The sequence below is a fragment of the Halichoeres trimaculatus genome, unplaced genomic scaffold, assembly GCF_033239565.1.
Source record: "Halichoeres trimaculatus isolate MK-OKI-2021-1 unplaced genomic scaffold, fHalTri1.1 fHalTri1_scaffold_13, whole genome shotgun sequence".
Taxonomy (NCBI): domain Eukaryota; kingdom Metazoa; phylum Chordata; class Actinopteri; order Labriformes; family Labridae; genus Halichoeres; species Halichoeres trimaculatus.
In genome coordinates, this window is record NW_027437191.1 from 15,576,436 (window position 1) to 15,720,614 (window position 144,179).

The 144,179-nt window shown below is 39.6% G+C and overlaps 1 protein-coding gene and 1 long non-coding RNA gene across 2 annotated transcripts; one reads left to right on the forward strand and one right to left on the reverse strand.

Moving 5' to 3' along the window:
* Nucleotides 1–4,844: 4,844 nt before the first annotated feature.
* LOC141801526 (uncharacterized) lies at nucleotides 4,845–97,777 on the forward strand. The gene is made up of 3 exons (XR_012599403.1): nucleotides 4,845–5,002; nucleotides 6,136–6,277; nucleotides 97,175–97,777. It is a non-coding gene; the product is annotated as an uncharacterized LOC141801526 (long non-coding RNA).
* syndig1l (synapse differentiation inducing 1-like) lies at nucleotides 48,693–99,374 on the reverse strand. The gene is made up of 4 exons (XM_074684575.1): nucleotides 98,925–99,374; nucleotides 87,385–88,077; nucleotides 62,336–62,473; nucleotides 48,693–49,868 (listed from the first exon to the last, which is right to left on the reverse strand). The coding sequence occupies exons 2-4, from the start codon at nucleotides 87,913–87,915 to the stop codon at nucleotides 49,710–49,712; spliced, it is 828 nt and encodes a 275-aa protein (XP_074540676.1). The 5' UTR covers nucleotides 87,916–88,077; nucleotides 98,925–99,374; the 3' UTR covers nucleotides 48,693–49,709.
* Nucleotides 99,375–144,179: the final 44,805 nt, after the last annotated feature.

A 144,179-nucleotide genomic window follows, 5' to 3' on the forward strand; every position in this document is an offset into this window, starting at 1 on the left:
AGTTGTCGGGTCTGAAGTCATTGTCTTTCAAGTCAAGACGAGTCTCAAGTTTTTTAAGCTCAAGTCAAGTAGAGTTGCAAATCGTCAAATCTCTATGAATCGAGTCCAAATGTCTGCGAATTAGTGCCAAAATCGTGCGTACCTGTGGTGGCCTAAACTGCTGCCACCTCATGTTAGTATATTTTTGTGTTTGGGGGTCAACACAGCAGTTGGGTTTGTGTAGAAAAATCACATTACACACCTTCTTTTAAAAAAAAAGAAATAAAATCACTCTCATTACATTGGCACTTGTTTTCTAATTTGGGTCCACACACGTTATTTATCAAGCTGTCACATGATTCATACTTACCTTTTTGTTTGTTTCTTTGTCCGAGCTCTCCTGGCAAAAGGCTGTCCAAAGTTTCAAGATGTGTTGTATATGTTGTACTAGTCCTGTCTATTGAAACCCACACCCTTTTTCCCAGAACCTTTGTGCTTTGCCTGATTGCTTGGTCCCTTACGTTTGAGGCACAATTCTGTGATTCAGAAAACCCAGAGAATAATGCAGAAGGCCATCCAAACATCTTTAATTGCTTTTTTTTTTTATTGTGACATGTTGATGTTGCCATATTTAAGGGTCAACCCTAATCATAACTAAAGAGAAGGTTTCTATACAAGTGATGCCACACAGGTATGCTAATCATCCTTTTATTTTTTACCCCAGATGTTCAGGATGAATGGCAAACTGCCCTTACCATACTGCATGATGTAGGTGGGCATTGGGAAAGTAATAGAGGTTATACAATGCAAAGTCACAGCAGCAACCTTGTAAAGTACTTGAGCATCATACACATGCACAAGCTTATATACAGATTGTTTCTTCTAAATAGGCTTTTGTTGATTCATTGAAATATGGCTTGTCCTCAGTGCTACAATATCCCATTGGTAAATAAGAAATACAATTTTGCATTTTAAGTGTACAATTAAATACCGAGGTTTTTAAAGTGCAACAGGAAAAATGCTGCTTTAAAGCTCTCTGCAAAAGTTTGGTGTGCTAAATAAAAACTTTTTCTCCAAGTTGCCCCTGAAAGACCCACTTGAGCCCAATCATCCAGAGATTTGGAAAACCATTTATCATTCTCTTCAGCAGAGGTAGGACCAGAATTCAAGAGACACTTGAATATCCCAATCTTCCTCAAATTGTGGCGTGAGTGAAAACCTAAAGACTTTCAATCAGCATCAGTACCTTTTCCCAAAAACTCCAGCTGTGTGGTATGATTAAACACAGATTCAATGCAGATTGCCAACAGTTGGAGGCTTTTTTAGTGGAGCAATAAAGTGTGTCCAGCTTTTTACTACAGTGCCAAGAACAAGCAAAAGGATTTGCATCTAAATAAAAAACACTTGATGAATGTTAATGATGCAAGTATGTAACTACTCACAACATCAGAAAAGAGAAGTCCTGTCTTCATTAGTGGTTGTTCTTCATTACCTTGAAGCTCATTTTAGCCTCCAGTGGTTTGTAAAAGTGGATGCTGAATGTGCCTGACTGACTGATTGATAGGTAAACCAGGTATTTATGCAGCAAATGATGCAGGGATTATACAGTTTGTACATAAACCTGGTCAATAAACACCCCAAAAGTCAGACTCCTGATCATAAACTAGCTCTATGTTTCCACTTTCAAGAGTAGGAACCTGGGTGGGGCACAGGGGGTAAATTGATCCCAGATGTGATGGAAAAGTCCTCTGTTGCTCAAGGGGATCAATCCAATGTCGCCTTTTGAAGATATAGCAACACTGTTTAGCATTCAAAAAGCAACTCCCTCAGAGAGAACAGAGGAGTGCAAATAGGAGAGTGGTTCATTTCTATGCCCCATGGTAACACAAGTGCCCGCTATCAAAAAAATCCCAGACAAAGGCACAGCAAGAGGGCCTGGGGCGTCAATACCCGTCCCAAAACCTGGGCCAAGAGAGTGCTGTCTGTCTGTCTAATTGGCAATCAATCTTCACACACACAACCACGCACACACACACACATATTTGAAATCAAAACCTTCCTCTTCTTCCACTTCCATGCATACATGATTAGACAGTAGTAATAATAAAGCCACTGCAGAAACAACAGAGACATCACTTTGACCGACTCAGTTTAAATGACATGATGTAAACATCATAATATTTGGAATGAAAAAAGTTGATCCACGCACACTTCTAAGCTCCAAAACAACACTTTGCTGCAATGTTTCACAAAATTAAACCCAGTGAGATAAAACGGCTGCAGACTTTAAAAGCTGAAAACTGAATATGTATTTGAGTGTGAGATAAACACACATTTTTTGCTCTGATCTCACTTCCACACATGCAACCCCCTATATCCATCATTAAAGTGGGAGGCTAAGCCCACATCACCCCTCAGTGGATGTAAGAGAGCTTAGCAGATCCAAACACCTGGAGTAGTGTGAGGGGGCCCCAGCAGCAGGGCTTACAGGAGCAGCACGTCGCCTCTGCTCTAAAGCCAGGACGCTATTGATGCTAATGGGGCCCAGGCAGCCCCGCAGCCTGCCACCTGTATAATCTTCTCTAATACTCTCACCACCCACGGCTGTTTACTTTCCTATTTGCCTGAGTTATTCCTCCACGTATCAGTGGAGTGTTTGTGGGTGATGCTCTCTGCAGCCACTTGTAGAGCCTGGAAATTTAAGCTACTGGTGCTGTAAGAGACAATATTTTATACACAGAGAATAGATCAGCTCACAGTAATTTACCCATGAATGTGCTTTTGAATGAGTTTGTGTAAAACAATCAGGCTGATACTTCCTCTATAGTTTGCTCTGAAATATTTTACCTATTCACGTTTTTAATCCTCATAATTCTAGAATATTTCTTTCTAATTTGCCATCAAATCCTCTTTCTCTTGTGGATGTCTTCTTTGTGGTTCTCCAAAGTGATTTCAGATTGTTTTTCTGGACCTTGTCTGTTTATTTACTTTTTGCCGGCTCCCTGTGGATGAGTCCACAGGGAGCCATTCTTCTGCTGTTTTTGTTTGTGTTGAATAAATCTTTGAGTCAGACTTTGGATCCCCTCCTTCTGTGCTAAATTCAAACCTGATTCATGTATTTGTAGCTCATTAGAATAGAATAGAACAGAATAGAATAGAATAGAACAGAACAGAATAGAACTTTATTGTCATTGTAACAAGCACAACAAAATTGATGTCACAGCAGCAACCAAGAAAACAAAAGTAAGAAAGTGTATAGAAAGTGCAAAAAGGTCCATAAGAAAATAGATGATGACAGCTTGTCCATCATTGTCCAGTTCAGCCAGCCTCCACCTCCACAGGGTCCAGGACTGAGCTTCTTCAGCAGTCTGTTCAGTCTCTGTCTCCTGGATCCTGTCTGCTCACAGCAGACAAAGCTCTTCCATCATGGCTTGGGGTCTGATGTTAGCACCGTTAGCCATAACTGTGAATAGCATGATGCTACTCTGCTATTCCCTCCCTTACGTTCCCTATAATGATGGATGGAGGGACAGATCGATGTTGTCACTTCTTGGCTCACACCTGAGAACCAGCACGTCGTCCTCACCTCCTTCTCCTCACCTTGTAGGAAAACATCAGGCCTTACACCAGTTAGCATTGACATGCTACAGGCTGCTAACAGCTGAGTTCACATGTAAACAATGTAGTCATGGTTACATGTAGGATCTTCAGACAAACACAGGAGAAAAAGTAGTAAAAACATCACTGAAGACACAAAAAGTTTGGTGTCAATGACCAACAAATGAGCCATACAAAGTAATGATCCACTCCAGATACAAAGATTATGAAAAAGAGACGAAAAAATTACAAGAAACGGACAAAGAAGAGAGAGCTGCTGCAAAAGGCAGCCATAGGCAACAGGGCGGTGCCTCGCATTAGGAACACTGTAAAGGCAGTGGTAAAAACTCAATGAGGAAAATCTAGACATACAGTAGCTTTTGTCAAACTGGCTGAATTGTTTTCTTGTTTGTGTAGTGCAGCTTGATTTTTTTCGGTCCACATGTAGATGTGTTTAGGTGATGGGCATCTAACTGCATCATGCATGTCAGCCTCAGCTGTTTGTGTACAAGTGAATGATTTCATGAAGTCAGTGTTAAATTTAAAAGAAGCTTTGAGTGCTCGTCATAGCAGCGTTACTGTTAAGTCAAACCTCAAGTTTAAGCCTTTTTGTCCTCAAGTCTGAGTCACAGAAGGTTGGTTTCAAATCCAGCCTCAGTTACTCAAATTCAAGTAAAGTAGAGGACAGGAGCAGTTTACTCCGTTATATATGAATGTTAACTGACTGTTGAGACCTGATGGAGGTGTAGAGAGCAAATTCAATTTATTGACACCTGATTCTACCAGATCCTGATTGTGTGTTTGGAGATTTTAGTTTTCAGTGAAGTGTGTAAAAGAGAACAGCAGCTCTGTTACGGGCAGACAGTTATTATTTCTGCTGTGGTGGGATCCCTTCAGGAGTCTGACAAACTCAAATATATATTAACTAATATTAACATTTTGAACCCAGGAATTTGATCACATTAGAGATCAACATTTCACAGCTGGCATGCTAACAGTTATGTTATCAAAAGTACAAGTATCTTTAAAATCTCACTCATTTTTTCAACTGCATCCTGGACAAAGATGAAGTTTGAGCTTGTCTTTGTCTCATCCTTGATGTTTCTTTTTTCAAATCCCACAAGTTGCACTAAAACACACAATTTGTGACACCCTTGTGAGCAACTCAGGTGTTTCCTGTCTTATTTTGGACAACGTGTTGCTTGTGTGTCTACATGAGTTTTACTTCCTGCTTCACCTGCGGCTTCTGTCACACCTGTGTTGATTACCATGTGTGTGTTTGGTTTCTGTGTTTGGTTTCTGTGTTTCCCCTCTTTCTCCTTTTGTCACTATGCTTAGACTTTCCTCCTTATGCTCTGGATGGTTTTCTTGATTTTTGGGGTCTTCTGCTTGGAGTTTTCCAGGATTTATTTCATGAACATCTCAAGTAAGCCTCCTCACTTTTCCTCATGTTGTTTTTTGTCAATCAATCTATCGGCCTGCATCTCAGGTCCTCTGTCTCTGTATTTTAGCAGTATGTGACAAGTTTTGATCTCGCAAACAAAAGCTAACAAACACCACCCAACTAAAAAGGCTTTATCAGCAAGCAAGCCATGACTCCTGTAAATCAGTGCTACACATCTGAGTGTCTTTCAGTCCAGTCCCAGAAATGTCTATAATTTCTTTATCAAAACACCATGTCAGAGACATGTTGAGTGCTGCCTTTTCCAGCGTTGTTGTTACAAATTAAAATACTGGTTACATAAAAATGCTGCTGCTCGAGTCCTCACTAAGACCAAGAAAGTGGATCACATCAGTCCAGTTCTGAGGTCTTTACGCTGGCTTTCTGTTTGTCAGAGGATAGACTCAAGTTGGTTTACAAAGCTCTGAATGGACTAGGGCCAAAATACATTAATGATCTTTTAATCCCATATGAACCATCAAGACAACTTAGGTCATCTGGATCAGGTCTGCTTTTAGTCCCCAGAGTCAGAACCAAACATGGAGAGACAGCATTCAGCTTCTATGCTCCAAATATCTGGAACAAGCTGCCAGAAAATATCAGGTCTGCTGAAACTCTGAACTCATTTAAATCCAGGTTCAAGACTCACCTTTTTACAGCTGCCTCTTATTAGAGCATTTTAACAATTTATTTTAATATCTTCACTTTAACGCTGCACTGCCAGTCTTATCTTAAAATCAGTTTTAAAAATCAGTTTTAAAATCTATTTTTTAACTTTTTTTTTTTTAATCTTATTGTTTTACTGTATCTTTTTAATTTTAATCTGCTTTTTAATATAATTTTAATTGTTGTCTTTTTATTTGTTCTGTCTGTAAAGCACTTTGAATTGCCATGCTGAAATGTGCTATATAAATAAACCTGCCTTGCTCTTGCCTTGCCTAAAAAGCAATGCAGTTATGTCATAAAGGGCTTTTGATGGTCTTAATGGACATTTTCACTCATGTTCAAAACATCAAGACTCACACTCAAAAGAAATGAGGCCTTACTTTAAAGTCATATGACCTAAAAAAAAATTTCTGTGTGCAGTTTTTGTATGTAACAATTACTTTATGTTTCAGCTTTGGGTGCCACTGTGGGAACGACCTGAACAGTGTGAAATGAGCCACATATTGTTTATTACCAAATGGGCAGACCAGGAGCTGTTTCCCCCTCCAAGGTCCTCTGTTATTGGGCTCTGTTGTTTAACAGTCAATAGAGCAGGTAAGTGGCAATGACTGGATGTTGTGACACAATATTCACTATCCCAGCTGAGCTGCTCCATATCCTCAATACACCTTTCTTCCATATGTGTGACACCCTTTTATTGCCATTACCCTGACAAAAAGAAGTGTTAACATCTCAGAGGAAAGGATTACCTCCCAATTTAACTGAGAGCCCGGCTGTCGACATATCTTTATGCAGAGTCCAAGAAAAGGCTGTAATTGAACCAGGGAGACAAAGAGTCTGTCTCACATTTGAGTTATAAAACTTAATGAGATGTGTAGCTTGTGGCTTTTGGTTAGCTAGCACAATTTGGGACTTCTTTGGGAGCTGTCTTTGAATAGATTGAGGACTGTGGGCTCAGGAAACGAGGGAGGAAGAATTTTAATACTGTGAGCTTCCTTTGTGACTGAAAATGGAAAAAAAATCTGTTTACACTCTGTATGCTGTATCAGTCTGAGCTGAGTCATCCAAACCAACAACAACTTGATGCATGGGATTACTTGGTGTTTAATATACTTTCACACAAAAGCTCTCCCCTGCTTTCACTTCCACACCTCTGCCAACCCTTTTCTCAGACAGACCTCAGAGCTGCTGCTCCAGAGTGAGTCACTGTCAGAGAGAGTTTTCCCCTCCCCTGGTTGAAATGCTTTTCTCTCATCTTCATCAAAGAAGTAGTACACCTAAGCTTTGATTTGTGCAGCAAGCCAAAGAGAGACTGCAATCACAACCACCACTCTACGAAAGAGTAGTCTGATAGACTAACATTTTCTGGTAGCTTGGAGGTCCAGAGACACAAGTAGAACAGTTTAGATTTAAACCTATGCCAAATTTACACCTGCATGAAGCGATACAGTGTTAGATTAACCTTGACCAAAGAAATATCAGCAGTTTGATCATTTTTGGCACCAGAGAGGAGGAGCCATAGACAACATGGATCACAGTCTACAGTTAAATGATTTCAAATGGTTTGCTGAGCGTGCCAAAACACTGGCAATATCACCACTATTCAGTCTTCTGTGCTGGTGACCCACTGCTCAGACTAAGCTGGCATATGACAATTCAAATATACAACTTAATCTCCACTTCTTGGATCAAATAAAAAACCATTCAGTGCTTTTTCACATTCGAGCATCATGGCAGTACAGGCCAACTGAATCAATGATTAGATGAATACTTTAGCCTAAACAACAAAATCATGTTTATTTTTAACCAAATAAAATCTTTAAATGTAAGGTGAAGTTTAAGGAACATTATTGCATTTTTAGCTGCCATGTTTGCAAAACGCAACTTCTAAATTCAAGGTCTTAAGGACTTTTTATAAACACGAGTGTTAAAATTACAACTTTGATTCACTTTGAAAAAATAAATTAATTCTGGACTCTGGCCAGGGTCTGGTTGTATTTTGGGGATCCTCCCTCCGTTTATTTTGCAGCTTGGAGTTCTGTTTACGAGGCTGTTTATAGATGTTTGTACTGTGGCATTTTTACAGTACCTTATTTGTTTACTGAAAAAAAGCTGAAGCTTCAGTATTTTGGTCAGCTACCTTAGGATAACAGCAAATATAGCTCTTCTGTGCCATCCTCACGAAGACACTCAGATGAGCAGGGTGGAGGGGGAGGGACAGAGTGCAATTGACAGAAGTGAGTGAGTGGAGCCTGTTGAGAGAAAAGAAACTGAAACTTAACTACCGTCTCATCATGCAAGTATTAATGAATACTGATCCTAACAATGCTCTTAAACTTCTATCTAATTTTTTTTTACTCAAATTTTCCATCCACCGGGTTGCGATGCCATCTCATCCAAGTTTTTTGTTGTCAGTCTGACGTTGCTTGGCCCTTTCCACATTACAAGGTGTCACCTTTTGGATTGCTATAACTGGTATGCAAGACATATAAGCACTGAGAAACATCCAGTGTTGTCTGAAGTGCTTCTTCTTTTACTAATAGTAATCTGGCAGGCTGTACACTGTAGAGCATAATGTTACCCTTCACAGTCAATAGGAATATAGTACATATCTTCAGATAATTTCATGTTAAAATTGAATAACTGCGCCCCCAATAGATTGAAAGCTTGTATCAACAGAAAATTAGACTGAAAGGTAGGGTCTGTAGTATTTTCCCCAAAAAGTCAACTTTTACAAGTAAAATCCTGCTCGTGTAAGTGTCTGTGTCTGCCTTAAACCCTTCCTCTGCCTGTATATTGATGTTTTAGTTGCTTCTGGGCAGAGAGTAGATGTGGTTACCTCAGCCAATCACAGCCTGTCCAGTGTCTAAGTGACTTTGCGTGTTGATAAAAACAAGTGGAAGGAGCTAACCTGAGCGGCTAAAATAGTGGTCATAGAACGGAGCAAGAAAAACACAATCAAAGTGAAATGAAACGCCAAATGTACAGAGCTTTTTACTCAGCGAGGGTGAAGCTTGACTCGACTTCCACTCGCTTTCGGGCACTTGAAGGGCACAGCACAGGATGAGGATTGATGTGAGTTGGCTTTTCTGCTAACCAGGTTTTTGTCAAACACCTGTGATTAGCTTGTGCTAACATGCCAAGTCAGGTGTACGGCTTTCGAGTCTCTTCCAAGTAGAAACGCAATGCTACAGGTGGTTATTGGGCTAGGGAATTAGTTCATGTAGCTTTGTCGGAGGCTGTGGGTGTGCGCTGCAGCTGGCACTGAGCCAAGGGGAAGGAGCCCAGTTTGAATGTTGTGTTTACTAACAAGTAACAGAAGGAAAATTCATCTCAATATCTTGTTTAAAGAGAGACTCCTCTTCAAGTTTGCCAGAGATTTCATTCCCTTCAACCCTGAATGACCGTACCCATAAAAACGTAATTTGACATCCCAAATTTTCAGCATGAAATAAACAGCAGAGGATCTCCTGAACCAAGTCAAGATGAGATGCTGATGACCTCTCTTTCAATGCCAACAAGCCAGCTGCTGAGCCCGAACAGATAAAGTTATTTGGAGATTGAACCTCCATAACCCACCGTACAGCCTACAAAATAGCCAAGAGTCAGGAGTTAAAACAGACACATGAAGATTCCACATACAATCTGGACCCTGCTTGACCTGAGACTCGATCCTTCAACTCATCTGTGGAAATCTGCATTTATTCACCCTTTATCTTCAAGTTGTCGAATGTGTTGAAAGAAGTTGGATTTAAAATAACATGTTAAAGCCCCAGCCCTGGCTGAAAGGATTGACTTTATTTAACAAATGCATGCTAAATCCAGCGCGACTGCTATCAGAGGACATGAATCGATCTGTTCACAGAGGCCCAGTATGAATAAAATGCCAGAGTAATAACTGATTAAGTGAGAAGGTGTGATCCTCTCCATATTTCACAAACCTCTGAATGAGCTCATATGATGCCTGTGCTGCCAACAGTTCTCAATGTCTACATGAGCCCTGCAGGCCCAATAGGCCCCTGAGCTGGCTAAGCTGATGGCAAATGTGGAGGTAGGGGCCCTGCTGGGATTATAACGGCAGCGTTTTTGATTATCATTTAATGAGATTATAATTAAATATTCGTGTCAATGTGTCTCAGTAATTGTCCCAGCGGCTTTCAAAGTATATGACTGCTCAGAGAGATGGGAGAGCTGTGCTGAATAATCAGGATTACCATGTTTGAGTAGAGAACTCAGACACAGAAAGTTGTCTACCAAGGATGGTCTACTTCTTGGTTTCATTGGTTTGAAAAGAGTTCCGAAGTTACTCTGAAGGCAAACTTCTTCAGTTTAGAGACCACCGGTGAGACTTTATTGTCTGGAGCTCATTTTGTGTGGCTTTTCTCATGTGATGCCTTTTTTTCTGTGGACCATCTGTTCTCTGTGCATGTGTATTATCTGAGGAAATCTGCATCTCGGCTTTGTTGCCATGTGTATTTGAAATTTTAATCATCAACTCAGAACTCAGGAATCAGGCTACTGATTGACCCGGGCAAATAGAGAAGTGTAGAGTATCCTTTGAAAGCTAGCAGATTAGAAATGGATAGATGCCAGTGATGGATTTGTTTAACAAAACCAACTCTAGAAGATTGTAAAGGCAACAGTCTGTGGTGGCATCGCTTTGAAACTCCCCAAAATCCAAGTCAGGTGCAATAATGGGAAGGGTTTGTAAAAGAAAAAAAAACACTCACAGACAGAAGAAAAAACAAAATACAGCATGCCCATTCAAGCTGGTAGAGGGCACCCAGTTGAACTCTCTAATGTTTCTTGTCAGTAACAAGTGTATCCCCAAAAGGGATTCGGTATCAAAAACAGTTCCTGTGAAGAAATCTTTCAATCCATCAGCACTGGTTATGCTTAGCTATTCCCTTATCGATTCCTTACATTGTGTCAAAACTGCCAGACAGGCCAACAGGATTTCAACTTTCATCAAAGAAGCATTTCACAATTACTCTCTGTAAACAACACTGAAACCTCCAAATTTGAGATTACTTGCAGGCTGGCTCCATAATTACGACAGGCTTTCAAACAACTAATCACTTTGAGATGCTAGATGGCCTTCTTCAGTCCATAACATATTGCAAAACAGTACATCCATGTCATGTGATGTGCGATTTTTACTTATATCTATTAATTTACGTCCAGAGATATCCAGATCCAATGACCAATGTCATATTTATTCACTAATTAACTCAATTGAAAGTTGTTGACACAGAAAAAAGCTCATTTTTGTACGGAGAAAATTCAGAGAAGTGATTAATAAGGGAATAATAATAAAGAAATGGATCGATAAGCAGAATCGATCAGGGCATTACTAAAAAAAAAAAGAAAAGCACTCGGAGAGCGCAGACCTCCACCAAGCATATTGTGATTGTCACGCAACACTTTAGTCCTACTTTAATGTTATACTCCCTGTCGGCAGACTGTCTGCTACAATTTGGTGTTAGTTGCAGGTTTGTACGATTATGTGTTACCTGACAGTGTTGAAAACTATAATGACCCAGTACATACATATTCTGGATCTTAAGTTTCCAGAATATTGCCAGGATCTGGATCGTACTTTTACATCTGACAGAAATTATGGTGACCTTGTCTTGTATTGTTTTGCAAAGCAACCAGACCATTTTTCGTGGAGTTATATACAGGTATGATGAAAACAGCCCCATCTCACAAGAAAAAAAAACGTTTAGAAAAATCCCGAATCCAGACAGTGATCTGTATCACCTCTCAAATTTAACCACTTCCTTCTTGTCCCATTTTGAACAATTCCTGAAAATTTAATCAAGATCTGTTTGTTACTTTTTTAGTTGTGTTGTTCAAAGACAGACAGACAAACTCTCCCAAAAACACAACCTCCTTGGCTGAAGTAAAAATCATATTAATCGCCATCCCTGACTAATATGATGCCTGATGAACCAGCACATAGGCTATGCTTTCCACAGCTGCACATGGAGGAACTTTATTATGTTAAGCCCAACACATTTATCGTGATCATTAATCCTTAAAAAAGCTCTTGATTTGCACCATCTGCAGATGTGAACCCAAGCGAAATATAAAGCCAGACTAAAAACTGAGGGATTACGACAGAAGCGATAACACACTGTTTGTTGCTGACACATGAGGATGCCTTTGTGAACAAGAGTCAACAGAAAAAGAACTTGACCCAACAAACTGTAGATGAGAGAGGAGAACCTTCGGTGCGAACCAGGAAGCAGGAAAGATCCCAAGTTACCTCGTGAAATCTATGAGGGAATATCCATGGACCAACTGTTATAAGTGAGACTTGATAACAAAATTGGTGATGACAGGAGTTCAAGAGAGCATTTTGCAATCTGCTCAGAGGAAGCTTAAACTAGCTAGCAGCTGTGACTCAGCAGTATGTCAACATGTCTTCAAAAACTGACTAGTGGACATTTAAGGGTCCCACATGGCAGCTGTTGCTTCTTACCAGCAGGCACAATATGGCCGAGATTTGTGGTGTGCTGCTGTGCTCTAGTTATCTATCATTTAAGAGTTCTGTGTGAATGGAGAGGTTGTTGACCTTCCGACTCCAGCACTAAATCCACGGCTGAGATTACCGGCCTCAGACATCAGGCCCCACTGAGCCGCAGTCCAAGATTGCACATAAATCTCTGTGAGGAAAAAAATCAAGGGCTTGTTCTTTTCATCCTAAAGCTTTTTATCTTGGGTCCTAAAATCAGTCACAGTCACAAACCACAGACAAGGGGAAGTTTGGGACACCAGATCTTTGCACTGATGCATTAATAATGGCTATGAGAAAAAAGTGATAAAAATGTTAACTATACCTGACAGTTATGATTCAAAGAGTCACCTTGGATACTGCCACATGTTTTTGCAACACCATTGGTATTATTAATTAATTCCACAAGCTTTTTGATAAAGCTAATGCAAAGATTGAGAGCCACAACAATTGGCATGCAATGCTAGCCACACCAGGCCAAAAGAAAATGGGTTAGGAGGACCAAAGTTGGGTAGAAAAGGAGAGGGAGAAGGAGAAGTAAAAGGAGAAGTAAAATAATGGTTACAAAAGGTGTTACTGTTACTTAAGCTGGCTAACACAAAAATCTCAAACAACTGAAATACCAAAACATTGAATCATGCTTAGATCAATGGTTCATCCATAAGTGTTGATCAATGTCATTGCTGAGGCTGTAGCGTATCCTCTTGAGTTGTAGTTCAGTACTCATACATCTTTACATCAGTGGCGGCTGCTGGTCAGTCAAGGAGGGGAAGCTCATTTTTTCCCGACCTACATCGTAAATCTGTTTATTTATTTAAACTTAAATTCTACCCTCAGTTCCTCGTTCAGTTTCAAGAAAATGATCTGTGACCCTGTCGTACCAACCAGGTGTCCTTTCCAGGGATTTTACCAGTGTTCTCTCAATGGCCAGCAGAGCTAGACTGCTAAAACAGCCTTGACCCATCGTGTTGCGGGTGTAACACTTGAGCCGCTTTAAACAGGAGAAGCTCCTCTCTACTGAAGATGCTCTGGTGGAGGGTTATACTTCAAGATTGCTGACTGGCTCACTTTACTGTCAGTCAAAAAGGGATTTGGACTCAGACAGATCATCCAATCATCATGCAGAAGCCCAGCGTCCAGGCCAGCCCACTGTCTCATACACCCCCAGAGACGCTGAGCGTCCGATGGGCGGGACAAAGCCCAGCGTTTATCCAATGACTCTCCAGTTTCCACAGTGGGACAACCCACTCTACGCTTCCCTGCTGAAATCAGAAGACGCTCAGCATCCGACTGTGTTAAAGTGCTGAGACACTGCGAGGATGAATGAGAAGGAGGTGGAGCCAGTTACCTGTGATAGGTAGCTGATTCTGGACAAAAGATGAAGGAATTCTAGCGCATATTTTGTCAATGAAATGTACACACAGCAGAACATATCACCACTTTTTCGGGGGACATTCTAGGGGGAACTGAGCTTCCCTTGCAGTCTTGGGGCAATTGCCACTGCTTTACATGTATCAATAAGTCCCAGTTGCAACTTGTAGCCAGCCAAGCAATATCTACTGTTTTGGCTCTATTCTGTCCTGCAATTTTCTGCATGGTTTTATCCTCAGCTAAAACTTTCATATTTGGTTTGAGTTGTTTAACTCCAGCAAAAGCATGCTCAAAACTTATCATAAACAGTCGAGTATTTAGAAAGGGAATCATCATCACCAGAAATGATTTTCATATAAAAGGTTCCTAAGGATTTGAAGTCTGTACATGTTTTCGTTTGGTTGTTTTACCGTTAATGCTGAGGTGCAGCAGAGCCCTGCTCAGATGAGAAGTGACTCTGAGGATGAGCTGGTTACTGAAGCACATCCTCCCAAATGACTGCAGGATCTCTGAACTGCAGGGATGATGAATGAAAAGCCTGAGCTGAACTTGATGCTGAGTATAATGCTGCACCACAGCTGTGCCCAGTATCACAGCTACACACACACACACACACACACACACACACACACACACACACACACACACACACACACACACACACACACACACACACACACACAGAGGACTGGCCAATGTGTGTGCCACCTGCGCTCGAATCATCACACAACCTCACAGCTGCACTCTTCACATGCAAAAAGCCCACTCATGCAGAAGTATCACATGGTTGCACTTGTACACAAACACACACATTAAATCAAGCTGAGGGAGGGTGTGGAAGGGCAGAAGGTGAAGAAAACACATGTTCTTCTCCTTTCAACTGAACATACTGTGTGACTATTAGTCTGAAGGATTGTTCTGGTCACTGAAATGTAGCACCCTAACATTTAACAGTTGAGGCCAGTTTCTGCTGTGGCATTAAATGACATTTACAACTGACCTATACAAACATGCATTTCTAATAGTCTACACGTATAGTCTACACGTGCAAACATTAGTGGCAAACCTGATTTAAATGTTTAAAAGGAACAAACATAATTTGATATCTGTAAATCATTTACGCTATGATTTCTATTTTAAATGGTGCAAAGATATTAAAAAAAAAATCTAATGTTGAAACTGAAAAATGTTAGTTTTCTTGAAAGTATTCCAGCAACTCAGTCCAATAGGACAGGTCAGAGCCAATGAGAATCAAGAAAAAGTTATATAATGCTTAAGTAAAACACCTCCGAGTGCATTTTTAATTTGAAACCGTTTAATAGCATTGAGGCACATGAGAAGAGCTCTCCCAAAAGCCTTGAGTCTCTCAGAAGTGAGGGCGGGTTGATTTTCACCAATAAATGGGAGAAAGCGTGTGTAAAGGGTGTGTATATTTATATATATAAGGGATGTTCGATACCCCCTGCAGACCGATACCATTCCGTCTTGAGAACTCACCGATACCAAGTACCGATACTGGCACTTTTGATCCATAAAATTTCAATTAACAGTGACAGATCATTTTGATCAAAGACAGCACAGTCGCTATGACATTAAGTCCAAATAGAAACAAACAACTCTCTGAGTTTAGAATTTTTTTGATCAATATAAAAAAAAAAATGTAATAAAAGTGCACAATAAAACTAACAACTGTCAGAGTTTAAGTATTTTTAAAGTAAACCAAAGTGCAAAATAAAAACGTTTAACTCCTCCTGGTTCATTAATAGTGCCTGAAAAGGACCTGGCACACATTTGCAGTGGTTTTAAACTGCAGCAATTAGCAGAATCTAGTAATAAGGAAGACTTGCTTGATGTAAGATTTTTATTTGCCTAGAGTATCTGCTGCTAGTATCTGCAGCCTTCATGAGTACTGATACCTTAAAAAAAAAGCTGGTATTGGCCCAATACCGCTACCTGGTGCCAGTATCTGGCCATCCATAATATATATATATATATATATATATATATATATATATATATATGGTTTACTTTTTCTGTACAGTTTATAGTATAGTAGTAAGTATGCATTCTTTCAATGCAAAAAATACTTATTGTGTATACATTTTAAAAAAAGAGAGTCATGTTCACTGCAAAGTCCTAAAAGTTATCAATGTTATCCTAAAAAAAAAATAAAAATGTCTTAGTGGTTTCATGAGAGCAGCCATTTTGGAATGGGCCAAAATACAACTTTAGCTGCCTGTGGTGGAGTGATTGTCATTACTTAATCCAGTGTTGGGGTTGTAGAACTTCAGTCTGTTCTTTGTTCATGCAGCACTGCCACCTTATAATTGATTTGATTTACCTGCTAGCAAACTTTTACCTGTTTACACAACCAGCATCTCTCTTTTTATCGTTCACTGAAGGGGAATATTTTGCTTTGTTGCTTGTGAATGTTCTCTAATGATTAACAGCTTGTTGACATCTTTGTAATATCAGTGTGGCTGTTTTATCTGTAAAACAAGAAAACGGTGTAGGCATGGTGAGTCTTGTTTTCCTATACATGCCTCGAGCTATGTCTTGAGTGTAACCTGGGTTCAGTTCAGCTTGACCTGGACGTACCCCTGCCTGCACCTGTACACTTTTTTTGTCCTTGTTTGTCTTAACACCACATATTCCATCAAATTACATCACATCACACATCACACATCCACATTTAATTTAAGGACTTTAAAAACACACCACAACTGCAATTAAATCTTTTGCATATTTTCTTTTGTATGTTTGATAATTATGATTTGCAGCTAAACTCTGTCCTCAGTGTGGATAAAAATGTTCTTCTCAGGGGTAAGCAGAGTCGGTATCTGGTTTCCTGTTTGTCATTATGCATCCTTCACATTTATACATTAGCCTGGTGATCCATTGTTATTAAAAGAATATTGATCTGCGCAGCTTTAAATGTCACAGTAAATGTGCGACGTGAGTGAGTGAGTCAGTAATGCTTCTTCCATCAATTAGTCTTCTGTGCACTGTCTCACTTTATGATTTAAAGGTCAGGAAATGGGAAAAAGAAATCCACATTCATATTATCGTTAAGTTTGGATCAACATCTTCAAATAACTAGATTTTTTTCTTGTAACAGTCAAAACCCCCAAAATAAAATAAAATAAAATGAAATACAAAAAGTGGCACAATATAGTTGCTTAGAAACGTCTTATAACCAGAAATCTGCCATACCGCACAAAAAATGCTTGAATAGCTTACTGGGATGTTGCAGAATAATCCTCTGCAGAAGGTCTGACTGATTGATAAATTAAAGTCAAAGCTTTGTTTCCAAACAAGAGTAAAAACTAAAAGTAAAAGTTCCCACAACACAAACTCAAAAACAGGCAGTTTGACACATACATGGGCATATGGACACTTCTTGACAAACACATGCTCTGATAATGAATTCAATCCTTACACACTGCTCAGAGTTTTTTTCCTATGTGGGTGGGAGTCAATCTGCTCTATGAAGCTTTGGTTTCAATCCATTTAGTATCAGCGAGGGCATGAAAATATGACTAAAATGAAAGGAGCCCATTAAAACAGCAGTATATCCTCAATGTGTGCATGTATACTTGCTTTAATATTTATCAGTGTGAAAGTGTGTTTTGAGGCTCGTCCACACATCGACATGCATGCTTTTAAACACCAGCAGCCTTCCTCGTCACCCTCCTCTGCTCCCCTATGTGTGCTCAGAGTCTATTGGGATCCCACAGAGTCAACAGCAGCAGACAGATCTCCTCGCTGTGTGTCTGTCGGCTAATCCTTACACTTCCCAACCCTCCCTTCTAGTTAAATACCGAACCAATGAAATGAACACACACATCCCCAGTCGATGGGTTTCTTTCCTTTTGAAAGCGAGAGGCATTAAAGCGAGCCCCTTCTCTGCTCCTCCCTGACGCTGAGGCTGAGAGGAGAGGAAGAGGGGAGAAAAATGACAAGGCGGGTCTCCCATGGGCTGCTGCTCAAATGATAGATTTGTCATGAAGTTGCTCCATGCTAGGCAGAAGAAGAAGGATACATTTCATCAGCAAAGAAATGTATCAAAGAGCTTTTCTCCCTAAATTCGATTCCTGCTGTTTTTTACTTAATGGGGGTCCTCTGCCAGGCTAAAGTTCCCTCCTGATAATGAAGCATGGAGAAATTCTCCAACATCATTATTTGAAAAGGGCATTACACACACAGTGGATAGAAACGAAATCTTTTTTTCCTCAAATATCTTTAGTCTTCTTGTCATGTGTGTTATAATGCTTAATGGTAACGTGCGATTTTAAACATCACATTGAGGGTAAATCACCAATTGCCCTCTTGAAAGAGAGGGGGGAAACAAATTGGTCTTTACACGCTGCAAACTGAAAGTTCACGTGAGGAGTTTTTTTTCCAGATATAAAACAGACTGATGTTTCTTTACGGCCCACTAAAGCACAAGAAACCAATAGTATGAGGACCGATTATGTATATGCAGTTATTTTCAGAGCCTCGAACAGTGATAACATAAAGTTCCCTACAGGGGTTTTTACAAGTGCTGAGTCAAATTCTTCCTGTAAAGCTTAACATATGAGTGAATAATCAGAGAAAATATAGGCATATTCTCTAGAAAATGGCAATTTGCATTTTTTTGGAGTGGCATGAGAATGTAAAGTAGTGGAGAGTAATGTATGGTGAACAGTTGGCTATGAAAATTGGAATCAGACGTGAGTGGAGGGGTGTTACCTCACCATGTCAGGCAGACAATTGTTCGAGTCCCTCCGATCCAAGGCCCAAGCGAGTAACAAGTCATTTGGTCTAAGTCTCAAGCAAGTCTCAAGTTTCTCTGTTGTGGGCAAGTCAAGTCAATTCGAGTCACAAAGGTTGTCAAGTTGAGTCGATGGGCTTATATCTTGAAAAGAGAAATCTTATCTTCCTTAAGTAAATGTCAAAAAGTACCACGCAGATTGGTCTGCAACACTGCATGAATTAAACCATATATTGTAATGAAGAGGTATAATTATATTTTAATATGTCATTTGTCATCAGGCGCAAATATAGCTGCCTCTACTGCCTGGCCGTATGCATTTGTTTTGCTGGTATAGGGTCCTTTATCTTCGTTCCAAAAGAATAACAGCGTGGACTAAATGCAACTATAGCTAGAGGAAAAACTCATCTGAGGCTAAATGAGAAGGAATATAGGTTTTGCGTGGGTATTTGCTCTGCTGACGAGTGACAAAGTGTTGAAAGACAGGGGCTTGCTAACAATGATGGATGTTATTTATGCTGTCACAAAGGCTACAGTGGCCCATAGCAACGTTCCCGAACAGTAGTGAGTGAAATTGTTTGTCCTATTATTAACAACAATGTTCAGAACATGATCGACAAACTTATCACCAACAAACACATGCATATGCTCATACACTTCTAACTGTGTTAGCTTGGTTTCATTTCCTTGGCTTGTGTGCAGTCTTTAAATGGCGAATAAAGTTGTACGTTGTTCCCTCTTTTTTTGTTTATTTTAGCGTTGCATATCTTGCATTGTGCATTTCTCCTTTTTCCATTTGAGTGGAAGTTTTTAAACGCAAACTGCTCTACTTTTGGAGCAGCAGAACTGGCTACAGGCTTGAGGGCAGTCGCCATTATTAGCTGCACTGTGCTGTGTGTGCCCACTTGTTGCTTGCATGCTTGTGATCTTGCTATACACCTGTCAATTAATCAATCAATCACTCAATCAATAAAAGTGTGAACCTATAGCATGGTGAACATGCTAAGAGTCGTCGGACTCAGCTTGTCTCAAGTCAAGTTGAGTCTGAAGTTTTTTACCCTCAAGTCGAGTTGAGTTACAAGTTGTCTCTATGACTCAAGTCCAATTGTCTGATGTCAGGTATCTGTTTGGCATAGACAACAGCAAACCATATATCATTCCTTACATAGCTTCCAATGATTTAATGAAACATTCATGTGTACAGTAGGCAGTGGCAAGGATCTAAGTTGTTTGCAGTCAAAGAGGAAACTGACCCAAAACTTGGGCTTTGATTTTGTCAGACTGAACATGGTGGCTGGGACAGGCCAAGCTAGGCTAATGCTGACAAAGTTAGCCAATCAACCTCAATCAACTGCTTACTCTATTACTGATAATTGGCTGCCACTTTCAGAACACTCGGTTACTCTGTAGAAGAAAAGATGACAAAGGCAAAGTTTTGGTTGTAGGAATGTTTATTGTTTTTTCTGTATACAATGCATGTATACAATACAAAAGACCACATGATATACTATATACACTCATTTTTGTTAGTGCTAAAGTTATATTGTCAATAAAAACAAAATATGTCAGTCAGTCTGATAAAGGCATGCCTTTTCACAGCACTAACTGATGTTAGAAAACAGATTATACCAGTCCAAGACGAGTGGCATACCACTAATAGAACTGGTACACCAGTTAACCAGTGAATTAAGTTTGTCATATAACAAGAATGGGGCTTGATTTTTGACCCTGTCAGTATCACAACTCAAAATTAAACCTGGTGTGTGCCTTGCCGCACCATCTGCTGAAGTAGGGAGGAAGCTGATTTTGTTGTTTTGCCAGATTCACTGGCCAAAAATTCTGATACAAACTCTTGAGGTCGTTGAGGTTTCAGTGGGAACCAACAGATGTACAGTATCTCTCTTGCTGATTAACACCAGGCTGAGCTGTGTGGTTCATCGCAGAGCGCTTCTCATTAGAAAAACTTCCCCACAAAGACCAATAAGTTTTTCATCCTGACCTCAAAATAACGATTTGCAACTTTTTTGGGAGAGAAAGGTTGATATTTTAAGTGCACTTTCCAAAAGCAAAGGTCTAGATCCATTCTTCGTTTCCAGTTTCACTGAGTTGCTCAGCCTCCCCTCTTGTTTACATCCTCAAAGCTCCTTGTCTTTGTGCATTTTCCCTCCTGTCTCCTGTTGAGCCTTGCTGTAACAGTCCTCTCCAGTGCCTGACCTTCCTGGTGTGTTTAGTCCTTGTTTTCTCCCTCTGTCAGTCTGAGTTCATCCGTAGACTGTCTGCCAGCTTTTTTACCCTTTCCACTGTTTTCATCTTGCCTGGTCATGTGTCCTCGCTTACATCATAACTGCAAGACTTACTTGCAACCTTTGTGTCAAACAAAGGCAACCCTAACTCTCTTGCTGTGATATGATGTAGGAAAATAAAGAGAGAACATGATATATTGTGGTCAGGGATGGGAAAAACCTGGCATTAAATGCTAGGAAGGCTTGTGCAGAGCTGTCAAAGCCTTGTCTTTGCAAAGCACACCGGAGGAAATGGATCTCTTGTGTCTTGTGTGTACCTTGGCATAAAACATACAGCTTCTCTAAGACACTCCCAGCAGCTGTTCATCTTTGCAAACAACAGCTCATATGTTGGTTATGAGCAGGCTTTACATAGCCAGGAGGGAGGGATACCTGCCAAATGTTCAGAAACTATAGGTGCTCTGTTCAGTACCACAGCAACACGTGTGTGTGTATGTGTGTGTGTGTGTCTGGGGCTTTGTCTTTCTCTGTAATCTTCTTATCTGTCTGGATTCAGGTGATCTTCTGAGGCTCTAAGATAAGTTATGGTGCATTGCCCCTGAAAAAGGCAGACATGAGGATAGACAGATGTTTCTTCAGTGATGACTTTAGTATAAAGAGACAAAACGCAATGATTTGCTCATGGATACATCCAATCTTTGGAAGACTTTCACACAGAGAGTCTTCATAAACAGTGGGTATGAAAAGTCACAAATTCCTCTAACTTTGGATGTGGCTGTGTTCAGAATTAACCAATTACATTAAAACTCATGTTGAAAAGTTGAATCAGCATCCGACTTACACGCCATCTACCAAGAGGTGGCATGGTTGGATGTGGAAACACAAACAGGATCAGGCTTTACCAATTCAACCAACTGTTCTGATCCAAACTGCTTGATGGAAACAGGGCTTTAGCTGCATCTTACATCAAAAACCATGGTCCCAGGTCAGAGCTTCCAAAGCATCAGAGGGATCTCATTGTTACGCCGCGCTCACTTTGGCTCCAGAACGGTTGCAGTCCAGATCCCGTGCAGATTATCTGCAAGCTGCCACTCACATCAGCTCCAGATAAAGGCTGCAGCTGGCTCTGGTGTCGGAAAGGGCACTCGCCGTAGAAGCTCACGCGGGTTCACGTTCTTGTCTGGATTTCGCGCGAGAACACGCCTCATATACAGGAACTACATGTAAACAATTAATGTATTTGCCTGTAACACTGCACGCTTGTGTTGTCAAGTGCTTTTGGAATTGTTGTTTCCTTCTACGATGAGTAATTACACAAACCTTAATTCCTCTAATTTTTATTATTTTAAATAACATTTTTTTTTTTTTTCTTGGATTATTCTTATAATTAGGATGGGATGTGTCATATAAAATGGATTGACTTTCCACTTTAAGGATGAGTCTCTCGTCGTCCATTGTTGTCACCAAAATGACTAAGAAGATGCTGTGCTGCTCACTTTTGCGACCTCGTGTCACCGGGTGCGATGTAATGTTTACATTTACTATTAGCGCGACTGTGCTGTCAAAGAAGAGTCAAGTTACATTTGTTTGTACACTGATTTTATTTAAATAAACAACAAACCTTCATGCCTCCCAGAAATTCACTTCCTGAATAGCTCACCATATTTCATTCAGCTTGACGCAGACCCTCTCTGGCGTGCGGGAAATGGACTTTTTGGGGATTCTTTCAGTTCTGCCGTACGGCTCCCACAACCAGACTCGCACCACGGGGGGCTCATGTGAGCCTACAACAGTGATTTTAATGATGCAGATTACATGCGGAAGCTGCACTGGACCCGCACAGGATTCAGTGTGAGCCTGGGGTTAAAGGGTTTACAGAAAATTTTCAGGGCTTTAGATATACCATAAAACAAAGGTGCACTGGATTATAAATGGATGTAGTCACCAATCTATTCCTGAACAGAGTAATGAGGCACAAAATCTTTAAGGTTACTGCTAGAAACTGAAGATAAAGAAAAACTTCACCCTTCACCATGACATTGAACCAAAAATTACACCCAAATCATCAAAATAATGGCTCCACCAGAAGGAATGGCCCAGCCAGAGCCCGAGCCTGAATCAGATTGAAAATCTGCCAGGTGATCTGACGAGAGTGTGCAGTAGATGCCCCTGCAATCTGACAGATTTCAAGCAATTCTGCAAAGAAGAGTGGTCAGATATCATCGTGTCAGGATGTGCCATGCTGATAGAAACCTACCCAAAAAAGAGAGTGCTGCAATAAAACGAAAAGGTGCTTCAACACTCAAATAACTCAGTACTGTAGTTTTTATGCTTACTTCACCCACAACGATTTTAGTTTGAATTAAACTGATTCGTTCAGGTTATCAGTCACATTAAAGGTGAAAAAAGTTCTGTAATGACTTATTTTGGTCTCTTTAAATATCAAACCCCTCTTTTAATAACAGGGGTGTGTACCTGTTTTCTATCCACTGTAAGTCTAGCCCTTGTGACTGCTGCAGTATGATCACAGCTGCAGTCATGTGGCTCAGTGCTCAGTGAGGTCAGCAGTGCAAGGGGACACTACAGGCAGGGCTGATTGGCTCTGCAAGCAGAAATTTCTGCTGTGACTATGAGCATGTAGCGCCTGTGATCAAAGCACAGTTTGTTGTTGTTGTTTTTGTTCATGGAGAGCATAGCTTGTGGCTTTGAAATAAAAGTCTGCAGAGAGAAAGAGAGAAGGGGAGAAATGTTTAATCTACATTTCCAGAGTCTTGTTGACTGAAAATGCAGGCGTCAAATTTATAACTCATTGCCAGAGAGAGGAAAAAAAAAAAAAAAAGCATGCCCTTGATTTAATAATTCATCACCGGAAATAGCGGCGGAGGATTGATAGACATGTCTGCTTGTTGATATTTCCAGAATAATAAAGCACCACTGAGGCAGATCATATCACCTGTTTAAAAATGTGCTGTGTCAACTTTTCATGTTCTAATGTTGCTTTTTATTAGCTGTGTAACAATGTGACTCTGTCAGTTCCCAACAAAAAGACATCCCGAGGCATTAATAGATGAAATTCATAGATTGCATCAAAGCAATTATTTTGGCACAGTGTGATGTTTTTAAAAGTGAAATCGAGTTACTTTGCATTTGAATGAGAGCTGGATGCTGCGGGGCAGCCGGCAGACGCACATTGTAAACATTAAAACAAAACAGCAGAGACAAAAACAGAAGATTAGGATGAGAAACAAAGCCTCTTAAGTTGAGAAATACTTGAAGCGTTTATCTCTGACTTCTTAGAGTTCACGCCTGCATTCCAGCTGTTCCATAAAGGGCTTGCAGAGCAATGTGGAAGTGTTTGCTTTTGAAGGGAAATGAAAGGAAAATGAGAGAGCAGGAGAGGAAAAGGCAAATCCCTTCCCTCTTTCTATACTCTGATTAATTAGCTCCAAGTTATCCATGAAAGTAATATGCTGATAAGGCCAGAAACAAACAGAAGCCAATTACTAGCGTTTCCCTGCAAGCTCCTGAACACCAGCAGCACTGATGGAAAACATTTAAGGCTTGTGGGCTGATTGGACAGGTGTTGTGGGGTTGTTTGCGAGGGCTCTCCTGCTCACGGCGCATCTTTTCATTACCAAACTAGGAGCGCACCCTTATCAAGCTGTTCTCATCAATGATGGGAGATGAAACCTTGTATAAAAAAGGCATCTACAAAATCTGTTGTGATTGGAGGAAACCTTGAGACCTGAGCTGCATCCCAAAACTTAAAAAAAAAACAAACACACACATGCTTGTAGTAAAGCTCAAGGGAGGCAAACATTCCCGATGCTCTCCAGTATCTCGTTGAGATTGCTCGGATAAATGTGCTTTTTTCGTACTTTATACAGCTCTGCTCCTCCTGCTGCAACATCATCAATACATTGATTCAGCTGCCACCATGCTTCTCAGGCACCCTTTGACCCTGGCAAAGAGTTTTTCTGCAATAACCCAAACAGCAGGGTGTCTCTGCCCACAGCATAATTAAGAATTGATTAGCAGCTGACTGGTCTCCTAGTGCTCTGTGCTTGAAACCACGGGGTCTGACCTTTTTTCTTCTTTCCTTTTAAAACTCTCAGACCCAGCAGGGTTGAAGAAATCATAAATTAAATAAATAAACAAACAGTTTTAGATGGCTTATCCTGACTAATGAAGTGGGATCACATCACTTTTGGTCAACTCTTATGTCTTTCATCAAGCACATGCATTAATCTTTGCTGTAAAAATATGAGTGTTGTATAAAAAAATCCCTCTCCTTAAAGAGTGTGTCGATAAATTAAGCAAAACTTTTTTCTTTCTTTTTTTCCCTCAACTGCTTTCAATATGATCCTGATATTTAAAGGTCCCATATTATGCAAAAAACACTTTATTAAGTCTTTAAGTGAAATTGTGGGTCTTTGTCTTTCCTCCCAGCCCACAAAATGTGATGTTTAATGACAAAACCTGTACTTAATAGAGCTTGTGAATGTAAAAATCCTGACCTAAAACGAGCTGTTTGGATTTTGGGGTTTGACCGACATCAGTGATTCCCTTTTTTGACCAATCAGGAGCAAGTCTGACCTTATTGGTCCACCGCAGCAGATACCCCCAAACCTCCTCCCCGCCCACTCCCCACCCCTACAGTAAACGAGCGTCACTGTTTTCTAAACATTGTGCACTCAGAGCTCGGTAGTCATGGTTACAAGGCAGTGATGCAGAAGAGCAGGGCGGTATCTGCGGTGGCTCATTTACATTTGAAGGCCACGCCCACTAAATTACACCGTTCTGAACAGAGGGGCTATGAGAGCCTGGAAACAATGCTGCTGTGCTTGATTTATTGGCTTTATGGACCAAAACATGTTACTACCATTTCATGAAGACATCAATGATCCATATTAAACTGCAGAATAGGAGCAGAATATGGGACCTTTAAAAAAGGGAAAGCAAAAAAATGTTTACAGATTGCTACATGCTATTAACCAAGGCTTAGTTCGGCAGCTCTTCAATAAAGACACAGTGAAAATTTTCCATCTGTTGCTGAAGTCTTAATTTTAGCTTCCAGCTAAATGGATTAAAAAATAAATAGCACCCAGCTTCTCCAGCAAACATTTCCTCCTCTATAAGGTGGCATTATTTTCTGAGACTTAACTGAGTTTTTGTGAATAACTTACTCAAGGCTTAAACATTTGCTTCATGTTTAACAACTCACTCCCTTGTCATTGTGTTTAAAGGACATCGACTTTTTGCTGCCACTTGTTGGCTTCTTCTTGTCACCCTGGAGTGCAAGGAAGGCTTCCTCGCTTTAAGGGAAATTAGCGCTCTGTTACTCACTACATGTTCAAAAGCAACCTAAATAAATAAGTAAAAAAAAGCCTGGCAGATGTTGTTTAATTGGACGCTCTAACTGAGAAGGAGATGAGCCTGAGCTGTGATTTTACTGAATCCCATCTGAGGGAGAAAATCCAAAGAGGATGAGATTGAGGATTAATGCTGTTGGATGCTCCGCTGTTCTCGGTGAGGGACCAAATCGGAAGCGAGTTTACACGTCTTCCAACAAACATTTCATTAATGTAAGGTTGAAGTCAATGAATTTTTAATTTATTGTATGTTTAGTCAATGCAGTGCTCGTTCTGACATGACTTGTGTGTGGACTAATGTAAACAACTCAGGCAGTAATTTGTTGACACTGATGGCAAATCAGCTAATGCTTGTAGAATGGTAATAAAAGTCACTGATTTTACAACTGGCAACTTAAGGGATTATTTCGAAACGCTGCTCTTAGCTTTGGTTGAGCAGGACTGGATTGATTTATGGCGCATCAAAGTCTCTGTGACAACACCACTCTGACTGACAAAGTTAAGTAGTGGCTAATGGCTGAAATCCATCAGATACTTCTCTTTTCTGTCTCCACTCCATCACAGCAGTGGATCAGAAAGGTTTCCATTCAAGTCATTGTGTCAACTTGCACTGATCTGCTCCGTTGTGGTTCAGCTGAGCGGCTGGTCTGGCAGGTTGCAGGTGATATGCAGCCAAACTACTTTTACCAGATGCCGGAGCGGTGGAAAGTCATTTCACCATAGGGAAAAATGAGCAGGATGGGAAGTAGTGCATGGAAACTACCTTAAAGACAACTCAATGACTTTCAAAAAATAAAACAAACCATGTTAAAACCAGATCGTGTTTAGGCCCTGTTTACATGACAATCGACAGGCCTTTAGATGGGGCTATAACTGTTTTATCCAAAGGCCACTTTTGCTAGATCTCCACTGAAGTAGTTCAGCCGATCATCTGGTTTATTGGTGAATACTAAGTGCAGAAGTAACAGTTGCACAGTTTGTTGAAAGACAGTCAGCAGATTCAGCAAAACATGGTAGTCTTTGATGATGGTAACAGAGGTACTGTTGCACTGTGCATGCGCTTGCAAGAGGCGGAGTGAGACGTTAGCGTTTCCACTGAAAACGCCAACTTACTGTTTACACGGCAACGGTGTCAGCAGCGTTTCATAAAAATTCCAGTCTGGAGGCTGTTTTCAAAAGAACAACAAGAAATGGATATAATGAGCAGAGCCAGGCCAGGGGTCAACAGGTTTGAGGTTTTACAGTTCAACATGAATGAAGAGAGGCTTGAATGGAGTGGGAAATGCAGGGATTCCCTCGGTCTTGTGACTCGAGCTGTCTATCAGTCATGTGGCTTCCCGGGCTCAGCAAGCAGTCAATGCTACTCTGCCTTCTGGTATATCCTCTGTTGCTGGGTTAGCACAGCTAGCTCGTCCATCTTATTGAAGATAGATCTTACGTTCCCAATAACGATGGATGGAAGGACAGATCCGCGTCATCACTTCTTAGCTCACACTTGAGAACCAGCACATTGTCCTCACCTCCTTCTCCTCACCTTGTGGGAAAACATCAGGCCTTACACCAGTTAGCATTGACATGCTACAGGCTGCTAACAGCTGAGTTCACATGTAAACAATGTAGCCATGATTACATGTAGGATCTCCAGAAAAACACAGGAGAAAAAGTTGTAAAAATGTCGCTGAAGTCACAAAAAGTTTGGTGTCCATGACCAACAAATGAGCCATACGAAATAATGATCCACTCCAAATACAAAGATTGCGAAAAAGAGACAAAAAAGTACAAGAAACAGACAAAGAGAGAGCTGCTGCAAAAGGCAGCCATAGCCAACAGGGCGGTGCCTAGCATATCTGGTGTATCTGAGGCGCAGAGCATGGGCTAAGCTGTTTGTGATGTTTATTTTACTTTACATGTAGCATTTACACTGCAGTGGTTAGGAGGATTCGCCAACGTTAAAGACACCTCTTAGAGTCAGGCTTTCAGACTATGTATAGCTGGCTACTAAACTGCAGTACAAACTTACAGACAAATAACAGCACTATATAACTGTTGATAAATGTGTTACCTCGTTGTGTTGTAGAAAAGTTGTCTTAAACAAAGAAAAGTAGCATTAAAAAAGGATCCCATTCATTTCCAGGACAAACACACCTTGTTAAGAGCAATGTCATCCTGAAAGTGCGCCAGCTCAGAGCCAAAGGTGTTACTGCAATCCATTTCAAGCGGATAGTCCTTACAGTCCCTTTAAGGAGAAAGTTAGTTATTTACATGAAAGCTTAAAAGTGAACCTTCAAGAGCGAGAAAGTTTTATTCGTTCATTTCACCCTGTTGGCTCTGTTGATGAAGAGTTTCTCTTCCTCCATCTCTCAAACTGCAGTGTATGACAGAGCGTAGTGCCAGATTGAAAACACATATAGCTGTCTGCACTTTCATGGGCTTTCATCCTGGCAGTGGTGTAAAGGGGAGGATTTTTGTTTAATTTCATGTAAACATCACTGATGTGAAGCTCTGGCAAGGACCTAGCTCTTCTGAGAGCCTGAATTAGTGCAGCAGAAGTTGTGAAAGGGTCGAGGGTGTTTAAAACCTTCAGTTTCTCTTTATATCTGTGTTTTTCTGTGGTTGACAGGTGATTAACACGCATATGCTGCATCCTAAGGAGATGAACAATCAACAAGCTCATGCTGCAGCTCCACACTGTTCAATAGAGACCTTGATTTTACTAAGCTCTTTTTACCCTTCAGGCTCCTGTGCTGGTCACTGTTTGTTATCGCTCAGTTTACTTAAGAACTACTATCTAAAAACTGCTCAGCTTTTGATTAAAGCAATTGCAGTAAGACAATGATAACTTGTAAGATTTCTCACTTCTTTGAGATTTTTTTTTGCAGACTTCACCGCAGCAGTCTCACACAGTTTAAGCCTCCCACCCTGAGGAAAACGATCATCAGGTAGAGATAAACATAGGCAAAGATAAAAGCCACAATGCAGCTGGATGGTCTGCCTTCAAACACCTGACATTTTTCTAAGAGCACATCTTTCCTCGTCCTTGTCATCATCATTTGCATTCCCATAAAACATCATAGTCAAAAGCCCATTCATGCACCCTGCAATCAGCCTGCTTATTTGAAAGCTTTCCATTCTGCCGTGTAGGTGTGTAGGTGTGTATGCTCCCTGAACATCACTTGGGCATGTCTACAGCAGGCTTTTTTCTTCATTCCTAAGGGTAAGGGAAGTATGTCAACAACAAGGAGGATTAATTTGTCACCCGGAGCCGAGACTCGTAAACTTTGCCCTACCCTGGGGATGTCAACAAAGCCTTCACGCAGAGCGGCCAGCCATTGGATGGGGCTGTCATCGGCAGATAATTGACTGTCAATTAGGGACACAGACAACAACGTGGGAGTCAGCAGGAAGGCAGTAAATCACTACCTGTCTGTCAGGCGGCCTTGGCTGCCCCGCTCTTGTCTTCATTCTTCTCACTCTCTGTCTCTCTTACACATGGTTTACTCCGAAACATCCTCTGCGCTCCTTTACTTTCTCTAGCATTGCTGATGCTGTTCACAAAATGTACAGCTCCATTTTGTTTCTTCTCACGACCTTTCTGGGAGCGATCGCTCCAATCGCCATGTCAAGCCGGCTGAGTGAGTGGTCCCTGTTTTTAAAGGTCTCTCCCTGACACTAGCTGATTGCTGCCGCTCACGTCTTCCTTTCCTTAAAGGCCAAACAGTCTGGTTAACATTACCCAGAGAACACACACCACGAATGTATGTAAGCCGAAACCCTTTTTCTTCTGGGGGGCCGTTTACACGACAACGGTTTTAGGGTGAAACGCAAAAGTTTTGTTGCGTTTTCAGCTGACCTAAATCACAAACTTTTGAAAACGGCCTCCAGAGTGGGATTCTTCTGAAACGCTTCCAATACTGTTGCCGTGTAAACAGTAAGCCGGCGTTTTCAGTGGAAACGCTGACGTCACACTCTGCCTAGCGGACACGCATACAACAGGACAACAGTACCGTTGGTACGATCGTCACAAAATACCGTGTTGTGCTTGTGCTGCTCAATCTGCTGAATCTGCTGACTGTCTTTCAACAAAGTGTGCAACTGTTGCCCCACTTTTTAACTTTGTATTCCCCAATTCACCTGATGATCGGCTCAACTCTACTTTGATGGAGATCTCCCAAAAGCGGCTTCTGGACAAGACAGTTATAGCACCACCTACAGGCCTGGCATGCTTACTACAGCGTTTTCAGTCCATCAGCGTTTCCGTGTGAACACTTTTTTTTTTTTTACTGCTTTTTCACTGCGTTTTAGCGTTTTCAGATGGAACATTGTCGTGTAAACGGCGCCTTAATGTGAGATCTGGGTGCATTTCTTGCACTGAAGCAGCATTTATCTCTGTAAGCTTTATTGAGTTGGTGGCTTTTGTCTGTGCTTACAAGCACAATCTCAGTGCAAGGAAGCAGTCAGTAAGTTTAAGAGCCATCTAAATGGACCAGCTTAACAAACTTGCCATAAAGCATGTCTCCCAGAAATAAGATTTGACCAAAAATTAAGTTTGCTGTGGCACACAAGGCAACATGTTCCCCAATTTATCTGCACTGTTTGAGTAAACATTTGATAAAAATGAAGCTAATCATAGAGGCACAAGCGCTAATATTATCAGCCATGCTCAAAATCAAATTGCCGTTTGGAGCTGGAAACATTAAGTTTCTCCTGCAGGCTTCACCAAAATAACATCTTGAATCACTTTTTCCAGAGAGAACAACAAGTGAATGAAAAGAGAGGAATCTCACCTGGAGCTAAGACAAAGAACTCTGCAGCGGTTCACCAGCTGAGCTGCGATAATGGATGTGGCCGTATGAAACTCTTAGACTCTACAGGGGGTACGTGTGCTTAAGAGAAGGAACTAGAAATGAGGTAGAGAAGTAGTTGAGTGGCAGCTGCAGGGGATGTTCCAACAGAGCTGGGTTTGTTGTTGAAGGTAATGTCAGTAATGAGTGTGTGTCCATGTGTGGGTGGCTGGTGCTTTAGTCGAAGTGTTACCATCTTTGTTTCATATTGCAAACAGTGTAGCTGCATGCTACTGTAGGCCTCATCCAGTCTGCGGGGGAAAGACCCCTGTGAAACTCCCACAGACTCATTCAAGCAATCAGATGAAGACAAGACATGCCGCCTGTCCCAAATAATTTTTAGAAATCACTGGAGCTGAAATTGTGAAGAAATGTATCATGTATGCAATGAGTGCATAGATCTGTAAAAGTTCTACACGAAAAAGAAAAAAAAGAACAGAATAATTTACTCCCCCTCAGCTGGGAGTCAGTTTCCTACAACCTTGACATTCGAAAGTCATTTTTACCTTGCAGACATTTGATTGCTCTCAATTAGACACATGCAAATAGGCATTATACAGTCGTAAAAGCAATGGATGCCCATATTTTCCCTGCAGTGTTTCACTGCTTGAGGCTAACTGCTGGCTTTGATTTGCATCAGCTCTGCTATACCTCTGCCAGTGTGAAAGGTCTGTGCCCTCTTTTAACTGCTGTGCTGATTTCTTTTTAATGTTTCTCTTAATGAAGGAGCATTTTAATTCCACCTGTGACACAGCGAGACTGGTGCGCCTGTCGACATAAGCTCTCATGTTGTGGACAGAGGGATAAGTCTAAAAACTGTGTTTGTGGCAGCCATGTGGGAGGAAGAAAAGTGCTTTTGAAGATGGCTCTTCTGGACCTGCATCTGTCACCAAACACCTGCAACGCCTCTCTGAGCAGGTTGCTTTGAGTTGTTAATTTTATTACGTTTCATCTCCACCCTGCCCCCTCTTTGTCCCGAGTGAAGCTTTTGAATTCAACACACAGCCCTGACAGCTCAGAAATGTTTATGAAGCACAAAACCCTGAACCCACACATGAAAGTCAATATGGAGGGAAACAGAAGATTTCACTCCTGCTAAAACATGAGCTGATCTGCTCTTGCCAAAGGCAGTGAGTTTAAATGGCTGTGTGTGTTTTCCTAGTTGTGTTCACAGTGGTGGTGACAGAATGCTGATCAGCAGAGCAGACATGAATTCACTAAATGTTTTGTAGAGTGGGATCCCTTTTTGAGAAAAAGAAAAAAACAAAAACTTTTTGTCCTTTGTCAAAAAAAAAAGACACTTAAACCTCAGTCTATTCTCATGCTTTATACAAAAACTTCAAAGGCCAGTCTGACTCTTATGAAGCTAAAATAATATCAAACTAATAAATATGCTAACAAATTAGCACAAGCTGACAATATCTCTTTATTAACATAATACAAAAGCAGCTGCACCTTAAAGAAGACAACAAAAACAGCTTTAACAAATAAGCCTGAGGCTGTGGCTCTTTCTCTTTAAATAATTTAGAATTGCCCATAGGGATAAATAATGTTGTCTTAACTAAACTGAACTTAACTAAACTAAACATTCAGCAAAGCTAAGCTAACATAACCCAACCAAACCAGGTACTTACATAATACACTTATTATGAATGAATCCGTAAAGGACTGGTGATGTACATATCATATCATATCATATCATATCATATCATATCATATCATATCATATCATATCATATCATATCATATCATATCATATCATATCATATCATCGTACCGTACCGTACTGTACCATGCGTGATCAAATCTAGAATATCAGTTGATTTGCACTAGTTTTATTAACTCTGAGACCAATAGTGAAATGTAATTCAGCAGTAAAGTGTAATACTGAAATGAATCGTTTCATATCGTACCCTGTCGTACCGTACCATGCCGTACCGTACTATACCGTACCGTACCATACCATGCGTGATCCAATCTGTGTACAGAATATTAGTTGATTTGCACCAGTTTCCTTAACTTTGAGACCACTAGTGAAATGTAATTCAGCAGTAAAGTGTAATACTGAAATGAAAGCCATTTAACTTAGTGTAAGAAAAAAGAGAAAAAAAAAGGGAAATGGTTTCCTCTTACCAAACACTTCTTGCATTTCTCTTCAATTTTAATTCCTACTTCATTTTGACTCTTATTTCCTTTTATAAATTTATTTTCAATTTCAGTTTGGTTTTAATTCACTTACAAAGCAGGCTTTCTAGTTTAGTTTAGTTTTTTTTTGGGGGGGTAAATACTTAGTTTAGTGTTTATTAGTTCTAGTATTATACCCTGTTTGCGCAACAACGTTACATCCGAAAACGCTGAAACACACTGAAAACGCATTACATGGAAAGGGACTGAAAACACAGCAAGGACTGGGGTTATAACTGTCTTGTCCAGAAGCCGCTTTCGGGAGATCTTCACCGGAGTAGAATTGAGCCGATCATCTGGTGTATTGGGGAATACTAAGTTAAAAAAAAAAATTGTATGAAGACAGTCGGCAGATACAGTAGATTGAGCAGCACAAGCACAACACGGTAGTTCTCAACGATCATAACAACGGTACTATTGGACTGCTGTTTCGCTCGTAAGGAGCAGAGTGTGACGTCATCATTTCCACTGAAAACTCTGGCTTACCATTTACACAGCAACAGTGTCAGCAGCGTTTCTGAAAAATCCCACTCTGGAGGCCTTTTTCAAAAGTTTGCGTTTGAGGTTGGCTGAAATGCCGTTTCCGTGTAAATGCGAGGCCGAAACGCAACAAAACTTTTGCGTTCCACCCTAAAACAGTTGTAGTTGTTTTGTTTTGTTTTGGTTTATGGGATAGTTTTCAGGGGCTGGGTACAAAAGTCCAAAAAAGCATGGTGTAGTAAACTCTGATAGCATCATACCATTTTCAAAAATGTATTCACTGAGGACAGATGAACAACCATCCCCATAAAACAAGAAGGCTCTGCATCAGTGTTGTCTGCCTTATGGTTGCCTCGTGCTCCATCATGCATCTTGGCCGAGGATTAGCTTCTGTTTCAGAGGAAGGGGGCGGGGCGCTCCCCCTTAACTTGACAAGGTAAGCTGGGTTACCCTGCCTCTGTGAGCTTTTCAAATGGACTTTGAGATGAGGGGGATTTTTCTCCTTGAAAAATGTTCTGCAGACTTTATCACCTCCCACTGTAAGACACTTGCTATCAGAGACACATTCATGTTCAAAGTAATCTCAGGTGGGGCTACACGGCTTTCTCCCAACTATTGCTGCCATTAATGCTCTGCTGGCAGACATAGTGTGACTGTGTGCTTGCTTTTGCACATGTTCCAACTGGCATGAAATGAACAGAAAACTAAGTCACTTCATAGCCACCCAAAATAGTAAGTTTATGTATATGATAGATTCACAAAGACAGAAAACTAAGACAGTTTCTTTTATAATTCGTTTTTTAAACTCACACTACAGTTTAAGTTAGTTTTCATTTTTTTTGGAAAGCCTTGTTTTTATTTCTAATTTAGTGCACAAAAATGTTTTTTTTTCACCTCCTGTTTTTCTTTTGTTAGCGTTCATTAAATGTTAAAACCCTGTTTTGTAGCTTACTTTTCTAAACTGCAGACAATCAAACAAACATGAAAGCAATTCCTCTTGCACCTCATGTATATTTTCCACAAGAAAACCTTTTAACTAGTGATGGATTAATCATATAATGAATAGGAAAATTACTCCATGACTATATTTTAGCTATCAGCTTTCATAACACTATTATTTTTCAGACCATTTTTGTCTTGGGTTGAAACTAATGCCAGAGTAAGAGGGGTGATTTTGTTTTGATGTGTGGGATGTTGCTACAGTAACTGTCAGTTGTAGGAGAGGAAAAAGTAAAAAATACTGGGGAAAGAAGAAGATGAAATGTTCTGAGGAAAATGTTTTTGTAAGAGAGAAAAATCTCACAGCATGGCTCCAACTTTGGTCTGTTCAGTTGAATGTCACAGTTGATGTTTAATGGAGAAATGTACAAAGGGTATTCATGCACATTACAGAGAGATGCTCCCAGGAAATGAAAGGTTCACTTCGCAGATTCTGCAGCCATTCTTCATCCTTATTTTTTGCTGCATTGAGGGTGAAATGCCTCCTTTCAAAGTTTAAGGCTGCAATAAGGTTCACTCAGCAGAGATATCGAGGATACTAGATGGTTTACTCCTCAGCAATGTAGCTCAAAGCACATGTAACAATATAGTCGACTTGTATCCAATTTATTTAATTTCATTACATTATTTTGACATCCTTGTACATCAATCTCCCCATCTTAAGCGGGTTAAAACGTGGTTAATATTTAATGACTACATGCACTAAATATGCTGTATCTATATCGACATGCTGTCTCATTATTTCATTAAGCTCAAATCATTCCATGGAGTCACAAGCCTGTAGCCAAATCAGATATGTTTTTTCCTCCTTTTTTTCTTTAATCAGAGTCTTTGATTTTTAAACTCCTATCAAAGCACTGAGTGAATTGAATCTAATGTAACAAAAAGCACATCAAAAGCTAAACTCCCTGCTTTTTCAAAAGGTGAAAGTGTAAATGTGTGATTTTGAGAGGAAGGTGCAAAAGTGTATTTGTTAACCTTTCCACAGAGTCTGATAGACTCTGTGCCCCCGCAAAGCAAAAGCTTCACATTTGTTCATTGAACAGCTTGAAGGCCAGTATGCTGAATAATACTAAAACTGGTATGAATTTGTTATTCACAGTGATAACTGCTATGTTGGTTTTCTGCTTTATCTTATCTCCCCAAATAGACGCCTCAGACGCCCGCCTGCTGCCTCTGACCAACTTTGAATAGCTGTACACACATAGATTTCTCTGTACTATCTCGTGTTTCCCCACCTCTGACTTCGCTTTCCCTTGCTTGCTTTTGAGTTGATAAATAGATCTTTACAGAGGGATCTGGCTCTCTCCTGAGGGCTTCAACATCCATAAAATTAGTTCCATCTCGCCCCCTCTTCCCCCTTTGCTTACAGACAAACCAACAAGTGCAGAAGCAAGATAAAAGCCAGAGTTGTGTGAAAATATCATTATGTGAGCATACTTTCATTGCATTTGAAAGGGCTTTCCTGGAAAAGCACTGCCTATGTATATGCTCTGTGAGAGGTGTGCAGAGTCGTGGATGTGAGAGGTTCCTCTCTGTATGAGGGCTCAGTCAGACTGCATTATTCACCAGCTCTAACAGCACCAACAGCCTGCAGAAAGAAACTGCTTCTGCGGGGTAAACAGTGATCCTGAGGCTGTACTGAGAAACAGACAGTAAACAGGCAAATTATTGTGCAATTTATTCCAGAGCTCTTTTATGCCTGTAATAGAAAAGTCCGGTTTCACTAGAACTTCCCACATTATTCATTATGTAAGCTGGAAATACAAATTCTGCACATGAATACAAACTCTGCAGGCAAAAGACAAACTTCATGTTTAAAGTGTACTGGTTTATGAGCAGTTTGAATATGGTTCATGACTGCATGCCTCTTTCTCTTTTAAAAGAAACAGGATTTTGTGAGGTGAGGAGCAGAGCTGAGTATGTGGGTTGTGCCCATGAAAATTTGCTAAATTTTCTCTGTCAATGCCAAACAGCTTATTCTACTGTTGTTGTTGTTGTTGTCTCTTTTTTAGAGCTTTTGGTATCTTGAAGTGCTGTCACTTCAGGTGCCTGATTACTATCCTGAGTGGCAAGAACTCCCTTTGGTTGCTTAGTGTTGTTTTATGTAGTTGCTCCATTTTTTTTGCTGCTAATGCCACAGGGCCACTTTAAGGGCATGGTCACACTGGCCATCTGCACACGCTTCTCCAATATAAAGCAGACTACGTTATACTACGACACATGCATGACCCACCTAAGTCATTATGAAGTGTCTGTTTACAAGTGCCGTAGTCTCATCAGAATCATCTCAATGGAGAACACAGATAACACGACTACAACTTGAGTTACTTTTTGGCTTTAAGCTGAAACACACCAGATGTGTCTGCAGTTCATCTCTGTTCCATCACGGCAAACGGATCAAATAGGTTTTATTCAACTCAATGTGTCAACTTACACTGGATCAGTGCTGTTGCAGTACGGCTGCGTAGCTGGTCTGTCGTGTCACAGGTAATATGCAGCTATCCTATTTTTGACGGACGCAGGGCTGTGACGCATAAACTCAGTGTCGGGAAGATCAAGCGGGACAGGAAACCGTGACTGGAAACTACCTAAAAGCACCCAGTGACTTTCAAAGTAAAACAGGCCGTGTCAAAATTATTTCATATTTAGCCTGACTACGATGACAAACTGACACAGTGAGCGGAGCCAGACCAGGAGCCAACAGGTTTGAGGTTTTACAGCCTAACATGAATGGAGAGAGACTTATCAATGGAGAGGGGAGCGCGAGAACTCTTTGGTTTCGTGACTCCAGCTGTCTGTGAGTCACACTACTTGTTGGACTGAACACATAGCCGGTGTAAGCTGACAAACGCAGTCAAGACACAGAGCAATGGAGTCACACTGCAGACGTATCTGGTGTATTTCAGGCGTTATTCTAAGTCTTTTAGATCTAACACAGCCCTTCAACGCCTCCGCCATTATAATTAATGTTGAGAGGAGGGGTTACAATGATTACATGCCATGTCCCCTTTGCATATGCTTATGCTTGTGCATGAAGTGTTTTGCACTGAAGTATATCTCTCTCAAGTGTGCAAAAGCCAGCGGAGTGTACCGTGCCTGAGCATACACTTGCAGTCACACTGGCCAACCACGGTACAGGTGGTCATTGTGACTGCGCCCTTATTGACTCATGCCCCTGCATGAATGCTGGAACTAATGTTTCTTAATATGATGAAATGAAGTTATGCCAAATTCAAGTGTTGTTTGCAAGTCTGACTGTTGTCCTCAGCATTGGGTTACTGAGGCTTCAGTTACTTGTTAGTACGACCAGAAAGTAACTGAATTAAAAACAGACTTACTGCTTAATGAATGTAATCAACAGTGTTACATCTTCTGGCTGCAATACTCCCATAAATATACCTGACCTCTGGTCTCACTGGTTTTTTTTACCTAAAAATGTTTGATATACTCATGTTAGTCTGCTCAGTCCTTCCAGGTTTCCAGTTTGTGAAACTGGAAGGATTTAAAATCAAGCCTTGGCTGTTTGGACTGAGTAGCTCCTACTTTGTCTGCCAAATCAGTGTGAGTTGCACTTGGGTCACTGGGCTTTGTAGAGCTGCTTTTTTTTCTAGCACATGGCTTTGAAGGAGCTTGTTGTTTGGTTTGATGCTTTTGGTCCTGGGATTGAAATATTCCTTTACTAAACTGGACGATAAGAAGTCCTACAAATTGCAGGGATTACATCAGTTGTTTCGGGCAGTGCTTGGCATCAAACACATGAAACAAATGACTAGATGGTTATTTTTGTGTGTCTGCGTTTGTGCTTGCATGTGTGTGGGTGTAAAAAAGAGCAGTACATGGACCATCATGAATCATTTCTTTATGGTAAGTGCATCCAAACTAAATTTGAAGTATTTTGCACAGCTCCTATAGAAGTAAAGATTTTTCCTCTTTTAATGAATACCTGACAAATACCACACAGCCGTTTAATCAGTGTTATTCAGCTGGGACACACTTTTCTCCTCTCCGCTGAGGTTTCTTATGGAACGAGATAAGTCAAAGCAAACACACACATGCTCCAAAAGAATATCCAGTCTAAGTTTAGAGTCTGGATATGGAAGGATAGGCAAGGTACGTGCTTAGTTTGAAGATGGAAAAATGTTTGCACCAGAGGGGCCTTTTTTTCACCACTAGATTGCTTTTTGTATTATACTGCTGGAGCCTTAGGGACTGCTATGGAAATGGAGCCTAAACAGCCTGAGGCGTGCTTAGTCCTGTCATACAAGATGGGAACATTTAGCAGACCTGACATATGTGTCCCTCTTTTGTTCGTTTCTTTTCTTTCCCTTTTTTTGGATGGTTTGAAGCCATTGTGCAATTTTCTAAGCACCTTTTTTCCCCTCACAAATTCACAAGGTGAGGCCCTGACCAGCAGATTTTGCTAAGTGCCTCAGTCGCATAAACTAAATGAGCCCCTTAATCTGTCCAAAGAATATTTTGTTTCCCAAAGCAATTTCATTAAAATCTTAAATCAAACAGGTCAACAAGTTTTAGGTTTTAAAAAACGATGTGAATTATTTCTTCTTTTGTAGCGGCAGGCAGTGACCCTCAGCCTCAGCCTCAGGAGAGGCTGTTTGCTTGCTTTTCACTTTCCTTTTTCCTTATTCTCCTCACTGCTATGAAATCCCTTTCAGGTTACCTTGAAGGCAGTTTATCTCCCCAAACAAACGCCAAAAAGATTTCAGTGTAGTTTGAAACTTTTCCATTACAATGTATTCCTCCTCTTATCTTCTGCTAGGAAGAGAAACCAAAGTGATAGCTTGAGAAAAGTTCTATGCATTCCCATAAAGGTCGGTCTCTTTCCATTTCCGAGTCTATCGTCTGGTTAAAAAGTGTTCATTCTACTCCAAGAGGTGAGGGAATGTTTACTGAATTTAAAACTTTGAAATAGATTCTTTTCAAATCAATGTTTTTTTCAGGATGTTTGTGTTTTCTGATGGTGTCATGTTTTTTTTTAATTTGCTTTGTAAAACTGGGAATTCGCTCCATGTTGACTGTGATTTTCAACAGCATGCTGACAGTTGTACATTATATTGATTTACTCAACACTTCTAATGTGAAAGCAGTGGATTTTTAAGACCCAGACAAATAAAAATATCTTATTGTATTACATTGTAACCTATAGCCTATTGTACCAAACTTCGTCTTATGATGTCACACTGTATTGTTCCTAATTGAATCATACTGAGTCACATCTTATTGTATCCTAACCAATCACATCTTAATACAACCCATCCTATATACATAGTTTCAGTCACATGATCAGCACAGGAGCCTGGAGGGCAACAGTAAAACATAGTAGCTGATGTTTAGTTCCTCACAGTGAAGCATATGAAAGCATCAATTCACAATCTCCTCCTTTGTGGATTTCCTTTCTCATGTGGGATTCTTCTGAAGCACAACCTTGGCTTGTTTTCTCTCAGCTAAAGCATTCAGTTGAGCAGCTGTCAGGAATAATTATTTGATTAGAAGTTTAGAGATTAGCAGCATTTTTCTGTAATTTTTCCCAGTATGTAGCAGTAGCCTTTCTGACCCCCTAGGAGAGGCATTTCCTTAAAGAGGAGGTATTTTACTTTTCCAGATTTTATACATGGCTATAAAGTAACAATGTTGGCTATTCCTTCTAAACACGTGCAGATTTTCAAATGACTTTATAGTCCTGTGTTGGAGAAATCTTTGAATCTGTCTGTAAACTGCTCAAAATGTTTGTTCTAGAAATAACTCAGTCTTCACAAGACTTGTTGAAATGAAAAAGTCGTCTTAAAAGAATCTACTAATTGGTTCATGACATGTTTGAGACCTCAAACACCAAGATCTGTCCATAGCTCTGCCCCCAACAGGCTCCCAGTGAGCTGGCCAATCAGAGAAAGGGGGGTTGTGTAGGGGGGCCTCTTAAAGAGACAGCAGCTACAATTGAGTGAGAGGCTGAAATAAAGAGTTTTTAACTATTAATCACATAAAGCTACTATGAAGACAGTACAGTCTTCAGTACAGGGACAGTATAATTCAATTAGCCAGGCTTTTGAGTATCTGCAGTCTGCTTTTGATGTGGTTCAATCTCTTCTGCAAAAACTCAAACTGGTCCCAAATGCAGACAAAACCAAACTGATGGTGCTCTGAAACAAAAGTGGGTTTCCAAGGAACATCCTACAATTTTTACCTCACAGGGTGTACCTGTTGGCCAGTGCCTGATTATAAATATCTGGGCTTTCTTGATCCAGGGCTCTCTTTCAGAGATGCTGACCTGTTCACTGCACCAAGAGTGAAAGCGTGCTTCTTTTACAGAAATGAATCCTGCTTTTCCCTCAGAGCTCAAAAATGTCTTGTGTCTGCAACCTTTCTATTATCGCTTGGTTATGGTGATGTTCTTTACATGTAGGCTTCAGCCAGATGTTTGCAGGGTTTCAGAAACGTTGTTCATTATGCTTTGAGGTTTGTAACCGGTTCAGATGCCTCACTCATCACTGTGAGCTCTATGCTTAATCTGGCTGGCTTTCTCTGAGTACTTGCAGATACACTCACTGGTGGACTCTAATTTACAAGGCTCTCCTTGGCTTGGTTCCTCAACACCTATGCTCTCTTTTTCAGAAAATTGAAAGCCTTTATGCCTTGCGCTCTCGGGACATTATTAGTTTGCTTGTTCCTTGTTTCAGGACTGAAATGGGGCATTCAGCCTCTGCATTAAACGCTCTAAAGGCATGTCTTAATCTGTCTGATCTCATTTCTCTTGGTGCCTTTCGTCCCATGCTAAATGACAGACATGAGACTGTGGACCAGTGCCTGTGTTTATGAACTTGTATTTTGATTCACTCTCAGCATTTTATCTGTAATTTGCCACCAAAGTATTGTTTTTTTTTTTTTTTTAATTATTATTGCAAATCACTGCGAAGAACTATTTATTTATTTATTATGTCGTGTGCTGCTGACCTCTTGGCCAGGTCACCCTTGTAAAAGAGATCTAGATCTCAATGGGTTTTCTATATGGTTAAATAAAGGTTATATAAATAGATAAAAAGAAATAAATCCTAAAAAAATAGCACAAAACCCATCTTTAAGCGTGTGGCATCATGTGTCTTATCTCATCCTGTTGTATCCTCTTGCACTACATCCCAGAGCTCTCAGTGCTACGAGCTACATCCAGAAATGTGACCACATGAATCTGCTTATCATGGCATCTCATGCAAATATTATCCAACTCCCCAATGGCACAGTATCACAGTCCTGTTGTACCCCATGATGTGGTATTATATGGTAAACCATACACTACTAAATCTTGTGGAATAAGTGCTGGAAAAGTGCAGAAAGGTACCATACTGTAATTAAAAAGAAGGGATTTGGCTACCCAGCATCCCTTTTATCTCCCTGATCCACTGAATGGTAGAACCAGACACTAAAACCTCCAATTACTTGTACATTTTTCTTTATGTGTAGGCAAGTGAGAATTTTTGAAATGGAGGTTTCCAGGGTGTTGCAAATCCTTGAGTGAAATACAATAACCAATCTTAAAAACTGCACTTGCAGGAAAAGATTTTACTGCAGAGTTGTGGCTTCAAGATAGAAACACGAGTTGTGCAAATAAAACACGTCTTTTCCTTCTCCCGAGATAATCTCTGGCATGATCCACTAATGCAGGCGAGGAGTAGTTGTTGGAATGATGAAATCTGACTCATCCACGGATGAGAGGAGCTGGGGGAGTCAGACTTACAGCATTAGAGTCAAATTTAGAAAAAAAAAAAAAAAAGAAATAGCTCTTTTGTCATGATTAAAAATGTGTGATGGTTGTATTCAGAACCATATCATAAAAGAATTTGTGGAAAAAAACTTCAGAAATTATTTTGAAAGTGAGCATGTGAAGCCCCACATGCATGAATCAAAAAAAATCACCCAAGGATGAGAAAACTATCTTTCTGCTCTCCGTCTTGTTTGCTCAGTTGTCTCACTGAACACTGTGGAACACAACAGTCTCTTTTTGATCTACAGTGCTTATTAATCCTATCTGCCTGTGTGTCTGGCATCGAGCATGGTCTGTTTAGCATACTGTTGTGGGAAAAAAGGAGCGTGCTCTTTGTTTTGTTTTGTTTTATATGAGCTTCTCTTCCACAGATGACTAGGAAAGCATCTCAACACTGTTTTGCTGCTGCGTGTTCACCAACAGAGACATGAGCCTGTGACTCACTTCTTACTCAGTCCTGTAACGAGAGCTTTTCTCCAGCTGGTGCTGCAGTCACACCCACTGGTGTTGCATGTGCACGGCTAAAAACCAGCTATTTTAAAACTCCAAAACCTCAGAATCAGCTCATGAGGATTCATGGAGGGTTTTAGTTCCAACCTACATAGGTAGGTTTTTAAAGAGTTATTCACAGCTATAGATCAGTGATTCCCAAACAATGTGTTTGCTTTTTCCCCATTGGGCAGGCTAAAATGAAACCCCACTAACTCAGCATAAAAGAGAGGTTTGTTGAGAACATTTTCTTTAACTTGTTTTTGTAGAAAACAGTACAATGGGATCACAAACTGATAATTCTGATATTTAGTTACAGAAAACCAAGAGGTTGCATATCGATCTCTGTTGGACTTTAATGGAATTATAAGTGATAGTCATAGATTTATGCTTTAAAGGTCCCATATTATGCTCATCTTCTGCAGTTTAATTTAGATCATTGATGTCTTCATGAAATGGTAGTTACGCCACGAGCTCTGAGTGCACAATGTTTCAAAAACAGCTAAGCTTGTTTACTGTAACATTACAGGCTAAAACAACAGGCTAACCGCAGCTAAAGATAGCATCCTGATGCTAACACAGAGACAGGGGGGACACTGAGGAAAAGCTCTTACATCTGCTCCACAGCACACAGCATTTAAAATACTCACATTTCCAGGGTCCGAAGTTTGTTTGCGGATGGTTGGTAATGCGCCTTGATTTAGGACCAGTCTATTCGCTAGCCCTCTGTTGTACTGTCTGAAGTTGGAAAAGCAGTCGGCTGTGAAGTGACTAGCACACACATGCACAGTTTTACTGAGTGTAGCTGGCACATTGCCTTGATAAATGAACTCTAGCCACTCAGTCTTGTCCTCCTCTGAGATGGGAACTATGTTGCTGTTTACAGCTGCTGCTAGAGAGATTTCTCTCCAGCAGGGGGAGGGGAGAGGGCGGGGAGGGGGTTGGGGGGTATCTGCTCCGGTGGACCAATCAGGTCAGGCTTGCTCCTGATTGGTCAAAAAAGGGAATCGCTGATGTCGGCAAATCCCCAAAATCCAAACAGCTCGTTTTAGGTCAGGATTTTTACATTCACAAGCACTACTAAGTACAGGTTTTGTCATTGAATATCACAATTTGTGGGCTGGGAGGAAAGCCAAAGACCCACAAATTTCACTAAAAGACTTAATAAAGTGATTTTTGCATAATATGCAATATGGGACCTTTAAATAAAGACTTGAAAGTTATGGTTCTATCTGGTTAAAATGCTTCACAAACAAATTGGAAAACATTGAACAATCCAATTAAATAATGTTTAACAAAAACGAGTAAGAATCAAAATCGATGACTACCAGTATCACTGTCAAAATAGCTTGTAGTAACATGAAATCAACTTAATAAAAGACGGCTTGAGTTTTGAAAGGAAAACAACAAAATATATTCTGTATTTTTTTTTTTACCATAAAAGCAATATATTTCTTCTTTTTTGCATCCAAAGTGCAACAACACTCACGGTGTCAGATGTTTGTGTCCCTGCACTCAGCGTTGACCAGGGAAAATAATTTAACTTTAGAAACACCTCGGTGCTTGTCCTCTCCACCCTCAATGACGATCAAGAAGAGATGAGACTTTCAACTTTGTCAGCAACAACGGTAGAGAAACAACTGCATACCCTCATCGATGCAATTTCAAGGTACGGCTTCTGCTTATCTTGGACATAGTTCTTTTCCTTTTCGTCATATGCCCCTGAAAAACGGGGAAAATTCAGCAAAAATAAAAAACAATGAAACATTAACCACTGAAGGAAAGATAATGAATAAAACAAATTTGTTTTAAAAAAAAGTTGAAGAGTTGAAACCTTAAATTAATTAATATAATTTTATCTCTTGAGTGGTTTACAGAAGTTTTAGTATTGAGTAATAAAACAATTTAAAAAAGCAATTATTATATTTAATAAACTGAAATAAACACTTCATATTAAAAAGGCAAATGGCAAAGAACAGTGATGCTGATTTAACAGTCCAGCTCGACATTATTAATTAACTTTAAATATCCCTTTAAATTGTCAGATCAGTTGCAAAAGGGCTTAAATTGCATTTTAAACAGCCCAATCTCCAGTAAAATGTTAACAGAAGAAACACTTTAATGTTACGCTAAAGGTCTAAAACGTTTCAAAAGGCAATGATTTTATTTTCTAACACCTTGCTGGCTGTTATTTTTAACTCATAATGTCCATATTATTTTCATTACTTTAGATAGTTATAAGAAATATGAGAAAAATGTTATGATCTTCTTGATGGAAAATGGACTGTTGTTTTCAAAAACAGGCCACCTGAGAGTATGATACAAAGGTGAGAAACATGGCTGCCAAAAATCACAAGAGTTGTTTTAAGTCTTACAATCCCCGTCTACAAAACCAGATCCTTGCTCTGTAAGACTGCATGACTCTAACCCTCAAAATGGTTTCGATGCACAGTGTGAAATGTCAGTTTGTCTGCTTGTGCTTGTATTGTTCACTGTGCAAAACGGTGAGTTGAGTGTGGCTCTACATTTACGCTCGATAACTGTGATAGTGACAGCACAAAGAAAGCTGTACTTTCCAGCACTCTGCTATGAGAATACTGCAGCTACAAATTTTAGAGCAGCTCCTCCATCTCTTTCTGGCAAAACCACCTACACTCCATGAGTCAGTGTGTGTTTGCCTGCGCTTTAAGGACAACTGAAGCATCTCAATTACTCAGCCAGTTCTCTTAGGATGTGGAGGGCTTATTTCAGCTTTGAATTTGACTGTAAAGCTCCACATTATATAAACCACAGAGAAAAACAATCCTTGTTTTGAGGAAAGGCAGTCCTTCCTTTCCGATTTATTTGTCATTACATTTGAACATGTCTTTATTTGCACTATGTACATGTTGCCTTCACACAAGATAGGAAAAAATCCCAAAACATAAATATAAAAAAATGTAATCTTCTTTAATTCTGCTTAAGAGCACGACACACAGAAAGCACTATCACCCAGGCATTGAGGAATGCATCCAGCAAATGTCTTTGTTGGGTTGAAGTGTTTGTCAGGTACATCAGCTCATCACAATGAGAAGAAAATAACAACAGCATTGACACCCACATACTGTTGTTACACATTGCACAGTTGCCAGGTTCCAAAGAAGCTGAATAAAAACACACTGATTGACAGGCTACATAACACAAAGCATGTTCATCATTATCAGCAATAAAACTCTCCTTCAGTGATGAGAGCAGACATACAAAGTCTTTCGCTATAGTTACAGTGATGGTCATGATGTGTGCCAACAGTTAAGTGAGTTTAGTAGCTCATGAGTTAGCACAGGAACATAAGGGAAGAAAGGTCAAAGGTCATAAGGCTAAACAGAGAGTGTTAAAACGGATGACCGGAAACTCAGGGAACTGAATAAGTGTGTGTTCAACCAAACTCCAATTTAATCATTGTGTGATTAAATAACATTGCATAACATGTCAATAACAAAATGCATACTGGTGGACAGCATAACACATCTGCTCCTAAAGCAAAAAAAATGTAAATGAACAAGCCAGAATTTGTTTTAGAAAGCATTAAAGTTTAAACTTGGGTGACAAATTTACTTCAGGCAATATCACCAGTGTGTGTTTGCACTTCAACAAATCAGTTTGATTGGCGAATGAGCTGACCTCCAGTCAAAGGCAAATATTTCCTTCAAGGGCCGTTTCCTTGTTTGCAGACTCACCAGGGAAAGCATAAACGTTTTTGCATACTGAGTCTGTTTTTTTTCAACCAAAATTGACGTCCAGAAAAAAAATAATTTCTTTGAATCATGTTTGCATACTCACGCTGAATTTATCAGTATTTCTTTTTTTTTTTCAGAACAGGTTTGATTTTTTGCGTTTTTTTGCATCCCCCTTGCTTTTTTCCAGGGTTGTTTGGCTTTTCAGAGACACCGTAGGCTACTTGCAACATCAAATGTTTCAACATATTTTCTGTTATTTTGGGCAATGTTTAGATGATGAATGTGTGCCTGTGTGTGCCCGTGTGTGCCTGGATGTGTAGGTGTGTGTATGCATGTGTAGGTGTGTGTATGTGTGTGTGTGTGTGCGCATGCACATACTTAAAACATACTGACCGCTGCTGCTCAGGATCCGTTTGATCAACTGCTTGATGACTCTATTTATCTTGCACTGCAAATTTTCACAGTTACTAGAAAAATAAAACATGGGATTCATTGTGCAAGGCGTCTGTGCATGAATTTTTTTCTTTTTTTATTACAGATCCAAAAATCGCATTTGAAAAAAATGGACTCAGTGTGCAAAGACCTTAACTTTGACTTCTTTGAATCTGCATTATGATGTTATTTTGAATCATCTGATTTTTAAAGACAAGGAAACCAAAAGAGTATCTGATTTATCAGGGTATCACTGCTGTAGTAAGCCAGAATGCTGCCTTTATTATGCTTAATATTTACAGAGAAGCTGAGACCCAACAGAAAAAAAAAACAAAACCCTGCATCATCGTGATTTACTTTTGGCAATGTTTCATTTGTTAGCCGTAATAAAATAATAATTTAAAAAATCTGATTAATCAAGTTTACACTTCTATAAGGAAGTGGAAGTGCAGCTTCTGGCTTACTATTTACAGTGAAACTGAGACCCCTAAAAAAAGATGAAGTGGCGCTCTTTAACACTGACAGATCTGCATCACAACTAGTTTATTTTGGCAAAGTTTCGTGCAGCCACAGAGTTGGCAGCAATTTATTTTGAAACTGAAACAGAGAATCGAAGGCTCCTCAGCTCAAGAATTTGCTGAAGTTTTCATTGTCATATCTGGAATTTACCTCTGATCTGAACACACACACTATATGGAATCATGTTGAAACTTGGTCAGGCTAGTAAATGTGAATATTTCCATTGCATTTGGTCTGAACACATTTTAAAGACTCAGAACAAACAAGTAAAAACCGATAGGCATTCAACTCATCACCTGGCTGCTGTTTTACTAAAATACCTCAGAATGTTTATTTTTTTCAGGCAGCCAAATATAATTTTTTATCCAAGCAGAGTGCTCACTGGAAACGTCCCGCTCTTAGAGAACATGAGCAATGTTCACTCTTCATTAGCACAACAGAACTGACTGGTGTATTTATTATAAAATGTTCACAGAGCTGAGGATGTGGGAATGGATTGTTTACTTACAGGCTGTGACAACAACCAGCGAAGTCAAAAAGTGGCTTATTAGTGAAATGAATGCCATTGTGCTATTTTCGGGGCTAATGCTCCAGAGAGTACGCATTCCTTCTGAAAAAGCCATTACACTGAGCTAATTGTGCACCATAAATGTCAGGTATGACTAATGCGGGATCTGTGCAGAGAAACTAAGTGTATAATGTCACCTCACGAGGCTTCCCTGTTTTAAGTAGCATGTGACTATAATCTGTGATTAAAAAAAAACTCAAATCTCTGTGTTTAAAAAGCCCTTCTGACCATGAGAGCCAGTGAATCTCTTTGCTGTCTTTTTTTGGCTGGGGTGGTTGACAATATGGAGAACAAGCTGATATAACTCAGTGTATTTTATTACCATAAAGTGTCCTCTTTTTGAGTAGCTGGTTTGGGGAATGCAGGATAAAGTATTGCGCGTATAACAGCTCTTTTACTACCTGATCAATTTTAAGTGAAGCTTTTTTATGATCTGACAAAAACAAGTTCTGCGTCCGATCAATCATGCGTGGCAGTTTACTGCCGGCATAGCTTGAGTCATGCAAAGCATAATTGATCACAGCTAAATCTGAGGCTTTTGGACTGTGACACTTTGTTTATACGCGTAGCTCTGGGGGACACATAAGGCCTGCTTTCTAACGACATTATCTTCCTGATTTATAACCTCCTTTTGTAAACAGCTGATGTTTCATTTCACATCGTGCTCCCAGGACTGCACACCTTGTCCTCTGGATTTCTGACCATTTGTCCACCTCAAATGGTCAGAGCCTTTGACGCACCTTCTGTGCGTCAAAGGCTCTGAATGAACATTTCTTCATGTGAGATAAAACAAGGTGGCTTTGGACTGGACATAACACAAAAAGATTAACATGAAAAACATAAAACATTTGTATGTAGGTATGTGGACAAACCTTATCAGGCATGAGCAGGTTTGGTAAGATTTCAGGGCATGTCTTTGATGGATAGACACCTTCTCAGAGGGAAAATACAGGCCCAAGTCTCCATGGAGCCTCTTGAAATTCATGCCACTGCACATTGTGCAACGAGAAACAAATAACGTCTGACTGTTTTTGGTTGTTCTCTTCCTTCAGAGTTTCATTCCTCATCGATCAAAATGTCTTCAGAAGTTCTGTGTGTACTTTTTTTCAGGAAGTTAAAGCAGTCCTTTGTTGATTTAAGAAGCTGTGAGGCAGTCAGCCCCTGGATAAATTCAGTCTTTGCGTTTTGTGTTGATGGGAGAAGCTCACGGTCTATTAAAGATGGTCCTGTGTGGCACACTGTGACAGGAGGAGATGGGACTCCACAGAGAGGCTACGATTTCAACTGGAGCGCAAAGAACAACAACATAGAGCTGGTTTGAGACTGAGTTTGTGTTGATTTCTAACCTTTCTCAACCTTTGTTTTTTCACAAGTTTGGATTGGAAAGTTTTTGTTTGAGTTTTTCCTCCTTAGTGCTTCCATCGTGAAAACCCAGCCAAGTCAATGGGATGTAAACTGGACTCCAACATGGAATTACTCAATCATCCTCTTTCTGTACCAACAAAAAGAAAACCTTTGTCTATCCTCAATTCCCCGTCTTCTCACCCTCAAGCCTGACCCCTCTCCAGTCACTGTGTCTAATCTTGGATGACGGAGGGCCTGCAGGGAGAGAAAGTTGTAAGGGAAAGGAAGGTAGAGGCAAAAACTGTACATCCCCCGAAAAACTTTCCTTAAAGTCAGCAGGAGCAGAGTTGTTCCCAAGAGGGAGTTGTTCTCCTTCCCGGGCTCCCTGGAGGTGCATTCAGGGGAAGGTGTTAAAGTGCTATATGTGTCCTGGTTTCGAAAGGTAGGCGATGAGAGCTACCACCACCCCCACATAGACGCCAGTGCCTATGGTGATGGAGAGGGCAGCAAGGAACAGAGCTCGTCGAGAAGCGATGTTGGCCAGTGGGAAGTCACCTTTGTTCACTGCCTTGGTGGTCTGAGGAGGAGACAAAAAAAGGGAAGAAGAAGAAGAAGAAGAAGAAAGACAGTTTAGAGACACCTCAAGAGAAGAGCGACCCACTTTTCAGGAGAATCATAATTACACGAGCTGTCTGTTCTTTCAGTGGCGGTGAGAAAAAACAGAGGCAATGGGATTTGAGGATAGGCCCCACTGAAATAGCAGCAACCCAGGAGATCTCATCATGCATGGCAGGGATAAAAATGACAATTAGTGTGAAATGTCAAGGAGCAAAGGTGTCGGTCATTATGTCTGCGCACACTGAATGATAGATGACACGCGAGAGAGCAGATTTATCATAATCATCTCCCTACATTAGTCTCATCAAAGGCTGTATCACACACATTAAGTCTATAAAACCACGTCCCAAAAAGAGTTCACATGAGAGTTTGTCCTCCAAGGTAACAAGCCAAACACTTAAAAGCCTATATAGGTCATTAAAAAGCAGCCTCTTCATGTGTCCTCATTGCTTTGTTGCTGAGGGGATTTCGACTTGTTTCTCCAGACAACAACTCCACCTCCTGCATGACCCAGTTACCATCAATTGAAGGTTATAGTGCATTTTAACAACCCTCTATAGGCACATATAGTTCCTTGGTGTAGTGCTGTGCTAACCTTTTTGCTTAAATAACAGAAGCATTCGAACTCTGCAGTAGTGTGAACGACTAACACAGCTGTTTAACAGCGGATGTAATTCTTCTATATACAACTGGAAGCTAAAGACAGACAAGATTTCACAGACTTGTTCCCCAATTTCTGACACAGCTAATGATCTGCATTTGGAGAGTCATGCTGCAAACCCAAAAACAATCCAAATTATTAATTGTTGAAGAAAAGTTTAGAAATAGACGAAAAACACAGGAAAAGAAAGTGAAAAAATACTTTGAACCAAGAAATCACAAGAAAAGTGTTCCAGGTCTTTGGGGTGGAATAGTGGAGTAGTTTATTGTGTGTGAGTGTGTTTTTTTTATTATTATTAAACTTTCTCAAGCTTGATAAGATTTGTTTAAATGAAAATGTGACATAGCAGCAGGGATTGGTTCTGTAACTAAAGTTTGTTTTAAGAGCCTCATTGTACTGCTAGTCACAAAGCTAACAGATAGTTATGGGTCAAAGTACAAACCATATTTAGAGGTAACTTCAGCTGAGTTGCGGTCAACTAAAAACCATTTCTTAGAATTGTGTAGCAATAGGACAACTGTATAACCCCTATATAAATAGGCTCGTCCTGTTAAACCAAGCACCGTTGGGGATCTTTGGTGTCAGGTGGAAAGGTGAGGAGGTGGGCTTCAGATGATCGAAGGTTACGAGAGGGGGTGTAGTAGAATATTATATCTCCATTTGCAGTCTGTTTATGTAGCTTTAACCAAAGTCAAATTCCTTGTATTCTGGAAATACATGGTGGATAAAGCTCATTCTGATTCTGATTCTGATGTATGTTTTTGGTGTTTGTGCGTTGGTTTCCAAAGCTTATTTGCTGTTAATTCAATTGTGTCTGATTTTTGCAAATGTTGTGAGTTGGCTTCACTTCTGAATTAGCAAGAATCATCCTAAGGATGGTGGTTTTAGATTGTTGAAGACTGATCAGCCTTGTCAGCATCTGCAGTCTCCCAAAATCATACAGCAGTTTTCAAATCGTAAATTATTCATTTTACCCTTTGACACGTCTTTGTCTGTCGAACACAGACTAATGTTTTGGCTCTCTGAAAATCTACAAAAACATCTGAATTTCTTCCCTTTTATCACCTGAGCTGTCTGAACCAAAGCCTCGTCAGAAAAGACCTTAAAATCTCTGACAAGACCAGAGGCACCATGTTTTCCTTCTCTGCTCTTTAAGTTAGTGGCCCTGTGCCCTGCAGTTTCCCTCCTTTGATGGCTCTCCCAAGAATTGTCTGTGCTGCTAAGAGGCACAGCTTAAAAGCTGCACAAAGCTGCCAAAACAAGAGAAACAAGAGCTGCACTCAAACACACTTTTTGATAAATAAAAAGAAAATCAACACAACAGTTAGTTATTCAATCATCTACATATTTTGTAAAACATATAAAAGAGTTTTTGATGACTGTTAAATTGATACAATTGTTCACAAATGATATCATGTTGATTAGATAAATAGTTTAGGGAAAATAGCTGCTTTTTATGACATCCTGTCTTATGACTGCTACAAACTATTGTATAGACTTATAGCAGTGGATGAACCAAAACATGAAATTTACAGACTATAAAATGAACCTCTTTGTGCCTCTGCAGAGATGAGACAACAGAAGGGTCTGCTGAAACTTCTCAGAGTTTTTCCACTATTGGTTAAAATAACACAAAGTTCAGGAGTGAAATGTTTGGTGCGTGTTGTTTTTTGGCACCTCCCTCTCCAGACAGAGCAGTAACATTAAACTATCATATGAACCACATATATTTGCTATGAGAAAACAAAACAAATAAAGCTGCTAACTTCTTTAAATCATAATGTCTGAACCCCATAGGGTTGACAGGCATGAAAACAAAAACAAAACAAACAAAAACACAATCAATGAAATGATAAATAAATAAATAAATAAATACATTAAATTAATAAATACATTAAACAAATAAAATACATTAAATGAATAAACACAATATTAAAAAAAAATAATAAATAAGTAAAAATTAAAGAAGGAGAAGAAAATAAACGTTTACCCTTTTAGCTTGCTTACATTCGCAGGTCATTTAGAGCCATCACTGATCAATTTAGTATTTCCATAACTTATCAAAAACTGATAACAAGAGCCTTTAAATGAAAAAACCTTTAGGTCTGCAGACCATTTAAACACATTTTCATTAAACATTGTTGAAGTTCCTTATCCTATTTGAACAAAAGTTATAAATCCTTGTGGATCAACTCTTATCTGTTAGGATGATATCAAGTATTTGATAACTGACTCATAGGAAATAAACAAGTGTAAGACAGAGAGGTGGTTAGATAAGGTGTCTTGAACATCGTGCCCATTCCTGATGTGACAGTCCTGCTGCCGTGCTCTATCCTGCAGCTATTGCACCATTGGAATCGACTTGCTTGCCAAAGGAGAGAGGGAAGGATGTCCACTTGGATTTCTTGTATTCATTCATAGCTGAACAGAGGTAGGCACCAAAGCAGAAAGTACACACACACAGACACAGTGGTCGAAAGTTTTGCAGTGGTGTTGACTTTGCATCAGGTTTTCTTTCTCCTATTGTCTTTTCTAAAACTAATTTCCATTTTAGCCCAAATGCCAGCACAAATGAATGTTATTTTCATCTGATGATTAGATTCACTGGTGTCAACAAATTATACGGCTGCTTGACAAACACAATTTATTATAGCTTTTTACATAATGTCCTAAATGCATTCCTGCCCATTAAAAAATGTATTGGCGAGTGAGTGACCTTCATTTTGATTGAATTCATTGTAAGGATAATGGAGCTGAAGTCTGACCTGTGTGATTGTTACGAGGCTGAGGGACAAAACTCTGAGGCCATGGTCACCTTTTAAAACCTGTCCTCTTCATTTGGCAGTGAGCCGTATCACTCTCTGGTAGATGAGGTTATGTCTCTTTTTAATGGATGAGTTTAGGAGAGATTAAGCTTGATAGTTTATTTCCTTGTCTGCACTTAGAAGTGGATTTTTTTCCTGGCAGTGTCCCTGAATAGAAAACTCAACAACAAAGCAAAGCTTCACAAACCCCCCTGTATTAACCTTTGACTTCCATCACCAGCTCTAAGACCGAGGATAAAAGTGGTCCAAATTAGGTTTCAAAGCAGAATGCCCAACCTTACTCATCTTGAAGTAAATAAAAGCTCAAAAATTTGGGGAGGACTTTGGATTCACGCCATTGTTTTTTTCCTCTGGGAGAAGCCAGCTGCTGCAGGTACCCGACCCTGTAGCTGCTGTCTTTTAACGCGAGCTGTTTGTTGCTAACTGGAGTAAAAGCCTGGGGTGGATGTAAAACACACTGGGGAAACCAAAACTCCCCTGCTGAATGTACAGTCCCCTGAGGAGCCGGAGGATGTTACCTCAAATGACACTGAGATAAAGCAGACAGGCAACTAAAATATAGATGATTTCAAAACTGAGCACAGCTCCTGGTGTGCTCTACAGACATTTTAAAGTCATAGCGTAACAGGTAGTGATATTAAACTGAGTCTATTTACTGAACAAGTCTCTGATCAATCAGATATGATCCAAAAAGCTCAAAAAGGAATCATTAAAGTGTTACCTTAATAAACTGTACAGTATTTAATAATCCATACTGATGTTTTTCATGAATATTTAGCATTTACTTTTCATCCACACACTCTACCTAGTACTATGAAAAACACTGCATTATTCATATGCTCTTCACATTTGCACTACAGTCATGCAAACAGAGCCGCCCCAGACAGAAAACAAACCCAGAATGCAAAGCCAAATGGCAAATAATTGAGTCTAGCTTGGAAAGCCTGACAGTTTTTCTGCAGGCCCCTAAAGTAAGCCAGGCTCAAAGTGCATTTGAGGGACGCTGTGAAGTGTTTGGCCTGGCTTTTGATTTTAAAACTGAAATAACAAGGCAGAGATATTTCATTACTTTTGGCCAGCAGTCAGTCATACTTATCCACTCGACACCAAGAAACCCAACTTTTTGTCTTGCAGGTTAGTTCAGTTGTATATGCCCAGGTTAACACATACATTTATCATTTTAGTAAAATCATTTGTGGTTTCACTGAGTGAAGCACTTTGTTCAGCTTGGGGGATTTTGGACAAAAGGGCACATTCTTCCTCAGATTTATCAATGCTGAGTTACGCTACACTTATTTGATATGTTCAAGCAAATACTGAACGTTAACTATTCAAAAAATACTGAACTACTGAAACCTCTTAAATCCTGCTGCTAGAGTGCTGAAGGATGTACAAGATATTTTCAATTTAAAATGTTGCTTTATTTCAGCCCACTACGGGATGCGAGGCCAAAAAACTGCCTTGAATGAGTACTGACATGCTGGTGAAGCTGGTGAATGTGCAAAAACAATATGGCAAAAACAAAACAAGAATGATGAAGTACCTCTTATGTATTGGGAAAAAAAACGCCTCTCAGGTACAGTCCACAAAAGGAACAGATCCTTGTGCTGATTTAAGGCTGACACTCATCATCACAGGAAGTTTCAAGACTCGTTTTTGAGAGTCTTTTTTAGGGTTTTCTTCCCGTTTCTTCCCCACTTTGCACTCAGCTACAGGAGGTGCCCATATTTGACAGAGCTGTCAATCAATCATCTTTTTAAACATCAAATATCTCATTAAAACTAAACTTCCTAGGAAAAAAAATGCACAAAAATCAGTATGATAAAAACTGACTTCTTTGGCAAGAAATATATTGAAAAAAAATTGAAATATGTTTTAATTTTATAGTTTAACCCATGTCCCATCGGTTTTAATAAATGAGACATGACTCAAGATCTATAAGTCAGCCAACCACCAGGGGGAGCTCTAGAAAGGATGACTTCACACTGGAAGGCTGTGATTCTGTCCCTGGACAAAGCCAGAAAGCTTTTTTTCTGCCACACTGACTGTGATAGTGGCACGTTCGATGTGTCTTGCATCACCTACCTCGCTGCTGTCTCTTTAAGGTTATGTACAACAAAACACAACAAGGTCAGCTGGTTTATTAAACCATTATAACGGAAAAAAAATGGGTTGTTTGACAGTTATTTAAAACATGTTTTAAATTGTGAAGCAGCTATAATTACTGGTTTGTTACTAACTGCTGATCCTTCTCCCATACTTTGCTTTGGCTGCAACAAATAAAGTCAAAGCATGATGTGGTCAGTCAATACAGGTGTATTCATTGACCACAAAAAAAACTCACTATACACTGGTGAGAGTCTTAACCAAATATGATGATACTCTGGAAAGCCGTGGATAAGGAAATCCACAAAAAGAATTTACCAGATCCTAGACCATATAGGCCTACTGCATAGTGTGGATTTGAAAAAGTATTCATGTTTATATCAAATTGCTGCTTGATATATAAACATCAAGGCAGATGTCTGTCCAGCATGAGTCTGGTTCTGTCCGAGGTTTCTACCTGTTAAGGGAAGTTTTTCCTTGCCATCGTAACTTGCTAAATGCTGCAAAGTCCTGTACTCATGGTGTGTTAAGATGAGATAAGACTCCTTATCCTTGTCTTGATGATGGGTTTCTGTTTTTAACATTAACAGGTCTAGACCTGTTAATGTTTTTGGAAAGTGTCTTAAGATGTTATGATTTGGTTGGCGATATTCAAATAGAGACTCACTGATTGATAAAATTAAAGACCTGTCACTTGTGGAAATTAGCTTTTTAAAAACATTTTAAGGGTTTTTGATTTTGTGAACCTACACTGCAAAACATGAAATCTCACTGCATTTGTCTTATTTCAGTGAAAAAATGTCTTTTTAGTCTTAATATGACCCAAATTCACTCGGTCAGTCTTGAAAAATGTCTTATTTCAAGTTATTTAAAGACAAAAATGAGGTCTGGATTGCTTGAAACAAGTAAAAAAAAAAAAATCTGCCAGTGGGGTAAGAGAAATGTGATGGATGGACAAGAACAATGTCTTACATTTAGCACATTTTTCTTACCCCACTGGCAAATTTTTTTGCTCATTTCAAGCAATTCAGACCTAATTTTTGTCTTTAAATAACTTGAAATAAGACACTTTTCTGGACTGGTCAAGTGAATGTGGCTCATATTTAGTCTAAAAAGACATTTTTAGTGAAAATAAGATAAAAACACTTGGTAAGAATTCATTTTTTGCAGTGTAGCTTGCGACTTTCAAAGATGCACAAGAACCCTGTGCTTGTCACAAGCAGCACAGTAATCAAGATCATGGGTTTTATTCCATTGTCTTAGATGTTAGGTTTGGTTTTAGGTTACTGACAGAAATCTGTTTCAATGAGTTTTTTATGACAACAAAACAGCCTCCTCTGCATCCTACAGCATCCATCAAAACAAGAGTCTTTATCATCTTGAAACAAAACAAGAAATACAAAAAAAACCCTTTCAATTCCTAACAACTGTCAGGGTCACTTCAGAAAACATGCTCATTAGATCTCAGCACTTACAGCAGCATGAGAGCAAAGACTCTTTAAGAAGACAAAACCTAATGGATTGTGACAAAAGAAGCCAGATTAGAGCCAGAGAGAGTGAATTTTTAGTCAAATGCTTCAAAAGGTCAGGAAGCAAATCTGGACAAAGAACATGCAATCAAGACAGCCTCCACGTCAATACAGTAATTAATGAAACAAAAGCACTGTTATGAAGGTCTTCAGGGAAATCAGGTGTGCTTTCAGACCTAGATGGAGCACATTCTCCTTTTGAGGATGTATTACTCCTCCTCAGCAAGGTCTTTCTGTGGGGAGAAATCCTGAAAGAGTCATAATGTGACAGCAGACAGTTTCATTCTTCCCGTCATTGGCAGGGAATAATGTAGAAGGACAAATGCCTGTTATTTTATATCTCCTGCCAAAGCCTGCATAATTGATTTATCCATCTTCTCCTTCATTCTTTCACACAAGTAATTAAATTAAAGCATGATATGACTGTCTCAGAGGAGCAGGAAACTGAAATATAATAATGTCATAATGTAGACTAAAGAGATGACTGTGTGTGCACCCATGCTGTGCTGTGTATAATATATAATAAACGTCAGACTCAGGATCTATCTCTTGAATCCTCTTCAAAGGGAAATGGTTAGAAGCATTAAGGCTTTATCTCCACAACCTTGAAAAAATGATTGAAATGTGGTGTCATAGAGAAGGAGATAACATCTCAGGCTTCATGGCATGGAGGGTTTTACTGCCGCACGCTCCAGGAAGTCAATTCAGCACTCTTAACTGGTTTTCTCCTCCCAAATAACAACACATCGAGACCCGAATCCCTCTCCCCCTCACTCTGCCTCTCAACCTCCCTCAAACAGACGCATAGGCAAATCTATATAAACTGTTCCACAATAATTAGCCCATTCATTTCCATCCATTATGATGACTTGTGTGCTGTGAGATAACTTCAGGGAAGTCCTATTTGCATAATCGTGAAAAGAATCACTGCAGCTCCTCAACTTTACACTTTGAGGCGCAGATGTCTCCGAGCTGAGAGAAACATTTATCAGCATCTCCAAAACAAAACACTCACCCTATTAGTGGCAATAATTGAAACTCAGTTCTGTTTCCCAATCAAATGCTCCAAGCTCATTTCCCCGAGATACTCGCGCTATTTCCCTCATTATCAGTCGTGTATGTGTGTTTGTGTGGGCGGGAAATGCAAAATCCTACCACTGTAAAGCACTATTTACCATAAAGACGTTACACAGAATTAAAGATGTAGTCTTTGCCAAATAGGATAAAAGCAATTAAAAGCAGAGGATAATTGCTTGTCTGTATGTGTGTGTGTGTGTGTGTGTGTGTGTGTGTGTGTGTGTGTGTGTGTATGTATGTTTGTGTGTTCACGCCCTCACTCAGCTTCTCTTCTTGAGGAGCTGTTCAGCGTCTCTCGCTCTGGTCTGACCTTCCAGTGGGGTAAAACAAAAACACTATTGATCTGACGTCCGCTGACTCCATTATAATCGCTAACCTGTTTGCAAATGTCCTCATAGGGGGTGATGACGCTGATGCGTGCTCATTTCAAAACATTTCTCCACTGTTCACTCTGCCACCCTTGTCTAATCCCATTATTTGTCTGCTTGGACGAGGCACACAAACAGAGAGGAAGGGTAAAGTATAACAGTACAGCCAAGTGTCGTTTTGCAAAGTCCTTTTTTTAGCGGGCTGATTTTGATTGAATAAAAAAAATCACCGACCTTATACTAACAATAAAAATAAAGACACTATGAGCTGTTTGCATAGATAAAACTCCCTTGAATTTCCTGAAAAATAGGGAGACTGCCAGTGCTCATGGGAGGGCTATAACATTTATAAAATGTAACTACATGAGTGACACAGAAAGGATGGATAAAACTCTTTCATGGTTGTTAAAAAACCAAAAACCAAAAACAAAACAATTTGGGGCTAGAACAGTGAAGATGTCTGTATATTCCTCTGTTCATAAATGTTTGTTGTTTTTTTCATCAATATGAAAACTGTCACCAGAGTCAAACTTTGCTGCTTATTACACCATCATGTTGTCAACATTACATCGTGGCTTTTGATCACTTGTCCTGCCTCCTGAGACATTTCCCCCCACCCACCGACCCTCATTAGATGAAGAAGACACCACGCAGTGATGTATGAGTAAGCAACCAAATTAAGGAAATTCCGGTGGCAGCTCCTCAGCGCCTGTGTGAAACTGGCTGGTGTTGGGCAAATCACAAACATTTGATGACCATGCAGCAAACCTCAGATCTTTATGAAGAAAACGTTGAGGTGTTACACGCTGCAGTTAATCAAGTGTCCCCTTGAGGCTGGCTGAAGACGCACCAGAAACAACATTCACAGCTTGATTATGGCAAAAAAAAAAACATTTTTACAGCCTGGTTCAATAAGTCTTTTTAGTCTTAATAGCTCATGTCTCTATCAGCATACTCTTAATCAAGAGTATTACTGTCATATTTTTTTTCCTCAATGGCTCTAAAAGCTAACTAATATAATGATAATGCTTTTGGTGCTAGCATTAGCATATTTATGTATATTACAGAAGGAGTGTTTGAAATTTTGCAGAAACCTCTGAATCTGTTATTAACACTCCAAAAACGGAGGGACAGGGATAGCCTTTTCCGCACAGGCCTCTAGAGGGCTGTCCAATCAGAGTGAAGTTTTTTTTTTAGAAGGGGACTTAACAGCAGCTTATTAGGACAGAGGCTGAAATTTCTAAAACACCAGTGTAAGAAAAGTAGCGATATTTTTGAGCTGTAAATCATGAAAAGCTACTAATGGGGTACTAAAGGACAGTGTTGGGCAAATAACTCTAAAACAGTTATTAGTTCTAATTACTTGTTAGGTTCCCCAAAAATTAATTGAATTAGTAATGGAATTACTCCTTCATAAATGTAACTAGTTACTAGGAAAAGTAATTCATGTGTTACTTTAAAAAAAAAAAAACACTTAAATTTTGCAAAATAATTCAATTTTTGAGCAGGTTCTGCTCTGGGAAAAAATGTTCACTTGTATTTTATTGTATCTTACATCTATGACGTTGAAGTGGTGTCTGTTAACTCCTATCGTAAAAACGCCATCCTCTCTGTCTACAGGCCACACAGACGCACACAGGTAGCTGTGTGATATTCATTGCTGAACAGTTTATTTTCGCATCGGCTCTTTGTTAAAAACATGTCAACATAATTGTACTCATGTGTCTGCTGCTTTCCCCTACATTTTATTTGCAACGTCTCTCTTCTGCCTCCCTGAGTGAGCCAGGTTGGATAAATAGAAATGCGCCTCATTTTGCGGTGGGTAACAGTTATGGTAATGGGGTTATAACTTTTGAAACAGTAATTAATTAGATAACTTGTCACTGGAAAAAGTAACGGCGTTAGTTCTAACCCCATTGTTCCCACACTACAGACGGAAGAGTATAAAGCCTTAGCCAAGCTTAATATACCCTCTCTTAGATTAGAAGATTATTTATCTAAACATCAGGGGTGAAAGGTGTAGATTGATGTAGGTTTATCTAACACTAATTGCTTCTTGAACTGAAAACTTTTACTATATTTAACAGTATGCCCATACTAAGTATTCACACATTTTTCAGTTTACTAATTTTTTTTTTTCTATGGAAACAATATCCCACATGTCTTTGTCAGTGCACACAGTAAAGACAATAATTTTACAATGACATTGCAGTTCTAGATGGAAGTTATAATCCAATTTTACAATACCGTCATGCTAACTCCTACAGAATTAATTCCTTAAGTCAGGGAGCTCCCAGTACAGCTCAATGAAATGGGGACCAGTGAAGTGGGTTATTGAGCCATAAAATTAAGCGATCCCAGACTCCTACCATATCTTTTCCTGACAGCTTTTCTGGACGCCACCTTCTAAAGGACAGAGACTGGCAGGAGAGCCATCCATCCCTAAACACAACCATCACTTCCCCATAATTACCCAGGAAGAATCAAATTAGCCACTGACAAGATAATTCACTGACCGCCTTAATCTGCTTTGGACTGCTCGCACCCACAGATAAGTCGGCTAAACGCTCTGGCTTTTGATAAGAATTTATCGTCAAAGGCAGGACAATTTACCGAAAGCGTATGTGTATCTTGTATTTGTGTATGCCTTTATACACACTTTATATACACTACACATACATGTGTGTGTGTGTGTGTGTGTGATGTACTATTGGCCTCTTAAGGAGACAGAATTGATTAGCAGAGGCAGAAGAAGCAATCCCTCGGCTCTTTGTTTGACTGACACGCCGTCACAGGAGATGTTTCCTAACAGCATTGAGAAGAGGCAGGAAGTCCAGCTGGAATCAATTAGACAGCCAATAAGTGATGTTCGCCAATTCTCCAGCTAAGAACATATTGGAAAAGCTTCATACTAACAGAGTTGCTTTTGTCCTGTTTTTCAGATTACTCTCTTAAACCATGTAACTGCTCGTCCTACACTGGCTGGTGAAATGGTTTCATCTTAATATCAAAGTTGATGTTCTCGAGCAGTGAAATGTTATTTTTTTTATAGCCTTGGATTTGTTAATGTGATTGTTGGGTGCCAGTCTATAATCAGAAAGGAGACTTAACACATCGACAGTGTTAAGATGATTCATCAGAGGGGTGTTTTTTGCCTTAGTATTTAATCTTTCGAATTTGACATTTAAATGAATGTTTGTGCATGAAAGCCAGAGATAAATAAATCTGTCTTTCTTGATTGCAAAAGCTATAAAAGAAAAAAAACATGTCCAGGCTTGATTTTGGAAATTGTAAGAATTTTCTCTAAATATATCTGCGACTCTAACAAGGCTGTTTAAGGAGTCTGAAGGCTCGTCACCTCTAATGTGTGCGCGTACCTTTAATTGGGTTGATCTTAATTCCTCTTGAAAACACAACCAGTTCAAAGGTTCTCTCTCTCGTCTCAGTATTCGAACACTTCCTCTGCTGGACTTCCTTGAACTGATTTATAAACTCTTCGGAAAGGCGTCTCTCAGCCTGTTTGCAGAGCATCAAGCAGCCATTACAGAACGGCCTTGAGTTATTGATGGGTAGCTCAGTGAAAAGTGGCCTTGCGTTGGCAGTAGGAGAGTCAACTGTCAGTTCTTCTTTATGTATGATAGCCCTTAATCTTGTGGTGATGACTCACACACAGAGTGAGGTGTATTTGGTGTGTTTGCATGACAATAAATTCATAGAAATGGGTTTGTCTGCGTGGGAGGAAGGTTGCACTTGTTTTGTTTGATGACTGACACATAGTAGATCATTCAAAAGTCTTTAAGACAAACAAAATGCTCGTGTTTATTTGCTTTATATCTAGATATGTGTGTATGCATCCTCACCCCCTGTGAGAAGTAGAACGCTGCGATCCCCAGAGGCCAGAAACAGCAGAGCATGGAGAAGATGGCCAGGCCCAGGTGGTCTCGAGGAGGGACGACAATGAAGTTGTCCTCACTCTCGCTGTCACTGGAGCAGTCCGTCTGAAAGGGAACACAAATGCGGGTCAAAAACCGCTGACGGTAGTTTCTGTGACATCACCCATTTCTTTTGAAGCCAATGGTCAGTGGGTGCCATTGACTCAACGAAACTCTGTTGAAGTATGAGGTGAAGAGACAGGCCTCAAGCCTCTTCACAAGCAGCTGCGAGGGTCTGCCTGTCAGTCATGTCAGCCATGCCCTCACATGATGAAGAACTTGTAAGTTGGATAGCTTCAAAACTGACGATGTATAAAACATTCACACTTACACAGTGTTTGACGATGGGGAAATGAGTTTCTGCTCAGTGATTGTGAGTCTGTTCTAGGAGTGATGAAAATAGTTCAACTGCTTTACTTCTCAATGTTACTTTTTACTTACTGGAGACTGATGTGACCTCTGCCTCTGCACAACCATTGCTGCCATGTCGTACTGTAGCATTGAGCACATTATGACCTCCGCCAAGGAGGTTGTGTTTTTGGGGGAGTTTTTCTGTTTGTTTGTTTGTCTGTGAACAACATATCTCAAAAACTAACAAATGGATCTTGATGAAATTTTCAGGAAATGTTCAAAAGGGGATACGGAAGAAGTTATTTAATTTTGGAGGTGATCCTGATCACCGTCTGGATCCAGGGTTGGTTTAAAGGATTCTTTATCACTGTGAGATAGGGCTGTTTTAACCATATGTGTATATAACTTCACGATAAATGGTCGGATTGCTTTGCGAAACAATACAAGACAAGGTCACCATAATTTCTGAAGGATGTAAAACTATGATCCACACTCTACCAATATTCTGTAGGGCTGAACTATTTTGGAAAATAATCTAATTGCGATCTTTTTAGACCAATATTGCGATTGCGATTTTGCATATGATTTTTTTGGGGGGCCTCTATCTTCTGCATTGTTCACTTAACAAAAGTTTTAAGTCATTTTATAGTATGACTAACCAACAAAAGATACTGATAGCATTTAAACAAGTCTTTTTTGCATTTCTTAATTGAAAAGAAATAGGGACACTGTGAAATTTTACTGACCTCCAGTTGTCAGTAAGAGTAACAAACCATACAGAAAAAAAGAGACCAAGGGGTACGGCTCTACGATCTACTGGATGGATCTTTGTAGCCCACAGGGTTGTTTTTTTGCCAGAAAAAAAAACAGCATTTTGACTTTTGCTGGTTTTAAGGGAGAACAAATACAAGTTACTATATTCCCTCCAGGTCTGTGTACATGAAACTTTTTTTAATCTAATTGCAGCCTTTACGATTTGAAAATTGCATTCTATTACATTGCGATGTCGATTTAAAATTGATTAATTGTTCATACCAAATATTCTGGATGCTAAGATTTGGAATAGGAAATATGTACTGGGTCATCGTAATTTTCAACACTGTCAGGTAACAAATTATCGTACAAACCTGCAACTAACACCAAATTGTAGCAGACAGTCTGCTGAAAGGGAGTATAACATTAAAGTAGGACTTAAGTGTTGTGTGACAATTACATTATGCTTGGCGGAGGTCTGCGTTCTCTGAGTGCTTTTCTAGTTGTTTTTGTGCAGGAATTCTCCTGATTTGCAAGTGTCAGACATGTGAGAATTGATGAAAGTCTGAAATCCAGCTGAGCAGAGCCTCCATTGATGCTGCAGTAAAAGTAAACAGAAGCATTGTCTCAGCTGGTCATTACATCCCTTTTCTGGGATGTATTCATAAGTTTGATGATGAACAGCAGATCAGGTGGATTGAGGGTGACAAATAAAAAAGTTTTGCCTGCTCTGCACAACAATCTGTGTGCAGGTAAGAGGTGATTTCTAAGTCGACAGGGAGGAGTGAAAATCTGCAGTCAGTGAGAGGGAAAAAGACATTTGTGTAATGGGAAACAAAACACAGACGCGTCACTGCTCCCTCGTAATGTCACAGCCCGTATTCATGAACTTTTTGTGATGGCCCATTACTTTCTCATTAGTTTTGAGATATGCAGATTCCTACATTTTGGTGTCTAAACAACAGATGGCATTAAAAAAAAAAGCTACGCTCGAGAGTGCTCTTCATTTCAGATATGCAACCGTTATGAATCAAACACACCTCTTCCCTCCAGCTTTATGAAACTATTTCACGCTCTACACAACATTCCTCACATGGAACTGAAACGCCTCTCAGCAAAGAGAATAGACGCCCATACATCTGCATACTGTTTAGTGGGTTACAGGGCTCTCAGTCCTCATCCCAGGCAGAAATGATCAAATTGTAGTTAGTTTGTTATGACATTTTGCCAAATAACCTTCGAAATATATATACTTTGTACTGTCCCTTATGACAAAGCCAAGACAAAGAAAGATGTATTTTCCTTCTGAGCCTGTAATGAAAAGAAATTGCAGATTGAGGCCAGGGTTTCTATACGAGCCATTAAGCTGCATCCTTCACACATCATCCCATTTGAAGGATGATCCAGCATGAGGGAGGAACATGAAAATAAATGAAAAAAAAAATCGTGCTTCACAATACGCTGTTGTATTGAAGAAATTGAGCTTAATATTAGGATGAATACCCCCATCAGAAGCTGGAGGAATCAGTCAAAATGTCGGGACATGTGACAGCGAGAGGTTCTCAGACATCAAATAATCACATTTTGGTTTTAATCTGACAAAGGAAATGCTTTAACTGCGTATTCATTGAGCATTCTGACATCTTGCCTTCAAGTATTTCCTGCTTTTCTAAGCATTTTTGGAGGATTTATAACTCCTAATCCCTGCATTTGTCTCTGAGGTTGTGCTGTACCTAATGAATTTAGACTTTTATTTCAAGGATTACAGCATTTTCCTCTCCACCACTGTTGGATATCTTACAGAGAAAAAATAGAGCCTCTCTTTTTAGTACTGAAAGTCTTCCGGCTCAAAGGCAGCATGCCCTGATGTGCAGAACCTGGCCTCAGGCCACGAGTGGGAGCGCCAACGTCTTTGTCAGATGGAGTTGTTGGTTTTCTGAGGTTGGTGTTGTTGCTTTCAGAAGCAAAACAATGAAGCCTGACTTTTTGTTAGGCTCCTGTCTCCATTCAGTCTAGAGCTTGCAGATTCCTCTGTGTCGGCCATGTCCTCAAATCGTAGCAGCAAAGGTTGTTGGAATTATTATTTTCATTTTGATTTTTTCAGGGAATTTATTTAGTTCTTCATTGCATTGTTGGCCATATTCCTAGGGTTTATCTTCATTCTTTAAAAACAACAGATTAAGGGAGATTTAAGCTGCGTGATACCATTAAAATCTGCTATAAAGCAAAACATGTTATCGCCCATATCATTTTGTGTCTGTTGATGTTATCATTGTGTAAAGGTACAGTTAAGACATGTAACTATACAAATGGGAGGTCCTTTTGTTTGCATGGTCCTGTTTTTGTTGATTACAAATAAACATCTTTTTTGAAAAACATGTTTGCTTACATCACAGACCCTGACCAATCAGCATGTTTACATATTCAAGAATAGCAGAAAGACAACGTGCTGTTTGAACTAAACTGAAAAACATGTATCATCTGGTGACTTTATACTCACCAGCTGAAGACTAACAGCAGGTACTGAGAAGTATTCAGGCTGTCTATTAGCCTTCCCTCCTTCAAAACAGATTCTGCTTCTTTTAGGGCTGGGCGATTATGGTAAAAATAAGACTCCCGATTATTTTAAGTGATATTGAAATCACGATTAATATACACAATTATTCATTTGTTCAAAAACTTCAGTACTGATTTAAACACAACTTTAAAGAACCAGCAAGTGGCACATACAGTATGATTGATACACATAAGTCACACACACTCGCTGTGGCTGCACAAGGAACACAGAAGAGCTATGAAGCACAGGAACTTGCATACATCTACACTGTGTGGCATATTAATTGTTTTTCTTCGATTATATTGTTTTTATGGTTGTCAGATGGCAAAATTGAAATCACGATTAAAATCCGATTAATTATCCAGCCCTAGCTTCTTTATAGGTTCAGAGTTATGACAATGTGGCATAAGAGCGTTTATTCAGACCTTAACGAATCATTACAGAAGTTTTTCTCCACAAACTACCCGGTGTTCCTCATTCTTGTGCAGATGGATGGTTCCTTTTAAGAGCTCTTCCTTAAATGAACATATACAAAGATCAAAGACTAAAATTATGACTGCTTTAGAAATTAATAACTTAAGGTTTGTGTTTCTGAGATTTTGATTTGCTTTTTATCATCTATGCTCTTTTCAGTTTTTGACTTCATATTCTGTCCGTACAGGGGCTAGTCTTCCTTCTAGATGAATGCTCAATCACAATCCATAATTTAAAATGAGATTATCAGCACCACTAAGGTTATCACGAAATGCTGTTTCTCAGCTTCCCAACCACATCAAGGTGGACCGAACAGATTTATGGCACATCAAAGTCTCTATGACAACACCACACCGGCTGATAAAGTTTAGGAGTGAGAAGAGAGGTCTGTGTGAAAACGATTTCTTGAATTAATTTTGTAGCAATGGTGGACACAGGAGCCTAACTGTCAGACAGAAAAAAGACAGAAGAGCAGAAGAAAGCTAAACAGGACAGTGATCCAGCCTGAGCTAAAGACTAAAACACGGGCTAAGCTGTTAGTGATAATGTTCATTCCAACCCACAGTCAACAGTTATTCTGCAGTGGTCTGTTCAAACTTGAGAGTCTGTCAATAAAGTAAAGAGTGAGGCTACGTTAACTCTGATTGGTAGATAAATGCTGGCAGGATATAACCAGGATTCACTAGTGTTACACATTACTGACATGTGTCAGAGCACTGGGCTGTCAGTCACGCTAAATATAGCTGGCCACTAAACTACAGAGTAAACTGACAAAGTATACTTGCATGTTTCAAACAACAATGCTTTGTAATTCTTGATAAATACTTTACCTCTTTGCCTTGTATGAACAAAGAAAAATTGTTTTGAAAACAAGATCTGATATCTATTTCCAAAACAAACACACACTTTGTTAAGAGCCATATTTTCATGACCGTGTGTGTCAGACTCCAGGCCAAACAGTGTCACTGCAGTCCAGTTAAAACAGATCCTCCTCACAGCATCTTCAATTACCTTAGAGCAGTGTTTGCCAGACAGGGGTAGTGACCCCGAGGGGTTTTCACGAAACATTGAGAGGGTGTCACAAAATGCTTTCAAAAAGCAAAACAACCACCACCAACAGCAACAACAAAAACGATGTACCATTACATACTCCATCCTTTATTGGAAAAGTATAAAAAGTAAAAACAAAACTAGGGGCTCAATTTGTTTAACCTCTTACGACCCAGTGTCTATGTGGACATTACATTTCTGCCTCTCAGACCCATGACACCGTATTTTTTTAAACTTTTACCAACTAGCTTAATTTAGGGACACTGCCCACATCATCTTTTGGTGAAAACACAACATCACCCCCATTTTAGTGAAAAAAACAAACAATGTATTTAAGTACAATAACAACACTAACAAACAACTAATAGAGAACTCATTACACAATCAATCAAACTTTCCGTACAGAGACCAAGTTTAGTTATAATACTTATGAGGTCTTACTTATCCCAAATAGCAAGGTGAATTAAAAAATGCACATCAGACAAAAGCTCTTGAGAGGATAAAACCATGCACACAGAAAATGTTGTCACTATAAGACCCCCAAGCTGACAAAACAAGGATAAGAATGATGTTGGTTGTAGCAGATCGTACAAATATTGCCTATTTTTTTTTCTAATCAGCTAAATTAAGTATCAGAGGCTGCTTTTCTTTGTTTAAGTTATTTTTTTGATTGGTCTATTAGCATATTTCCACAGCAGGGAGTTGCTATTTGGGGGTCATGGGCTAAAGCGTTTCTAATTGTGTGCATTTGGAAATCTTTTTATCACTGACAAATGAAGGAAAAGTACATATATGTAAGCACTGCCACAGAATTTCTAAGGGTTAGTATGAATACAGTTTTTGAATAAACATACACCGAATAGACTGCTCTTAAGAAACAGTTATTTATTTTTCACATTTCGAGCAGTCTTATTCCAGTGAGTCTGCACAACAGTGTTTTCTTTCTATTAAAAGTTAAATGGGTGTTGGGAATACATTTGCTGTGAAGGGTGAGGCAGTTTTCATTTAGTTTTAATAACATTCAGCCTTATAGTCATACTGCCTGATGGATGGTGGGGATTAGTGGGTGGGTGGTAGAAATGTGTGGGGGCTCTTCCCACTAATTATAGGAGCAACACTGGATTCATATAATCCTAAAATAGAGCCCTGGATGACAAAACAAGCTTATTAAAATCCAAAAGTGTTGGAGCAAGCAAAACCTTCCCAAATTATGTCTGATACCTCTGAGTTGTCAGGCTCTATAATGAATGTGTTAAGCGCTGTGGACACCGGGCTCTGTCATGATGATCGATATATTCTCATTCTCTTCATAATGTGATGCTGAGAGGAGAAAAGGGTCATAACACATGAGCATAATGCATGCTACATTCTGCATAATGTCATTCTGCCTTCATGGCTTGAAGCAAGTACTGTGGTGCAATCTCTGCAGAGCCAGGCCTGCTCAGCTTCGTGCCTCCCAGCTCACTGACAATATCTGCACAGCCTCCTGGCTGTTTGGAGAATGGAAACACACATCATCCTCAGCATCAACCAGGGTTTCTGTTGGATCGGCTTTGGTTGCCCAAGAATAAGGAAGAGAGACTATATAGGGGAAAAAGAGGAAGGCAGGCTAAAATAATGCCGGCTGAAGCTGGAGCAGACTTGCTTGATGCTTCTTGTATATGCGGATCACAGAGGGTGATTAATCAAACCCTTAAAATAGCCACTGAGATCTAAAAAGGAAAACAGGCCACAAATTCCTCTGAAAAGCTGCACGAGCTAACACATTTTTAGACTGCAATCAAATCAATCCAAGATGAGCTTTAGTATTTCTTCAAAAATGTAAAAACCTTCAACCTCTACAAACTACAAGCTGCAGCCCAAAAACCCACTCAATCACTGACAAGCAGGGTTTGATTTAAAGTAAACACAGGTTTGTTTACATTTTTTATCTGACTTTTAATGAGCATGTGTCTGTTTGTGTGCTCGTGCACATGTCGTTGTTGCCCCTCCGCTTTACTAGAAACACCTAATGACTATGCATGCTGGTGCTGCTAGCAGAGCAGATATGTCTTGTGGGGCGTAAATCCTGTCAACATGAGGCAACAGGCTGACAGGTAATGAAGAACTAATGGATGGTTTCAGCACTCCGCCATGACAGCAGAACCAAGAGGAGGGCTCTTGTAATTTATTTGTTGCCAAACTGCCTTTGCAACACACAGGAAATGTGACCCTGTCCACTTATTTTAACCCCTGCTGTCCGTCCCCTGTGGAGTTTCATCTTTGTACCTTTAATTTATTTCATTTTGTGCTGATCATGTCAAGTGAATGTCTTAACACAAGATACAAATGACAGGCGATTCTTTGAAGGTGGTGTCATGACAAATATGAATATTGATGCATTTGAAATATCATCCTGAGTAACAACTGTCATAGCTTGTGACATTAATTAGATTTTCTAAAATATAAGATAAAATTCCCAAAAGGTGGGGCTAAATACTGATCATGTTGGTGATTTCCCAATAAAATAAAGTGTAAACACATGAACACTGAATTCACAGTGAATGCAAAAAAAATCTAGTTGACCTAACTTGAATGGTACAAATCTCAACTTAGAGCACATTTCTGATTTCTTGTATCCAGACTTTTTTTTCTTACTAGTGAAAGATGTTTTTGTAGCTTCTAACATTCACTCTTGTTTTTTGTCTCCCTTCAAAAGGAAAAAAATATGCTTGAGTTCTGTGTCCTTGAGGAAGCAAATCAAAACCAAGCAGTCACATTCCCTCTTTTTGGCGTTCTTTTATTTGTTTTTGAATGCAGATAATGTGCTTCAACTTCCTGACTAAAGATGCTTTGGATCTCAATGGAAGAACCAAAACATGTGCTTGTCTTAAGCAGACATAAAAACAATACTAATAAGCCCATAAGAATAAAATGAGTTGGTATGCTGTAAAGAATTTTAATTTTCGATCTTGTATGCTTACATGAATTTACAAGAGAGTGAAATTAAAGTGCAAAGAAAACACAAATTAGAAGACACTGACCACTCTCAATCAAATATAGTCACTATAGAAATGACTGTTCATTTAGCCAAACCCAACAGACATTATTATACAAATTAATTGCTTTGTATAGCGATGAGACTAAGGTGAAGTACACTGAGGGGTCTGGATGTAGACAGAAACTACTTCACAACCAAAGGGAATTCAATTACTTGGCTGAATGCATAAGCAAAGTTAATGAGTGAATGCCATAAAAGATGCAATACAGCACAAAAGGACATTTTCAGCACATTTATGGTCCTGCCTGTAATATAGTAATGGGAAACCACAAAAAGTATATGTGATGTTATGATTGCTTTTGCACCAGGGCCACACGTTCATGAGAAAACATGCAAATGGAAAATGGAACAGGCAGAAGTCATTAGGATGTGTGCCCTCGTAATGGTCCCCTCTCATTTAATTAGATTTCTACAAAAGACGGTGCATGTTCGCTTTGCATAGGAGTCATCTGCGGGTCATCTGGCCTTTCTGTCTGTCGCCAAGCAGTTCTAGCAGAGACAACATTCAGTCGCACCCTCTGCATCCTAATGCAGCATCAGTGAAACATACACTCGGTGTGTATCCGTGCTCCAGATGGTTGTGTTCAGTTAAAGGAGCCCGTGTCCCCAGATGTGGCTATGCTGTAGTGAGAAGAGTTTTTAATTGAACAGGCAGCATAATGAAGAGCTACCAAAGAGGGCAGGTGAAAAAAACCACATGCTTTTAATAATACTGTTAATGAGACCATGTGGTGTACACAGAGCCTGGGGTTAGTCGCCCTGAGAGGTCTTACACTCAGGCACCTCCGAGGGACCCTTAGACACGCTGTGTGTGATCACAATGCTAAGAGTCTTGTCAGAAGGCAGTCCTCTCACACATGTATAACTGTCATTGGGGAGGGACTGAAGTACCTGAGGGGAATTAATGAACAAAATATTTGTTATGGTTTTTTCTTTCTCTTGCCCCAGTGGCCTCTTGTTGACAGGTGTGCAATTTAGCACCATGTAATGAGGCTACAGCATGTGAACACTAAACACCAAGCTTAGTATTCACACTGAGCTTTGTGGAAACAGGTGGAAACAGACAAAGGAAAGCCTGCTGTGTGCCAAAGCAATTTGAAGAGAAGAGAAGAAAAGAAAACTAATTTAATATGTTTCAGTTTCTTTTTTTCCCCCATCACAACACTTTTACTGATACCGAGACTCAGGAATCTGCTGCTAACAGTTGGGTACTGATGAAAGAAATTATCATTGAAAAAAAATGATTTAAAATGTGCACTACCATACCTGTGTAAATGTGAAATGACTGCTGTCATCTTTAGAGGCGCTCTGAAGGAACGTCAACCTAAAAAAAGTCCCTCTAGCAAATTACATAGCATTAGCGGTAGCTCAGGTGACATCCTCACTTCATGCAGTGGTCAGTATGAAGCTTCGTTTTTTTGTAGACTGTATACATTTCCAAAGCTTACCCCCAAGCTCTGAAACATGTTATGGTTTAACAAAAATGCTGATGTCAAGCTAGCTTTAACTAACACAACATTGCCAGCTAGCAGTTTGCTAACACAAGACCTTTTTAGCTCTCAACCAAAATTGCTTTGGAGGCAGCCAAATTAAAAAAAATATATATGTATTTGTCTTCTTGAAAAACTCAGTGAAAGAGAGCCTGACAAAAAGAAAGACAACAGGTATAAGCCTGTGCCTTTTGCTGTATCAATCACTGATAATACAATTTAATTATATAATGATTTTAAAATAACCTGTAACAGTTATCTGAAGCTAGCATTACTCTATGGAACTGGTCGATGCACTCATGTGCACACACTGTTCTGTTTGAGTCATACAAATGAGCTTGACATTAAAGCATCATGCTACACAATATCCCCAGTAATATATACTGTATATGATAACAGATCACAGGTTTCTGCCAACAACTTCCCTCTCTGCTGATGTGATGGACTGACTCAGTGATTAGCTGCTAATGTTACGGAATATGGGCTGGATTTTTGGACATTTGGAAAGAAAGGCAAAAAAGGCTAAGCATCTATTGGCTCGTGTGTTTATGAATGGGCAGGACTGCCTAAAGATGGAGCAGCCATGATAACATGTTATGCTAATTTAAACCTTTACAATGATGGATGACATACTGCACAGACAAGCAGACAATGTGTTGAGTTTCTCTTTGCTTGTCATGTGTAAACTGACACAAAGTGATGAGGAGCGCAGGTGTTCAGTGAATGAGTAAAGGGGATGAGCGAGGCAGTGTTTAGACCACAAAATAGATTACATCTCACTGGTAACTTCAGACTCGCGGATAAGGTTTGGACCACTAACAGCACATGCTGGGTAGGTGTCCAGTCAGTTGTATCTTCAGAGTATTTTATCCACTGTGTTACCTTGACCAACACCTTCTCTATATTAAAACAAGATCCTCTCTGCCTGGGACTGCAGCTGCATGGACTCCAGGAATGAGCATCTATTATTTAGAGGGTCTTAGATTGTGTGTCCTGTGTGCATGGCGGTTAAATGCAGAATATGTTGAGTCTTCTTTACATATTCATAAGCAGTAAGAAGGTGACCTTCTGGACTAAATGGGAGTGAATATGAGGGAAAAGCTCTGAGGTACCAACGCTGCAAAAGAACTGTATCTGTCTTCTGTTTGTTTTTGAATATAAAATCTTAATCCACCTTAATTCAAAAGACTGCTAGACAATTACAATGTGTCTGCCCCCCAGAACAGCTCAGACTAGTAACATATAATGATCTCAAAAGGGGGGACAGTACTCAAGACACATTACTTGAACATCTTTATTATTTGTATCTTGATACACTGAGCTCAGACAGGAGGAAAACTGCCGAAGTTTGGCTGAGGGACATTCCTTTTTTTCGCTTTTGCACCTTTATTTACAAAAAAAAAAAAAAGAAAAAAAAAAAAAAGAAATAGTCATTGAATTTTTTAATTACTTATTTAAAGATGCTATTAGGAGGATCTGTTTTAATTTGACTTCCCCTGCCACCTTCTGGCCTGGAGTCTCACACTCACTGTCTGAAATGACTTTTAGAGAGGTGTGTTTGTTTTGAAATTAAAAGGAGATCAGATCAAAACAAATTGTCTTTGATCAAGACAACTTTTTATTGGATACGCACAGAGTCAAGGTATTTCTCAGTACAGTTTCGTAGCACTACAGGTTGAGCAAACAAGCCAACATTGCAGTAGCCAATTATATATAGTGCTATTGGCACCCCAGTGCTCAGACTTATCTTTAGGCTAACATGACAACAAGCTAACAGTGTCTGTTTTTTTTTTGTGTGGTTTAGTAGCCATTTACATTTAGCGCAGCTCACAGCTCAGTGCTCTGAGACATGTCCATAATGTGTAACTTTAGTAAACCCTGGTTAGCTTTGTCCTGCCAGTAACCTACCAAGCAGAGCTAACGTAACCTCACGCTTCATTTTATTGATAGACTCTCAAGTTTAAACAGACCACTGCAGAATAACTGCTGACTGTAGGTTGGAATGGACATTATCACAAACAGTTTAGCTCCCGTGTTAGCCTTTAGCTCTGGCTGTATCACTTTCCTGTTTAGCTTTCTTCTGCTCTTCTGTCCTTTTTCTGTCTGACGGTAAGGCTCCACCATCACTACAAAATTTATTAGAAAGAAAAGAAAACATCACAGATCTCTCTTCTAACTATCAAGCTTCGTCAGCCAGTGTGGCGTTGTCATAGAGACTTAAATGTGTCGTAAATCAATCCGGGACGCTAAGAAGTAGCATTTTGAAATGACCTGTAGCCTGTAATATTGATACTGATAATCTTATTTTAAAGTGTGGCTGATATCCAGAGGGGAGACTTTTTCAAGATCATTTAGATACTCCTCACAGCCCCTTTAAACATGTGGCCTGTATTTGATTCTTCACTTCAGCCATTACTGAAAGGCTATTTGGCATTCAACTTAATATTTCAGGTGTACAACTTTAACGAACGCTATGAGGACGGAAGACATATTTCACATTTTCTTACATGTCTTAAATACTGAATAAGTAGTGTAGTAATTTTTCTGACACCTCCTGCTTACAATCCAAAAAAGTCTGAAGGATCATGAAGCCCCGCTTTCATGGTCTGTATTCATACTGAAAAACAAGCTAAAGCAAACTTGTTCCCTTCTGTTCTTAATATACTGAATAAGTGGCAAACCTAAATGGTGAAGATAGAGTTTCTCTGCTTTTAAAAATGTCATATTTTAACTGATGTGAAAAAGGTTAGTGCATCTTTTAATGACAACCATTCCAGGGTTTTATTGAATCCTCAGTGTTTTTGGAATTAGAGCAGCATTTAAAGAATTCTCATCTCTCAATCTAGGGACCAGTTAGAAAATGCGACACATGCTAAGCTTGAGCGAGAGAAGGTTGCACCTATACCAACTCAATTTTTCTATATTGGACCATGAATAAAAGCTTAACAGTACAAATGGTGCTGCTTGATGATGAAACACCATTGTTTCCATCAGCCCTAAGATAATGATGCCTGAACATATTTCACCTAAACCCAGCTGAGCTAAACATGCCACAGTCTAATTGAGACTAATGTTCAGTGGATTCAGGTACACAGTTCTCAGCTTTGTAAAAGACGGTGGAATTATTCCACAGTGAATGCTAAAGTCTGAGACGAGGTGAACACTTGAGGTAAGCATAAATGAGGGAGAGCCCATCTAACAATTTTCCAGTTTAATGTATGTAGTTGTAATCAGCTGAGCTGTCAGCTGATGGGGCTGGTGGAAAGTTGAATGATGACAAAAATTAACATTTGTGATTTTGCGTCATTAGCTGTTAACTGAAACGTCCAGTTTTATGTGATGTCACAACAGGCAGATAATAATCAACTGCCTTAAATCCCTTAGCATCAAATAGCTATTACCGGAACTATTCAATCAGCTAAATGATCTTATAATCAATATTTTTACCCATGTGTTTGTTTCTCAAGCTGGTAACCAGGTAATGAGCAGGATAATGTTTGGGTAGTAGGTGGTTGAGCACAGTAGAATCTTGGCGTTAGCGTCTTGACCTTCTGCAAACCATACATTATTTACCTACTCGGAAACACCTTTACCTGTTTTAGATGTTGGATCTGGATTGCAGTTTTGTCCAACCAGTTCTGGAACTGCTCCTTCTCTCTAGCTGTCTATTATTGACAATTCTTTCACTCAAATAACGAGTTACTTCAAGTAGAGATGCATGCTTAGACTTCAGACTCTTGAACACCAGATCACTGAGAACTGAAATTCCAGCTGCCTGTGTGCTTCCTCCCACTCACAGGGGGATGGGGAGACAGAAGGAGAGTGTAGACAGCCAATCAACCCTGTATCAATCACTATAATTGTGACAGAAATCCCTCACCAGTCTCTACCTGGGAACTTTGCCAAATGTGGAGCACGGTTAAAGAGCTGCTGCTGCTGTTTAAAGCAAGATCTCTGCAGAGGTGGGCGGATAATTTTACCCTAAACCATTCTGCTGCATGTTCACAGTACGGCGTGTGCTAAACCGTCTGAATGTGATAACTGTAAATCAGGAAGTAATCAGACATGGACCCTCAACTGTTTCAAGCTACTTGGGACTTTGACAATGGAAAAAGACTTAGCCGTTTGAATCTGTGAAATCTTATGTAAGGCTTTTAGACTGAAGGGTACAGAGAGGGTGATACATGATGATAATACAACGGAAAGATGATGCAGTGTGAGCCTTATTATAAACCTCAGTGAAAAAAACACACCATGTGATTACTAAGGAAACTGTATCTAAAGTTTAGCTCCTTGGACAGATGAAAGTTACCTGCCTTCAAAAACTGTTCTCCAAAATTTTTAGGACAAAAGATTTTAATACAAAGGTAACTCAGGTTTTTTAAGTGGGGTTGAGAGAGGAACTTATCAATATTAATTTTATACCCATAGGGGGTTGTGGCAATCGACCTCTGCTGGCAGGGGCAACTCCATTGCATAATTGACCTCATAAAAACTAATATCAGTGTGACTGTTCTAGAGGTGGTTCCTCATCAAAGAAACCAGGCTGACCAGAATCTTCTGTGGTTGATACACCTAGTTTTGACAAGTTCTAAATACAACCGCACTTCAGAAAAAAAGAAAAAAAAAAAACTACTATCTCTCCTCAGTGAGACCACTTGACGTGACAGAGCTCAGTTGCCTCATGTACAGAGGCCTCAGCCCTCAAGTTAGCCATGTCATTCTTCTCTCTCTTCCCTGCTTCTGACTCTCCCCATCATATCCCTTATTAAAGACATGGAAAGCATCTAAAAAAAAACAACAACAAAAGAAATTAATAAAAAAAAGCAAAAAAAAACGAACAAAACAACTCCAAACAAAAAAAAAGTAAGGCAGTCACAGGCAAAGATAGATTTTAAAGCCTTTCTGTGTGAAAAACATGCTCATCAGATTAATTGGTAATTCTAAACTACCCGTAGATGTGAATGTGTGCATGAAAGGTTGTCTGTCTGTGTGTCAACCCTATGATTGACTGACAACCAGTCCAGGGTGTACCCCTCCTCTCGCCCACAGACAGGTTGGATAGGCTCCAGCCACCTGCAGCCAACTCTGAACAGAATAAGCATAAGAAGATGAAGAGTCCTAGGTAAAAAATGCTGTTGTTCCTCAAACTGCACCAAAACTGATGAATCATTAATGCATTACTTTGTCTGGATTTAAAGCCAAGGCCCCTCAGGTCTGTTCCTCCACATATTGAATTTAAACTTCAAGATTAACTTGAAAACATATATTTGCCTCTTTAAGATGCACGTTGACAATTTTTGCCTTCTAGATGATGTTAAAGTACAGAAATATACCAAAAAAATACAAATAAAACGGTTACATCCCAATGACAGTAATCTCTCTGATTCTTTTATGGGATCAGGGGTGAAGGATAATAGGCCAGTGTAATCTTACCTTTATAAGTCTGCACATTTTATTCAACAATTTATGGTTATATCCGTGGACAGTGAGTTCAGGATGCGATTTCCATAACTGACACAGTTGCAGCAAACCGCTGAAAAAATATCCTCAGCAAAGCCAGGAGGAGCAGGCTCTAAATCCTTTGGACAGACTCGCTTAATGCTGAATAGAAGTGATCCAAGACCCCCGTTTGTCATTTACTGTCTAATGAGAAATGGGATACCCCTGAAGGATTTCATGGGAATATATGACAGAGGCTTGTATTGGGTGCTGGACCCTTCTGAGAGGAGCAGTATGTGTGCAGTGAACTGCAGCATGACTACATTTTACATTTAATGAAGACATGAGTACTCACGTCTCCTCAGATTTAGTGGGAATAGATAACCTCTCCTATAAACCTGGTCGAAGCTGCAGCCGAGGTGAGGCAGAGGGCAGTTATGAATATACTTATTTTAAAACTGCTGCTGTTATTGATTTTACACCCACGACCAGTGGCTAAACACTACAACCCATGTGCTGAAAGACGAGGAGAGGCCATTTTTTTAATATGTGCACAGGGACAGCAGTACCACATGTTCCAGTTATTATCTAAGGATAAAATATTCTGAAAAATGCGGATTTCATGCATCTGAAGATGGTGTAACAGATGGCAGACAAATAGAAATTACAGTTTGTATCCCCAGTTCAAGAGCTTTTTTCACGCTGCTACTTTAAGGGATTATATGCATGAATGAGCGATTGAAGATATCCATGACAACATCAGCTAAGGAGTATCTTCCGCTTTAATATTTGGGATTTTATGATAGCCAAATATATCTTTTCCCATAATATTATTATTATTATTTTTTTTTTTTTGGGGGGGGGGGTTCTTCACTTCAATAATCCAGAAAAATTGAGGAGGGGGACATTTTTAGTTAAGTTAAGCTAAAACTGTATTTTTCACAATGCAAAAGCATTAAATGAAGACAAACGTACTGTTTTCCCGGTTGGCAGCCCAACATAACCTGGCAGCCGGCACAGTGACTTTTTGGAGCTTTAAGAATTAACTCTGGGTTGTTTCAATTGCACGTATTTGTTCAGTAATCTAACCGAAAGCTTGGTTAAAATAAACAATATACGCACAAAACAACGGTTGATCCAAATCTATGTTCATTTTGAACATATTTCATAAAGACGTGAAGCACGGACAGCAAGTCCATGCTGCGGAACACAGACAACTGCCTTGTGCTTTGGAGCACAGACAGTCCATTCACAGCATGAGTGGTACGGACACCCTATGATTACCGTGTGATGTGTCCTACAGCAGGGTCTCATATCCATTGTGTTCCCTCCCCACTCACAGTTACAAAAGTTGTCCCAACAAAAATTACTCTGCTAAAACCATTGTCTTAAAATGTAAAGGAGTAGTTTTTGAGGTTTGGTTGCAAAGAATAGTGTATTGAATATTGAATTGAAAAGGTGCTGATATGTGTGAGTGCTCCGCGCATGGAGCCTGGTGTTGTGTCAGGATGGTGGAGCACGTCTGTTGACGTGATAAGGTGATGTTTGAATCACAAACAAACATGGTGCTGGGTCAACTGATGTATGTTGGGTTGAGAGACTTTAACTTGGAGGTTGAGTTGCACTAAAATAACCCAAATCTAATATAAATAACCCATCATGGGTTAAACATTTAATAACGCAGCAGTTGGGTTGATGAAATAAGACAGCTGTTTTTAGTGCATACATTTTGATGAAATATGATAATACCATGGATAGACAAAGCACTCATTATATCCATATTTCCACTTTAAATGTTGTTACAGCCAACAGTCTCTGTCAATGTACAGACTTTTAGTCTGTTTTTAGGCAACACGCTCAAACACGCATTCAAGACCATCCCTTTGTGCTCACCGACTCTGAGACACCATGTGTCTTCTTGGCTGCTTGATGGCAATTTTGTTTAACTGTAACTCTGCCTCCATTGTTGGTAAGTTATCCTGTTATTTTGCTACTTCCTAACCTTTAACCTCCATCTTCAGTCTGTCTGCCTCTGGTGATAATGGCTGGCCTCTTTTATGAAGGGCCTACTCTCTTCACAGTAAAAGTGATGTCTTCCATTGCTGTGAATGAATATTCTTTGTCGCCAGATCAAGCAGAATATCCATCTCAAGGATTACAACTTCAATGAGTGAATGAACAGAGGTGTGTCAAAAATTTTTTTTTTTTAAAAAGTGTTTGCAAACTCAGACAAAGCAGGAGGATAGACCCGAACAAATCCAAGGCAGATCGATCCCTGCTGGCTTATTATCCTCAATGGGCCAAAACTCTGAGGCATCCACGAGAATTCACAAGGACAAATGTTTTGTCAAACCTTCCTCTGCCATTTTAGTCTTAGTGGAACTCTCCTCTGCTGTTTGATGCACTAACTTTGTCAGGTGTGTCCACAAATAGGAAGAAACCTGACACCGCCTGTCAATCACAGACCGTCAGGTCCACAGTGACAGGCAGGTAGTAACAGCATGCTGTCTCTCCTCTCCTCCTGTTTTGTTTCTGTTGCTATAAAAAGACGGCAGACATCTACGGGTCATTTGCAAAAAAGTTCCCTGTCAGCACTGAGGCACAAAACAGAAAAATGGCTTCATTTATTCTTTATCCACCTCTGGGAGACAAACAAACTACAGCTCTATCACTCTTACTCCCCATGATCACATATACACATATATACTCACTCCCATTACAGTTACAGATAGTCCTATGATTTTGTTGTAGAATGAAATAAAGCAGTCATTTACCAAAGCTGTTAACATCTGTAATTTGGGCACTCCTGCACTGACAGCATCGATGAAATCACTCTTTCATGCCTGAGAAATTCTCTGAAAGCATAAATATAAAACCAGGTCTGCCTCTCTTGGGTGATTTGCAGAGTTGGCTTTCAAAATTAGTGATTACAGCAGGCAACAGTGTGTCATCCATACCCTGGGGTGTATGAGGTGAGGATAAAACGCTCAAAAAGAGAGAGGCATCCCTCAGATCTAGCTTTGTAAGTGTGGGAATAATCTCACCTGCTGCTGAGGACTAAGGCCCAGAGGAGGGGGCAGAGACTGAGGGGGGTCCACTTGGCAGACCTCCAGTGCTCACTGTACACTTGTTAAAGCTGGAGCTGATAAGAAGAGACCACATTTTCTGAGTTGTCCGACACAGAGGGCTGTAACAGTGGAAGTGTTGAATGTTGTGTTGGGTTTGTAAAAAGTGTTTGCTGTAATCTTACAAATCAAAGCAAAGAGCACTGATATGACCCTGCAGCTGAAAGGGATGCTGTGCCTTGTGTCAGGGCACTTCAGCAGGGCTGGAACAAACCATTGTAAACCCTTTTTATTACTTTCTCTGAGTTTTAGCTGTTTCTGATCCTTTGCTCCAAAACTTCAATGCTAGATGACTGTAGGGATGTCTGGGAAAGATTAAAAAGCACAGTTCTTACAAAGATAGACAAACAAATAATTGAAAGAGAATAAAAGAAATCCATCAAAGGGAAACTGCTTTTTTCTGTTGTAAAAAACAGTTACATTTGCATAAACTCTTTCATTTACTCACAAAGCTTTAGAATAAAAGGTTTGATGCTTGAATTAAATGCAGAAATCTCCCTGAGCTGTTGCAACACTTTAAAGAAAGAAAATTACAGCTCTGCTTGGTGATTGTCCCTCTACTCCCCAGACTTCCTTTGTAAATTAAATCATGCATTTGTGAGCCAATCTGTTCAAAAATAAAATATGTACTTAATTATGTGACATATTTACATGTATGTGTAATGAGTTACATAAATCTCAGCTCTCAGATTAGTGGAGAAGAAAAGCAAAATGAGTGCATCTTGTTACCGCCTGGCGTTAATGACCTTTTATAAATTGGTGAGGATTTTAAGCTTATTATTTAATTCCAGTGTTGTTCAGAGCAGCTGGTGAGTGATGGCGTTCGTCCATTACAAGCTGTACCTCTAAAAAACCTTCTGTCACTTTCCAAAGCCAAGTCTAACAGAGGCCGTGTCAACAAATAATAACTCTGATTACTTTAATCGGTCAGGACCAGTTTAGTTAATGTTCCATGATGAGTGTTTTTGCTCTATAAACCTTTAAGAGCTATTTTGGTTTTGATAGTCTCAATTAAAGCTTTGTTTGTGTCATGGACTGTATTCAAAACCACCCACTTTACAAGCACTAAGAAATTATTTTTGGCCATAGTATAGTTTGTAACCAAGCTAAAAGTACACTTGACCTCTCCTGATTTTTCACTGGTCGAAAAAAAAAAAATTCTCAGTATGCAGACCTGACTCCCCAGCGTTTCCCACAATGCACAGCACTTTTTTCTACACTTACTATGTTGAAATGTAAACCAGAGTTGTCAGAATAACTCTAGTGTTAAACAGTCTGAGACATTTGCAGGAAAGGAATGCAAAAGAAACACTAATGAATTATGTTACTTACAGTTACAGAGGTGATATTCATATCATATGTGGATACCAAAGGGCAACATTGGGTTAAGAAAAATGAAGCCTGTGCCTAAGTGCAAAAAGTTGCTGGTCATGGAGAATCCGCTTGAGGCTGGCTGCAGAAAGACTGGAAACCACGTACACATCAAGGAAAAAAACTGACACTTACAGTTTTGAAAAACAGATTTACAGCCTGGTTAAAAAAAAACTACTTAGGTCTAAAGGGCTAATTTGATATCGGTGCTCGCTGTACAGGGGGTAATTTTTTTTCCAACTCAGCATTTTCAAAGATATTAGTGTTGTCTGATTGTCGGAGATACAGCTAAGCTCACGTGGTCCACGGCGCTTTATAGCCGTTACAAAGGAAGCTCAAAGCCTATGTCATACCCAATATGGCCCCCACCAACCATCGGCTTCATTACTCTGCACCAGGACAATCTCCATATTTTATAGTCTAAGGTGGGTTAACCATCGGCAAAACTGTTCACTTCAACTTTCCAAAAACAAAAACCAGCAAAGCCTGGCCCAGCATACAGAAAACAATATTGAATACAGCCATAGACTGTGAAAACCATGGGCACATGTAATCTCTTGACTAGTTCTTTTTCTGGAGTTTTAATGCCAGTCGATGATGGTCACTATTTTTGAAGTGCTGACCACAATACAAAACAATAAAACATACACTGTGTATAAAGACTAAATGAGCTCTTAAAACTTAAACTGTTATTTGAGTCTGGCTCCACATGCTTAATTTTGCTACAAAGTTTGTAATTTTGACATGGGACAGTATGGCAACCTTCCGTCTGAGAATATGAGACAATGCTGAAGTGCTAAAATCTGCTGTTTCTCAAGTGTCCACTTTAGGCTGGCTCTGGAAGTACTGGAAGTCACATACACACCAAGCCAAAAAAAGCTGTTTTCAAAGCAGAAATTAACCTATTTACAGCCTGGTTCAAAAAATGTCTCCTGTCTGAACTGCTAGCTTTACTATCAGCACACACTGCACAGGGGGGTGATTTTTTTTTTCTGACTTGGTGGTTCAGAGAATTTTAAGATTGCGAAGCTCGCCCAATCAGAGGCACAGGTCACGTGACAGACAGGGCCTCTATAGCTGTACACAAAGCCCATGCCACTTCCAATTTGACCACAATAGCCAATGTGCTTCACTTTCTGTTTCAGAAACAGACAGGTGACGTTGTAGACTGCATCCATGTTTTATACAGTCTATGGTATAGCCATTGACTTTTAGAGCCAGCCTCAAGTGGACACTCAAGGAACTGCAGTTTTCAGTTTTTGCCCTTGTGCTTTAGCATTAAGTTTCAACACCACAGCTTGTCTCTTAGTTTATGTTCAACTTTTTGGAGCAGTCACAACTTTTTTTTCATCTAGCTAAAAAGTGCAAATTAAATCTCAATCTGTTATGCATTAGCATTTGCTGTACCACTCCACGCAGTAGGATTTTGATGATTATGGATTAGACATCAAATAAGATTCAGTTGAGCAACTGGATCAGTGAGAAATAAAATTATTGGAGACACGGATAGTTTTCTTGCAGCAGAGTTTTGTGCTGAATCAGTCAAAAAAAGATTACACCTTACTGATTCCTTTATTAAATCAATACAAGTCATTATGGAGGAGCTGCATGCAAAGAGAAACACAGAGGGATTTAAAAACATGGAGATGTGAAGTGTGAAAAAGGAGCGGCAGCTCAATCTGTTGGCTGTCCCTAGAGGCCTGGGTAGAGCAAAACATGTAGCTAACTGTCAGCTAGATTTTTTTTCAATCGATATATCCAATTACAGCTAAACTGAACTGGAAAACTTTGAGAATAAAGACTAAAACTGAGAGCATTGGTTACACTAGCAATGTATATGTTTCATAATATAAGTGTGAGTACAATACTGCGAATAATGCAGTAATGCACGTATCATCAGTTCTGTTTTCAACTGTCTGTGCCCTCTGCATCCTTTTCTGCTGCATTTCATTCTTCACCTGAGCAGTAACAGATAGTCAGCTATGCCAGATTACTCAAATGTGACCCTTTTACCTTTCTGTTACCACAAAAAATCAGCAGACATCCCATTTCCTCTTAAAAGGTTGAACTTGATGTGAAAGTTTTTGCAGATTCACATTGATCAGTTGCGCAAGTCTGCTGGTGGTGGTGATGGTTACGTAACTGATTTCAGTGACATTAAGGCTAGTGAGCTCATTCACTCAGTTGTCACAGGAAAAATCTGTAACATATGTAAAATTCTTGGCACTCAGTCATTTATTTAACTGCTTTATGGCTGCAAGAGGCTGCGTTACAAAACCATCAAAACCAAAATACTTGAAAATGCTGCTCTCTCATGTCTCACTGCCCTGAAGCTGAAAGAGCTTTATAATGTAACACCAAGCCACCTACAAGTCCTACAGTACCCACTATCAAAATAAAACATGAGACATCACGCTGTGCAACAGAGTGTTTCTCTTCTCTGTTCTAGGAAAAAGAGAGACACTTTTGGGACAGAGTTTCCTAAAATTTCTTTCTCAAACAACACTGACAACACGGCACTGCTGTGTAGCTGTAAAGAACTGAACAGTTTAGATTAAACCAGAAAATAGCCTGTCATGTTTCTGTCTTTTGTCACACTCCAAAGCCAGTCCTCCTATGAGAAAACCTCTGCTACATGAACCTCTTCTCCTTTTTTTCTGTGTCTCTCTGTAACAGAGAGAAAAGAGATTGAAGAACAACAGAAAGTCGTATTTTAGTACTGCACTCAAATAACTACAGTGCTGAACAAGTGAAGACTGTGAAAACACAAAGTGACTCTAACCTAAAGACATACTGACAGATTTATGTGAACCAGCTTGGGCTAAGTCCACAAAAAACTCAGTCAAACCTGAGAACCTCTGGGAAGATGTGAGAAAATCATACTACTATTTTAATCACTCATAAATTAAAGATTCAGTCTTTATTTTTTTCCTTTCCAAATTTTTTGTGAAAAATATTCCCTCTTTTTAGGAGTCATAGAAACTCAAGAAATCTGATACCATACTGTTCCTGCTGGTTTATGTTATGAGAAGAAGTTTTTGAATATTTCATCTTCACATCAAATATTTCCTTTAACCACACTCATGTGAAAAGCCCCCAGCTTTGCAGCTCTATTAGATCCTTAGTTACAGTTGTGCATTAAACATTTAGAGAAACAATAAAACTAAAAGCTAAAAATTAACATAAATGACACTTGGCACATGGCTACGAAGGGAAAAAAAGTGTCAGAGTACTAAATTCAGTCTGAGAAAAACAAAACGTGTCCCTACTTTTGGGATGTCTGAGTTTAAGTCGGTTTTTATTGAGCTACAAGAGTGGGCCTTAAAACGTACCCTGAGGAACTTTGACGACCAGAAGTGCTACCGGGCAAAAATTTCACTTGTGAGTTCTTGTCCAGCACATTGGAAACACAATTCACCTTCTTACTACAAGTTTTATGTGACTAAAATGTTCCAAAAGTTGGGCACAGTAATATGGAAGGAAAGATATTTTGCAGAATTAAAGTTGACCTCATCAGTCACCTTAAACACACTCTGAGGATTTTTTTTTAAACTGGTTATGAAACAGAATAAAGAAAGCAAATCAAAGTATCAAGATTTGCTATTTTTTATAGCTATTACTTTTCTTTTTTTGTTTTTCACAGCAAACATTAACAACAAGTGATTTTTTTTTTATCAATGTAATGCAGATAATGCAGGAAAACTTACAGATTAACAGGACATGACCAAGAGGGAGAAAAGCGTTACCTTTGAGCTCATGGGGTATCAAAATTGACAACTAAAAAAAAAAAAAAAAAAGAAAGAAGAAAATTGCCTCACAGGATTGTAAGTTGTGATAAGGCAATTTGTCATTTTTTTCCTCTAAGATACACACACAATAAATTCAAAGAATTACAGCTATTTTTGTACATGAAAACTCTACAGGGGAACCCCCAGGCTTATTTACGTTGAAAGGAAAAAAACCCAACAACATTTTGCCCGTACTGGTGATGTGAAACTCCTTAAGGTAGAATTTTCAAAAAGCAGGAGTCGACACTCAAAGATGGATTGTTACGTGTCTTTGGTTATGTAATGAAAACATTTTTTGGAGTGCACTCTTTTCATGTACAGAGCAGCTGTGGAGGAAAAGCTTTCTTCTTTGAGGTTTTTGCATTGTGTCACACTACGAGCACTGTGGTGCACTTTGTGGTCTCAATGGTCTGCTGCTGGGAGGCTCTATAATGAGTCCCGCTGTGTATTTTCTTCTTTACATGTCAAAACTGGCCGTTAGGTCTGATGAATAGCTTTTTATGAACAGGAAGCATGTGGGAAAATTGGAGACAGTATGGTAATCTGCACACTTAACCTTTGAACAGCTAACAGGAGCTCTAAGTTGGTGCAGTAAACTGTTCCCAGCTCATCTGATGTTATTTTTCAAGAGAAAAGAGACACACACTGATTTCTTTCTGACTGAAGCAAATGCAGAACCATGTCTCTTTCTTTATTCATTATGTGAAGATGCATTCCTGCCGAGAACCCCAAAGCTATACGTACCCATGTCACGTTGCATTTTCGCTGCTACATGTTTATCACAGAAATCCTGGTTAATTCCAGAGGACTCCCGGGTGTGTGGTTGTCAGTCCATTAGGTCCTGCAGGACACTGGTCGAACTCAACACCCTATTCCGCCTGCCCAATCCCCCTAAATCCTCGGGAGTGCTTTGTGCTATTGGTTGTGCCAGTTGAGAGTGAAAATACTGTGGCTAATGCTGTGGTGCTGCAGCACCTAATATCCCCAGCTGAGGCCGGCATGGGTGGTTTATTATTATCTAACCACTGAATTTTAGAGTCAGGAATTGAGGCCAAGGTCGTGGATTGAATGGGATTTGTGGTCAGTAAAATGTCAGTCTGATCCAGGCATAGGGCCAGAACATGTGACCGTACATGTGTGCAAACAAACACAGGATGCAGGAAACTTATCTATATGCATGAAACTCAAAACGCATTCACCATCAGTCATTTGGATTATGTGCATCTGTGCACAACTAGACTCACCAGTGTTACCTTTATAAATGACAGTCTATGCTTTATATGCAATAAAAATGTCTTCTGACACAAGAAAAACACCTTATGTACTTGTTCTTAGTAGCTAAACTAAAAAAATAAATCGAGTAGGTTTCTGTGTAGATTATAATCCCCCATGGTTCATGCAATGCTCAAAATGTCGGTGCAAGCGTATAACTCAGTCACTAACTGAATAACTGTCTTTCACAGCTGATCTTATCAGCCTCAAACGCCAACTCTCCTGTTCCCTTCCTTTGATCTACTGATGTGTTTACCCTCTTACCTCATACTCCACGTACTCCTCCTCCTCCACTTCATAGGAAACTGTTTGGATCTTGACATGCTCGCCGTCTTCCAGCAGCTTTGCCTGGGGATCCTCCGTTCCAGGCGTGTCTGCCCCTGCTGTGTTGGACGCCTCCTTTGCCTTTTTCTCTGTGAAGGTGGTCTCGCAGCATTCGCTTTTGTATTCCTTAGCCTTGATGCTGCCGCTATCCTCCTTGTACAGGATGAAGTTAGGCCGGTAGAACGCCTCCACCGCCAGATGGAGCGAGGTGGCGTCCAAAAGCTGCTGGGATTTTATCTTCCCATTGGTGTTACAGCTACCTCCACTCACTACGTTGCCATTGCTCACTTTTCCTACTCCTCCTCCTTCACCTCCACCTCCACCTCCTCCTCCTCCACCTCCACCACCAGCAAAGTAGTTAATGATGTTCTCCTGGTACTGATTGTTGGGGAAGTCGCCCCCATAACCATTTATCATGTGTTTACTGTTTTTGTCCAGCAGCGGGTTCTGGAGCTCACTGAGATTCTCCATAACAACGTGGGTCAGACACTGAGTGGTTGGAGTTTCTCAGTGATGTTAGTGGGTCAGCTGGGAGAGTAGCGGATGGAATACGAACAGATGTTCTTCTCAAAGTTGTGAGCTGATGTCAGTGAGAGTGTTAATGGCATTCAGCAGTCAGCAGCTCTCTGAGATCTGGAGAGGAGGAAGCAACAGAAAGAGAGTTTTCAGAATCAATATAAGAACTGGAGGAAAATATTTCTTGACATACTCCGGCAGGTAACACTTCACACAACACATGCTCACATAAGATCAAAGTTTAGCTGACGTCCTGAGGCAGCGACAACTTCTATAGTGTCTTGCCTGTCAGGAGCTACACGCTGATGATTCAATTAAGTTCAGTTTGCGTTCTTACGCTAGATACCTAGGGTAACACACACACACACACACACACACACACACACACACACACACACACACACACACACACACACACACACACACACACACACACACACAGGCACACAGGCACACAGGCACGCATGCAAATGCACAACAGCCACTGAGGTAGCGACAGGGACACATCAAAGCATGGTCATCTACATGAATATGATTGCCTATTAGGGATGGATACTTTTCACATTTGAAACAATATGGTACTGATGCCTGGTACTGATGCCCGGTACCTTGCAATCGGTACTGGTACTTAAAGGTACCAATTCTGGGTAATTTTTTGTGTTTATGTGGTAAAAAATATCAATTTCTTTAAAAATAAAATACATATTTTTTTTCAATTTAACATATCTATTCCTCAATATACAACCTTGCAATGCTGTGTTCATGTCCAGCATGGAAAATAGCCAACACTTCCAATCCCTCAAAGTCACGATGCATTTAGGTCCCTAAACATGGCACCTTTTGATTTTAAGTAAATCGGTACCGGGTACTTTTTTCTTGACAGAATTCGCTCGATACCTATAAAAGTCCCAAATTCGGTACCCATCCTTATGGCCTATACATTGGTTAGGTTATAGCCTGACTTTTCTTTGGAATAGCTGTAGTATTCTTTGCTTGTCCAGAGGGCTGGCCTGACTGGCATAAGCCCTCCTTAATCCTAACGTATGACTTGCCCTGCCTTCAGAGCCAGAGGGGGTAACGATGTTACATTTATCTTATTTTTTATGCTGCGTTACAACAGAATGCAGGTAGTTTTCTGTTTAAATGCAACTTAAATGCCTTTGTACTGACAAAAATTCATTAACTGGCAATATTTAAGGACTAATCCATCCATTTGTAACAGTTTGATAGCATGCAACAATGTGCAGGAGTTTGCTAGTAATTATTTAATACTTCAATTTTTTTCTTCTGGACAATCATTTTTGTATTAGTCCATTCAGAATTTGGAAAAAAACTCAATAAAGTTTCGTCTGTACAACGGGGTATTAGGGCCACTAAAGACATTAAATAAATAAATCAATTTTCGAGAAAAAAAACTCAAAATTTTCAAGTTTCCAAAAGTCACAAATTTACAACTTGAGAAACTCAAAAATTTGCAAGTTCATAAAGTGGAAAATTTACGACTTAATAAACAACTAAATTTGAGAGTAAATGAAGTCACAAATTTACGACCTTGTTAAGTCATAAATTTACTGGTTTATGAAGTCACAAGTCCTGGAAGTTAGTTGATGCACAGGGGATGCCACACTTGAGATGCTGATGTGATAAGCTGAAAAAAGCTAAGCTGAAAAAAAAAATGAAAAAAATTGTAAAATTGAAGGTTGTTTTGTGACAGATATGGGAGATGTCAGATGTTTTCATGTGTCTTTCTACAATTTATTTGTTCATCTGCGATCTACTAAGAAGTCTGAGTGGACTTTAAACTGTAATCGACTGTTCTGGTCTTCGCTGCAGAGATCGGCTGTTTACATTTTTTTTTCATTTGTTTTATTAAATGCTACTGAGGAGGAAAGTTCAAGCTCTTTCCTTCGTGTCCTGTTGAACCACATACCCCATCTGTATAGCTCGGAGATGTAACAATCTATATTCCTGCATTTGCCCGCTGCGTTGAACTTCTTGTCGAAAAACGCAAACACCTCCTCAAGTTCAGTGTGGTGCTTTCTTCTGAACTGCCCCATGGCACAACAACATCTTTCAGCGTCTGACTGCTTATAAGTATGTGATGGCTCTGGGCAACAACCGGTAGTTTCTCCTTATTGTTGAGACCAACTTGAAAGTACAATCTGATGAGGCTGTCAATTCGGTCCATCTTGCAGTGATGTACATAACAACCTACACATTCGAAGCCACATATAAATATTTGAGAAATCAGAATTTACTGGTCTATAAAGTCGTTAAATTGCAACTTTATATACTAGTAAGTTTTTGAGTTCATAAGTCATAAACTTGTGACTTTAAAACTAAAAAAAATAGTAGATATCTTGAAAATTTCGAGGTTACATTTTTCTATTTATTTTTTCTTAAGTATTTCTTTAGGTGGCCCTGATAGGCCGTCATACTTCTGAATGATACTTCCATAATAAAACAATTTTTGATGATAAGTGTAGACAGAGAGTGTCTCTGTGGCTGCCCCAGTCAGTCAGGAGATGTCCTTACCCAGAGATCTTTTGTGTTTCATTCGCAGACATCTGAAACTACCATGTATGATGAATTTTGTGTGGCATTAAACCTTTTTTGTTGAGATAACGTCAAAGCAAAGATGTACCCTCTATTGAAATTCTCAGAATAAGAGATGCATGAATTTAAGCATGCTAGATGTGGGTGCATCTAGCTTTCAAATGAAAGGTAACACTCTGAAGCATCCGTGTATTGTCTCACACCTTTAGACAGCATGAAGGATTTGGGATGGTATACATGTAATTACTCTGTAGACAAAGTTCACAGCCTACAGGTTGTTTGCATTTTGTGATAATTATTTTGAAATAGCATATATGATATAAGTTGAAACAAAGTCTGGGGGTTTAGATTTCAATCAAAGAAGAATAAAGAATATTTATCTTTTTGGTCTAACACCTTGTTTTGTGTTAAAGCTGTGCTCCTTTTGGAAAACAAGTCCAGTAAGTTGGAACACTCTAGATGCATTTCAGCCTTGCACTAAGATCATGGGTTACAGGCTGTTGAAATAGTTCTTGGATGGTTTAAGTGATTAAATTCTATTGAAACATTCACAACCAAAAGAAGTGATTCATGTTTAAGTGTTGATTTTCTTACAGGATTTAGAAGTGTATGGCCATGACTGATGATCTTGAACCACTTCTCAACTAAATTATTAAAGAAAATTGCCTGCTTCAAAATATAAGGGTATTGTTGGGCCCTGAATGCAGAGATTTTATTCAGAATGAAAACAAACAGAAATTTAACCACATAAACAGACCCAAACATACTGTAAAAACTGGCATTACTAAATCATCTTTGATTGATCTCTTTCATTTGATGCTAACTCAGGAGTAAGAGGCTAATGTTGGATCTTGGGGGCGATAAAAACAGAGCAATTATAGTCTTAAAATAGCTTTTTAAATTGTGATCTGCTCTACATTTAACCATCAGAAACGTTTAAAATGAAATTATCAACTAAACCCTTGAGCTATTCATGCTATTGAAAAACAAATCTCCATGTTCCTCCCTTTGAAACAGTCACCTTTCAACCTTTGTCTGATTAATCTGTGTTCAAAAAAGAAACGCCAACAGCAGATTATTTCATAGGGTCCTGATCCCAATCATGTGCAGTTTACTGCTGCCAAATGCTTTAAAAGATGATCCATCTAATCGAAGACAACAAGATCATACATGATTTAAATGTCATTTGAGAAAAGGATGTAAACAATAATTTGTTGGTGCACAGGATAATATCTAATTTTCTCGTTTTCTCATGGGTTATCAATGCATAGTTACCTCAACCCTGTGTATCTTCTGGGGAACAGATAATAAATTAGCCTGTGCTCATAATCTATAACATTAACATGCCTATGCTTATCAATGTGCACTGTCCCTTATAATGACTAATTAACTAAGTCAATAAAAATCACTGTCAAAAACATCTAGGGATGGGAATTGATAACATTTTGTCAATACCATTGCCCTTATCGATTTTGCTTATCGATCTGATTCTTTATCGATTCCATTATCAATTCCTGTTGTGAATTTTCTTGGAACAAAAAGTAGCTTAACAGCTTTTTTGTGTCAACAACATTTAATTAAGTTTATACTGTAAGTGAATAAAATGTAATTGTCCCTGAGTACTGTGTTGTAATATATTGATAATTCAAGTAGGCCATCTAGTGTTTCAAAGTGGTTGAGGCTATAGTTTAAGTTGTTTGGAAGCTTTCTGTAGTTATGAAGTCAGCCATGAGCCTTTCAATTGCCTGTTAGCTTTTGACATTTGAAATTCTCAGTATTTTTTTACAAAGAGTTGATGTGATATGTTTCTGTGATGAAAGTTGAAATTCTATTGTGAAGCTGAAGTTTTACTGATGTATGCTAACTGCTAGCATATCAATGCAGCTTCCCATATACGTTAGCATCAAGCTTGTGCTATTTTGTTATTTTGGTAAATAAGGTGATTTATACCATTATGAATGCACTGAATATCAATCGCCTGAGAGAGAGTAATGTAAATTTCTTCATGAAGTCAGTTCTTCAGTAAAACTTCAAGCTGAAAATCCTGAATCAGAGCTTTCTTGGGAAATGTTATCAAACTGCTAAGCTATGCATGCATCAGCTATCAGCTGTCCAGAAACCGGACAGAAAATTCGTTTACTGTTGTCCATAAGAGACCCCAGTCTTCCATTCTCACTAAATCTCCCTTTCTCTCTCTTATTTCCCCCAACGCAGAGTTCATGTTTGCTACACCTTTCATATTTTCTGCCCCATGAATAAAATACAACCCCCACACTCCCAGGCTTCCTCAAGCGCAGTAAGCAGTGGACAGTCTACAAAGTTTTCATGGTTCCTCCCCCATCGGACTCGGTGAATCTGAATATGCTGACACTGTTGTTCCACACCAGTGCGCCCTTTGGTCCACATGTAGCTCCAGGGATCACACACTCATGCAGTTCTTGAATTACTAGCCAAAAATTGTGGGTACTTACAAATTCTCATGAAAACCTAACTATGAGCAGGTGCTGAGGCTGCTGTGTGCCTAGGATGCTGCATACGCTGCTGCTTTTCAGAGGAAGGATGGCCACTGGCATCTGCCTCGCAGGTGTTTCAAATGTCCTTAAAATACAGCACCAATGCTTCTGAGAGTGATAATTTGTTTCTGAAAACTAGCTGTGACCTCCTGGGTGGAGCTGATGAATAATCAAAATTTTTTTGAAGAGCATGAACTCTGTTAATAAATTTGTACTGCTTTCTATTTATTGGATCAAACTGGGTGCAAAGACGACTGTTATGTAACTCCCCAAAGAGTCCCAGACATTTTGAAATGTCAGAAAGCATTTTTTTTTTTTCAAATCAGAGAAAAGCTGGTTCAGTTAAAGGGGCTACAAAAAGCTTTTCAACATCAATAAATCACAGTTTCATTAATACTTCAGCCTTAATGTGGCTATCATAATCATGAGAGGCAGTTGGCATAAGGACAAGCAAAAAGCCTCCACGCACAGTGTAGTTTTAACAGTGAAACTTCAGCTTAAAGAAAGACTGGCAAAGATTTTTTGTTTTTTAAAAAGCATGTTGCTCTTTGAAACAGATTAGAGCACATTATTACGATGGCAGATGGAGAAGCATTGAACAAAGCAGACACTGATTCCAGAGAAATCTTTTTCTCTGATGTGATTTCAGGAACCAGACAGAATGACCGCCAGGAACAGGATTTTTTAAATGCTTTCAGTTACAAAAAGTCATGGACGTGGCATTCATCAAAAGCACTAATTCTTCATTCATCATGTTCTATTTCATATTACTTCATGATAATGGGATTGTACCATTTCAAGTATCTCTGGGATGAAGGGGGTGTCTATTCAAAAGCGCAAGGAAAAACTTTTATTTTGGTGATACTTTTCTACCAAATCAGTGATGTTTTTTGGGGGTTAACAACTGCATTTCCTATGTGCACCATTACCTCCAATTGTTAGGATGTCGCACAACCAACAATGATGAAACTATTCCAGTCAGTGAGTTAGCAAAAAGTGACCACTATGTATACTGATTTAACATTAGCCCCTCACATCCATGGTGTTATAGTATGATTTTTACTGTCCCAATAAATGTCCATAAAGCAGAAATATGCAAATGGTTTAACCCTTTAGTCCTCAGACGGTGATAAGATATTCATTGGGAATTTAAAATTTCACTACAATATCAGCCATCAGTAAAAAACCTATTTAAAAAAAACAAAACTTAAGTTTGCTAACTTCCCACAGGAAAACTTTACCAGCAGAGTTCATAGCAGACACTATAGGGTAAAAGTGCTGAGCAGTATGAGAAAAGAGTTATATCATGGTATTTTTTTACACCAGGGCAGTGTCACAGTTTATCGCTACATTTCTCAGCATTTATTTCCTTCGACGCCGCACTGAACATCCACATAATATCAAACACTGTGTCTTTAATTTATTGTGCACAAATGATTTGTATAGCACAGGCTGTAATGGGTCTGCCACCAGACCGCTGACAGCTAACATGTGTTGCAGGCACCCATGTCAACTTCCCTCTTCACTCCCAGTTGCAGTAGTTGTAAAGATGCAATAAACAAAGGCAGTCTTAGTTGTGAGCAGAAAACGACTGCCAAACATTTGGCTTGTTTTAAAGTAACTTGTATTTTGATCAACGTTAGATGTTTTAAAACGAAACAAAAACAAAATTTCCCAACAGGAGAAGACACCGCTCCTCTTTGGGGCATGCTTTCTTTCTGTGCATCTCTGGTCACTCTTTTTTAATCTTCCATCATGTTGTTTCTTATTTCTCCATGCACCTTAGCACTTTCCAGCTGTTCAGCCTAGATTCAGCCCACGAGCTGTACTCAGAATGCCTTACCTGACAATTATTGCAACCGTGAGTGAGGAGGGCACCTGCTGTGCAGTCAGAGGGGTGTGTCAGTGTTTCACAGTGTAGTCCACCTGTGCCCTTCATGGTAAAACCACATTAGCAACACACTGCCATATGACGGTGTTTGAGAAACTAGCACTCTACAGAGTATCACAGACAGTGTACCCTGCACAGCTACCACACGACACAACAGGCTGCCAATTAATCAAGCAGTATTTCTGCAGAAATTATGCCCCGAGACCCCACAAAGCTTCTGTGTAAAGGCATGAACTATGTAGTTGCTGGTAATCTCATTCTACTCTGTAGGTTGTGCAGAGGCGTCAGTGTCAGAGTGATACTCTTTAAGTGTCAGTTTTTCATTCCTCACTGTGCCTTTAACTTTTATTGTCTTTCTATTTTTTTAAATCAGCTGAAAATCTACAGAGATCACCTGTTGTAACTATTTTAATTCATATAGACATAAATTCACAGATTAAAGGAGCCAGTTTGATTTGAAGGTATGTTTAACTAGAAAATCACTCAGAGAGCGCAGACCTCTACCAAGCATACTGTGATTGTCACGCAACTCTTTAGTCCTACTTAAATGTTGTACTCCCTTTCAGCAGACTGTCTGTTACAATTTGGTCTAAGTCGCAGGTTTGTACGATAATTTGTTACCTGACAGTGTTGAAAATTATGATGACCCAGTACATATTTCAAATCCTGGATCTTGGTATCAGAATATTGCCAGGATCTGGATCCTACCTTAACATCTGTCAGAAATGATGGTGACCTTGTCTTGTACTGTTTTGCAAAGCAATCTGACTTTATTGTGGAGTTTTATACACATATGGTGAAAACAGCCCTATCTCACAATAATAAAGAATCCTTTAAAAAATCCTGGATCCAGGCAGTGAACCAGATCACTTCCAAAATGTATGTAATGTGTAATGTAATCACTTCTTCCTTATCCCATTTTGAAGATTTCCTGAAAATTTCATGAAGATCTGTTTTTTACTTTTTGAGTTGTATTGTTTAAAGTCAGACAAACAGACAAACTCTCCCAAAAAACATAACCTCCTTGGCAGAGGTAACCAAAGAGGAAGAAAAATAGATGATAGAATTGTCTGCACAAAATAGGAAAAGTGCCTGATAAAGTGGCACAGGGGTTACCTATGGTGAGAGCAGTAGTCCTAATATAGTACTCTGGGGAACGCCTTCAGAAACTGATTGGACACGCAGTGTCCCAGCTAATGAAGACCAACATGTGGTCTACACAGATACACCAACATTAAATAGGTATCTTTTTTTTTGCCAGGGTAGCGTAGGCAACCATATCAAAACCCCTCTGACAGATCAATAAGTGTTGTGATGATAAGCATTATTCCCTGTTTCTGACTCTGTATTACTCCCCCTCAGCACAACCCCTTCAAGCTAACAGTGGATTACCTCTGGTGTCATTATTCTGGGCTGTTCTGAGAAATCTTTTTGGTTTTGTAATGCCTCCAAATTCATTGCTTCTGTATACTGGTGCAGGGCTTTTCTGCTTTTGGTTAATGGGAATTTTAGGTGTGAAAAAGCTATTTTAGTCCAAACTAAGTGATGTTGGTACCAGTGAGGATAAATGTCACAGCAACAACCACCACTGTGTGTGAGTGTTCATGCATGTAAGCATTTGTTGGTGGGTGTCTATTCTGTGGGTGTGCGACTGTGAGTAAATGTACATGTGTACAAGTGGGTGGAAGTGTTTGGTAGAGAAAGAGAGTGTTTGGGAGAGACAGAGAAAGAGAGAGATCATAGTTATATGCGATTCTCTGGTTGAGTGAGTTTGGGCTTTGCTGGTACACAGCGGCGGCTGGGAGGTATGAAGAGCTGGGAGGTACCGCTGAAAGCAAATGAGGCAGAGCAAACGCTGTTGCGGGGAAAACAATTCAGCATGACAGAGGTGGCACAAGCACAAGGCTTGTGTCGCAGTATAGGAGAGCCCAAAGGCGCCTGACAAAGGGGGCTAATAGATTAGGGAACAACTTGTTAGCATCCAGGTGAGCGGGGATAAGAATGAGACATCGCTAACATGCCAGCCATGCTGATACATCTCTGTGCTTCAACCCCATTAGACCCCAGTCAGCACACTTTATTTCCCTGTGTCAGCCTGCTGCCAATCAGCCTCGGACCTCTGACCCTGAAGTCGGGAACGAGTATTATCAACCAGGCCTTGAGGCCAACGTGGCGGGATGCAGCTGAATACCAATGTGTCTTATCTGTCAGCCATGTTTACCCACCCTTTCTATTCGTTCTCTGTCTCTCACAGTTTTTTCCTGGATACCACCCTCGCAACAAGAACAACAACTTCATCTTCCTGTAATTCGATTTTGGAAGCACTTGCTGGCATATATTATGCATAATAAGGGAACCTCAGGTAGTTATTAATGATCCTGGATGTGGATGATGCGTGCGCTGCAGAAAAAAAAGTCCCAATGCACATTTGTCAGTGAACCTTTCCTCTGGCTTCAGCACATGAAAGTCCAGTGACAGATTAAGCGACAGAAAAGGATGAAGTGAGTAATGGGCTTAAAACCATATTGACTGATCCTTTTATGGACTATTATCATCAAAGAGGACTGTGTAAAAATGTCATAATCCACTTGAAATTAATCTGAATCCTACTCCTGTGTCAGCACTTGCCACTGATAGTCTGTCCCCTCGCTGACTGCACATCTATCTGTGGAGCTGATAAAACATTAAACCCGGAGCAAAGGAAGCCTCAGCACTCTTCCTCTGGACCCTCGTGTCCTCGTCTCTTCTCGTGTACCATCACGCTCTTATCACTCAGCCTAGTGTTTTCCACACCTCTGTCAGATGATTCAAAGTGTTCATTGATGTGTAAATCCTCCATTGAAAATCTCCGCCACATGTGTTTGAATAATTCAATGAGACGTTGCCGTCAGTAGCAGGCATGTAGACTGTTGCTACTGTGGTTTGTTGTTAGAAAGAGGAAAGCTGGGAAAGTTGTCTAAATTGTCTATTTATGGAAAAGCACAGGATTTCATCTCTTGAAGTCCCAATTATTTCAAAGAAAGCAAGAAATTTTACAGCTGCTAAAACAAAACTTATAAGGTCTGACATAAATTTATATAATAGAGTACTCTAGTAGTTTTAAAATAGCAGCTCCCTGGTTGAGGTTTTCCTGTCTATAAGGACTGCAGTTTAAGCAGCGATGAGACCTGACATCACTTGTGCCAACCCAATTGTTGCAGGCAACAGGGGAAGATCAGAGGGAGAAGCTGGAGATTGTGTGAGAGTCTCTGTGTTTGTTGGAGAGTTATCGCCCTAATTCTGCAAAAGCTACTCAATCAAATCCTCCATCACAAATATAATCACTTATTTCAACGCACAAATTGATATCAAGACGAATAAATCCCACCGTTCACTCTGAACCACTAATTTTCCTCCCTCCTGTTATTCTTTTTTTAATTTTTTGTTTGTATGTTCGTTGTTGTTATTTCCTCTTTGACTTTCTTTATTTTCAGGGTGATAAATGTCTGACACCACACTCAGGCCACACAGGGAGCGTGTTATACATCTGTGTACACAGACAAAACGCACTCTTCACAGTGCAGAGCACATAGAGTGACGTGATGATTTCATGCCAGCAGCATATCTCCAGTCATAACACACACACACACACACACACACACACACACACACACACACACACACACACACACACACACACACACACACACACACACACACACACACACAAAGAGCTGGGGATGGATTCATGCTCCGGCGGACGCAGGTGGGACTGTGTGCAGAGTTATTCATAAACAACAGCACATACATTGCGACACTTTTCTCTGTTTCTCCTCCCAGAAACCACTGATCATTTCGTGTGTGATACGAAAAAATCTTTTGAGAACATTTATCATAAAGACGCTCCTGGAGCTACAATTTTCAGCGTAAAAGCAGAGGTTTACGCGCGATACTTCCTGTAAAAGGTTCAGGGAAAATCGGGGGAAAATGCTATTTTTGGTCTAAATGGATAAATTTCTTCCTACCTTTGAGTTTCTGACGATCCAGGTGTTGTTTGGAAGATGCAACCGCTCACTTGTTTCCTTCTGTGCATTATGGCTGAGCAGCTGAAGGTGTCGCCCAGGGAAAGAGACATTTCTCCGACTTTCTCATTTTCAAGAAATAGCCAATCATTTCTACGGAACAGGTCTCCGCTCGATCCAGAAAAACCACACACCGCCGTCACAGCTCGTAATCTCGCTCCCCTATAAATACGAAGGTCTCCCCTCCCCAATAAAGCGTTTACCTTGAGAGTCGACTGAAAGGTGGTCGCCTTCGGAAAGTTAAAACAGCCTTAGTGGGAGAGAGGGAGATGCGTCCTGGTGCGGGGAGGTTCAGTGAGGGAGAGGAGGAGTGGAGTGCGATACGCTTCACGACGCGCGTAAAAGCGAGAAAGCAGCGTCTACCCTCCCTGCATGCGTTTAGTCTCACTGAATACTTCCAGTGTTTCACAGAGGGGGATCGTCTTATTGAGGATTTTTCAGTCCTTCTGTAAATCAACCCCAGGCAGCTGGATCCACAGCTCCATCACGAAGCTGGTCTAACATACTTCACTATCAGAATCAATAATTAAAAACAGCAGGGGCTACACCTTTGAAGCAGGAAGCAACCTTCACGATAACAAAGTGAAAGTCTTTTTGAAATACCTCCGCTTTTTTCTAGTTTTACGGGAGTATAAATTGAAGTCTAATGATGTTTTGTCACAGCCCCAGCAATTACTCTGAGTGGAGCAGTGATATCTACTGTTAGCTCTCTCATCTGATTAAGTCACTGGCTAACAATAACATCAGAGAGTACTCTCTGACGTGTTTGTGGCCCTCTAATTGGTCACTTTAACTTCATAAAGACATTGAAGGAAAGCCAAAACAATTTAATTTAAAGGACCTGAAACTCCTTTTTCTTAATAAGCTTCACATCATAAGTCTTGTAACATCAACCTCTTATCCAAATCCTCCCAACAGTGCAGCAAGACTGTTTATTTAACATAGGAGATTCCTCCAAGTTTTCTTGTGTGCTTGTTGCTTTCATTAGTATGAAGTGGGCAGGGCTTAGTTATATCACAGAGCCAATAAGCGCCAACTGGGATATTTCAGCTTTTGCTAGTGGTGCAGCTAGTACTAGTACTAATACAAGAGAAGAGTGCATATTTGACATTTGCAGATTGAACAGAAACAACCCAAAGCTGAAGCAATTTACTGTCACAATTACTGAACGTAAAAGTTTTTCTAATTCTCAGGTGATGAACAACATATTTAAAAAAATAGAAACTAAATGAGTAAATAATTCCAGTGGTTTCTCTGTTATCAGCTGTCATGGGCCCACTACTATTGGTTGTGGGCAAATTTTATTTTATCTTATTATTTTATTTATTTTTATTTATTATTTTTATTTATTATTTTTAATTGTGTGTGTTTTACCATTATTATTATTTTTTATTAGTGTTATTATTATTATTATTATTATTATTATTATTATTATTATTATTATTAATATTATTATTGTTATTATTATTATTATTATTATTATTATTATCGTTGTTATTGTTGTTTATCTATTTATTTATTTTTCTACAGCCTTGTACAAGCTTGAAATGTAGCATTAACTCATTAATGTAATAAAAATAAAATGTTATAAACCCAAAATATAAAAACTGTTATTGCATTTCAGGTGCTCACCACTTTTGTTACATTTTGGGTCAAGTATATTTCAGGTCTTTGTTACGTTTCAGGTTCTAACAAGCCTTGAGTCAACAAGTTTTATTGCATTGTTTAAAATACACAGTTGGAAAGGGTCTCTGACCTAGAGAACATCACATATGCTTGTAATTTCCTACCCTGAGAAATCTAGGAATGAATGTAAATATTAATAATTCACAATCAAAAAGGTGGTCAATTTAAGGAACTTTGAAATTTTGAGGTCACGTACATCTTAAAAAAAAATAGCTTTGGTCTTGTCTTGATACCTACTTCCTTCCATCGCCATGTTGACATTACATATTAGGTCATTTCTTGTGTACTGCACAACATGCAGCCCTTGTTACTATAATGTAATTATGAGAGCTTCTTACTTATTAAGTAAGGTAGTTTCTAGGAGACAGCATCAAAAACAAACACAGAGAAAAAAATCCACACTGTAATGTGTGAGGAAATGAGCTGTTTTACAGCCGGACAACCTGTATCCAGCCAAAATGTCATGCTCCATGTGCATGTTTCACTCGGAGTTCAACTAAGGCAAGTCATAATTTCTCAAGGGTGCAAATGTTGCACAGCTATCTCCAGAGGAATTTAGACTGATAGGGGAATTCTATTAACGCTGTGTGCAAATGAAAACCGAGGAGTGCAGCAGTTTGCCTCTGCTGTGCTCAAGGACTATGCTCTGTAAATGTAGTATCACTTTCAGAGCTGTAATTTCACTGACATTTATATATTTAGAAATGTGATGTGATTATAATAAGCTGTGCTTGACGTCACAGTAGTGCGATCATTTAATGGAGGAGGGAATAAATGTTTGTGATGCACATAGTTTTGATTCTTATATATGAGAAATATTAACATTTTGTGATTAAAAAAAGTGCTGGTACTCCTGCACAGGTCAGGTTTATGCAGGCTTTTCTAAGGTTAGGAAAGCCTTGACAGGGTTAATGTGAGGTTCAAGTACCTCATTTAAGTGAATGAACTTCAAAGGTAGCCAGGAAGCAGGCCTGAAATCCCCATCATTATCTGGGATCTAAATCTCCTTTAACAGCACGTAAGTAGTGTCCTGACCACAATCTTGTCATTTTGATCTTCCATGAGAAGGCATCTACGTTTGCAGCGAGTGATCCGTGATACTGACACTTCCCCTTCCTTTCAAGTCAGACATATTGTGCTTTTGGTGTTTGAACTTGTCCACTAAAGGCAGCAAGGCGGGAAAAAGGTCAGCAAATAGTCAGAGAGTGATAGTGTCAGGAATGGTCTTGTAAGCTGAGGTGATCATTTTTAGAAGATGACCAGGAGAGGGGTGGGGGAGAAAAGAGAGGGTGAGTACAAATAGAGGTAGCTCTGACAGGCTGTGTAATAGTTGAACACTGACCACACCTCCTTTTCAACATTTTCCCCATACACTGTCTGTTCCCATCCTGCAGCGTTGCCTCTCACTAGTTCGGTCTCTTTTTTTCGCATTGTCATTCACTGTGTCCTTTTTTTCCTAACTCAATATCGCTGCAATCATATCTGACAAATAGATTCCGATCCAGTGGCCGGCTGCACTCTGGACCTCATCAGAAACCCATCAATCACAGATATCATATACAGCTCCTTTTTTTCTCTCGTGTTGAACCCAGCTTGACCACAAAATTTAGCCGAATCCTCCCCTGCGTTTGGGAGGAGGTCATCCAGCTTGCCGTGTCTGCCTTGCATCACAGATGAGCCGCGAGATCCAATTTGTTTGTGCTGAGATGACTCCAATTCCTTCGCCACAGAACATTAAGGCTGCAAATTAATATCCCTGGGCTCAGCGGCTCACAGCTCTGTTTGGAGACAGGAGACAGGCACACAGGGAAAATGGCAGACACACAGGGAGAATTTTTTAACACCAGACGTACCTTGTCTTTCTCAGACCTTTGTCTCCCCTTTCCCACTTTTTTTTTCTTGAATCTCCCTCATAGTTTCATCTTTTTTTTTCTACCTAAGGAGAGCTTCTCCCATAGAGATTAAAAGGTAGAGGGCTCATCTGAAGTGTCGTGCTCAGAGTTACAACATCTGCAGTCAGTCACCTCTCAGCACTCGGGGGACGATCAGAAGGGAATACAAATGTGCAATAATGTGAGAAAAGTTTGGATGAGGCCTAACTTTTAGCTCAGCCACTGAATGGTTACTAGCACAGTTGCTTTATGGTCATCACTTGTTAAATCTACGTTACCAAACATTATTCAGGGTTTGAATTAAATACAATTAAGTGTTCCATAATTCTTCAAGGTGTGTTGTATTGATTTTCCCATATCCTCCATCAAAAAACACATTAATGTAAACATAACAGGTCATTAAATTATCCATAAATTATCTCTGCCATAAAATGAGAAGCTTGCAGCAAGATAAATGTGCTGGATGCAGTACTGATGAGGTCTGCCATCTGTTTTTACCACTATATTAATTATCCTGACAATTTGTATAAGGCTTACAGACGCTGGTTACTTAGGTGTGTAAATGTATGTATCAGTCTTTATTCGGCTACATAAAGGTAAATTTATTGCTTACTTTGACAATTTGATAAATGTGCTGTCTATATTTATTTTCAAGAAAAAGAAGAAATATTGGTTGCACTCATATTTACACATATGCAAAGAGAGTATAAAACTAATGTGTACGGAAGCTTTTGGAAGACATGTACCATGAAATTATGCTTTTGTGATTTTCAGCATTTTACTTTTTAAATACTTCTGATTATCTTAAGGTATAAAGCAAGTGATAAAGGCTCTTTTAATACACTCACTCAGAAGTAGAGCTCTTCTTCCCACCAAAAAAAGTCTGCCTCCTACCAACATCTGAAGTGACCTTACATCATTACCAGTCAAATGAGATCCTGTCACCAAAACTAAAACAGACAACAATGAATGTTTTCTCATTTCAAGTTTTCTGAATGGGACTAACTCCTGCGTGAAAGTAGTTTCTAATTTCTTGCTGTATACTGTATCAAAAAATTCATCTCTCTCTCTCAAAATAGCAAAGTCAAAACCCCTCATCAAAACGCATTCTCTAAAAGATCTCCCATATAGTTTCTTTTATGTCTGAAGAAAATGCCCTAGTGCATCAAATGCACCAATTTGTTCCCAATAGCAACTGCTGTTTCTCGTTTGGAGTCGACACACACGCAGTGCTGAGGGAAATCTCCAGTTGTTAGCTAAGAGGTTTATTTCACGAGCTGTTCTGCATCTCTACAGTTGATCAAAATAGATTATTTCAAACAAAGTAGTTTTCAAGCTTGCATATCGCTATTGGATCTATTTTCTGACCTGGAGTGCAGACTGGTTTAGAATGAGAGCTTTATAACAGGCACCTGCTCTCTAGTCATCCTGGTACTGCATAACGCCACTGAATCTTTTAGCAGTACACTGTACCATACCATACTTTCACCCCTGTGTTTTGAGAGCTACAGTGACAAGTCGATGAAATGGATAAAAATTGATTTGGTGGTTGGCAACCAACTGTGTTGCTCTACTGCCACCTACTTGTCTGGAGTGTAGATTAACTTGCTGGGCTGCGGGGCTATATGTGCCATATGTGTCACACAAGAGATGAGCATAGCAAAGGAGGAGCAGACAGGTAGGTGAGGAAAAACAAATTAACACATGAAAGATGACTCATGGAGAAAGCTGTTTGTCCAAAATTTCCAAAGTATGGGAGTGTTTCACGCTAAGAAAAAAAAAAAAAAAAAAACAAACCTTGCAGTACGTCTGCAATGATACAGCACCTGCCTAAAATGTGAACACATTGGGCTCATTGATGACAAGGCGGGAAGCTCAGCAGCAAGGTGAGTGGCTGCAAAATCTCTTTAGCTCTTTATCTGATGTCACATCAGTATATTTCTCTATTATTATTTTGTCCATGCTGTCAAAAATAGTTTGTAAATGAGCTATCTAAAATTATTTATGATTTTGTATTTTTTTTTTCAAGAACTCAGGGACATTGGAGCCATGACCTGTTGTTTGCTTATAACTGTTGTCAGTGTTTTTTGTCCTATAATAATATTTTCAGTTAAGGTCAAACTGTTTTTCCGTAATTCTGTCTTGATGGTAAGCAAAACCAATCCACTTTCAGCCTCAGTGCAGTCCCATAAGCACTGAGGAGAGAGAAAAATCTGTGTGGTATTTTTTTGATCAACGGTGGGAATATTGTAAATGCATGGCAAAATTTACAGAGAGTTTCTGAAAGTCATGTTGAATTCCAACAGAATGTATTCCTGACCCTCAGGCTAAAGCGTTGTCTCATGATAGAAACTGCTTGGTGGGTAGAGTCCAACCTCTGGTTCGTGTGTTTAATGTGGCTGCAGCAGAGGAGCTGAAGGTTTGCATTCGGCATGCTAAACACAACCAGCTCCAGTAAACAAAAAGAAAATGTTTGTGGAGGCTCACTCTGCCTTTAAGCCGTCAGCTGAAGGTGAGATCAGTGGGTAAGAACATCAGTCACATATACTGGATAGCACTGAGCCTACACACCAGTGTTGCAGTTTCTTAAAGGGTTTTAAACCGTGAGGGGAAACAGAATGTCTGCTACCTACACAGTCCTGGCACCCTTCTAAACCCAGCTCACAAAGACAAAAACAGTATTATTTTAACTGTTTAATCCTTCGACTTGAGTCTGAATGAAAAGAAAAAGCTTATCCTCAGTGATATGACTGAAACACCCTTCACTTTAGAAGACATGAACTTCACTTTCACATTTATTGGATTTTACAGTGAGAATGAGAGCAGATCACAGCAGCCTTCAAACCCTGCTTTATGTGTCCTTCCCACCAAACATAACGGAGAACAAAATACGTCTGGAAATAATCGAGCTGGGGGAGGAGCCGTCTTCCTTCAGAGCTCACTGCTTTAAAAGGACGCTGAGGTTCTTTCATGGTTTTGTTCTTATTTAAAGAGAAGATGATTGCACTAAAGCAATGTGACTATCAAAAGAGAGACATACTATCTTCCCTTCAGAGCTTTGTTATAACATAAATATATAGTAGCAGTTTGATTTGAAAGCCTTGATAACGCTTCCTCTAAAACATTCCCTTAGTCAAATGCTATCATTTTTACACTTGTAAAAGCCCTTCTTTCCAAAGTTACCGGCATTTAACTAATAAGCCTCTGTGGGAATCCATTAAGCCTTTAATTTCAACGATTTTGGGGGTTTGTTGTTGAAATTGAATTTTGAACCACTTATCGACTTTAGTAACCATGTAGTAAAAGTTCATTTTCTCTAAAAGATTCATTTGCTCTTTGTTAATTAGGTTGCTTGAAACATTTTGCAGGTGTGTCCCTAGTTTGGAGACACGAACACAGAGTTACACGTGGATGCTAGACATTTCCTCTTAGTGACAACATCACACAGCTTCATATTCTTTATATTATAAGTTGATTTTCACTTCTAAAGCTGTACCATGTGAAGGGGCTTTCTGATAAACACATAAAGCCTGAGTAGATCTTCCTGAAATAATCTGCTCATAGAATTCAAATTCACGAGAAAAGAAGTAGATAAAATGACAGAAAAAAAATAATAAGAAGAGTTAAATCAGGCATATAGACCCTGAGATTAATCCCACCATAGAGTGCCTTGTCAGAGCAGAGAGAACATGGCTCGGTCGGTTCAACTGTGCATAGTAATTTCTCACTGCAGGTTGTTCTTATGAATACTTGTCAAGATAAGAGAATCAACTAATCAGTGATTCCCCAGCAAAAAAAGAAAAAAACACACAGGATAAACCATAGCAGTGGGTAACGCTCAAGACAGGTTCAGAGAGTGCAAGCGGATTAGGAGAGAAGAAAGCAGGAGTCTGGTTCAGTAATGCTGCTTAGGAAGAAGAACCAAGGGTTATAAATAATGACTGTAGTCAAAAAAAAAAAAAAAAATCAGAAAAATCAGCCATTTGTTTTTCACTTTGTGTAAATGCTGCCTTCCTGTGCCAATCACTTTATTCTGATGTGTCAAATGCTCTTGACAAAAGTGACACTAATACAACCAACATACCAAGTCAATCCACAGAAAGGAGTCCTACTCATTTCACCTCAGTCTGCTGACACTGTGGAAAAAAACATTGCCGTGTTCCAAATTTGTCAACATTGTGGTTGAAAAAAAGTACATTTCAATCTAAAGCTGGTCTTGAGAGTCAGTCGAATGATATCCGTCTCCGGGCACAGAGAGATCGTGTTACCTTCAGTTTATGGTCCAGTTGAGTGTTCATTATAGCCATCAGGCTAATGTTTGACCACAACCTGGTCATGAATTGAAATGTAAAGTTTAGTATTAATTTGTATCAAAACTATTCTAAGAATCTGTAGCCATGGAAGATTTTCATGTGATGTGGACCCAGAAGTTTGCCTCTTGGTGTAAAACAGGGCTATTCAGCTATACTGTTCCAGGGACCAAATTTTCAGAAAGCTAAGGACCGGGGGCCATACAATTTCCCAAAAAAACCCATTAACTCTATCTTGTATGCAAATTTGACCCAACACTCTACCCCATTTATTAAACTTTTATTGTGCTACAAAGGAAATAGTACAGATTGCTGACTGAAAACATCAATTCTCTTTGCCACAAAGGCTGTTACAACCCCAGATATAAACACTCATCTTAAACATCTAAAAGATCATGTCTTTCAAAATAATAATAATTCTCACATCTCAACATGTAGCACAAGTGTCCCTTTTTATCACACCACAATAACAACAGATGGTCAAAATTAAAAGACTACCTGAACTTGCCAGTGGATTTCATGCCACCGAGTTAGTTACAGCAGCTGAAAATTTTTACCATGCAGTTTTTTTTTCTTTTAAACAGACTTTTTCCATACAGGAACTTGGCATTAAACAAATGAAGAAATGAATTTGTAAAAAAAAACAAACTTTGTTTACTTGCTTTTGTCCACCTAGAAGTCAACAACAACAACAACAACAACAACATAATCAAAGTCTTCATAGATGATAAAACAGTAGCACACACTGGCTTGCATACACTTACAAGCTACTGATGAAAGAGGTCGCGCTATTTTTTGAATGGACAATGGCACTCACCAACAATACACAATAATATTAATATACAGCAGATTTAGGGCTGACTTGAATTCAGTACCAACCTCTGATGGACATTCAGTATCTATTTTTTTTTCCTCACTACTCTTTTAGCTTCACTTTTCAACTTTGAAAAATCCACTTGAGGCGAACCAAGGATAAGTGAAGTACTAATAAAGATCAGTTTTGTGATGTAAAGGATGAGAAAAAACAGAGTGAAATTGGCCAAAAGGTGAGTGATAAAAGGCCAATGTACCGTGGTTTTTAGTGTAAATAGTATTTCGTCTGCATTTTTTATCAACAATGAGTTCTGTGGCAGATACAGTTCAAAACACAGTGGCAGTTCTTAGGGACTAAACCCTCTGATGACTGCTCTCAGCCCATCCTCCTCTTTGATCAGCACCCTCTCCATCTCTATTTCATCACTGCCAGCCTTTGGGTGTCCTATTAAGCATATCTCTCTGGTTCTTTGATTCCACCACCTGCCTGCGCTTGTTGTTCTGCACCCGACCAGGACTGTTTCAGCCCCCCACCAGCCCAGATCTCTGTCTGTGTGTCTATGGATAACCTTTAATACTACTCCATAATAACGCACCAAGCTCACTGGAGAGTACAAACAGGATCAAGAAACAGGGCCCGTCATGATTGAACAAGAATCTCCGTAGCATATACTCTGGTCTCTATGACTGTAGCAGCATGTCTCCTTAGCAATTAATTAAATTGTAAATTTAATTAGGGTAATGAAAAATCATCGTAGAGATGGTGGCACTGCTGGGTAGAGTGTCCCACTTGTTATTTTGTATTAAAGTCATCCTTTTTTTCTTTCTAATCTGGTACAGCCCCTTCCATCCAGAAGAGGTAACTTTCTGTTTCTTTAGAGAGAATGAAAAGCTTTTTCTGCCGTGGTTCAGAATCATAGTATACATAGTGCAGTACATTGCTTCTCTAATCCAGCCTGATATCATAAAAGAAGTGTGCCTGTGTGGATACTAGGCCTAATTTCACCATCCTTTTGAGCTCAGCCAAGCCTCCTGTGGCTGTCTGACTTGATCCTGGAAGCATGATTGGCAACTGCTTAATGAGGACCTGTGTACCTTTGATTACTGGGCTCCACTAATGAACAGCATGTCAGTTTTGCCCTATTAGCAGAGAATACAGTTCTGGCTACCGTAGTTAATCACAACAGCAGTGTGTCCAAATGCCAGTCAAAGGGCATCATAGACATTTCATGCAGCTCTCCCTTTAAGAGTCCTTTTCATCATATGAACTTTTAGTCATTATTTCCTAAGAGTGATGCCATCTGCTTTTTGTGAACTACAAGCGCGCATGCTGTTTTTTTCTTTATTGATGCCTGCACAACCTGTATAACATTTCTCAACAACCTTGCCGACTTCTCCTTCTCTTCTTTTCTTCTCTTTACCTGTCTTGTCCTGTTTTCTGGTCTTTGATCAGCCGTGACATACAGGTTTGTATTTTTAGCTTGCTTCAGAGAAAACAGAAAGACTGCTGCTCAAGCAGAATTTGGAACATCATGTCTGCACCAGGAAACAGGAGTTTGACAAACAGTAGCCTTGGTCATTTGCACAGGTCGTACTATAGTTCTAAAATAAATGAATAAATAATATGTAGGCTGTTTTCTGCTTCAAAATCTGCCATCAAATGAAAAAAAATTTTGATGATTGATCTAAATTTCTTCAGTTCAGTTTCATTATTCTATCAACACTTCTGCCAAATGCTCCAGCTGATCCATACCACTGGAAAGTCTTTGTAGCCTCTTGTCTCTGTATTCTCCTTATTTTAGACCAATGCCTAAAGCTTGTAAATATAAGGGTCAGAACATATTTATCTGGTTTGTAATTTGCTGAACATTAGTGAGCTGGAACAGTTGAGTCTTAGTGTTTGTGGCACCAATATATTTTTTTTGAGGATTGAGCTAAAATCATTGGAAGTGTAGGGTCTTAACACACCTAAGTATCTGTCTAATATATAAAAAAACATCTCAGTAATGGGCTATGTAGACCTGCCACACTGTTGCAAGAAGGTTGCTTTTGGAGGTGCCTGCACTGAGGGCAGACATCAGAAGAAATATCTCCATGAGTCAGAAAGCAAAATGAGGGGCTGCTAGATAGGAGGAAAATTCACAGCTGAGAGCTGAAAAGAGGCTAATCACCAGCCAAGTCTGAGCTCTGAAACACACACACACACACACACACACACACACACACACACACACACACACACACACACACACACACACACACACACACACACACACACACTTGCAGAGAATAAAGTTACTGCAACACCACAAACAAAATCAGGACTGTGCATCATGATCTCTGGCCTTAATTGCTTTTATCTCAACTCAGTCATTTATCTTGTGTCTACCTTTTGTGCAAGAGAAAACAACTGCCGGAGTCAAATTCCTTGTATGTGTTGCATACTTGGCAATAAAAACCGATTCTGATTCTGATTAATTTCGCTCTACCTTAAAATTGTAATGACTGTGAATGAATAGTTTCAAGATTTTTGAAGTGGGTTTGTAAGAGGTATTTGTCAACAGTTAGTGTTTTACCCACACGGGTTCCAAGTCAGCTTGGCCCCTTTGCTGGTAATTCAGGATTCCCTGTGGGTAATACACTAAAGCCACGTTTACACGACAACATTTCATCTGAAAACGCTGAACCGCAGCGAAAACGCAGCGAAAAAAATCTGTGTTTACATGGAAACGCTGATGGACTGAAAATGCTGTAGTAAGCATTCCAGGCCTACAGGTGGTGCTAGCTGTCTTGTCCAGAGGCCGCTTTTGGGAGATCTCCACTGAAGTAAGTTGAGCCAATCATATGGTGAATTGGGGAATACTAAGTACAAAAGTGGAGCAACAGATGCACATTTTGTTGAAAGACAGTCAGCAGATTTAGCAGATTCAGCAGCACAAGCCCAACACGGTACTTCGCGCCGATTGTTACAATGGTACTGTTGTCCTGTTGTATGCGCTTGTGCGAAGCGGAGTGTGACGTCATCATTTCCACTGAAAATGCCTGCTTACTGTTTACGCGGCAACGGTGTCCCCAGCGTTTCAGAAAAATCCCGATTTGGAGGCCGTTTTCAAAAGTTTGCGTTTTAGGTTGGCTGAAATGCTGCTTCTGTGTAAACGTGAGGCTGAAATGCAACAAAACTTTTGCATTTCACCCTAAAACCGTTGTCCTTTAAACGACCCCTTATAGAGGCCTAATAACATCCCATGCAGACAGATTTAGCCGTACTACACTAACTTTAACAAACAATGACACACACAGTACACCAACTTCAGTGCTCTGTACGCTCTATTTCAAACTCCTTATTGCTTACTTTGCCATCAGACAGGTACATTTTTAACTAGTCTAACTTCCTCTGGCTGCACAGCCCTGGAAAAGCCAAATGAGTTGATGGTGTATGAGTCCACTTGACTTCTGCCCAGTATAGTGCCATACTGTAAATTTTGAAACAAATTAAACTATGGTGCATCAATATGTGTAGAGATTATTTCATCTCATTTACCTTGAGCCACTAATAGAGCATATTCTCAAGGTAACTGTAGGACCCATACTAATGGTGTGAGACATGTACATGCACCAGGACACCCCCCAACTATCGTGTTTATTACTGTTATTTTGAATTATACATTGTTCAGCAGTGAAAAGATGAATATTCAGGCACTAATGTAATATTTTATTAATTTTTGGTTGTTAAAATGAGCAAACAGGCATTTTGGTGCAACTTTGGGGTCTTTATGATGCACAGGGGCAAGCGTATCATTTAGTAGACCAGGATGAAATGCAGGATGCAGCCACGTTTAATTTTAGTGCTTGTGTTTCTGTATTTTCAGGTGAGCAAAAGTGGTGAAACACTGGGTAAATGTAGCTACACAAATGAGACCAGACTTCTGTTCATGTGAATAAGTCACTTTAGGTTGAAGTTTTGCAGGTTGATTAGTTGTCTTTGAAGTGCCGCACCTGTCGTGTTTGCTGGCTAGAAGATGCTAAGCCTTACCCCCTGTAGTTGACTTTAATATTTACTGTGTGAGTGGGCTGAATGTTGTTGTGTATGAGTGTTGAATAACCCAGAGCACAGATGCAATGCATGCGTATCATTTAGTGGACCAGGATGAAATGCAGGATGCAGCCACGTTAAATTTCTGTGCTTGTGTTTCTGTATTTTCAAAGGACTGAAAAAAAAAGTTTGTTCTTAAACCCATGCACGCCTGGAACGCTGTTTGTTTTTCCAAGTGTGCAACATAACCATATCATTTGAACCAAGGGTTGGGTCATTATACAAAAGAAAAAAGTAAGAGGCTCACAATTACTTTGACAACACATTTTTATCTAGATTTTTTTATTTTGTTTTACATTCTAAAACTTGGTGAAAGTTGTGAAGCATTGTGGTGGCGAGTGAGGAAGATTGCAGTTGTATATGAGCCAATGGTATCCTCTGATTCAGGACGATCCTAAATACAGTAACAGCGACTAAGTCCCATTTGTGCCTGGGCTCACAGTTCACACACCTGCACCTAGAGTCTCTTTCTTACTCTTTAAACTCTGGTTTCTGTGTTTTGTCTCTTTCAAAACTCAAAACCGAAAAAGCTGATCAGTGCTGTGCAGGCAGGGGAACATGTATGTGTCATGTCCACAAATAGTCCAAAAGCTGGTGGGCTTTGAGACAGCAGAGTGAGGCTCAGAAAATGGCAAAACAGAGCGTAGGCTTAGACCAACATTGGTGGTGGAGTTTTGAGAAATTAGTTGAAGCAGCTCATAGTCTAGTTTCAGGCATGTTGCTCCATGTCTGTGACACACTTTGGGGCTGAACTACTTAATGTTTGTATGTATAACAACACATGCAAACTTGATAGCCTGTGCAAAGTTGATTTACTAAACGGGTGCACCGAGGATTGCAGCTGTCAAATGTGCAAAATAGCATAGGCAGCCTATTTAGCATTCTTGCCTTCATTAATATGCAGAATATTGCAGTATTATAAGCAAAAATAAACCAGATGCATCTTCAGTGTGTCTCCGTTTGGTTACAGCAAACAGATCAAATAGGTTTCATTGAAATCAATGTGTCAACTTAAACAAGATCCATTCTGTTGCAGTATGTCTACATGGCTGGTCCATCAGGCTGCAGGTAATACACAGACATCCTATTTTTGACGGACCCAGAGCTGTGGCACATTAATTCAGCTAGGGGAGATCGAGCGGGACAGGAAGTCGTGATTGGAAACTACCTAAAACACCCAGTGACTTTCAAAATGAATTAGACCTTGTCAAAATCTGTTTGTATTTAGCTTGACTATGATGATAAATGGAGATAACAAGCGGAGCCAGACCAGGAGTCAACAGGTTTGAGGCTTTACAGCCCAACACGAATGAAGAGAGACTTATCAATGGAGCAGGAAGTGCAGGAACTCCTCATCCTCGTGACTCCAGCTGTCTGTCAGTCATACAGCTTGTGGGAATGAACACGCAGCTGGTCGAAGTTGACAAACGCAGTCAAGATGCAGCGAAACAGAGCCGCACTGCAGACATATCTGGTGTATTTCAGGTGTTGCCTGCAACACGACGGACCAGCCACAAAGACGTGCTGCACCAGTGTAAGTTGACTGATTGATTTGAAGGAAACCTATTTGATCTGTCTGCTGTAACAGAATGGAAACACACTGCTCACACATCCTGTGTATTTTAGCCATCAGAAATAAAAAATACCTAACAATGGCATTTTTAAGCTTTTTTTTTTTTTTTTTACTTGGCCATTGTGTTTTCGCTGACTGTGCTGGTTTCCACCCGCGCATAATGAACGTTCATCTCCCTCTTCATTCTTCAGCAGCTCAGCTGAAGGACCACTGCCACTGAATGACCTCCGGACTGTTGCCAGGGCATTGGCGGTCGTTGTCAGCCCAGACACAGCACTGACCAGCTGCTTCATGTGTGCAATGATGGCCCAAGTGTCATGGCAGGGGGGGCGCATGCTACATTGGCCACACTGGACACAGCTCTCACCTCTTGTGCAATGGCCTGTAACTCATTCATCTGATTTCTCCAACTCTATGGCTTTAAACCTTATTTTTAGTTTACTGCCGCTCTGCCCTCCCAAACTCTCTATGTTGACAGCCGGTAGAAAGCCCTATATCCTCCTTTAAATAGGGCGGTTTGCAACTGTTATTAATTACGCATGCAGTCTTAGTAGATCACCTGTAACATGCCCACTAATAGCATGTGCAATTTTTTAGTTTGTACACACAATTAAGCACTTGTTATTTGGAATCTTAGTAGATAAGGCCCTTGATGTTTTTAGGTATCTCATGCAATTCCAAGAATTCAATGACCCCTTTAAGCATCAATCCCTAGAGACTTATATTGCAGCTACATGATTAGTGGTGCCTGACATAGCTTAAATTAATCCATATCTTCACATTTCAGTCACGGTCAATGAACATTTTCACTGTGAATGGAAGAAAAGGTACCTTTACTAAGTTATCACTTTTGAACTACTGAGAGTGTGTCTGTGATAATCAACCACTTTGATGGCATACTGCCATTATCAAAGTACTACCATCCAAAAAGGAAACGAGTGCTTGTTAAATTTTATATTTTTCTTTCTTTTTTATTGAGTTTTGCCTTCAGAATGATGATTTGTGAACAATTAATTAGCTTGCTGAAAACCAATTTGTTTAAATATTGCGGAGTTATCACCCTCATTTTTATTCAAATTTCATAACCCATTCAGTTACAAAGTAGTGCATTTATCTCCTCACCGCTTTGGGATTTTGTAATCCACAGAGTTGCCACAGTTAACACAGCACGTACTCACCACCAAATGATATCAAATATGGGGTTGATAGGAAGGAATATGATTGTGGACATATGCGTTGCATTAAAGCCCCAATTCAATTAAAGCCTCATTTATCATGCCTCATACTGTCTAATCTCTTTGCCAAAGATACTGACGGCTAAAGAAGGTTATGAATGGAGTAATGAATTTTTTTTCCCCTTTACAGAAAGTGATGACACCCTCCAGCTCCTGAGATTATGACTGAATGACTCAGCCGGAGGAGGGTATTAGTTATAAAACTTAACTTTGAGTTACTTTGCCGTGTGATGAAAACTGGCTGTCAAGGCCTTTTCTCTGTAAATTCAATTAAAATGTCAGACTCTGTGTTGGCCCATGCATAACGCCAGGATGTATTATACATTTTCTCTGCCAGATGACTGGAGCCAGTTGTGAGGGGGTGGGGGTTGGAGATTCAAGTGGTTGCCCTGTAAGTAAATTACTTTTCCTACGTCGCAGCTGGCAACAAAGTCTTCAGAAATGAGGAACAGCAGCCAGCACATCTAAAGTTTGGTTGACTTCTTGCATTGTGCAGAACTTCAAATAGAGTTTTTTTTTTCACCATGTGTATTCCAATTTTAACTTGGTTGAGTCAAGATTTGTTTGTCATAATTGAAAACTGTTCATGAGAACGAAGTGCATGAGGATATAAAGCTATCAGTTAATGTCTCAGGTGATTACATGCTTTGTTTAGAATCATGATTTATTCCTCAGGAGCATTTCAACCCCTCTTCTGTGCAGTAATATGAAATTCAGCATAAAAGAATTGATGAAGACAGATGGTAAATGACAGATTATAGTTGCTGGGATAAGCAGTCACGAAGTTGCCTTCATTTCACATTGCTTGCTTGAAGGTCTGCATCATAATGAAACAGGGAAACAGAGTTTACACAAGTTAACCAAACAAATATTAAGAAGTCTGTTGTGTACAAATCATTCATTTCGTTCATTTCATCTCTGGTTCTGTAGACAGACAAAGACAAAGCATGGCTCTTTGAGAATATTATAAATCTGCCAGATGTCACAGACGTGCGCTGATTAATACAGCTGCCAAACCATTAGACCTGTCATAGTAGAGATTTATTCATCTGGGTTGTTTTTTTCTTGCATGTTAACAGTCAGACATTATAAGTTATCCAGGTGCACCAGCTCCAGGTATGCCACGGATAATCACTGTAATGATCCAACATTATTTCTGACAACACACACACACGGTGTAGCTCATAGCTCATATTCTGATGGTGCATGAAAGAGAGTGAAGGAGGGTGGTACATGCAAACAAGATGAGGTGTTTAAAGCTGCAGAGTTACCCCTGAAGGTCAACAGTAATCTTTTTTTATTGTTGAATGCTCATTACAATTGTTCCAAATCAAACTATGTCCAAAAAAATTACCAAAAATATCAACCATGTAAATAACTTACCACTTTGGTACGACTGATGAGCAGGACACATCAAAACTCAAAGGATACATCATCAAGGAGCATGAACAAGAGGTCAAAATCCCAGTGCTCACATAAAATCACAGAATATGAAATTGGCCATTTGAGTTGACCAGAGCACCTTAAGGACATGCACATTCTGTGTTTAGAGTAAATTTAAAATAGGGGTTGATCCTCTGGGGGACATGAAACCATGGTTGCTGAAAGAGGGGGGGGTTCTAGGGGCCCATCAAAAATTATACAGGGGCCCAGTAATATCTATTTTCATGGGACCCGAAATCTTTGTAGTTGCCACTGCATGAAACACACATTAGATTGTTGTTGGTGGAATTAATATTTAAAAGATCAGTGGGAAGAATTGGGACTCCTCAAGGGACCATGAAATTAATAGTCAGATTACTCTCAAAATTTACAAACGCACAGCAAACAAACTATTTGTGCGTTTGTATGTGTGTGTCTGTGTGTGTGTAAAAGCATCCAATGTGCAAACAGTGGGACTGAGGCAGGGTGCTACAATAATAGTGCTATACCTGGCAGCCTGAGAGGCTGAGCTCAGGGCAAACTAGCCCTCCCCTAAAGGCAGATTATTTTCCGACATATTTGCAGATCACTCACATGGCAGGTATTTTCAGGTCTCGAAGAAAAAAAACAGGTTTTAGCTTTTTAAGACTATATACTAATTTTCAAATCAGTCTACACATTTGTGGGTTTGTGCATATATTTGGAAATATTTTACACATTTGAAAATCTGTTAACACATTTGTGGATTGACTCACATTTGTGCATAAGGTCACATATTTATGGATGAATTTACTCACTCACAAAAATAATTTTGCTCTGCTTTTGTAAATTTTGAGACTAACCAGACTCTGTAGAAACTAAAAAATTGCAAGCAAATCCAGTCAAAGGTACCAGGCCTCTTAAATGTGTCTGAGAATGACACTTTGTGTACCTCTCTTATTGGGGATGCTCTCTTGCTTTTGTGTTGTGAGGGTCATATGAAGCTTTATGAAAGGCCCGAAAGTCTCGCTGTGGTTGATAGCACCAGCTTTGCACCAAGTTGTGTCTGCACCAAACCACATTATGAAACTGGTTAGTTTGCAACTGCATCTTCGAGACATAATGTACAAATGACATTTTTACAAGAGCTGCTCAATCAGCAAAGAGAAGCTATAAGCTATTTCAAATTGACAAAAGTCATACTAGTCAACACACATCAGCATATGACAGTAGCAATTGCTCTACGACTGCAACGGAAGCTCAGAAGCGTTTATATGTTCTGCTGTGTGTACATTTCATTGACAAAATATGCGCTAGAATTCCCTCATCTTTTGTTCAGAATCAGCTACCTATCACAGGTAACTGGCTCCACCTCTTTCTCATTCATCCCCACAGCGTCTCAGAGATTTAACACAGTCGGATGCTGAGTGTCTTCTGACTTCAGCGGTGAAGCATAGAGTGGGTTGTTCCACTGTGGAAACTGGACGGTCATTGGATAAACGCTGGGCTTTGTCCCTTTGGGCGTCTCTGGGGGTCTATGAGGCAGTGGGCTGGCCTGGACACTGGGCTTCTGCATGATGATTGGATGATCTGTCTGAGGCCAAATCCCTTTTTGATTGACAGCGAAATGAGCCAGTCAGCGATCTTGAAGTTTAACCCTCCACCGGAGCACCTTCCCAGTTGTTCTGGACTGATCCAGAGGCTTTATCGATCCCCAGCTAGTTTACCTTTCTTAAAAACGATGAGCGTTGAGAGAACACTGGTAAAATCCCTGAAAAAAAAACACCTGGTTGGTACGACAGGGTCACAGATCATTTTCTTGAAAGTGATCTTCTTTTTGCCAGTCCAGCTCCAGTGTCCACCATTACTTCAAAGTTATTCCAAGAAATCATTTATAGAAGAGAAAAACAGATCTCTCTTCTCATAGGTAGAGTCCGTTGGCCAGCATGTTGTTGTAGTAAGAACTTCTGGTGCCATAAATCAATGGAGTCCTGGCCAAAAATAACATTCAGAAATAACTAGTGCTGGGCAAGTTAACGCGTTAATTTTGTGTTAACTCATCAATCTATTAACGCCGTTAAATATTTTATTGCACGTTAGTGCATGTTGCTCACATGCTTTTATTTTGTAAATGTCTGTTGCTGACCGGAAGTGAAATTGATGGAAAAACACGATGAGTAACCCAAACAAGCATGGAGAAGGTGGGCATTTCGGCTATATTTTTCATCCATCGCCAGTGTTATCATAAAGTCAGCCCGCCTACCGTCTTCAGACTACGACTTCCAGTTTGACGGTTGATCTTACCGGTTTGAGCCTGAGTACACGGACGAGGAGCTCCATGAAAGAAGGATGCAGAGGGAGAGAGACGAAGAGCTGACTCGAGAACAACAAACAGGAGCATGTCCACGACTCAATGCAAACTGGTGGTGCGTTTGTGGACCGTATTCACCTATGGCAACAGAAGAGGAGTGTGTTTGTGATAATGATGGATAGCGATAGATGAAAAAATATAGCCGAAATGAGCGATTTTGCAGAGATTATGTCCCGCGCTGAAGCTCCCTTGCCGTGGCCCCCGCTAAGTGCGGCTAAAATCGGCTGGATCTAAATAACTTCTGAAGGACTCCGAGCTGCACGATGTTTGTCTGAGTGAGTATATGAGCATGCACACACCTATAAATCAGGTCCAGGTGTCAAAAAACCGGAGTTGCCCTTTGAAGGTGCTCGCCACTTAGTGTATCAGTCCGTGCGCACGGCTTGCCAGATATAAACAGATGCAGGTAGTCTGCCAGGATATACTGATACCGATATCAGAGTTTTTAGTCCGCTTATTTCTGATTTTGGTCAAGTAAAATATTGCCCTGTCTGAGTGCAGAGGAAACCGGCAGAGGAGCAGGGAGGGGGTGTTTGGTGCATGCGCCCTGGGCTTCTGCTGCACAAAAACACTGCTATAGGGATAATTTCTGCCCTAAACCTTGTGATAGGACCCAACTTGTTCCATCCCGGAGTATCACTTTAATGCCCTGACAGTGGCAATAAGCTTTAATTTTGTATTTACATTTTGTAAATTTGATTTGCACTAAATATGTGATTTAACTATTACTGTATAACAAGTACTGATTTAGTGTTTGCATGACAGATGTTATGGCACTTTCACAATGCGATTAATTATGATTAATCAAGGAAATCATGCGATTAATTATGATTAAAATTTTTAATCATTGCCCAGCCCTTGAAATAACCTATTTTGGTGCTGATAATCTCATTTTAAGTTACTGATTACAATATCCAGATGTGAGACCTTTTCCAGACCATTCAGAAAGTCCTCACAGGGACTTTAATGAAATGTCTTACTTGTGAAATATATCAACCACAGTTGAAAAGTGCCTCCAGTGCTTTTTACTTGCTGGAGGCAATGTGTTACAACACACTGTGCAGTTTGTGTCCCATGGTAGTGAAAAGGAAGCTCGGCTTAAGCTTTGTATGGGTATGTTCATGTTTTTCAGACACTAGAGCACTAAATATAGTATTTTTCCCAAATCAGCACAATGTTGATGAGAGCGATCCATCCAAAAATAGCATGTTTGTTTGTTTCAGTAAACAACAGCATCCCTCTCTGCTCCCGCTTTCCAAAACTCCTCATCCCTGAGCAGGCAGAGTCAATTTTCACTCCATTATTCTGTGAAAAGCTGAACCGGCTAAATGAACAAGCCCAGAACAAGCCAAGCCATTTAAAGAGCTTTACATGTAAAGCTATTTTTGAAACAGCACAACATTGTAGACCAAATTGGCTTTTTAAATCTGCTCATTTCCTCATGCTGTATTTCACCAGTGTTTATATAGGATTCAAATGCATGAGGTTTTTCGTGTGCAGTGCTTTCTTACTCGCTCTGGCCCAAATAACCACGAAAGGCGGTAAAAATCTCATAAATTCTGTATTTTTTAGAGTGACAGATAGAGATTGACAGCGTCTGTCAGGCTCTCCTTAGAATAAGATGTTATAAGAGGCAACATTCTTGGCACCAGGGTTTGATGTGTTTTGTTTTCCCTCCTGTCTGGGTCTTTGTGTCTTGCAGAAGCTGCCATTTTTCTAATGCATGCCTTTTCTTCATAAACAGACATTTCTCCCAGGAATAGCTACTGATGCAAGCTTCCTAAGCAGTCGCTCACCTGACAGGGATGCCACATGTCTTCTTTGTTTTTTGTGTTGTTTGCAGCAACTATGCAAATGATTCTGTGTCTGTTGTGGCATTATTATAATGCAGCACAAGTAAAAGACTAATGAAGTTAATAACCTGGAAAAGTGATAATGGATGAACTTTTTTACTCTTTGTGTTCCTGCCCAATTCAACTTAATATGGCACTAATGGAGCACGTGAAATATTGAGCATAACAGACTTCTGGACATAAAACCGTTGATCAAATGAATGCAGAATAATCAAGGGTGTTTCTTGTAGTGTTATTCAGAAATCAATCAGAAGATAATTGCAGAAATAAAAAGTCCTCTGACTGCAAATACTCAAAGGCTCTCTAAAGATTCATATTTGAAACAGTGTGGTTGTAGTTTGTCATCTTAGTTGCTTACTTTATTTTCTCATTACACAGATGTTCTGTATACTTTGAGCCCAATTTGAGAAATAAATCTAGCACAGGTGTGAGCTTCTTGTGTAAAACAATGGACATGTTCATGAAATCAGTGCAAGACCCTTTGACTTTTATTCAAATTCCCCTCTGACTAGTCTATGATTAACACAAAAGAGGTGTGCTTGCAATACCTTTGCAAGTGCTTGGCATTTCAACTAAACCATAGGGGGCATGTTATGGGAACTGACAGACTTCTGAAGAAAAGAATAAGCCTCTAGTGTGTGTGTGTGTGTGTGTGTGTGTGTGTGTGTGTGTGTGTGTGTGTGTGTGTGTGTGTGTGTGTGCGTGAAGCAAGAGGCACGGGTCTCTGAGCTGAGAGATAAAATTAGGCAGAAAATGTCAACTTCTGTTGTGTGCTAGAGTTGAAATGCACCAGAGATGAGGAGGTGCAGTTGGATTGTGCACGTGTCTGCCTCCCCATCCCCCACAAATTCACCAGAACATAACACATGCTCTCCAAATCAGAATAAACTCATTGCTCTGTTTTTTTTTTTGTTTTTGTTTTTCTGCTTCAACTCTTTAAGCATCACAAACACCGCAGTTGAAGTTTAAAATGTTTTTACTCTTTTCTTTTATTGAACATACTGTAACTACATGGGTACATTACGCAGTCAGGTTCCAAAGGGGTAGTTAAGGACAACTCCCTCTATTCTTAAACTAATACCTCTGCATGCAAATGATGAAAAATGTTTATTGTTTAATGTTTATTACAAAACATCACAACAAATAGTGTTAAAGTTGGGTAAGATAAGAGAGTCACAACAATACACAGCCTGTAATAATTTTTTCAAAAGATGCTATAAGGAGGATCTGTTTTCATTGCACTCCCTTGCCACGTTGTGGCCCGGAGTCTCACACACACTTAATTACTTTTAGCAAGGCGTGTGTTTGTATTGGAATAGATTTTTTTGGCCAACAGGTGGCCCACAAACATGTTGTCATATTTAAGTATCATATATATGTTGTATTTCTGTATTTGGACTTATATTGAACACAATAAAATGCCAACCTGTAAACCTATAAGCATTATTTATATATCTATTTATTTGGATTAAAAAAAAAACAAAACATGATTTAGAGCCCTACAATATTGGAAGAAAACTCCTGCTCACTGTAACAATAAAAAAAAAAAAAAAACGCTGGCAGCTTCTCATACCAAAGCTTTGCTAACATCAATAGTTTTAACACTCAGACATGTGTAGTGGTAGGTGTGTAAGTTTTCATGGACTGATTCCTCCAATACTTCCCTGTCTTTCAAAATACACGTCTCTTGTATTTTTCTCAAATTTCAAGCCTCCATAAAGGAAATGTGCTGTATTCATTCCCTAATAAGGGGTATCATCCTTTCCTGTATTTTAAACACGCTGGATGTTATTGCTAAATTTTGTGCAAATTTTCAAACTGCCTAATTTTCACATTTTGGAAAATCTCTGAATCTCTCCTTAAGCGACTCAAATGGTCTATGTTAAAAAATTAATAGAGCAACATCTTCATGAGACCTTCATTACTGACGCTTCTTTTTATAGATGTAAGGTTAAAGAATTTAATGATTGTTTGTATGTTAAAATCTGCGGTATTGACTTTGTCATACGTTCCACTCAACATGTACTCCAAGTTTCCATATCACAGACAGGCAGGGTTTATTTAAAGTTATGACATATTATTGGTGCCTCCATCCTATCTGTTTGTCCATCTGTGGATCAACTGGACAGGACATCCTCCCACTGTGTCTTTGATATACCTAAAGGTGCTTCTTATCTGCAGGGGCAGATAGGAAGATATTTCAGCAAGCTTCAAATCAGTTTTAATGAATTGCTTTCACCTCTGCCATCTGCATCATTAATTTATTTTTTTATTTTTTATTTTCTTGATATCTACCTCCTGTATTAAGTTTTTAAAATTAATGCAGTAGACATGGCAAAAGACATGCTGGAGGACAAAACTTTACCAACCTTTATCAAATAGCTTGCTTTTATTCACCTATGAGGCACTCTGCATTACCTTTTGTGTGATAACTGCAAGGCTCTGACTGATGTTAGACTGCAGAGAAAGGTATGCAAGCACTCTTTTCTGCATCTCAAACAAGTTCATTACAGGGTATGAAAGAAAACAAATCAAAGGAACTAATAAACAGAGGATGAGAGACTCTAAAGGGGATAACTTACTGATTGTATTTGTAGTTTTTTGGTGCACAGCGAGTAAATGAGACACTTTAGATTCATTCAAGAGCCTTTTCTCCTGACTTCAAACTTCTTTAGAACTAGGAGTGTTAAACTCTTCATTACACTCAACAAATGCATTTACAATGTTCAAGAAGCAGATTGTTTTTGCTGACGTTATGTAAAATGCTCAAATACTGCTTAATGTGACACTTCTGTAAAAGTGGGAAATCTGGCAAACTTGGTTAACTTGAAAATTTAAAGGGGCTTGAAAAAGCCTTCCTTTTAGACATATGCCCAATTGTAATTAACACTTAGTCAATCAATAAAATGAAGGTTGAGACAACATTTGCTCTGCTTGGTAGATGACTGGTAGGACATAACCAGTATTCACTAACAATGCACATTACGCACATGTCTAAGAGCAGTGGACTGCCAGTAATGCTACATACAGATGACTACTAAAGTGCAGTACAAGCTGATAAAGTTTGCTTGTCGCCCCGCTATATAACTGTACTGATAAATACTTTACCTCTGCACATGTCTGGTAAAAAAAGTTTCTCACCTGACAAAATTTGTTTCTATCCCATCTCCATTTAATTACACAACAAACACACGTGTTGTTCAAATACGCTTTCACGACAATGTGTGCAAGACTCCGTCAAGGTGGGGATACAGCCCAATTTAAGGTCCCATATTATGCTCCTTTTCTGCAGTGTAATATGGATCATTGATGTCTTCATGAAATGGTAGTAACATGTTTTGGTCCAAAAAGCCAATAAATCAAGCACAGCAGCATAGTTTCCAGGCTCTCATCGCCCTCTGTTCAGAATGGTCTGATTTAGTGGGCGTGACCTTCATATGTAAATGAGCCACGGCTGATACCGCCCCGCTCTTCAGCATCACTGAGAGCGGCGCCACGAGCTCCAAGTGCACAATGTTTAGAAAACAGCTAAGCACGTTTACCATAAAATTATAGGCTAAAACAACAGGCTGACTGCAGCTAAAGTTGGCATCCTGAAGCTAACATGGAGGGGGGACACTGAGGAAAAGCTCTTACATCTGCTCCACAGCACACAGCATTTAAAATACTCACATTTCCAGGGTCTGAGGTTTGTTGGTGGATGGTTGGTAATGCACCTGGGTTCAGGATCAGTCTATTCACGAACCCTCTGTTGTACTGTCCAAAGTCAGCCGTGAAGTGACTAACACACACATGCACAGTTTTACTGAGTGTAGCTGGCACATTTCTTTAATGAACGAACTCTAGCCACTTAGTCTTGTCTTCTTCCGAGATGGGAAGCTTGTGCATGCAACTATGTGGCTGTTTACAGCCAAAAACAAAGCAGTGATGGTAGTGATGGCTGCTGGAGCAGCAATGGGGAGGGGAGTGGGCGGGGAGGGGGTTCGGGGGTATCTGCTCCGGTGGACCAATCAGGTCAGACTTGCTCCTGATTGGTCAAAAAAGGGAATCGCTGACGTCGGCAAATCCAAACAGCTCGTTTTAGGTCAGGATTTTGAGTTCACAAGCACTACTAAGTACAGGTTTTGTCATTACATATAAGATTTTGTGGGCTGGGAGGAAAGCCAAAGACCCACAAATTTCACTGAAAGACTTAATAAAGTGATAATATGAGACCTTTAAAACAGATCCTCCTCATAATATCTTTATGTTAAAACGGCACATTTGACGGACTGTTAGATCCAGATGATAGCTAAGATTAGCAATCAGAAACTCAATGGATAAATGTAATGATGACTAAGAAGTGGCTTAAAACCAGTGGAGATATAGAGTTAAAGCATTTCCAGACATATGTCAGTAGTCTAACTAAAGCATCTTCAAAACCACCAAGGTATACAGTGAGACTTGTTCCCATTCAGATTCCTGAAATCCCACGACTATTATTTTAGGAGCTTAACTTAATATCATTTTCATATTTTCTCTGATCATTATTTTAAATAAAGTATCAAGCAGTCAGTGCTTTCAGTAATACATCACAACATGTGACTGCTGAATATTGTGAGCTACCTTGCATGTGCTGCATCAGCTAAAGATATCAGCCGTCAGCTGGTTTAGCTCTTGGGCTAGCTAACATTTTCCAGACTTGTGACAGTAAGTGGGCTTACACTTTCACAGCAAGTTCAAAGTTTAACATTTAAATCTGAATCATAATTCTATGACAATATGAAGAGTAAAATATCTCTGATCAATAACCAATGGCAGAAGAATTGAGGCATCAAAATGTGAATTTCTTAAGGGATGATATGTAGCTGTATGTGTGAACTCCAACATTTAAGTGTAAGTTTACTATTTATGAGCTACTGTCAAGGAATTCAACTCTAAGTAAATGTAAACCCTGGCTAAAATCTAAGATCTTGAAATTGTATTGTAACCAAAGTAATTTTTGCTCCAAGTTAAGTTAACAAAGTTAGTTAAGGCAGAAAGAGTTCATCTCTAGGATAAGCAGTTTTTTTCATGGCTGAATCACGCCAGATTTGAGTCCAATCCATCTCCAATTAGTCACAACACCAAATCAGATTGGTTTTAATTCAAGTCAATGTGTTAACTCAGACTAGCTTTGCACCACTCTGTGGAGTTCAGACTGTGCCTTAGCTCCAGCAGGTCAGAGCCTCCCAGCAGTGCATCAATTTGTACAGAGCAGATTGAGAGGGACAGGAAGTTGGGGACGAGATCAACATTAAAACACACAGTTGACCTTCAAAATAAAGTATCATGGATTAATGCCAGATTGTGTTTCACTTTACCAAAACAAAATAGAACACAACACATTGAGCAGAGCCAGGCCTTGAGTCAACAGATAATAATATTTTAGAGCCAAACACAGACATCATGAGTGAGGAGAAACTCGTCATTTGGGTGAGAAGTGCAGGAAACTGTTGGTGAGCCCCGGAAACGCAGCTGGTGTGTTGACAGATGTGGGAAGATGGAGCGTAACATCAGTCGCCTTGTTTCTAATTGAAGAAGCAGTGAAAGGAAAGCGCTTGTCAAATTCCTTACTTTTTTGAATGTTTAAACCCAGAACACAGCAGCTTGTCATCATAACAGCATTCAAGCTCCTCTGTGCCCGATTTCAGAGTGACATTGGCTGTATTGTGAATGTAACCTGGTGAGTTGATGAAACCTTGGTGGATTTTAAATTTCTCAAAGGAAAGGAAAATTATGCCCACAGATTCAGCCCCAGCATTGCAAGGACTTACTCAAAAATTGCTGTCATTAGGGAAAGTTTGACTCCAGGTCTACGCTCTGCTTGTGAAGAGCGCCTGGTGCTCCTAGCCCAGCGCGGCTTTAAATCTCTAGCCAGACTCTTCTCCTCTGTTGTGCCCAAATGGTGGAATGAATGACCTAACTCTATATGATCCACAGAGTCCATTTCTACTTTAAGAGATATCTGAAAACTCATGTTTAGGGAACACTTAGGCACTTATGCTGACCCTTCTCCTCTTTGTCCTCAGGGGTATAATGAGTCAGAGGGTCTAAGACCCAGCTCATAGTGAATTTTCAGCACTAATTACTGAATGTTGTTGAAGGTTGAACTATATTGTTGCAGCAATTGATTGTGATTAGTTGGCTGGATTATTCTCCATTATTTACTAAAAAGAAAACTGGTACTTAATGGCACCTGCAGCCAAATTACTTAAAGCAACTTGTTGCACTAACTAGGTTTTTCTTTTTGTCAAAATTCTTGCATGTGTTGTACGCCGCTTTGGACAAAAGCATCTGCTAAATGAAACTGTAGAACTGTAGACAGTTTGAGTCATGTCTCACAAACTGGTTAACAGAGGGACTAAAAACTGGGAAAAAAACAATAGACACCTTTTGTGATTGCCGGATTAATAGTGATGAATTAAGATTAACTGTTTTAGGCTTTGCATTAGGCTAACTGTTGGTCTCTTTCACCGGGAGTGCAGAGAAGTCTTTTCTCTTCTGCTAATGAGCATGTGCTCTATTGGACGCAGCACCGATCCACCATCAAAGAGAATAATCATCAGTGGTACACACTTCATTTACTTCCTCATTTCTCTCCCTTATATTCTCTTTGCCGCCCTCTCGCTTGCTCTCTATCCATTTTCTCTCTTGTTCCTTCCTCCCTCTCCTCCTCCTCTACCTTCCTGCAGCTACATTAGGACCACTCTAATCTGTGTTTGCAGGGTGGAAAGGGATGTTCAATGGCTTTTTCTCGTTTCCTGGCTGAGAGGGCCGTGTAATGTGCTAATGGACTCTGTGGCTGCTCCGGCCTGCTGACCTCCGTGGTAAAGCATGCAGAGTCAGGGCTCATGGGTGAGACTCCCCTCCTTTTTTACTATCTCAGCCAAACAAGTATAGCTTCACTGAAATCTTTTTATAGTCACACACTGACTGGCCAACCACTTCTAAGCCTCCCAAGTGAGGGGTGGGAACTCTCTCTCTCCTGCATGTGCCGCTAATAGGTTTGGATAGACATGCTCTCTGACATAAAACTGTTAAGTATGAGTACATCAGCAGCAGCTTCATGGCTCTATCGAGGGCAATTTTCTGATCATGTTATTTAAAAGGGGGAAAGATATCAGATGTGTGCTGAAGGGTTACTTGCTGTGAATAGGAAGGTTTTAGATGCACTCTAAGGAGCACTTATAGACTCTTCAATCATTCACCCAACACTTATCTGTTTCTAGAGGCCATTATCAAGACTCAGCAGTGTAAATAAATGAGAACATAAACTTACAATACCATTTAATTTTTTGCTTTGTTTTTTTGGTTGTTTGTTTTTTTCTAAAAAAGTAATTAATAGTTTTTTTTTTTTTTTTTTTTTTTTTTTTTTTCAGTCCATGGCTATTTAAAACAAAAGTTAAGTTATACACTTACCAGCCACTTCATTAGGTACACCTTGCTAGTACCGGGCAGGACCTCCTTTTGCTTTCAGAACTGCCTTAATACTTTGTGACATAGATTCAAAAAGGTACTGGAAACATTTCTCAGAGAGTTTAGTCCATTTTTACATGATAGCATCACACAGTTGCTGCAGATTTGTTGGCTGAACATCCATGATGAGAATCTCCCATTCCACCACATCTCAAAGGTGCTCTATTGGATTGAGATCTGGGGTCTGTTGAGGCCATTTGAGTACAATGAACTCATTGTCATGTTGAAGAAACCAGTCTGAGATGATTCCAGCTTTATGACATGGAGCGTTATCCTGCTGGAAGTAGCCATCAGAAGATGGGTGCACTGTGCTCATAAAGGGATGGACATGGTCAGCAACAATACTCAGGTAGGCATTTGAACCAGGCTCAGTTAGTACTAAGGGGCCCAAAGTGTGCCAAGAAAATATCCCCCACATCTTTACACCAGCAGCAGCAGCCTGAACTGTTGATACAAGGCAGGATGAATCCATGCTTTCATGTTGTTGACGCCAAATTCTGACCCTCCCATCTGAATGTGGAGCAGGCAACGTTTTTCCAATCTTCTATTGTCCAGTTTTGGTGAGCCTGTGTGAATTGTAGCCTCAGTTTCCTGTTCTTAGCTGACAGGAGGGTCACCTGGTGTGGTCTTCTGCTGCTGTAGCCCATCTGCCTCAAGGTTGGACATGTTGTGTGTTCAGAGATGCTCTTCTGCAGACCTCGGTTGCAACCAGTGGTTATTTGAGTTATTGTTGCCTTTCTATCAGCTCAAACCAGTCCGTCCATTCTCCTCTGACCTCTGGCATCAACAAGGCTTTAACCCACAGAACTGCTGCTCACTGGATATTTTCTCTTTTTGGGACCATTCTCTGTAAACCCTCGAGATGGTTACGTGTGAAAATTCCAGTAGATCAGCTGTTTCTGAAATACTCAGACCAGCCCATCTGGCACCAACAACCATGCCATGTTCAAAGTTACTTAAATCACTTTTCTTCTCCATTCTGATGGTCGGTTTGGACTGCATCAGATCGTCCTGACCATGTCCACATTAGTAAATGCATTGAGTTGCTGCCATGTGATTGTCTGATTAGAAATTTGCGTTAACGAGCAGTTGGACAGGTGTGCCAAATAAAGTAGCTGTTGTCCACTTTGTAATTCTTGGTCCTTTTTGTCTTATTTTATCTTTAGCTCTCAAACTGTGGGGTGCTAGGTGTGGTGTTTGTGCATGAATGTAATGTGTGGGTGCTTGTCTTTACGTTTCATGGTATTATGATGTGTCTGTGTGTCCATGTGATAGAGTGCTGATAAGTATTTATCTCGCCCTTTCTGTGCCAGAGGAGACCGACTAAGTCTGTGCTCAGAGCACAATCTGAGTGTCAGAGGGATCTCTGGTAATTAATCTGAGAGCAGAGTGATTAACTGAGTCCAGGGATTTGAGAGTGAAAACAGCAGCATGTGTGTGGATTATATCCACTTGATCTCCGGTTTGTAGAAAGACAGCTCCAGTTTTACTTTTCCTAAATTTCAAGGGAGCTCTGGAGTTTTTTCCATCGTCTGGCAATTTGGTTTTCAGTGTTTAAAAGAGAGTGATACATCAAGACAGTTAAACCTTGGCTCTTAGACTATAAACTTAAAATGATTACAGAAACATGTTTTAAAACAAAAATAAGCAAAAGCCTAACCCTCCATAGTTCCATTAATAATTTGTCAACCTCAGGTTGTGATGGAATCAACAGAATCAGATCGCTAATCCTGTTTGAGTGATAATAATTCAAACAATTCTTCCCTTCATGTCAATGCTGTCTTCTTCATCACTGAGACAGAAACAGAAAAAGCTCATACAGAAACTAATGATGGATGATCACAGTGACCTGTAGGCAGTTAAGGTTTCATTGTTGTAACAATGCTTTCTGTGATAAAGGACAGGCGTTCTTTCACCCTAACAGCTCTCACTAATGTCCTCATCATCCCTAAAAAGCTGATGGAAACCATCATCACACTTCAGAGTGAGCTGAATTTCTGGCTGACTCGGCGTATAACCTTGGAACATCATACTGGGGACAGCAGTATTCAGGCAGGTAAAACACATATTTTAAAAGTCCTCTGAATTCTTTGAAAGTTTCTGCTCTATTTTAGCTAGTCCCTGAAGTCACCCCGGTGACCACATGTGGAGCAGAGAACCAAACAGGGTGCTGGCAGCCTGGGGCACTTTGACATTTTGACAGATTGATGTAGAAACAGGAGTTGGTTTCTTTTTATTTTTCTATGAGCATTCCTGCACTGCACTGCCTAATGTAATCAATAATTCTGTCCATGGACACACTGTATAGAAACTGTAGACATGCTCCTGAATAAATCATTAAAAGCACTGAACACCTCTTCACATTTCATCATTTTTAGCCTGGTACATTATTGACATGTCTTTCATATCTCTGTGTGCACTTCGGACTCGGGTGGTGTGAATTATCAACTCACAACAAGCTCACAAAACTACAACCCTTAAAACATACATCAGATCTGTTGTGATTTGAACATGGCATGGTTGTTGGTGCCAGACGGGCTGGTCTGAGTATTTTAAAAACCGCTGATCTCCCGGGATTTTCATACACAACCATCTCGAGGGTTTACAGGGAATGGTCCCAAAAAGAAAAAAAAATTGAGTGAGCGGCAGTTCTGTGGGACAAAAAGCCTTGTTGATGCCAGAGGTCTGAGGAGAATGGACAGACTGGTTTGAGCTGATAGAAAGGCAACAGTAACTCAAATAACCACTGGTTACAACCGAGGTCTGCAGAAGAGCATCTTTGAACGCACAACACGTCAAACCTTGAGGCAGATGGGCTACAGCAGCAGAAGACCACACCAGGTGACCCTCCTGTCAGCTAAGAACAGGAAACTGAGGCTACAATTCACACAGGCACACCAAAACTGGACAATAGAAGATTGGAAAAACGTTGCCTGGTCTGATGAGTCTGGATTTCTGCTCCACATTCAGATGGTAGGGTCAGAATTTGGCATCAACAACATAAAAGCATGGATCCATCCTGCCTTGTACCAACGGTTCAGGCTGCTGCTGCTGGTGGTGGTGGTGTAATGGTGTGAGGGATATTTTCTTGGCTCACTTTGGGCCCCTTAGTACCAACTGAGCATGGTTTAAAGTCCACAGCCTACCTGAGTATGACCATGACCATGTCCATCCTTTTATGACCACAGTGTACCCATCTTCTGATGGCTACTTCCAGCAGGATAATGTGCCATGTCACTGTACTCAAATGGTCTCCACAGTCCCCAGATCTCAATCCAATAGAGCTCCTTTGGGACGTGGTGGAACGGAAGATTCTCATCATGGATGTTTGGCCGACAAATCTGCAGCAACTGCGTGATGCTATGTCTCCTCTTGTCTCCTCATCAACAGCCTGTCTGTGTGTGTGTGTGTGTGTGTGTGTGTGTGTGTGTGTGTGTGTGTGTGTGTGTGTGTGTGTGTGTGTGTGTGTGTGTGTGTGTGTGTGTGTGCGTGCATGTATGTTTGTGTGTGCCGGTATGTATGTCTACGTATGTGCGTGGGTGTGTACGTCACTGTGTTGCAATGGGTATATTTGTGAGGGTGGGAGGTTTGGGGTTTTAATGGTATTCCTTTGTTTTTTTTTTTTATTCTCTTGTTTGGTTTTGCCTTCTGTTTTTATCCTCTGTGAGACACTTTGTGTTGCACAAGTGCATGAAAGTGCCATACAAATAGAATAAAGTTGAAGTTGAAGTTAAAGTTGAAGCAAACCATCTGAGGAATGTTTCCAGTGTCTTTTTGAATCTATGCTGTGAAAGATTAAAGCAGTTCTGAAGGCAAAAGGGGATCTCAAGTAGTCAGAGCATCCTCATACCATCTCAGGTGCTGTTTTTAATAAAAGCTGGATGGTCCCCCTCCTCTTTAAACTTTTCTGAATGGCGTATAAAGGACAATCAAAGTTCATGCTAAAGCTGAATGGAATCTCTGAAAATATTCACAGTATCCATGCCTTTAAAAGATGATTAAATAAACATCTCAATGTTTCTGGCACTTAACCACTATTTTTCCACCTTGAAACAAGAGGCCTTGAAAGGCAGTAAACAGTAGTTTGTCAAACCATTGAAACATCACTTCAGCACCATGGCCAGCGCTTGTCAAATTAATAAATTTTTATCAACATACAAAATACATCAACCTCACTATCAAATGTTTAACTTTAGTATTGATATGGATTTGCACTATTTCCACCGAAGAGTAGATCCTGAAAAGTTTCAATGAGCAGTTCACTGCAATCAGTTTTTAATACTTTCTTAACTTACCTCAGAGTTTGTGTCTCATTGAGATTTAACTGCAGTATAGGCTAATGAATTATTCAGCTACCAAATAGATAGAAGACTTTGTACAACATCATGTGCAGCTGTATATGTCCATTCATCTATTTCAGATACACACTTATCACAGTATGCAGATAAAAAAAGTGTGAAAAGAAAAGTGACTTTTATCAACGTAACTAGGCTGAAGAGTACTTTTCAGAGGTGAGTTTTTGTCCTGCTATTTTACAAGGACATAAACGTCAAGAGCATTTTTTCATCTTTGAAAATGGAACGAAAATGTTACAAAGGTCACAAAGACAGGAAAAATTGCCATCCATTATAAATGAATACAGTTTTTTAACCCGTGAAAGTAAGAGCTTTGTTTCTGTTTTAGGAAAATCTGACATTAACTTGTCCACTTCTTAATGGTCACCTTGGTGAGTGTAGTCACAATAACATCCAGCAAATCAGAAGTTGTCTTTGACTTGTTCTTTTTCATTATCTCAGGCGACTGCAGATTGAGCCCTGGGGGCTCTTTGCTTTAATCTAGCAGACATTATAAGTGGCATCCAGCAGAAGAATTTCTTCCTTTCAATCTTTTTTCATTGACCTTGAGAGATAAACACAATTGAATTTCAAATGTGATGAATATGCAGACAGTTAAAAGACTCTTTAAAGCCTGTAATACATTATTGAAGAAATACCACGTTGGGGTAGAACATATTGAAAAACACATTATTACACAATTAACAAGATTACTTCAGGGAGAGCAGAAATGTGCTTGCAATGAAAATTACACAGATGAGACTTACAATTATGTATCTTAAGTACAGAAACTGTAAGGAGCAAAGGACTGTCAAGGCTCAAGGTCAAATTAATATTAAGTCAAGCCAGGAAGTTATATTCAGAAAAAAAAAATCAAATCAAATAAGAGCAATGTTAGAGTCAAACTGACACTTAAGCTCTGAAATGCAGCTACAGCCAGACTCATTTTCTATAAGGTTTAAGAAAAAAAGACAGGCTAGAGTCAAGTTACATTTAAGCTTAAGATGAAGCTAAATTCAAACCTTGGGTTGGGCTAAAGACAAATCTAAAAGTCAAGCTCAAGTTCGCCTAAAATAATAAAAAAAATAATAATGATAAATAAAAGGTTGATAACTAAACATCACAGTTGAAGCAATGGTCATTCAAGATTTTACCAAATCCGACAAAGTAAGTAAGAGTGCAGATTTAAATCCAGCTTTGGCAACTTGTGATGAGTTCAATAGTTCAAACAAACTGTCCAAAATCTATCAAGTCTTACTTAAAAAAATGGAGCCAAGTAAGAGGAATGTCACACAGAAATTACATTTTTAATGTAGTAAATATTTTAGGCCAAGATAATGCTTAAGGTAAGCAAAAGAAAAAAAAAAGACATCTGTAAAACATAATCATGCAATCAAAGCTAAAAATGAGAAGAAGCTTTGAACTGTGTCAATATAGCTGACAAAAATATAAATACTAACAGGCTTGGACTTAAGCACATGTGAAACTAGAGTCAATTAAAGGTCAACCTGAAATGTATTTAAAAAATCAAGCTGAAGTTGATAAAGCTGTGGTTAAAATCATGCAGCTGTGGGGGATAAGAAGGCAGGCTGGATCTGACATTCTCTGAAAAGTCTTCCCAGTAATCCTCAGCAACCACGTGACAACTTCACGGTCACTGAGAGACTATAAGTTTCTATTATTGGATGACCTATTACATACTATGCTACCTACATGTGTGCATCCTCACGGGAGCTAGCTGGAAAATGCAAACTTGTTCTGTGGTTTCCACCTCCTCCTCTTTAAAGTCACTTTAGAAGCTGTTGTGTTTCAAGCCCCCCAGAGAGACTCCTTGAGGTTTGTCTGCCCACAACATCACCTTCCCTCGTGGGAGAGGAAGCCGAAGCAAAGGAGGAAAGAAAGTAGGCTGATCTCTATCTGTTGTTTGTGAGCTAGCTGTGCTTCGTTAATGATATGGACCCAGGTTTGTATTTCAAAGCCTGCGACAGACAGTGTGGTGTCCGATATGAACTGAAGGACATGCATTCATTTTCTGTTTTTGATCATCGCCTGCAGCATTTCCATGCTCTGAGCTATTCATTCAAACTCACACTTACAGAGGCTGGAAACACAGCGCTTCATGCTTTATGGAGTCATAATCTAAAAACAAATATCACCTTGAATCTTGAGTCTCCATTGTCCCATATGACTAAAAGCTTATGACAGAAAATAAGAAAATACAATCACTACAAAAAATAAGAAATAAAATAAAATAAAATAAAATAAAATAAATAAATAAAAAACAGACAATTTTGAGCCCTTTGGGGGAGCTTGTGTCATTCTCTTCAAATGTGAGTTGTGTTATTAATCATTTTCGAACAAGACAAAACTTTTCATTAAATTTTAGATAACTTGTACAAATAAAAAATGTTTGACTTTTGGTGAAAAAGAAAATTTAGTTTATCCTGCAGTTACTGACTTTGTTCACTGTTCAAAGAACAGCCAGCTTTTACTTTGTTGTCATTTCAGAAACAAGCTGTCTCTGAAGATGAAGCATCGTCATCTTTCTCTCCTTTCCTTCTTCTTTGTCCTGTGTCACAGTGCACATTCAAACAGGGGCCTTAAGGGATGACTGGAGGTGTGAACAGGTCCTTTTAGAGGAGAAAATGGAGTTCACACAAAGCAGCGAACATTTGAATTCCCTGAGCATCTGCCCAGGGATACTTTTAAAAGTGGTACATGCCACAAGAACTTTATCATAAGGACACAACATCTTTATCTGACGAGGACTGTTTTAAAAGCATAACAAACATTTGTTCAATTGTTCCATATTAGTTTTTTCCTGCTTTATTTGTGTAAACCAGTCATGTTTTTATAGATTTTTCCATTTATGACGTTATGTGTTTGCAACTTTATTTCATCATCCACACTAAGGGCAAATACATCTTCAAGATCCCAAACAATTCACTCCCTACACTGAGTTTAATCTTTGTCCAAGAGCTATTTAGAAGAATAAAAAGAAAATAAAGGATACTGGTTATAAAAACCAGGGTATAAAGAAGACATCAAGTTGCATTATGGGAGTTGAGTTAAACTGTACTGAGTAGCACAAAGACTTTTAAACCTCTGCAGTGACAATGCGTATTCTTGCTTTGGAACGTACTCATTCTTCCAAATCTTTGTTCAAAAAACATCTCAAGTAGCTCTTCACTTGGCCTTGATTTTTTTGATTGGTTTTAGACCTTTAAATTCACATAAAACACAGAAGGTCCTGTGTGTAAAATGACATTTTGGACCAGTTTTTGCAGATAGTTATGCATGCTTTGGAATCCTTATTGATGCATGTTTGTCAACAAAATATTTTAATATGTCTGTTGCACTCATTCTTAGATAGTATAATAAGTATTTTGTTAATAATTATCATAAAAAGATAAAATTGGATAAAAATAACTGTCATTAATTGCTTTAACTAATTGACTTATAAGCTCTTTATCCTGCTTTGTATGTTAGGAGGCTGTTTGTGATCCACTGCTACATACAAAAAAGAGGAACAAGCAGAAGCAAGCAAGAGTTGAATGGTGTTGCTGGTGAGTATGAATGAAGAGTGGTGTTGATTCAAAAGGCAGTGAACACAGCTCAAAGCTATGAAGTGAGGTAGAAGACATAGGGTTTCACCAGATGATAGAGCAAACAGCCACCATTACTTTGCCTCCCACGCATTCACAGCTCGATCAACAACAACTTCAGGGACAAACGTTTGATGATAAGACTTTCAAACTTAGTCCAGAGGGAATGACCACTCTTGTGTGGATGGATGAAGATGATGCAAAGGAGTTTTGTGGTTCTTGGTAAATGAGAGATAAGACATTTGAAGAGCAGTCAGAACTATACCATTTTTTGTGTTGACAAAAGTGATAACCTTTGGAAGTTGTATTGGCGTATGTACTCACTAATTGTTGGTCCTTCTTGAACTCAAGTAAGCACAACTGTATCATTTTACAGATATAGAAATGATATAGAAATGTGAAAATGAATGTCAATCTTCTCAGTATTACTCATTGGAAACAGTTCTTATCTAATAGAATAGAATAGAAAATATTTTATTTATCCCTGAGGGGAAATTCAGGAGTCACCGAAACATTTAAGAAAACAAAAGTAAGAAAGAGTATAGAAAGTGCAAAAAGGTCCATTAGAAATTAGATGTCGACATCCCGTCCACCACTCATCCACCACTCTCCAGCCCAGCCAGTCTCCACCTCCACAGGGTCCAGGACTGAGCCTCCCCAGCAGTCTGTTCAGCCTCTGTCTCCTGGATCCTGTCTGCTCACAGCAGGTGAAGCTCCTCCAATGTGGGGCCGGCGTCCGATGTCAGCTCCGTCGGCCACGTCCATGAACAGCACGATGCCGCTGGGTTAGCACAGCTAGCTCGTCCATCCCCTGGAGCTAGATCCCACATTCCCAACAACGATGGATGGAAGGACAGGTCCACGTCGTCACCTCCCAGCTCACATCCTAGAACCAGCACGTCGTCCTCACCTCCTCCTCCTCAGCTCGAGGGAAATCATCGAGCCCTACACTAGTGAGCATTGACATGCTACAGGCTGCTAACAGCTAATTTCGCAGGTAAACAATGCAGCCATGGTTACATGTAGGATCTCCAGACAAACACAGGAGAAAAGTAGTAAAAATATCGCTGAAGTCATGAAAAGTTTGATGTCCATGACCAACAATGAACCATACAAAGTGATGATCCACTCCAAATACAAAGATTACGAAAAAGAGACAAAAAAAATTACAAGAAACTGACAAAGACGAGAGAGCTGCTGCAACAGGCAGCTACTTGGGCGGCGCCTAGCGGGGTACCTGATCTAATGTCAATGTATCCATAGTATCCACCTTGTGCATCCAGATTAAGACCAGACTTACATCAGAAGCTTCAGGCAGAAAATTTTGTGATTTGATTCAAACAAAAAGTTTAAAAGCACATCTCTCTCCCAGAGGACATATCTTTGATATTTTATGATGTTGATAAATCTATAAACCCTAATCTACCTTAACTTCACATCAAAAGATGATCATTTTGTGGTAAACTGGAGTTAAACTCATTGTTTTCCCTCTTACAGATAGCTCTGTCTGGCCTTATCTTGAGAATTGTCTTTCTGTCATTGTCATGTTGACATTATATATTAGGTTAGTCCTTGTGTACTGTACAACACGCAGTCCTTGTCACTTTAATTTAATTATAAGAGCAGATTACTTATCTGCAGACATATTTTTTTCTGCTTAAAAAAACAAACTCACACAAAGAAAAGTAACACACAGTTAGAGCTGTTTTACAATATGTTAAATCATGAGCAGGTCAATACAGGTTATCTGTATCAGCTAAAAAAAATCATGATCTGAATGTCTGTTGTCAAACTGATGCTCTTCTTTTGTCTTTCAACAATGAAACTGTAATGATGTTCATACAGTTCTGCTGAAGCATGAACCTGAAGTGCAGCTTTTCTGTCTGTGTGACACTTGTGGAGTAAAAGAGGACATTTCCATCCTCTCTGGGTTTTTCAGTTTCATTTAAGTCTTTGAAGTATCTGAGTTTTCTTTAAATCATTCTTTGTTGAAAGATATTTGCAATTAAAATACCACTGTTTGATTGTCTTTACACTGACCGTTTTCTTTTCAGAACTGAAACATATTTTGTATTCTTTTGGATTTGCCATGAATGCACATTTATTAAGCAAAAGCCACCTGGTCTGTCAGTGATAAAGAGCAGGTTGAAAATCACTGCAAGGCTGTTTTAACAGGTGGATATGTGGCCCAACTTAAGAGGAATATAAAGCAGTGGAATGAGCTGCCTCAGACGGCTTAGACTTATTTGAAAACATGTGAGAAGAAATGAAAGACTAATCCTGTAACAGCACCTCAGAGGGATATTTTTCCCCTCTGAAATACAAAGCATATTCTCAGAACTGAAATGAAACAAATGGAAGCAGCCTGGAGGTGGTCGGCATTTTGTTCAGCTCTGCAGCTGTTTCATTTTAGTGCATCTGGAGAAAAGTCAGCTCCCACAGAAATGTTCTCTGACAGTTTTGACTTCATCATTCTGAGCAGGTTTTCTTTTTTTGAAATGATATGACAGGTGACATGTTTCTTCACATTCTTCTTTCTTCTTTTGAAGCCTTTTGTACTTTCTGCCCACTGTACTCTCACTGTCTCTCTAAGTATCATTTTGATCTTTGAACCAGGGATTCATTTAACTATGGTTGGTGTTAATGTTTTAGAAATATTCTCATGATCATCACCTCTGCTGTAGTTTGTACATTGTTATCCTAAAGGACTGTGTTTTACAATTCTTTACTTCAGAGCATAGTTATTAAAGAGGGGTTTCTCTGCTTTCCTGTATTTTCAACATGGATATAAAGTAACAATGCTGGATGTCCTAACTAAAGATGCGAAGAGCTTCACACAGCCACAGATTGATTTGACATAGAAATCCCAGAATCGGTCCACAAACTGCTAAAAGAGGTGCTTCCTAACATCTACATTGGACTTGTTTTAAAGATAAGATTATCACATAAGGATTTCTTTACTGGTTCAAGACATGTTTAAGGGGAAGGCCTCAAACACTAATGTCCGCTCATAGCTCTGCCCCTGACAGACATCCTAGCTGGCCAATCAGAGGAAGGGGGTTTGTGGAGCAGGTGGCCTTAAAGAGACAGTAGCCATAACAAAGAGTTTTCTGACAGAGGCGGAAATAAGGTTTTTCTAAAACACCAGTGAGAGAATATGAGGGGTTTCTTAAGATGTAAATCTAATCTGTAAGCTATTTCAGGGGAACTAGGGGCAATATAAAGCCTTGTTACGGTCCCGACCTCTGGTGTGACGAGTGTGTGTCTGAGTGTGTGTGCGTGCGCCAGGGGTGTGGGTTTTTTTCCTCCCTCTTCCCAGGTGATTGGGGGTTACGGCGTCCACCAATCAGGAGCGGAGCGTGACTGAGAGGAAGGTTACATAAGGCCGGCTGGAGTTGGGTGTGGGGAGCGGCTGACCTGCAGTGGTCTGTCGCCCGCAAGGACCGTCTGAGCTCGGCTCTTTAAGATACCTACCTTGTCGGAGTTGTCGCCTTCTGAGTTTTGTTGTAAAGTTATCCGTTAACCTGATTTAAGTTGTTAAATAAACTTCAGTTTGACTTCCCTTACTGCCATTCTTTCATTTAAACATTCCTTATTTGCCTTAACACCTGGCTTATGTTACTCCCTTCACCCTTTAAGAGCTCTGGGGGTAACAAGTCTGAAAAAGCCCAATACCTACTCTTGCAAAAGAAAGGCTAAAAGAGCGAGAAAGAGAGAGAGAGAAAAAAAACCTGCAACTGGAACACAACGGCAAAGATCACATCTCAAACTGACCTTACTGTTCCTTTTCACATAAGTTTTTTTCTTGTATGTTTTTATCAACTGTCACCAGTGCAGTCTCTATTTTTTCTGCTGAGAGAGTTTTTACTGTAAGACTCCAGAGACAGTATGTGAAGATGTGTGCTTGCATTTGTATGGTATGGCCAAATATTTTAGACTTTAATTTTTTTTAGACTTTTAAATATATTGAAATATACTCTGAGTGTGAAGTCACATTCAGTGGATGGACCAATCAAACATGAAACCTTAAGTATAAACAGTTTACACAGCTACAAAGGCAATAGTAAGATACCAAATATAAAAACTCTACAAGACTGTTTCATCATCCTGATTTTTCTCATGACTTAAGTGATCCAGCCAAAAAAAACAAAACCTCAGTTACAGTCAAAACATGTGACACTAGAATTTAAACAAAAAAGTAATAATGTTTTAATCCTTCCTGTAGTGGCTATAGTTACAATAGAAGTGGTAAAAATGTTAAAATAACACAAAAAATATAATTGCAGGACAAAGGAGCTCAGTTAGTCTTCCTCTTTTCTCCCTGCATTAAAAATGTTGCTGCTCCATCAATGATGTCAGCAGGTTCACTCAGTTGCACTAAATTAATTACCCTCATCCTGTTGAAAACATCTCTGGTGCATGCATAAGTGCATTTATTCATGTGTGCACAAACGAGCAGAACACTGAAGTGTTCTGGGTGGGAATATATTGTTACCTTTGATAGTGTGAGCAACACAACTAATACAGGCAGACAATAGTGCTAGCAAAGGCCTACACACAGGAACTCCCATAGTATGCATGTATTGTATTTTGTTATTGTTTGTTTGTTTATATATCTATCTATAATCATACGGACATTGATTCACACTAATCTATTTCATGGAAAAAAACAACAACACATTTTCAGAGAATACTTGTCACTTGCAGTCAATATTGTGGAGCTTTAAATGGTTGGTGCTGTTTGAAGGTGGGGCTGAGGCAGCTATTAGTGAAACTGGGTTCAGTCATGATACAGCAGTGATAGAGGATGATTGTTCCTGCCCTCATAGAAGTCCACAGACCCACATAGGGAGACAGTCTCTCTGACTGCAGCACCTGATGTCAAGGTGGTGGGAGTGACAGGCCGGTCTGCCCCAGTGAGGGTGAACAATGGCAGCCTGATGGACTAGACGGGGGATGTAAATGAGCCTCTAGTGTGGCCCAGGAGTGTTAAGTGGCAGATTCAGCTCTGCTGTCAGTCCCCTCTCAGTCTCTCCTTCTTAATGCAATTAGAGACTCTAATTAACCCCTAGGTGCCTCCTCCCATGGCTCTGTAACATCAGTGTCACAGGCAACAAAGCTGACAAATTCACTCTTTGTATTTTTTCTCTGTTCAGAGTGAACACTTCACATTTCACATCTCTGTTTATGTCTTATTATTTCTCTGAAAGTGTGTTTTCTTCACTCATTCAAACTCATCTTTCATTCATGAGATCTCTTGTATTGTTTAGCCTGCTGAGTCCACTCTGTGGTTTGATGTTGTTTTGTTTTGAAAGAGAAGTCCTTTCTTCTGCCTGCACGAAGAAAATGGAATTTTTAGTGTTTTTCTTCTGTTTGTTGGACTAACTGTATTTATATAGCCTTAAAGTAAAGAAAGAAAAGTTTCAACATCATTCACACAGACTTACTCAGGTATTTACTTGTTTAGGGCCTGAAAACCACTTTGCAGCAGTGATTTAAATAGCATACTAAGAATAGAGCTCTCCTGCTCTATGATCACCTGGCACCTGTGAATGATACCTCTGTGAGTTCCTGCTGTGACTGCTGCAATGCCCTGAACACCTGTCATACCCAACAGTCTGCCCACTTGTCAGACTGTGTCTCTGCTAAGTATATATCATAATATATATCGTAAAGCTAGAGAACAAAGTCCAACACATTTATGGATTTAATGATATCAGTTCTTCCTGTTGGTGGTTTTCTTTTTTTAACAACAATGACATGGAGGACGTTTAGAAAAAAGGGGTATTGTGTTATTTTTGAAGCTTCATACTCTTCCTCTGGTAACCCAGAAGTGGCTTTACCAGAAGACTCCCCATTGGACAAACCTCCCTTTCCTCTGATTGGTCGTTTTTTTTATAGGTTTGTTGTGGGCAGAGCTAAGGGAAGACCTCAAACATGTTGGGAACCAGTTAAAAGATCCTTATGTGATGACCTCATCATTTAAGCAAGTCTTACTAAGAATAATTTCTAAATTAATAAAATCATCTTCAGATTAGAATCTGTTATCCAGTGTGATGTATCTAGTTGGCGCCTGGCTATAAGTTGAGCAATGTTTTAATTAACCTGTGGTCATGCAAAACAGAATCCCAGATCATGGGTTTTGAATGTTTTGATGAGTTGGTGTTAGCTCAACCCACATACTGCCATATTTTGGCAGTTCATTAAAAAGGAACAATAATCCATATAGACTTGAATATAAGAAAAGTTTATTTTATTTGAAAATAATGTGGAGGGGGCAAGGATGGTCGTCTTATAATCAGGCTCTAAGCATTGATACATGGTGGTAGTTGTCTAGGGTTACTACATGACCGCAACAGCAGAGAGCATTTGTAAAGCCAGAGACCTCACTGTGGTTGAGGTCACTTGTCAATCCCAGCAGTGACAGGAGATGGGAAATGGAGAGGCATGGTGATTGCACAGAGCAAATTGAACCAAAAGTTGGGGCGAGTTAACAGACAACTGAGGCGGAGCTGTGATGCTAATTCTAAGATAATGGTTATCAGTGCAGCAGAGATGTGAAACAAATGTCAAGCAGACAAGCGAAAATATAGAGTTACAGGGTGAAATGTCCAAAGATTGCACGCCCCCAAAAAATTATCTGAAAAATGTGAAATGTAAAATAAAAGCTTGACCACAAAGAGACTGACAAGAGGGTGTGTGAGTTTAACGTAACGAAGGCATGCTCATTACCAAAGCTTGATCTGCATTTGAAAGATAGATCTTAGTGATAATATTTAAAACCAAAAATAAAAGCAGTCTACAATTACTATTACAATGGTTTTCTCTGAATTTCTTTAAAAAAATAGTCTCTTTAAACAAAGTAAATTTTGGTTATCAGATTCTTTTTCTGAAGATTGAAAACCAAGTTGGTCAACAAAAAACAGCAGAAATCCCACTCACCTCAAGAATACCATGTAAACCCTTTTATTACAGGGGGGTTTTGGTGTTAAAAGTTGTTTGAAACATGGAGTAACAACTAACTAATAAAAAGTGTAATGGCCACAGTCAGAAGACAAGGAACAAGGATTATATATATATATATATATATATATATATATATATATATATATATATATATATATATATATATATATATATATATATATATATATATATAAATGTATGTATATATATATATATATATATATATACACACACACATTGTCATATTGTTATATAAAATAAAGCAGTGGCAATGCGTGTTTTGTTTTCTGTTCATTGTTGCAATATCTAAATATCTATAAATCAAAATAAGAAAAGTAACCCTTGCTCAGATATTAGGTGTTGGCCATGAATAATTCACCTAGAACATGTATTTTTGAGTCAGAATGCATTTCGGCATGAGCCCTTTTCAGATATGAAACATCAGGCCATGTGTCAGCAATGTGTCAACCATCTATTTGTACCTGCTTTATCCCCTTCCAACCTGGCACTCTGAAATGAGCAACATTTGGAAGCCACAGTGAACTGGACATGTGGGCTGTCCCATCATGCCACCATCTAACAAGCTGACAAGAGGCTGTAATGGCTACCTGCTGTGGTTTGTCTGCAGAGTGCCTCCACACCCACAGCTCTCGCGCCAGTGCTCACCAGATGGACGTCAGAGATGAGAACCAAAGAACAAGCTGGACCTGGGGCTCAAACCAAGCATGAAACCTCTAAACATTTCAGAAAGAGATTTTTTTCTTTGAGGAGTCCGGCAGCGGAGTAAAGCCTCGAGGGAAAATGCAGTATGATCCCACGCTTTGCATATCTAATCAGATAAATGTATAGAGTTCAGTAAATCTGCCGTCCCTGAGCTGCAGGAGGAGTATCCCCAGAGGTGATACTGAGGTCTGTAGCTCCAGGCGAGGCATAAGCTGAGGATGATTTTTGAGAATATAGATGGACCCTTCAGCTAGATTTCATGCTCATACTTTCTTCTTCACAATAACATGAAGAGAAAAAAACATGTTACTATGACTCTCCTCTTCTGCACAGAACTAAAGAGGTAATCTGCCACACTGGAAGCACAGTAGGACATTAATCATTCCCTCTGTGTCTGGATGCTGTCAATCCACAACAAATTGAATCATTAAATGGAAGATGATTGAGAGAGACAGGCAGATGTACTGCTTTCTGACAGATGTGATGTGTAATGCCAGCATAGATTCCAAATCAGTTTAGATGCAGAAGGAAAGCACATTAATCTGCAAGCCTTGAGATTCACATAGCAGTGAACAGTAAAGAAGTCTTCAACTTTATAAGAAAAAAAAAGTGTTATTACTTTTTCTGATTAAATTGAAAAGTTTTTACAAGAATGTATTCAATCTGTGCAACCCTTGAGAGAGAAATGTATGTTTCACGACCCCGTTTAAATAAACCAAGAGTCATTTAAAGATACTTGATTCAACTGTCCTCCAATGACTGTGTATTTAAAGATTGCGTGATGTGCTTATAGAGGGCCAACATTACAGACTGTATTCACATGTAATGCATCTGCTTCCATCAGTA

Bases quoted from the DNA above. Each gene is read 5' to 3' on its own strand.
- syndig1l (XM_074684575.1), bottom strand. From the start codon at position 87,915: ATGGAGAATCTCAGTGAGCTCCAGAACCCGCTGCTGGACAAAAACAGT. The intron at 62,474-87,384 runs GTAAGAGGGTAA...GTTCCCTTTCAG, and splicing joins AGGAGTACGTGGAGTATGAG to ACGGACTGCTCCAGTGACAG. The intron at 49,869-62,335 runs GTGAGGATGCAT...TCTCCTCCTCAG, and splicing joins CGTTCTACTTCTCACAGGGG to ACCACCAAGGCAGTGAACAA.